This window comes from Buteo buteo, chromosome 5 (genome assembly GCF_964188355.1).
Source record: "Buteo buteo chromosome 5, bButBut1.hap1.1, whole genome shotgun sequence".
NCBI lineage: Eukaryota > Metazoa > Chordata > Aves > Accipitriformes > Accipitridae > Buteo > Buteo buteo.
Genome location: NC_134175.1, coordinates 33757755 through 33901933, shown reverse-complemented (window position 1 = coordinate 33901933; position 144179 = coordinate 33757755). Strand labels below are relative to the sequence as shown.

General features: G+C 38.1%; 1 protein-coding gene across 1 annotated transcript; it reads right to left on the bottom strand.

The window, feature by feature from the left end:
• Positions 1 to 75489: 75489 nt before the first annotated feature.
• GRB14 (growth factor receptor bound protein 14) lies at positions 75490 to 142647 on the bottom strand. Its single transcript, XM_075029338.1, has 14 exons — positions 142505 to 142647; positions 140704 to 140836; positions 104571 to 104727; positions 98165 to 98286; positions 96169 to 96243; positions 89037 to 89174; positions 87843 to 87953; positions 87557 to 87652; positions 86899 to 86979; positions 84512 to 84628; positions 84351 to 84408; positions 84172 to 84259; positions 80344 to 80437; positions 75490 to 76211 (listed from the first exon to the last, which is right to left on the bottom strand). Exons 1-14 carry the CDS (start codon positions 142645 to 142647, stop codon positions 76065 to 76067), a joined length of 1560 nt encoding a protein of 519 aa, XP_074885439.1. The 3' UTR covers positions 75490 to 76064.
• Positions 142648 to 144179: the final 1532 nt, after the last annotated feature.

Here is a 144179-nt window from a genome sequence, read left to right as displayed (position 1 = left end):
AAAAAATAACTGAAATTTAGCTCTGGGGGACAAATGCAAACAGGGTTTCATTGAATATTAATGAAAATAGTAAATACTCTTCCAATAAGAATTGTCAATATCAGTAGGTTTTCTAGTATCTTACAGGTTGTTCTTGAGCAACTAAAGGATATTAATGAAAAAACTTTGAATTGCAGAAGTTTTATGACTCATCATTAATGAAATTTTATTCTATTAAATAATAGAATTTCAAATATTACTTTCAAAGTAGCCCATTACAGAGCTAAACAGGTATCACATGACTTCAGCCAACAACCATGCAATATGAAAAAGAGCATAAGGCTGATGTGAACAATTTAAAAAAAAAGCACAGACTGAAATTTGTTCAGTCACCTTTTTCCTACTTTCCAGTCAATCTGCAAGTACAGTGTTTGCAAATTTATTTATTGCATACTTTTAGAATACTTCTATTATGCTTGTATAAACTTAATCATCTTGGTTAATAGATTAACATTTAACTATGTAAAGCAATTTTCCCCTCCATACAGAAATTTACTAAAAGAGACGTAGAGTTGGAGTGAAATGGATTTTACATTACAAAATGATGAAGAAGTTGGACGCTTTGATGTTGTTTGCTTAGAAGTGCATTTTCATTATATCTGATATTGTTAAGAGCAAGTTCTGCTCTAATTAAGCTTCATCCTTGGTTGTCCGATTGCTATTGCCCATGGATGGATACCAATTTGTATATTATAAAGAATCTTCTATTGATTCTATAAAGTTGACAATTTGCCTAATGGAGAGCAAGAATAATTTGTGACTGTTGCTTCCTTTCCTTTCCAAAGTGTGCCTCTACAGAATTTACAGATGATGTATGATCAGTGTACATTAGGTTCAGAATGAAAACATTTGTCAGCCAGATATCTAATGGCCCATTTTGCAGTGAATAGATGATGTTCAAAATCTGCCAATTTTCATGGGTCTTTTAATTACAGCTTTGATGGGTATGGTTTAGTTTACCTCGTATATTTATCTAACAGGTACAAAAGGCCTGAAGTCTTTTTTGCTCTCATGTTCACCTTGCAAAGCTTAAACTTGTGGAAGCTAATCAAACGTATTTCCTTTCCAATGAGACTGAAAACTAGAGGTCAGAGGCAGAAGTTCAGTACTTAAAACTTGAAATATTAGACTGAATTGAATACCTAAAACCCAAAGGACTGGATTAAATGCAGAAAAAGATGGTTTAGCAATTTTTCTTTCACCTGTTTAGAAAGGCAGACTCACTCATCAGTCCTCATCAGTCACATGATGTAAGTATAAGCCTCACCCATTCAGTTTTTGGCACTAGTGAGTACTGTATTAAAAACCCCACAGTTCTCTAATTCTGGTGACTTTTTTTCCCCACATATTGTCATCCATGAAGAGCATCTAAAATGAATTCAACACTACAGTAGAATTTCCTGTTTTGGATGCTATTTATTAATATCTGAAAACAGCATGCTGAAAAAAATTCTTTTTACAGAGGTAAGAAGGCAATTCACAGCCATCACCCCATCTTTTAATTGAGCACAATTAAGCTATGTTGCTTAAGCAAATTTAAAATCTCAGCATTTAATTTAATTATCTATGAAGTATCATCACAAAGATTCAACCATTTGTGTTTCTCTGCCTTACAGAAAATGTTTCTAAAATGGAACACAGAGGCAGAGATTTCACGTTGTGTTAGATGCTGTCAAAGAGGACTCTTTTTCTCTCCCTTTCTCTGTTGTTTCCAGCCATCCTTCTCTCCGTTCTCCTTTGTTTGCTAAAGTAGCTTACTGACTGTAATAAAGGGACCCCAAGTGTCAGCTTGAGACTGCCATGAAAACTAACATTCACATAAACCATTTTTTCCACTTTTGTTAAGCTTCTTATCAAAAGAACTCTCCCCCTCTCTCTCTCTCTTTTACTCTTTCTCGTCTTCTGTCCTTTTTAGGATATCTTTCTAATTTTATTGAGACTCCTCTGTTAAGGTACAGCACTATAGTTCAGTAACTATAGGAAAGTGAACCCAAAAGAGCCAGCTTGAGACTACCACAAACCATTTTCACTTCTTATGTTAACATTTCATCTCAAAGGACTCTTTTCTCTCTCTGTCAGTCGCAAGGCATCTCTTTGTCTCTATTGTGCTTACTGCGCTAAGGTGCCTCATTGACTGGAGTGAAGTGAACTCAAGCATGCCAACTTGAGGCTGGCACACATTTTTTAATTTGGTTGAAGTTGACACCCTAAGGGACTCAGTTTCTGAGCAGCAATGCTCCTCTCCCCCCTACCCCATGCCTACTCCACTGAGGTAACTCTAATATATATTTGCTATAATAATGTTTTCTATATTATATATTTAATTTGACAGAATCTAATGGATCGTAACCCTGCAGGTCATTCAAGGATATTTCTTTTATTCCTCACCACCTTGTACAGAACCTCGGATACAGAAGTAAAGTGAATACCAAATTGCCAAACATACATGGCTCCATACCTGCCAAATAGCTTAGGAAAACTTAACGGTAAGGCCTGCTTTTAACAGAAATACCTCTAAAAATAAAAGACCCAAATCCTTTTCCTCTTTTGCTGGGGAAAAAAAAAACCCGCCCCAAAAGCCCACGTTAGCCTGTGAAGTTTCATGTCAACTGAAATAATCAGTATACACTTCTAAGCTAAGTTCTAATCACTTTGGTTTGACCTTTTTATAGTATCCCTCATTCCCTTGAGGATTTACTTTTGGCAACAATCTAATGATTGAATACAAAACAACTGAACTAAAATTAATTATGGCAACTAAACTCTTATCCCTGAGTGGAAAGATGCAAGTCTAAAGATGAGGACCAAAACTGACTAAACTACAAATTCCCAGGAAGAAGTTTAAGTCAGCTGCTGTTGAGACTTAAAACTAGCAATCCTTCCATACCCAAACGTTTCACTGGAATAACACCACAGAAGAAGGAATCCAGTATGCAATATTTGCCATCTTTTTGTTTGTTTTCAGTGATGCCCTTAACCTACTTTCTATGTCTTTCACAATTTCTGACACTGTTCAGTTAGCTCAGTTTAACATTTTTCTTGCTCTTCTGTACTGCTAAAATAAGTCCTTCCGTTTTGAATTGGAAAATAAGAAGGGAAGTTTTTGATAACACTGGGTGTATCCTTCAGTTTGTTGTAGCCAAAACCCTAGACATTGCTGACAAGAAAGATCTGTGTGTCTTAATTCCAAAATGCAGCAAAAAGAAGCTCGTTTATTTTTGCACAAGTCTGAAATTAGTAATGAAGTTACTCTATGACAAAACTGAGCTGCAAAATTAAAAATCCATAAAATTACTCAGAAAAATCTGTGCTACTTATTTTCTTTTTTTTAAATTTTTTAAATGTAGATCACTAGAATTTCAGGAACATGCAGTGAATGTTGTCAAGATTATGCAAGTAACAAATGATTGTGAAAACATGCCACTTAATTGTGAAGACAGGAGAAATTTTGCATGGATGTTTTACAACTTTCATCACAGATTGTCTCAATATAAAAAAAACAACAAACAAAACAAAAAACTTTCTAAAAAACCCGTTAGCTTTTAGAGAAAATACTATGATTTCAGGGCACACAAAAGTTAATACCTCTTCTTGCCCACTATACCCAAAAGCAGCATTGAGTACAGAAGTTATTTCATTTTTAAGTCATTACCAGTAAAACCCTTAATCTTTGTTGCTACACTAGGGACCTTTCCTTATATCCTGCTCCTGAATATACCATTGTGCAATGGTGCTAGATTCACTGAAAGTTACCCCAAGAGAGCAACATTAAAAAGGTAGGTCCTTCCATATCAAAAAGGCTTTGTTTTGCCGTAGCACATTTGGGATTCATTCTATTGGTCTTCTAGTTTCTGAAGCTTTAGAGTTGAGTCAAGTCTACATGTCTAGGTTTTACTCTCCTACCATTAAAAAAAAAAAAAGGCAAGCTGATTGTTCACATATAATCCCATTCCTATAGGAGTTAAGGATTTCATAAAGAAAGAAAATAATCCTCCCCTCCCTACCCCCCCCCCCCAAAAAAAATCCAAACATTGTGAGATCTGTGAAACAGAAGATCAGAAGAAAGGATGGAAGTCAGCCATGTCTTCTATGAACAGCAGTATAACAGTCCATTTCCATGGCTAAGAGATGGTGTCCTAGTTTCAGCTGGGATAGAGTTAACTGTCTTCCTAGTAGCTGGTACAGTGCTATGTTTTGAGTTCAGTATGTGAAGAATGTTGATAACACCGATGTTTTCAGTTGTTGCTAAGTAGTGTTTAGACTAAAGTCAAGGATTTTTCAGCTTCTCATGCCCAGCCAGCGAGAAAGCTGGAGGGGCACAAGAAGTTGGCACAGGACACAGCCAGGGCGCCTGACCCAAACTGGCCAACAGGGTATTCCATACCGTGTGACGTCCCATCTAGTATAGGAACTGGGGAGTGGGGGCGAGGAATCACCGCTCGGGGACTAGCTGGGTGTCGGTCGGCGGGTGGTGAGCAATTGCCCTGTGCATCATTTGTACATTCCAATCCTTTCATTATTGCTGTTGTCATTTTATTAGTGTTATCATTATCATTATTAGTTTCTTCTTTTCTGTTCTATTAAAACATTCTTATCTCAACCCACGGGTTTTGCTTCTTTTCCCGATTTTCTCCCCATCCCACTGGGTTGGGGGGATTGAGTGAGCGGCTGCGTGGTTTTTAGTTGCTGGCTGGAGTTAAAACACGACAGTCCTTTTTGGTGCCCAACGTGGGGCATGAAGGGTTGAGATAACGACAAACCTGACCAGAGCTTGTTAAAAAAATTTGTTATAAGCATTCATTATATTGGCCTAATAGTCACTGGTATTATGTTGATTTATGTGTTCTTAGAGTTGTTGCTCTGGTTTTTAAAGTTCTGTTATGTATCACCTCGCTTGCTGTATGTAGTCCCTCTTCTGCTGCTTATCATCCATGGCAGGTGGATTAAGGTTTTTGCTTTGATGTATTGTATAACACTGGTTTATAGTATGATAAAGTCATTGGTTGTGGGATTAATCCGGTATTTGTACTCAGCATTGCCACCTTTATACTGCGAGAGCCATCTGTGGGAAACTATTAATAATTATACCATTTACCTTTCCTCCTTAGAAAAGCAGTCTATGGGTGGGGTACCTTTCTTCCTCTCTCTCCTTTCTCCTTCAGTCCAGTTACAATGGTGTTTGAGAATTTTGAAAAATTTGAATACTCTTGGGATGTTGGGACCAGCACGGTCCTAGCCCTACTGCTAGGAATTAGCATGCCTCTGAATGTGGTTCACCTCTTGTTTGAGGTTAAACAACTATTTAAGAAGATCACCCAGAGATCTGCCCCGAGGCTGGATAATTATGAGTGGCAGGGTGTGTGGTAGTATGGGCAAGTACCTAGAAAAGTGGGCACCTCCAATGTTTTGGAAATTCACCTCTGAACAAGTGCATAATCCAGAAGAACTAGTAAAATATGAGCACCGAGGTCACCCAAACCTTGGCAACAGGCGCTGCAGCCTCTCCAGCCCCAGCAACAAGCACTGCTGCTACCCAAACCTTGGCGACAGATGCTGCAGTTATCCAAAACCCAGTGAGCGATACTGCAACTGAACCAGCGGACCAACCTGCACCAGTATCAGTTGCCCCCGTACAGAAAAAGAAATATACAAAAAAATCAGTTCGCTTAGCGAAGGATGAAGGTGAACCAGGGTCATCACAGGAACAGGAGGAAGAGGCAGAACCAGAGGTAATAACCCAGTCCCTATCCTTGAGTGAGCTGCGGGATATGCGAAAAGATTTTGGCCGCCGTATAGGTGAGCATATTATCACCTGGCTCCTCCGATGCTGGGACAATGGGGCTAATAGCTTGGAATTAGAAGGTAGGGAAGCCAAGCAGCTGGGATCACTTGCCAGGGAAGGTGGCATTGACAAGGCAATTGGAAGAGGGACACAAGCCATCAGCCTCTGGAGGCGACTCCTGTCAAGTGTGAAGAAAAGGTACCCCTTTAAGGAAGATGTTATATGTCAATCAAGCAAGTGGACCACCATGGAAAAAGGTATTCAATATCTGAGGGAATTAGCTGTGCTAGAGATGATTCATCATGACCCGGACAACCCACAATTACCCAAAGATCCAGATGAAGTCCAATGCACACACCCCATGTGGTGGAAGTTTGTATGGAGTGCACCATCGTCCCATGCCAACTCACTGGCAATAATGACCTGGAAAGACGAAGAGGCACTGACAGTGGATGAAGTGGCTCGCCAACTCCGTCAATACAAAGAAAATCTCTCCTCCTCCCTACAAGCCTGCATTTCAGCTGTGGAGAAGCTGTCCAAGGATTTCTAGCAATTCAAAGACGATATGTCCTATTCCCCACCTGTAAGGACCAATGTCTCAGCTATTAGGAGTGAGCGCTCCTCTGCCCAAGAGAGAGAATACAGAAGGTACACACTGAGAGGTGCCCTGTGGTTTTACCCACGTGATCATGGAGAGGACATGAGGAAATGGGATGGAAAACCTACCTTGGTCCTAAATGCACGGGTACATGAGCTGCGAGGAAAAAACACCACAAAAGGGGATTCTACCAGGAAAAATGCCACTCCAGTTTCCAAACAGAGTAGAAGGGCTGATCTTATTTCTGATCCTCTTGAGGGGACTTCCGAGCCAATTTTACAAGAAGTGAATACTGGATACTCTGACCAGAATTAGAGGGACCCTGCCTCCAGTCAGGTAGAGGAAAGGGATAACTGGGTCTATTGGACTGTGTGGATTCAATGGCCTGGCACGTTAGACCCACAGGAATATAAGGCTCTAGTAGACACTGGCGCACAGTGTACTCTAATGCCATCAAGTTATAAAGGGGCAGAACCCATTTGTATTTCTGGTGTGACAGGGGAATCCCAAGAGTTAACTGTATTGGAAGCTGAAGTAAGCCTAACTGGGAATGAATGGCAGAAACACCCTATTGTGACTGGTCCAGAGGTTCCGTGTATCCTTGGCATAGACTATCTCAGGAGAGGGCATTTTAAGCACCCAAAGGGGTATTGATGGGCTTTTGGTATAGCTGCCTTGGAGACGGAGGGCACTGAACAGCTGTCTACCCTGCCTGGTCTCTCTCAAGACCCTTCGATTGTGGGGTTGCTGAGGGTTGAAGAACAACAAGCGCCAATTGCTACCACGACGGTGCACCGGCAGCAATATCGCACCAACCGAGACTCTCTGATTCCCATCCACAAGTTAATTTGCCAACTAGAGAGCCAAGGAGTGATCAGCAAAACTCGCTCACCCTTTAATAGTCCCATATGGCCAGTGTGAAAGTCTAATGGGGAGTGGAGACTAACAGTTGACTATCGCGGCCTGAATGAAGTTACGCCACCGCTGAGTGCAGCCGTTCCAGATATGCTAGAACTTCAACACGAACTAGAGTCAAAGGCAGCCAAGTGGTATGCCACAATTGACATTGCTAATGTGTTTTTCTCAATCCCTCTGGCAGCAAAGTGTCATCCACAATTTGCCTTTACTTGGAGGGGTGTCCAGTACACTTGGAATCGATTGCCCCAGGGGTGGAAACACAGCCCCACCATTTGCCATGGACTAATCCAGACTGCACTGGAAAAAGGTGAAGCTCCGGAACATCTGCAATACATTGATGACATCATCGTATGGGGCAACATGGCAGAAGTCTTTGAGAAAGGGAAGAAAATAATCCAAATCCTTCTGAAAGCCGGTTTTGCCATAAAAGAAAGTAAGGTCAAGGGACCTGCACAGGAGATCCAGTTTTTAGGAATAAAATGGCAAGATGGACATCATCAGATCCCAATGGACGGGATTAACAAAATAGCAGCTATGTCTCCACCGACTAATAAAAAGGAAACGCAGGCCTTCTTAGGTGTCATGGGGTTTTGGAGAATGCATATTCCAAATTACAGTCTGATTGTAAGCCCTCTCTATCCCCGGAAGAAGAATGATTTTAAATGGGGCCCTGAGCAACACCAAGCCTTTGAACAAATTAAACAGGAGATTGTTCATGCAGTAGCCCTTGGACCAGTCCGGGCAGGACAAGACATTAAAAATGTGCTCTATACTGCAGCTGGGGAGAATGGCCCTACCTGGAGCCTCTGGCAGAAAGCACCCGGGGAGACCCGAGGTCGACCCCTGGGGTTTTGGAGTCGAGGATATCGGGGATCCGAGGCTCGCTATACTCCAACTGAAGAAGAGATATTGGCAGCATATGAAGGAGTTCGAGCTGCCTCAGAAGTGGTTGGTACTGAAACACAGCTCCTCTTAGCACCCCGACTGCCAGTGCTGGGCTGGATGTTCAAAGGGAGGGTCTCCTCTACACATCACGTGACTGATGCCATGTGGAGTAAGTGTATTGCACTGATCACACAACGGGCTTGCATAGGAAACCCCAGTCACCCAGGAATTTTAGAAGTGATCATGGACTGGCCAGAAGGCAAAGATTTTGGAATGTCGCCAGAGGAGGAGGTGACACGCGCTGAAGAAGCCCCGCTGTATAATAAACTGCCAGAAAATGAGAGGCAATACGCCCTGTTCACTGACTGATCCTGTCACATTGTGGGAAAGCATCGGAGGTGGAAGGTTGCTGTATGGAGTCCTACACAAGTCACAGAAACTGCTGAAGGAGAAGGTGAATTGAGTCAGTTTGCAGAGGTGAAAGCCATCCAGTTAGCATTAGGTATTGCTGAAAGAGAAAAGTGGCCAGTGCTTTATCTCTGTACTGACTCATGGATGGTGGCAAATGCCCTGTGGGGATGCTTACAGCAATAGAAGCAGAGCAACTGGCAGCACAGAGGTAAACCCATTTGGGCTGCTGCACTGTGGTAAGATATTGTGTCCCAGCTAGAGAATCTGGTTGTAAAAGTACATCATGTAGATGCTCACGTACCCAAGGGTCAGGCCACTGAAGAACATCAAAATAACCAACAGGTGGATCAGGCTGCCAAGACTGAAGTGGCTCAGGTGGACATGGACTGGCAACATAAGGGTGAGCTATTTATGGCTCGGTGGGTCCATGATACTTCAGGCCATCAGGGAAGAGATGCAACATATAGATGGGCTCGAGATCGAGGGGTGGACCTGACCATGGACACTATCACGCAGGTTATCCATGAATGCGAAACATGTGCTGCAATTAAGCAAGCCAAGCGGTTAAAGCACCTGTGGTATGGAGGGCGATGGCTGAAATATAAATATGGGGAAGCCTGGCAGATTGACTATATCACACTCCCACAAACTTGCCAAGGCAAGCGCTATGTGCTCACAATGGTGGAAGCAACCACTGGATGGCTGGAAACATATTCTGTGCCCCACGCCGCTGCCCAGAACACTATCCTGGGCCTTGAGAAGCAGGTCTTGTGTTGACATGGCATCCCAGAAAGAATTGAGTCAGACAATGGGACTCATTTCCAAAACAACCTCATAGGCACTTGGGCCAAAGAACATGGCATTGAGTGGGTGTATCATATCCCCTATCATGCACCAGCCTCTGGGAAAATTGAGTGATACAATGGACTGTTAAAAGCTACATTGAAAGCAATGCGGGGTGGAACTTTCAAACATTGGGATACACATTTTAGCAAAAGCCACCTGGTTAGTCAACACCAGAGGATCTGCCAATCAGAGTGGCCCTGCCCAGTCAGAATTTTTACATACTGTAGAAGGGGATAAAGTCCACGCAGTGCACATAAAAAATGTGTTAGGGAAGACAGCCTGGGTCACTCCTGCCTCAGGCAAAGGTAAACCCATTCGTGGGATTGCTTTTGCTCAAGGGCCTGGGTGCACTTGGTGGGTGGTGCGAAAAGATGGGGAAGTCTGATGTGTGCCTCAAGGGGATTTGATTTTAGGTGAGAATAGCCAGAAGTAAACTGTATGATATTAGTTGCTATATAACCCTGCTACTGTATGTTATCATTACTATAATTGTTATATGCTATATCCACAGTACTCTAGTAAGAATCACTTAGATCAAGCAAGAAAGAACTGTGATAAAACTGAGCAAAGCGCAGTAGTGATGGAACCAGAACTGACTCCAGCATGCAACAATCCAACGGTGCACACCATCCTCCTGCCGCGTCAAATGTCACCTGCTCGTCACACTGCACTGAAGCCCAATTCTGTTCTACTTACTGAGAGGACTTTACACCACCCCTCCTGCCCAGAAAGACTGGTATGAGAGATGGAGCCCAGAGTCCGGAACTAAATGAACTCAACGAACATTTAATGAACATAACCTGTAAACTAAAGGAATGATATCTCTGTGTGTGTATATATATATATATATATCATTGTTCATATGTCTCAAAGGGATGGAAAAGGTGATGATGACTGACCAGGATCTAACTAAAGGCATGGGAACTGAGCATGGCGTCCATGGTATAGAATAAGGGATGGATACTGTCCTAGTTTCAGCTGGGATAGAGTTAATTGTCTTCCTAGTAGCTGGTACAGTGCTATGTTTTGAGTTCAGTACGTGAAGAATGTTGATAACACCGATGTTTTCAGTTGTTGCTAAGTAGTGTTTAGACTAAAGTCAAGGATTTTTCAGCTTCTCATGCCCAGCCAGCGAGAAAGCTGGAGGGGCACAAGAAGTTGGCACAGGACACAGCCAGGGCGGCTGAACCAAACTGGTCAACCGGGTATTCCATACCATGGGACATCCCATCTAGTATAGGAACTGGGGAGAGTGGGGCTGGGGAATCGCCGCTCGGGGACTGGCTGGGTGTCGGTCGGCGGGTGGTGAGCAATTGCCCTGTGCATCATTTGTACATTCCAATCCTTTTATTATTACTGTTGTCATTTTATTAGTGTTATCATTATTAGTTTCTTCTTTTCTGTTCTATTAAACCGTTCTTATCTCAACCCACGGGTTTTGCTTCTTTTCCCAATTTTCTCCCCCATCCCACTGGGTGGCAGGGAGTGAGTGAGCGGCTGCGTGGTGCTTAGTTGCTGGCTGGGGTTAAACCATGACAGATGGAAACCACACAAGTTACCATAAAGGAGAAGAATCAGGAGAAAGGTGTAAGTTTAAAGCACCGAATCTAAAAAGTAATAAAGGAAAAGGGAGTCAATGTGTCTTGTAAACTTTCCAAAAGCTTGATTTTCTCATCATGCTCTAATTGAAAAAGCTCTTTGCTACATCAGTGCTTATTAACAAAGCTGAGGACTACAATTTTCTGTCAAGGCCAGGGACACACAAAACCCCAGAAAACCCATACCCAGCCACAACCAAAGTAGTGAATAATAACAGGGCCGGTGATGATTTTATAGAAAATCTAACATGATCCAGGTACATAAAAACATAGCACAGAGTTTCAAGAACCTAGCTATTGTTGCCAACAACCACTTGCAAACAGTAAGTGAACTGTAAAAAACCCACATCACCCGATTCTAAACAGAATTGTCATTTTATATAGATACTTCATGAATTTTAATAATCAGTTTAAGTCTTTAATTCTCACATGACTACCAAAGTACCCAAAGTCACTAGTCTTCAGGAAATTCTTAAGAAAAAAATAAGCATCACGGTTCTTGTTAAGTCCATGGGCATTCTGCTGCCATTGTTCTTGGTAGAATTACCTTTTCATTAGTGTTTTGGGAGACTCTTAGAAGCAGAGACAGGCATTTTCTGACTTTGGAGTAAAGGAATGTTTACCTCACATTGCGCCAGCAGAAAAGCCAAGTTTCACAAGCTGTGACCAGGTAAATCAACTATGAATATTCTTTGTGACAAAGCAAATCAGACTCCTGGGTGAAATGATTGGATGTGCTCTTTAAGTAATATCTTGCATAGATTCATAGGACAAAAGAAGCTTTCTGAGAACTTTTTGAGCCCCATTCCCTCTTAAAATCAGTTAATAATCATTTGCTATTTACCTGCAGGAAACTAAATAAAATGTTAAAATGCTCTAAGCCTCCAAACCTGTCTCTGGCAACAGCAAAATAAATACAACTGCCCAATTTCAATCAGATTTCTTTGGCAATTTTTCAAAGATAGGAAGAAGCGTGACATGAGTACACTGCCAGGCCTCATGTGTGTCTGAATATTCTGTAAACAAAAGCACTTCAGCGCATCCCCAATCAAAGTCATACCAGCTGTTGTTCTTCCTGCACTTATTCTCTGCAGTGAAAGGGAAGACAAAAATCATACCGACAGGACAAGGAAAAAAAAGAAGAAAAAAAATGCACAACACACATCAGGGAAAAGAGATATTAATGGCTGTTTCAAGAAAGAAAAATTTGCTTTTTAGCAGGCATTTTGATACCCTCATAAAGAAAGGGCATGATGATGATGATGGTGCCATAAAAAATAAAACTGTATCAAGCTAGGACTTTCATTTCGACTCATGCAATTTTACCAGATTTGTGTAAAGTTCACAGCACTTCAAGAAACAACAGAAAGACACATTAACTCTGCAGTAGTTCATAGAAACTTTCTATGAGATAGGAAATGTATTCATGTTGAAAATATTGAGTCACTAAGCCCTCAGACTGCATTCCAAAAGTCTACCAGAAACATTTCAATCAAGAGTGCGAGTATGTGACAGTCAGGCCATTTGGGCTAAAAAGCACTGTGCAGAATTATGTTGGGCAAATCTAGTGCCCTCTAAATGACCTCATATTATGGCCATGGTATTAAGTCATGGAGAAACCTGTAAGTAAGATGAATAATTTTTTTTTTTCCTTAAAAAAAAAAAAGGAAAGGGAAACCTCTCAAGTTCCCAGTAAGAATGCTAAATTACCCCCTCTCCCAATGGAATGCTTCACTTTCATTTCCAAGTAGCAGTAAGCCTATTGACCCCCATGGTGTTATCCTTTTCACTGCTCTTACAGTACTTTCTTTAATCTCTTGGATCAAAGATTGGTCAATAAAAATCATCTCTGCTTTTGTGGGGAGCAAACAAACTGCACCGAGTCCTATGATAATTGTAAATCTTCACTAAAATCCCTAGAAAAAAACCAAAACAAAACAAAACCAAAAAAACACACACATATGTTGACATTAACTTTGCAACCAGAAATGTTTGTGTTCTTTTTGTTCTATATTAAATATTCTGAATTATTTTATTTTGAACCAGTTGTTATCATTTTATACTCTTTAATACTCATTGCATTCTTTAATTAAGTAATTTTAGGCCTTGAAAAACTAAAGCTAAATTATATTTATGCTCCGTTTTACAATATTTCTAATCAATTGGTTTAAGTCCTAATTATAGAAAAACCTCTGGGTTCTCCATGAAGGTTAAAAGATTGGACAGTATTTTAACAATAAAAATATTTGTTGAGACAGTTTTCAACAGCCTCCAGACTATATGGCATCCAAGGGCTTTGTGTTATACCTTAGGTATCAAATCTAATGAGAATTTGAGCTGGGAAAAGAAAATAAAAACAAAGACACCAATAGAATTTTTTGCTGGAAAAAAAATCATCCAGAGGTATTATCTCCTTGCTACTTTAGCTTATAACCTAACTCATTTTTTAATTCTCTTTCAACTTTAACCTATGCCTCCTATGTGCAGCATCCATATCCTGACCTTATTGTTCCAGAGTATTTCTAACATCCATCAGCTTCCTTGTCATCTAAACAGAAAGGAGGTGATTTCTGTTTAGCAAAAACTCCTTGAAGTCACTCGTAATCACTGATCACTGCATCTTCATCAACTCTGGACTCACTGATGAACACAGAACATTTCCCTCCTCCCGAGTCTCAAGAAAAACACAGGCTGTGGATGGTCCTGGTCATCCAGCTGTGACACAGGCGCAACTTTGAATGTTTATACCACATCCTCCATCCCAAGATATAATGCTTGAAAGTCTTGACATCATGCCTTGTAGACAATCTTTTGCTATCGCATTTTTATTGGCATCCCCAAACTGCCCTCTTACTTCACCTGTGAGCTGTTCAAACCCATATTGCTACCGAGAAGTCTCCCCATTTCACCCACTGTATTCACCTGGCCCTCAGACAGGTTGTCTGCAAAGCTGCTAACAGATTCTCAGTCAAGCACTCTTCACTAGTAACTCTAGTAAGAAACAACGCATGTATGTGCCCAGAACATTTTAGTCATAATAAGAGAGAAATTCCAGCATGCTGGGCTACATCCTCTCAGGGAAGAGATCCCAGACTTGGACCTTAATTTCAGGGAGACTTAAGCCAGGTCTTAACTGTGCTATAAATCATGACCTTGTTTAGCAGCAATTTCCTACTTTATTTTAGAGCTCTACACCATTTTTTGGCTCACATTGAAAACAGATCAGAAGAGCCAACGGTGAAGGGGAATGTTTTCTTATTTATTCTGTGTGGTGCCTTGTATCCACTCTGGAGTGATGTAAAATAGCACATGAGGCTAAATGCCACCCATAAATACTGAACTATAATTATTTTCTCACACGTTTATTGCAAGGTCAAAAGTTATTCTACAAGTGCGCTAATTTGAAAAAAAAACAGAACTTCCCTCCCAAATCCAGATCCTTCAATTCAAGATGCCAAGGCTGAAAGAACTGCTTGTGTCCGCACATCATACCCCTGCATTAAGGATCATGGAGATGCACTCTGCAAATCACGTTTGGCTCTTCAGTTCCCAGGGAGAGCCAAAGGTGTTCAGAGGACAGGCAAAGCTTAGGTGAATCCAGATTAGCCTAAAACATAAAGGGCAATCTTGCATTTGCTCCATGAACAAATTCCCCATGATTTTATTCAAAACTTTGAGCATGCAAGCAGCATGCAGCTAGGTTTCTTGCCCAAACCCTGAACAGTTTTTTCCCCCCTATCAAGGGAAAACATTTTGTCACTTGGAAAATAGAGGAAAAAAGTAATTTTTAAGCACCTAGGAATTAATAGGTTGCTACTGAAGAAACAATCTTTTGTTATAAGATGTAGAAAGGGAGTCTGCTGGATGTTTCCACAACAGTGTCAGTGGTATTAGTGCACAGAGAAGCTAACAAAAGGCAGCCATGCTGTCTGCTGCAGCACTAGAAAGGGAGCAAAATACAGTAAGGTGAGGGGAAAAAAAGCAGAACAAGCTAATTTCAAGATCGATTTCAAAAACAGATTTAAAAATATGAAAATAGAAGTTGATACTTTTATGACGGCCTAAGATGACACTGATCTAGTTACATTGTTATAGTAACCTCAGAAAAACATTTCTTTGTTTAGAGACACTTCATCGTGATTCAAAAATAGTACATTATTTATATTTTTTCCCCAAATCTCAGTGCATCTGACACATATCACACACAGCACAAAGCATAGACAAACACACATCTATCAATATATTCTTATTGTTACACCATTTATAAGATTTCCCACACATTGTAATAGCAACTGATTTAAAATATCAGGGTTTGATTTTGTTTTTTTAAATAAAGCACTCAGATACTAAAAATTGAATACTTCATATAGAAAATAGGTTGCTATTGTCTAAAATTGCCTCTAATGTTAGCTGAATATTAATAAAATCCATAAACCATTAGTACATTATAGCTGCTTTGTTCTGAATTACATAGACCTTTTATGTTTATTCCTCAGTGAAAATGCATAAAAAAATGAAATCCTCTCTAATTGTGCTCTCTGAAGATAGCTGGTAAAATCATTTCTAGCAGCAATAAATCAATTGTAGTATTAAAATGACCTGCCAGGTGCATCTTCTGGGTATCAGACTAATTAAGGGAATGTATTAATTGCAACTATTCATCAACACCACCAATGTTGTTAGGTAACACTTACAATGAATCTTTTTACCATATTATCCAGCAATGAAACTGCAGTTTGACCAAATATAAGGGATTGAAGAAAAAAAAAAAAAAGGAAAAAAAAAAAACAAACAGAAACTATGCACAGCTTTCTTCATTATACCACTTTGGTCCCAATTCTTTGCTAGTAAATCGACCAAATGCAAGAAGACATAATTATACGTGCATGTGTAATTTATACATATCCCTATCTCAGTAGAGTGTTTTCCCAGGTTTCAGAGACTGATGTGGGTTTTTCCCCATCCCCCAAAATCTCATTCTGATATAAATTCATATGCATTTTCTGTAGCTATAAGCCAAATGTGACCAAATTTGGATCATACAGGCCTTCACTGGAAAAGATAATTTATTTCTGAAAGCATGGTTTACTGGTATCTTCACAATTTTTCCACCAGGACTTCTTTATCACTTTAATCTATACATTCTTATTAAATGCAGATTACATAATTCCAGCCTGCTATTTTGTATGGGCTGCTGGTTCCCCCAGTGTTATTTTCCCTGCTAAAAATAAAAGCTGCTCTTCAAAATCTCTGATATATTTTATCACCACCTTCTACAAGCAAAAACTTGGGATCGCACAACAACTTCATACATTTCAGAGAAAACGCTGGAAGTTGCAGGATGCAGTAAAACTCCTACCATACCAATTTCTCTGCCATGCTTTTTAGTTTAGAAGAAGATTGGGAAAGGGATATGATTATAGGCTGACAGGGAGGGGAAGAAAATATACATGTTCAAGTGCAATTAGCAAAACACAAAAAGTATAGTAAATATACAGACCAAATTTAAAAGACACAATGAGGACAAAGTTTGGCCCACCATATCAGAGTTCACATTCCTCTCTCCAGTATGCTGTAAACCCTCATATCTAGGATAGTGGTTCTTGTTGACTCACTCTATCTACACCTTTTAGGTATTTCTAAGCCACCCTGGTATCTAAGCACTAAAAACAGTTAGATATATAACTATGACTTTTCCATTGCCACCCCCACAGCTATCACCATCATTCTCTGTCCCAGGTGAACCAGAGATTAAGTAGCCCCTGTAGATACAGAGGAGGTCATTCTTGTGCCCAGACAAAAATTTAGCTTCTCTTCAGCTGTATATCCATAGATAGGCAGTGAGATAGTGAAACTGGTCATACTTCACATGTTCGTCACTTGGCTATGAATCAGTGCACGCACACTTATACTAGAACAAGAACGTCTTGGTTTTATTCAAAAAAAAGGAGGGCTGGGGGAGACTTCACAATCCTGTGGCTCCTGCTTGTGCTTTTGCAAAATTATTCGAGTCCTACTTCTACAGAAAACCTGGAGAATTATGTGCTGCGTCCTGAAGGCCACGGTACTGGATACTGGTAATCAAAGTTAGGAAGTGAGATCCAGAAACATCAGCATTACAGTGCAGATACCCTGGTAGCAACTTCCCAGATGACTTTAACCCAAGTGCCCGGTGCCAGGCAGAGAGCATGCCAGGTACTGGGGCTCATGGCAGCCAGCCTGTTCAGCGCCCACGGCCACGCACAGCACGGTCACAACGCTTCTCTTCACACACAGCTCTGCAAACACGCTGCATTCCTGACCTCCAACACTGCTTATTGTGGTTTTGAATCTTTCTTGAACAGCTACTGCCAGAATTGTCAAAATGAATGAAATTCAGAGAAAATAGACCCGCAGTGAAAAACACTCGATTCATTTTTATTTATGACTCTAAATAAGAATACACACCTTCCTGCTTTTAAAGTCTGTCAAATAAAATAATTATTTTAAAATTACGTAGATGATTCACAATCAGCAATTAATTTTAAAGCCAGCCACCTGTCTCCAGCTCGTGTCAATACATCTCAAGAAATGCTCCTGATCGCCTTTGGTATTCAAAGAGTTAGAAATAGAAGTTCACAAGTAAGATATTGTTCCTGTCTTTCCCTTCACTACCCAGACTGCTTTCTGATCTTCCTTTTGTCCTCAATCCGTTGCTTATCCTTTTCACCTCTCTTTCTCACTCTCACTCCGTCCCCTTGATCCATCAGACACAGCCAAGCTATCTGACACCTATGCCTTAAAGTAATTTTGGACAGAAGCAAAATGCCCTAGAATCCTTAGTAATCCTCCTCAGATCCATGTACTGAGCCCCAGTTTGGCTCTTTTATAGCCACAAACAGTCTTTCAGCTAGCTAGCCTGGAAACTGAAAGCTGTTTCAGTAACAGACGAAGGACAACAAGTCCTGAAAGAAAATGAGTTTGCTTGGGAAGGAAAAAAAAAAAAAAACAAACCAAAAAAAAAACCTAACCACCACCACACACATTCTTTGGTGCTAACATTAATATAATGTCGTGTCGCTAGAACAAACCAATCAATAGATGAAAGTTAAGAAACTCTCTAACTATAGGAGGTAAATGGGGAGACAAGGAGTTCATGGGGGCAGGATCTATCCTTTCCTTGCAGTTGTATCCACTCTGTGTCCTGGTACAAGACAATGGTTTATAAACACCAGTGGCTTTGTGAATTATTGAAACAGCTACAGTGTTCTGTCAGCCCGTAGAAAAATGTCTTTCATCCCTTATCATTCCCTATTGAGTCAAAGTGTAGTTTTTGACATACCAGAACGGGATTTTTCTTTGTCCTTTTCCAATACAACAAAATCAAAAGCCATATGGAATTTAGAGAGGTAAATAAAAAATAAAACACAAAAATCAATACACTACTGCCAAAACCCTGTGGATCATACTAAAAAAAAATCAGAGTTAAATTACCTTGCATGACTAAACAAGAATCTAGAAAAACTGAAGAGACTACTTGTACCACACTGAGTTACAGAGCTGCTCTCCCCCAGGCTCAGAGTGTACCAGCACTCACATTCCTCCAGTACAAAAGGTAGATTTCAGTGACAGGCTGTGGGTCCTAAAGCTATCTCACCTTTGAGAGGAAAAAATATTTTACAAACTTACACTTCTCAGTGTGGGAATGTAACAGATCTTTCTCTTTGCAGTCTAATATAAGGCCTTGTTGTCCCTCCACTTCCTAATCTTTTCATAGAATCATTTAGGTTGGAAAAGACACTTCATGAGCCAACCCTTCCCAGCAAAACAAAACAGTTGGATACATCCAGGGAACATAATAGATGATGAAAAGCAATGAAGGATTATCTTTAAATTACGAGTACTTGTACTGAAAGACTGTAGGGATTTTTGGAAGGGGGGATGAAGGAGGAAAGAAAAGGAAGAGGAGGAAACTGAGGAACCAGAAGCTGCTTCTTTCTACGAAGGCCCATCAGACTTTGGCAAGTAACAGGACATGGAGCCTGACACCATGCATGGACTATCTCAGCATAAGGACTTAATTCCTCCTCAGCTCTGCCTTGTTGTTCGTGTGGTAAATCCCCAGGGACGATGGATGTCAAAAGACTTGTATCAGGCTTACTCTAGCATAACAAGGAGCAGAACCTGGCATCAAGTTGTAGCAAATACAGTCAGATGAACTAATTTCCAACACGCCTGTCTGCTGATGATGTTAGATTAGTTTTTTGCAAGTTAAAAATAGAAGCTCAACCATTCTCTGCAATTTAAGTGATCAGCCATTTCTAAGTCTACTAATTGGTATTTCTCTGCAACAAAACAAAGAAAAAAAAATACTGTACAAGACTTCTCAAGGAAAAAAACCAAAACCTAAACATCACTGAAGGAAGTGGAACATACCTGTTACTAAGAGCTATGATACAGATGTGACCAGCCCCTCTCCTTTCCCCAAAGAAGCAATTTACAACAGTGAGAGGACGTAAGTCAGGGGATCAAACACAAGAGAAGTTTCAATGCAGGTTTTGGCTGCAGTAGTGATGCAACCTAATGGGGGCAAGAACAACTTAATGCCACACAAATCCATTTTTCTGGTAGGGCCATAAGGCTCTGAGACAGCCTGACAGCTGATTCCACCTCTCCAGGATGTCAGTAGGCAATGCTCTTTAGAAAAGCACAGTCCAGACTTAAGAAGCTTTACTCACTCTTACTTCCCCATGATGAATTGCAGTATGTGCCACATCAAGGGGCAAAGACTTTCAGCATTGCCATGTCCAGTGCTCCTAGCATTAAACTCTTGAAACAGACTGGGTTTTTTTCTGAAAATCCTGCTTCTAAACTCCATTTTTGCTTACAAAAAATGGAAAAGGACTGGTTAATATAAGCTTAGCAAATTAAAGTTAAATAAAAACACACTGTCACAAAGTGATCATCACAAATGTGTGAGATTAGACTAGTTTGTGATTTTGGGAAAAAAACCCTGCTTTTTGACTGCTTTAGTGTGGCAATAACGGCTATATGAGAACCTAGGTGAGGTAGATCATTTTCTGTTCATATCTGTATGTTCCCCCATAATTAACAGAAAAAGTTTAGGAAGAAGAGTCTATATGAGTTTCTGGTTTGCTTTTATTTTACCAAAATAGGCATTGTCAAGCAGGAACTAGACCCTGACTTTTGTGGATGGCTGACTTACGTTTGCCTAGTCTGCTTTACAATAGTCATTTGTTTATTTCTCCAGTAATATAGTAACGAGGTAAAATTTTTAGTCACAAGCACTCTAGACATCTGCCAATATAAATGGTACATAGGTATTTTATTTCCAAGTGTCAATGCTGTGCAGTAGGCCAAAAATTAGGTACCCCTCTTTTATAGCTCCTGCCTACAATCTGGTCAGTCAAGACTCACATATGAAGACATTAAAATATCCATAATCTTTTGCATGCACTAGTATACTCTGTGCTCTGTTTTCTTAAAGAGGCATTTGGCCTCATACACTTTGTCCACAACAGCAGCAGATCCACTATGAAGCAACAACAAAACCCATACCTATAATCTGCATTTTCTCTGATTGTATTGGTACACCAGCTTCCAGCCATTAGCAATAACAGTTTACTAGTTTCTTTCTCTTCCTCTTAGTTAGAAAAGAAAAAGTTTTTTTTTTTTCTCTAGACCCTGTCTCTTGATTCTAAAAGCATCCCCTCCTTACCATGTTTATTCCAATACACTGTTGTTCTCGTTACTCCACTATTCTTTTCCTGTACAGTTATACTTTAAAAGGAGCAATTGCTTTCTTCTAAGTTTTATATGGATTTTTGTCTTTTACTTACAAAAGTGCTTTATCCTTAATATAGTTGTAGAATATACCACACTTTGCCCTATTTTCACATTTTCATTTTGTAGCTGCTCTTTTTTTCTGAAAGGTGTCATCCTTCATATCAAATTTTTAAACAAATGCATGAAATCTAACAAAATTTTAACTCATTAAGAAATGCAATTGACAGATATATCACATATAATACAGGTATAAGACAACTGTCAATCTGCAAAAAATCTGTTGCTAATAATGAATCATTATTTAATGCTATTACATAGCTGAAAAATTCTAAACAGACATTTTATTTAAGCATATTTTAGATGGTTGGACCTCTTTTAGTGAAACAGCCATCTGTCTTCCATTGCACATGTAGGTATGAAAAACAATTGTTCAGGACTTCAGCGGCCTTGCCCAGTGCACAAGTCAAGCTGATTTTTGCTGAATCAGAGTCTTAGTTCTAAACGATACCAATTTTTCATTTCACACTTCAGATTTCCTCTCTTAAAAAAAAAAAAATACCACACACAAAAAAAAAAAGAAAAAAAGATGAGGGGGAGAGGGTAGCAGTTTGTTTACCTATTTAGAAACACTGGAATAGTAGAACCTCTGTCAGTAAACACACACACACACAAAAAAAAAAAAAAGGTATGAGGATGAGGTCTACTTTTATCAGAAATTTCCAATAGAGTTACTCTGGTTAAAAGCCGTTAGTCTTAAAAAATAAAATGGAAACACATAATTTCCATGATGAAGTATAATAAGCCAACTATTAGATTAGCAGCATAGTTACTTCCATATGCTAGAAAATATTTACAGCATCATCCTGTACTGTTAGTTTTCACTGCTATGATAACAGAAAATTATCAGCAAGGAGCATGGTAGAAATTCATATTTTTTTTCACTTTGGAGAAAAATACATCAGAATAATCACATCAGCCAATTGAGTTTCTATAACGACAAATGCCATTTTGAAATATTCTGGGCCACAGAAGCTGAGAAAGTATGGCAATTTTGAATGGTCTTTATTTTCTTATTAAATCCTAAAGGAGTGTTGATGGTTTTGTTTCCCAATTCCTATAAAAATATCTTTTTATCATGAAAAAAATTAGTATTTTGCTAAAGGAAATGCTTCCAACAATAATGGTATTAGTCCATTTTGAAACTTAACTTTACCCAGTATGTTTTATTACTAAAACAATATATTGCCACTGAAGGAAATTATTATTCTCTCAGCTCTTTTCAGTGACACAACACTGTCATTAGAAATCTAGCTTCCACATTGATGTATCACTAGAGATACAGGTATTTCTTCCTGTAAGTTGTATGTACGCTTATACATATACATTTCATTCAAACTGTAACTAAACATAAATACATTTGTATTCTTGCCTTTTGTCTTTTTCATCCTCATTTTCCTCAGTAGTCCAAACAATTGAGAATTGCGCATTTCATCTGTTGCCAGTGCCTCAATAATTATGATGGAGCTATAAAGGAAATGATACACTCAGCAGATGATTAAATCAGCCTAAACATTCTACTCTTGTGATTCGTTGTGGCATGAATGAAGACACCATATTCTTAGCCTTATATCTGTCCTGCTAATTTTCCTTAGCTTCATTATTTTTTTTGCTTGGTATCTTTGACCCTTCTTTTGCTTCCCCCCATCATCTGTCTCTCTCTTTTTTCTTCTAATTAGGCTACTTCTTTTTTTCCTGTCCTTCTTGCTCCAGGTATACTTCTGTCCCTGCTCTCACCTCTTTTCCACATTATCTCTTTCTCAGCACAATACCAATGCCACATTTTTTTCCCTTTCTGATTTGTGAAAGTCTTTCTTTCCTCTGTCCCTGCCCAGGCTTCCTACCCCCTGCCTAAGCTTTTCCTTTCTCCTCTATTATGAGGTATGGTCTCTCTTGTATTTCTAGCTCTAAAGTTCACTGAGCTTTTGGGAAGAGAAAACTACAGCTGTGGGGAAACAACATAGGTTTGTCCAAAATTACTGGTGGCCATTCAATTCAGTTATCAGCTTTGTTTGTTCTCAAGTAATAGTATAATTGCCCTAATTACTGGAAATCTTGAAATTAAATAAAATAAAAACACTAAGAAAACCCTCAAAAAAACCCAAACCCAACACACCACCAAGGCAAATCTCTTGGGGAAATACATTTGCAGAAATCCTTTTGCCAGGAGTTTCACAGACTGCCTACGCTCTGTGGTTGCTTTTTAGAGGATTATAACACAGTAAAGCTCAACAGAAATTGCTAGACTTAAGTGATGTAGATTGAAGCATCTCTACTAACAACAAAACTGCACTAACATAATCCAGGTGAAGAGCTAGTTCTTAAAGTATATAGCTGCATGGTTATAACCCTCAAGTGAAATATACGCCCTCTACATCTATTCAGTTCAGTTTTTCTGACACCTAATATTTCAAATCAAGGAGAATTTTATTATATTATTTTGTTTGCAGTACTACATAAAGTATAAGATGACTAAGGAAAGCAATGATCAATTGGCAGTCATTTGCAAAGACCTTAGATAAAAGTACGCCAAGGAAGAAATGCCATAATAGTATATTCAGTCTCATACTAAGTCTGTCTTGAAGTATGCTGCATTAAGGCTGTTGTAACATTATCAGTACTTATATTCTTTTGTAAAGCAAAATTACACACCTGCACAATGCTCCTTACAAAGCATCCTCTTTTTTCAGGACAACCCTTGAAACTAAATGTAGGCACTTCTATAAATCTTTCCTGATATGGGTCCTACATTTTAATTTTCTTGTAGCCTTCTTATTTATATTTTATAAAGACAATCTACTCCCATATTGAGAATATTATCTCATATCTATACATCTTTTCAGCAGGAGCACCCATTGCTACAATACCCTCTACTTCCTTATATCTTGCTACAAAACAAAAGGACAGGGAGATTCTTCTGGAAAATTAAGTAATCATAAATTACTATTAGATTAATGGATTCTTTTAAATGTTGCCTTTAGCACTTTTTTGTTTGTTTGTTTTGCCTAAAGGGAAGAAGTCAGAAACAGGCCTTTGCAAAATAATCTGTAAAGTCAAAGAGAGTTTTGTTGGATTAATAGCTTCACAATTCAGTATCTTTTCCTCTTTTCTTGACTAAAAATATATTACTGAACAATATTTCCAAAACTAGGTATCCATACATCCAAACAGAAGTGGACAGTTCTCAGAACTATTAAACATCTAAAGAAATCTTAACGATCACATGGAATACATTGAAAAGAGGCTAGCAGTTCCTAAGGCATAAAAGGTTTACCTGGACATCTAATTTTAGGCATCCAATATTAGAAGTTTGAGGTGTAGAAATTATGGTAAACTTTACAGGGAAAACATACCTGTGGATAAATTTATTAATGACTGCACAGAAACCATTACAGTCAATTTATGGTCTGTCACTCTTCATGTTCAGTAGAAACTACTTGAAAGCAATTAAAAAGAGCTAAACTGTAAAATGTGAGAAAGAGTGAAGAATCCAGCCTTTACTAAAAAATGGCATAAACCAGCATAGATATTGTTTCTTCATTAACCCTAACACAGAAGTTCCGGAAGGACTTTATTAAAGACTGAGAAGCAAACACGTAGGATGTTTGACTGCTGCTGAATGCTATACACTGGATGATGTTTTGCATTCACCCATGAATTAGAAGCAGAATTTGAAATCTTACATTGCAGTAGTCTAGTTGATGCAATTCTACATCCCACTTTAGGAAAAGTGTTAGCACAAGCTCTAAAAAAAATTATATCCCATTCACTGCTCCTATATATTTTAGAGTCACTTTAAGATAAATAGTGCTGTGATAAGAGGAAAAAAAAAAAAGCATTAGTACTAGCATTTCAGTAAAACTATCTTGTTCTGAAAAGTTCTGCAGAAATTACACTATGCCAGTGATATTTAATTGTAACATAAAAATTAAACACCATTTACTTGATATAAAATTGGAATAGTATGTAAATTAAGTAAGTTTCAATTCATGTCTTCTTACTCACATCTGTTGGCAGTTTAAATAGTTTTAGTGTCATTAATTGTTATAAAAGTGCAAGATTTGCTGTATGCTTGCCACTTAGGACCAAAGGCACAAAAGTCTAATTGAACTAAGTAATTAGTAATTTGTCATTTCCTATTGTCAGCAATTACTTTCCATTAGAAATCCTCACTGAAAATTCTAATTTGAAGTGAGGTTTGCATTTTATTGCTGTCCGTCCAAATTAGTTTAAAATTGACAGCTACATTTTCATTCAAAAATTTAAAGATATTAAATATGCTTGAAGACACTGAGGCATATTCGACCCCATGTGTAGTTGTGATAACGTATCTTTACTCAAAAGAACGAGAAGGAAAATCCAAAATACTTTCTTTTCTTCAATTACAAAGTATGTACCAGCATTACATAGTAGGCCCCATCACACTGTTGCTCATGCGAATAGTCCCCTTAATTGGCAATTTAAATGGGTAACACAAACAGAGTATGACACACAAAATTATATAAGGATTCATTGGATTTTTTTATTTGCTTTTACACAGGGAACCAGAAATAGGTATTGAAATTACAGCTGTAACACAAACGGAACTGTGTATTTTTGTGCCTTGTCCTAGAGGCTTTTCCTTACAGTTTTACTGCAAGAGCAATTTTTCTTTTGTTATTTTTCAGACTTGTTAAAGCAATCAGCACTGTCCAGTTGCGAATGCTCAGCATGCAGCACAAGGCAGCACTTGGGAGGGCAGGAGTGCTGCAGGTTCCTCAGAAACGCACAGGGCTGATTAGCCATGAGGACGCAGAGGTTTATAATTAAGATGTGTCAAACAGATATGTACCATCATTTCAGGGCTGATAACATGGAACTGCCTAGCAAGCAGCAACTTCATGCCTGGTAAAATGCTTCTGCTGCCCAGTCCAACCCAGTCCTGAAACTAGGGGACAACTGGATGTCCCAAGGGGCAAAGTGGTTCAACTTTAGTCTGTTGGCAGAAAGGCAGAAATAATAATGGTATAAATTCACCACTGTCCCAGAGCTCTTCTGCAAGCAAGTTACAAATCTGAAAGCGAACAGCATAGGGTTTTATTGTTTTTAATGTAAAAAAAATGCTCAAACTCAGAAATAAGATCATGCTCTAGTGCCAGTTGACAAAACATTTCAATGGTAAAGCTAAAAGTTTGGCAGAGGTTCATACTGAGTGGATATCAGTATCCAGCTGGATATTAGCTACTATCCACTTGTAAGTAAGCCTTTCATGAAAATACATGCAAAAAATAAAAGGTATATGGTAAGTGTTCACCAGAAAATGGGGGGAGGAAATTTGATGTATAAAGATTTGGCAAAGTGTGTAGTGATATTTTAATGCATTAATTTACAGAATTAGAAAACTATTAAGACCAGAAGATGACAGAATTACACAACTGTATATCTAGTAATGGAACAGTTATTAGAGGTTGTATCAAGCACATTTGCACTTCAACTGCAGTTCTATGGTATACTGCCATCTTTCTTTTTCTTAATTTATGTGATACGATAATTAACCTTTAAATCTAGCAATGGTGATGAATTTCCCTTAAATAGTTATTCTACATTCATATTTCCTGAAAGCACACATCTTTCACTGAAACTCTGATAACTAGTTAATACACATCACAGATCACTAGCAGTCTATATTAAGCGCACATTAATGACTGTTAATTTAGAACATAATTCCTATGAAGAAACATATCCACGTGCTTACAAAAAGCTCATTGCAATTAATACTATGAAAAAGTGAAGAATTCTAATGATTCATCACTAATAAATAACAGGCATTGTCCACAATACTTTCACAGCTGAAGTAGACCGTACCAGGGAATCTCTCAAACAGACAGTATCATAGGCCTCTTGCCTTAAACTGATTTAAGCACTACATTCACTAGGAACAGATTTGTTCCCTCTTCAGAGGAAGGAAAAAAAAAAAAGAGGGTGCAAAAGAAAACAGAAGGGGAAAATGTCAACTGGACTCTCAACACAAGTCCACTGGACTGGCAGAAATCACACCACCCCACCCCCCCCCCCACCTTCCACTGTTCCACTGCAATCAGTTTTACTTCATACTGTATTGGTAGGAGCTGATTATAATTAGATGTTTGATATGTATTAAAGAAAAAACTGGTCTCCAAATGCATAGACTGCTTCCTAATTATGTGTTTCCTAATTCCATGGGGTGTTCAAAGCTAGGGTTTGGAGTTGTTTTCAGAATAATAAAGATAGTAGGTATATCGCAAACCATTATTCTGCTGTTTCTGCAGCTGTGTTTAATTGCCAATAAGGCACTGAACAAAACAGAGAATTAAATTAAAAGTTCAATAAACACTGATCAATATTCTTGTAAATACCAAGTCTATAAAATGATCTTCTCTTTAAATGTAGTTATACTACAGGTACCATGTAGATGATCCGCATTTGAATTTCATGTGTTGCTTGAAAGCCTAGTTAAATTTCTTTCCAGTAAAGACATTTTGAATCTAGGAATGCTGTCAAAAAAGATTATAAACCTGCCTTTATTCTTAAACTGCTGCTGTCTTCTAATTTCACATTAGCTCATGATCAGCTGAATAAAGAAGTCATCTTCTGTCTAACATCTAAATAAATCATCAGCTTCAGTTACTTTACCACTAGCTGTTTGTCATTCAGAAAAATAATGGTTAATCAATGACTAATCAATGAAGATGTGTAACGTATTAGTTTGCAGTCCTTCATCATCCTATTTTCCTCAATTGCCTGGGGGTTTGTGTTCAGTACTTACAGAATCGATTACAATTGCGAGTGATCATTCAGCTCATGTTGAGAGCTGTCAGCTGTGCTTTCTGCTAGGAGTTTTTAACCCTCCTGTTTAATATGAGATGCTAATATTTAGCTGCATCTGACAAGCTAGATACCATAGTAGAAAATTTTATAAGAAGTGCTTAAGTAACTAATTGTAACACTACATGTCACTTGATGAAACTAAACTTTTCCTGACTTCACAATAATCATAAGCATTACTGGCTTGCTGTGGAAAATTAAAGGAAAATAGCTGTCTGCTTGAGTCTGATCATGCCTGCAGGGAAGGTCTAAGAAAGGCAACTGACAATGATGCCTTTGTGCATAACTGCAGGGGGAAAACATATAATTCTTCAATTTTCATATAAACTGACTTTCTTCGCCATCTGACATTCATGTGTGTGCTCAATTTCCTACCAGAGCCACTAGAAAAGTTGGACCCACAGACTTTCGATACACAACAACATAAATGAATAACAAAGGTTTCTATAACGAAAGTAATGTTTCACTGCTTGACAAGACTGTTTGCTTTGAAGCAGATTTAAGCTTGTCACCAACATAAGGAGAAAAGATTGGCTGTTGTTCCCACACACACGCCAAATATATTACTACCAATATATAGGTTTATTCACTTTAATTATTGTTTTCATAGTTCTCTTAGAAAATGCATGTCAGTGGTAGTCATAGGGTGTGATGGTGGAAACTAATAATTGTTAATGTATTTCATTAAATATTTAGAACTGAGCAGTATTGATTAAAACGGCAACGCGTAAGTGCGCATTTCTAGTAGTTCTAGCTCCAACAGCTCCCTCTTGTGATTGAAATGTCAAAGCTCCCTTGCCTAAACAGCTACATTTGGACGTCATGCTAAGCTTACCGGCACTCGTTCCATAGCCAATATTAAGAAAAAGAGGGAGAGAAGTTGCCTTACCTCTAGAAAATCATGCTAATATATCTTTTTAACTTAAAACATTGCAATGTAATTCAATGATCAAGGTTAATATTCAAATTTAATCTAGAAAAGTAAAGAGAGTCATTTCTCCATTAATTTAAAGGAACGTATCTCACCTAAGAAATATTTTAATATTGTAGGATTTTGTTCAGTTGCCTTATTTTTAGCTGATATGATAGACAGGGAAGATAGCAAAAGGTTTCAGGAAACAAACACTTTCCTACCACAGAAGCTAAAACCTACACTGATATCCATGGCACTGAAAATAATCAGTGCCTGTTTTTTACATAGTCCACAGAAACAGTCCAAATACATCCTCCAATTCAAAACAATAAGTGACCTATTAAAAATAGCTACAAAGCAATATTATTGCCTTGCTATAGAGAAGAGCATTCCCAGCATTAAATCTCATTTTGTTTCTATGTTTTAGTCCCTCATCTGTATTGGATATAAAATTACTTTTTGCAAAAGAATAAATATTCAGAACTTTGGGGGTTTATATACAGATTGATTTGAACCACCAATTTTTTCCATGATTAGAGAAACTGATTTAGTATTACTGCATACAGCAAAAATAAAACCAATTAGTGATTAGTTACAAGACTAGTACTAGACAAAAATATAAGGCCTACAAATTATGTGTAGCAATGATCTCTCTACAGTCAAATAAGAAGCAAGTATCATAAAGGAGTAAAACTTCATGTAGCTATGTAGTCACGTTATCCACAACAGCTGTAAAAGCATGACAACAATCATTATATTTAGCCTCCATTTTGGAGGAAACTGGTGTTTTAATTTAAGATTGCTTGGCTAAGCTGTCCCCAAGGATCTGAATAAAATTCCTACTGGTAGCTTGGTTGTTTTCCCCCTAAAGCTTCCTATAGTACACAAATATTTAGACATGGTCAATTCATCTTAACGACATCTTGAACACCCACCCCAGCTCCCAGCTCTTCAGAATGACAACACAAATAATTGTTCTGAAATCACAAAGTAAAAGAAAGAACACTTTAAATCACGGATGGCATTTTTAGTGCGAATGCCTATTGTTTCTCATTTCTTAAGTTCCAGCCAAAGACTCAAAAGAACAGATCTAGACAAAACAGATCCATTCCCTCTTAGTTATTCTGTGACTACAGAATAGGGTATTTTGTTGGACCAGTTAAGAACAAAAAATGCTTGTCTGCTTATATCAAGTTTATACTCTGAATTACCTTGCTTTGTCAGCTGACACTCTTGTCTTTTACGTGGAAGGCCCCCGCTCATGGCAATACTATTACCAATAACAGCCAGGGTATGGTGACTATGTGTGACTAAAATCTCCTTACTTATGACATTGCAAGCCAAACTGTGTTCTGACATTTCATGAAAATGCATTTCTAGCATACTATTCTTCAGTGACATTGCTAATGTTTGTGTTTAAAATTAAACATTTACACCAAAACATCTAAGCAATCATACTACATAAGAATGACAAAAGTGCTAATTTTATCCAAACAATTGATAAGTCTTATGAACTATGATATGATTCCTGATGCACAGAAAATTTTTCTCTTTTTTTCCCCTTCCTCCCCCCCCTTTTTTTTTAAAGATATAATCATCAAAACAATGACAAATGAAAGACTCAGAAAAGGTTATGACTTGACAAAGTAACATTTTTAAAACTTGGACACCAATCAAATTGATATAAGCATCAGTGATGCAACACTTTCTGACACTAAAGTCTTTACCACTGTCTAAAATATATAGAATAGCCTATTGTGATTGCTTAATGTCAACTTTTGTTCATAAGCTCTTTCATAAAAGTGAAACAGGGAAAAATGATTTAAAGCAGTTCAATTTGTCTATTTACCTTAATCTTTAACTATTCCCATATGTCTTAGCTACGTGATGTATGACTCGCCATAAACCAATTTTTCAAAGATGTACAAGACAGAAAAAAGTCAGGCTCCTAACCTTTTATGCACTGAACTTTCATAGACAACTGGCAAAACAAAACACTTCTAGGCTTCAGAAAAAGCTCAAAGGTTATTTTGCTCTCTTGCTTTTACAAAACATTTGCATCTGTTAAATAAGATGCAGTTAAAATATTTCATCATGACAAACAATCTCAAGGGAGAAAGATCTTCTTAAAAATTTGAATTCGACCAAAAAGTTGATGGCTGCTATTTTAATAGAACAATCAGACTTCCATTTGGGAAGCAAACACTGAAGTTCTGTGCTTTTTTCTGAAACTAGCCTGTGACACCGTACAAATCCTGACATTGAGAACTGCAAGTGGTGTAATCTCACTTTATGGTCCTATGCATAACTCAAGGCACTAAGTCTAATGACTGCTTTTCTAAGTATTTAGTAGTAATGCTCACTTTAATACACATCACTCTGAAGCACAGGGCCACGTAACGCACACTTCTGCTTTAGTTTAGCAAGACCTTCACTGGCAATTTAGAAAATAAGAAAAATACTGCAGAATAAAACTGTCTGACTCACTTAGAATGGTTGGTAGACTGGAGCAAGGCAGGGACGTGTTAATTAGCAGGAAGTTTCTGTTCCGTCCAAGAATTCACAGCACAGGATCCATTTGGGCATTGGGAGTAAGCAGGGTAGCAGGTAAGATTATTCAGAAACTTATTACTCCCACTCTAAAAAAAAAATTAAAAACAAAAACAGAGAATAAAAATATGCATAGATGGAAATGGATTTCGTTTTCTTTTATACAATAAAAATATTTATAATTCTGCGTACTGTCATGAACCAAATAAGAAATATGATCTTCAGTTTATATTAAAAAATGTTATTCATATTTTTTGTTTCAATTTCAAATATTTAAATAAACTCCTACATTAAAGTACAGAATCATGAATTTTACAACTCAAGACAGCTTCTCATACCAACAGGAGCTAAAGCTTTTCAGTAAGTCTAGCAACATACATATTGTCTGAAATTTGGTATTGCTACGCATTTCAAAAACATTTGGTGTCAGAGACAGACCAGGTAGAAATATCTGACAATGGGGGGACGGGGCTGTGTGTAAATTTCTAAGACTGTATTTTCAGAAACCTTGCTGTCATAAAATCTGTTTGTGCTAAAACAAAACGATAAGAAGGTACATATATGGGGGAATGGAGGGGCAGAACAGATCACAAAACCCCACCTCTTTAACTTACAACTTTAGAGAAAGAAAAATAGTTTTAATCCAGAATATATATTTATATACATATTTTGGATCCTAGAATTAAAATGGCTGTTTTTTAAACTTCAAGTAAGCTTGAGAAACTGACTGCAGATCATGTATACAATGTAGGGTCAATGCTGTATTGAATTTCTAGACCATTTTCAGACTACCTTCTGGCAATGGAAGCATTTTGACCACTGACACTCCCTATGGGTATATCTGACTATCCTGGTACAATGCACCATTCCCCATTATTGAATCTACAACAAACTGCTGTAGGTTATTCATTGATTGAGTGTTTAAGTGTATTCTTTGGGAGCAAATGGAGAATGAAATCTGTAAACAATCACGCACACAAAATCAGCAGAATTCTTCACTCCAAGATGGTTTTCAGTTTCAGCACTTAATTATCTGTATTCTTTGATAAAAAGCCTGTCACTTTATTTAAAGATGCACAGGAATTTTGCTTTTAAAACATATACCAAGCTACAACGTGGAGCTGCACATTTTATCTCAAAGAAAAATTAAGCCATCATTGGCTAGCGTGACTACATCGGGACATAAGGTTTAAGCACATCTGCCATATTTTATGCTAACATCTTTATCTAGATCAATTACAATATGCACTATCACTGTTAAATAACCAATATAGATGCAGACTGCAGCTCTATAATATTCCTAATGGAGGTTAGAACAGATATTAAGAGCTACATTTTCATAAGCTCAAGCAGTAATTGTGTGTGCTTGTACACCTGTGCATATCTTCCATCAAGCTGTATTTTGATATCACAGGGAAATGTTCCTTTTTCCATTTTAACCAGTGCAAAAACCTCTTTCTTTCTCCTATATATATATATATATATATAGCTCTGAGTTCATTTGTACACTTTGTCTGCCACTATGTATTTATTGCTATTGCCTGAATGATGGTTCATGGAGTACTAGGGAACTAAAAAAAACAAATAAGACATTGGAAGCTTACTTCATCATAATTTCCACCTTTGATTTAACAAAAAAGAAGAGGGGTCATCCTGAAAGTATATACAAATGATATCATTTCAGCTTGAAAAAACTGTATTTGTAGGTGTCACTGCAGTACAAAATCATAACAGAAAGTTTACATTTCTTAGAATAAAATCTTTAAGGTTAATTTTACCAGAAATCTACAATGCAGCTTTATTATTCCCTCCCATTCTCACTGAAAAACTGTAACTACAATATCATTACTTTGCATTTCAAAATGGCACCCAAACATCAAGGATACAGGAGTCTGTGTCATGTGAAGTCCTTTCCATACATGTAGCAAAGATTTGACTGTGCTCCAAAGAGCTCAAAGCTAAGCAGTTTGGAGCAAAACACACAACGATGTGTTGAAAATAACTTTTTTGCTCTATGAACTGAACTTCAAACTACGTTATGACTCTGTTACATTAAATTATTGAAGAAGGAGGAGAACCTCTGTGGATGAAGACATTGCAATGTAAGTCAAGCATAGACTAGGTTAAAAAAAATAGCATCTGATCTGTCTATAAGCCACCTAGATATGCATATTCACAGACAAGAAAATATTAGGGTGCAGCACAGCAGGACTCCACAGGTATCATAATTCAAGCACTATAGCTGCGCATGCACTGCAAGGCAACGCTCCCCTGTGCCTGCTGGCACCCAGACACATGTGTGGCTGTGTTCAGACTGCAGGTTAGAGTGAGGTCTTCAGCAGTGTCCCCTTGGAGAGGTCCCCTCAGAGAGAACCTTAAGTTCATAGTCAATCCAGAAGGATTCAGTTTAGACAATCAGGGAGTAAGACTGCAAGTTGCACCATGGAGAGCATCTGTTCTGCAACTCAGACACTCCCAATAGGCGCTTTTGAGCAGACACTCAAGTGTGTTATTAAATTGTGGTAAGGTATCAATTTCCTCTGCTGTCTGACAACGTTCAAATCCATACGTCCTACCTCCCCAGGGGGCAGCTTAGCCATCTGGCCAGAAACCTCAGCCTATGCCTTCCCTTCCACTTTAGTGGAGTCATGCACACATACTTGATGGGCTAGTGTGGGACTGGGCAGATTCATGTTCAGAAATCCAACAGTACCAGCCTCTAGATGCTTGCTTAATTCCATAGATGTCCAAAGCTGTGCCCAGGAATGGGATTCAGTTGCAACCCATTACAAGTACTTTTGTAGGAATCCTGGAGTATTTTGTCTGGTCTCCAGCTACCACTTCAGAAACACACAGGTTTCCCATAGTACATCTCCTGGCCATGTGCAGATATGTTGAATGCTCCAAGACTGTCTGAAACAGCACAAAGTATCTACATTTTGACGCAGCCTACACTTAAGCCAGTAGCCCATAAGATTCCCGGGGCATCTGATACCAGAAGCAGTCTAACCATATTAGCTTTCTTGAGATGTGACGATCAGCACAGCCAGGGTAGCCACTGGTTACATGGTTTCAATTTTGAGCTTGTAGTTCAGGTATCTCTTCACAACACTCACTGGACTGTGGGGACTTACTCTCTTCTGCTTCTAAATATGCCCAGAAGCCTCTTATTCTTAAGCACTGAACAACCGTGTATTCCGATAGCCCACTGAGAAGCTGCTTTTATGAACAAGATTTCATGCACTTTGTATGAAACAGTTAATGGGTAAAACACAGTCACTGGAACAAGAAGCAGAACACAGATTTCCTGTTTGTAGCAGAGTGCTCCAGCCAGAAGTCCTGCTTGTTCCCTTCAGGCCAGCACATCTTTTCTGCAAAGAAGGAGGGCAAGAACAACCTAGATATACTACAAGATAGTGAGGCCTCTCACTGAAAAAGGAGATTGGGTTTGAACCTGATATAGGTTCAAGCCTCCACCAGTCTGACTGATGCTCCTTCTGCTGAACACCTGATAGCAGCGGACAGAAATTCCTTTCAGGAAAGGAATATCCTATTTTGCTTTTTGTAAAGAAACAGCTCCAAGGATCAAACACCAAGAGATAACTTAAAGTTATAAATATCACATAGAGGTAGATGTTCAAGCTCTGAAAATTTAATGCAGTACTTCAATACTGCTTGTAATCGTGATTTCTTATTGACTAATTTAGATGGTTACCTTATAAGTGCCTTTGCATAAAAGAGATCAGTAAATCTGATCATTTATACTATCTGTAAATCTCTATCAGTCAGAAAAGCCAAAGTAGAGGTTTTATGTCACTAATGAGGCCCCTAAACATCAGTGTCAGGTATTGCTACATCTGGTGTCATAACAGCTGTACTATGACCCTTTAAGGGCATGTATACCTGCAGGTCCAAACACACAACTAACTGTGTAGGCTACACAGAGGACTTAGAAGCACTTTAAACCTCACCTTGAATCTCTTGTGGCTGACTAACTTCATGTTAATTTTGTTATGTCATAGGGCTTTCTTTGGAAACCTTTGGAAATGAGAGCTTATGTCATCATGGGACTTTTCATAATACTTCAAAGCAAGGCAATCACAAAACCAGATATAGCAACAAGAAAAATAGAAGTTGCGGGGTTTTGTTTCGTTGGGGGTTTTTTATAATCAATAAAGTTCTATGGCACTGGTAACTATGCTCTCTTTGTAAGCTCATCTTGTAAGGTTGGGTAAACCTAATAACAGCAGTATTTAAAAGAAAAGTCACTCCAGAGTTTTGTATTCTTGTATTTCAGCTGGTGGATGAAGAAGAAAAAAAGGAATTTCTCCCTCTGCATACTAAACACGTACAACAAAGCAAACTATCTTCATAAAGAATTTTTCCTTTGGGACAGTTCTCTGCACATACCTATCTTTAAATTATATTAGCATGGAAAAACTAGGGCATTCAGCACCCTTCTGCACAAAAATCTATTATGTTCTATTTCCTATCCTGAGGAAGACATCAAGACTGCATGTAATCACCTTGTCACTGTTTCAATTTAAGTATGGTCAGAACTTGTGTTGTAAACTCCCCAAAGTGGAGCTTAGTCATTTGACAGCAGACATTTCACTCTCCAAGTCAACCTTGTTGATTCGTTGAAAAAAATTGCCTCTGCTGCAATATTCGTTTCAAAGTTGTTTTGGTGTAAACATAGAGATCACCTTATATGTGATTATGTTAAAAGGGCCGCACAAAAGAAGTCTGAGCCCATTTGGATGAGCAAGTTGAAATCTGGCAGGGATGCAGTTCTTAACATTAAGGCTGCTCTGGGAAGAGCTCACAATCAGGAAGTGACAAGGCTTGAGATTACACACACTGCATTAGCTCTGCTCCCTGATTCGTATGTATTACAACACAGTCTTGAAATATATGGTCACTTCCTTTTTCAGTCATAATACGTGCTTTCTATAGGTAAATGCATGTAGCATCTTACGTTACATATTCCATGCAGATAAAGTCTTCTAGAACATCTACAACATACACGTACAATAAGGAATATCATTCTAGAATATAGCAAACCAAGTGCAAATAATTGTTTCATGCTTTCATTCTGCCAAATGCCTAGTTACCTGCTCCCACCTTTTTTATTGTACCTAAGGGAGTCCTCACTCATGGCTGAAAATAAATTTGTACCTTGGTTGCTAGTTAAGTCCATAAGCTTGCCACAGGGGAGAAAGTCTTACATCTTTAGGGCATACCACTGCCACTGCTGAAAATATGTTACTAGGATCATTCTAGGTTTTACCGAGCATGTGTAAGTAGGCACTGTTATAGGAACCATGGGGTAAAGGAAAAACAGATTTAGTTTGCTTTTCACAAATAGTCATAGTCAACAGGGAGAACAATTATTATTTTGCTTTTCTTTTTTTAGGACAAGAGAAATACATGATCATAGAAAATTCTCTAAAGATTATTTAGGCAGGGGTCTGGCTTGACTCCCTAGTACCTGGAAGTTACCCCCCACCTTCTCTTTCTCATCAAGGACAGCTTCTTCTGTTCTGATTATCGCAACTCAGAATTTTATCCATTCTGTAGTAAAAAAGGATGAAGGAACAAGTTTTTCAATAAAGTTGTGTTACTGCTTCCACTATGAAGGGGGAACGGCAGAAGCAGGCAGGGCAACTTGCAAGAATCCTGGTGAATCAGACTCATTTAGGTTGGAAAAGAACCTTAAGATCATTGAGTCCAACTGTTAACCTAATACTACTAAGTCCACCACTAAAAATGGTGATATACAAATAGCCTGATTCTCTGCCTGGACAGCTGTTAAAGTCTCACATTTGGGAGATAAAACTTGAGAATTAAGTAAAAGTAAGAATAACCTCAGAGTCCTATACCAGGAAATCTAAAGAGCAAAACGCCTCAGAAAGAGCCTTTTGAAAGGATTGAGCTCTGATCCACCCCAACCCCAATAAGAACAATTTCCTTCTTAGGAAACTATTTGAAGAGAAAAAGAGTGACAGTTTAAAGGAAAGATTTCTATATTTTTGAAACTTTATTACTTGCAATTAGTAGATTTTCTGGGTACAAGATAGTCTCTTAGTAATCCAAGACTTTTCTACATTAAAGGTTTGTTGGTCTTGCACCTTGACAGATTCAAAAGGCCCAAAATAGAAGCAATACAAGCATGTATCTTATATCTTCAAGTGTTATGTGGTACTAAAGGAGAAAAGTAATCTTAGAAGTTAGTATGACACCTGAATGCAGTAAAGTGACTTTTGAAGGTGCTACATTTCATTTGTATAGAGTATAATTGAGGCGAGTGCATTTTTTTTTTTTACATCACAGCTCAGAAAATAACTGTTGATCTAGAACAGCTGGAAAAAATTAGTTATTGACACATCAGTTTAGAAAAGGCTTAATACAGAAGGACAAGGAAAGGGTTGCATGTTTAACATTAGCATAACAGAGTGACACTTATTGCAAATTTAATTACCTAATATGCATATTTGAAAGTTGTCTGAAAATTATCACTGACAACTTATTGTAGTAACTGAAAAATTAGCAGCTCCAACTGCTAAGGACGCTAGAGGCTGGCAGAGGCAATGCTTGCTGCTGTCAGAATGAACGGAGAAGTTGGTGGGAACATTGGCACGTTTTGGTTAATTAAGGTAGGACTATTACTAGGGTATCTGGTGCAGATGGTGGGTAAATAGTCAGTTCTGATGGGGGATAACAGCTAGGAATAGTATCTGGTAGGCTGAAGAACTTCCTCTTCTTCATCTACTAATTCTGCTACTTCCAAGTTAAAAAGAAAAAAAACAAGTATGTCTAACATGGTGGGGAATCAAGAAAAGGAATACAAGGCCACTTGATTGCTGCTTACAAAATTGACCCTTTACTAACCTATGAGAAACTAGTCAAACAGACTTTGCCGGTAGCCAGCTGAATGCACGTGGTGAGCAGGGATAGCTGTGATTGATAAAACATATAACACTTGGAAGCCCTGGAGCAGAGAGACTAATCCATGAAATAAAAACCTGAAGAAGAAAAAAAAAAAAAAAAGCCAACCAGACCAGATTGCAAGCTCCTGCAAGCTCCTCCCAAGGATGAGAGCTGTATAAATTTTATTGCATGCCTTTTGATGAGAAACAGCTCTGATGATGACATATGTACATTGTTGTTCCAGAGGCACCTGCCCCATAAGCACCACCAGCCACCAAGCTAGCTTGGTCAAGGCTAAAAGGCAACGCAATTCAGCAAGAGCTCTTTTAGTCTCCTGCAAAAATACTTGAGTGCTTCTGCATTGATGTCAGCTAAAAATCACTGAAAATAAAACATAAACATGAAATTATGTACATGCTACTAAGCAACAGAAGTCAAGTTTAATTATGTTTGGCTGCTTGGTTCAAATATTGCTTCCAGACATCAGATAACACAATTCAGAAATCAGGAAGTTTAGACTGTGATTATATTTACCCCATATAAATAGTTGCAAAGATTTCACTAGGACCATTTAAATGGAAGCGTGATTGCTGTTACAATAATTCATTCTTACCTATTGCTTTCACTACCTAAATAATCTCCAAATGCCAAAGCATAAAACAACACCCACAGTCATACAACAGGGTTGTCTTACCCACCTTTCCATTGACTAGGATATGCGTTTATCCATTTTAGGATTACAGAAATGAACAAGGGTTGCATGACACAATCTTACCTTGCCTTATTTTTTTCAACTGTAGCATAAATAAGGTCATCTCTGCAATGCAGAGACTCGGCATGGAGAAAAGGCCATTTAAGAGTGTTCCTTAATTCAGGAAATTAAATTGGGGCCCTTTCGATCCTACCAGTCTCCAGCAAAAGGGAGCCCAGAGGGGAAGAATGGTAAATTTGCAAATCAGATTAAAAGTGGGTTTGATTTCTTAGGGATCTGAGCTAGAGACTGTCACTTAGAAGAAGAAGAAAAAAAATTGCTTATGAGTGATCTACTGTGCAGCAGGACTTTGGTTGTGTTTTCTTGCAGTGTGCTCCCTGACAGTTACTCATCCGTTCTGTGCTCAGTGAGTCTCAGAGCAGAAGGAAACACTGTCCTGCTGTTAAAATTAAACTGCTCTTAACAAAATGAGTGGACATCAAGCATCCAGCCCTGTTAAAACATACACAAGAGTCACTTGACTCCTTCAAATGCAGTTTAAAGTACACTGAATTTCTGATCAACAGAAGATTGTTTTTCTTCATACAGGCACAACTGCAAAGGGAGCATTTGTTTGAAATTGATCCCCCCAAGTGCAAGTTTTAATGTGTTGTTAAACTCAGCCATTTAAACCAGAACCAGTGAAATAAAACTCTGATGACTCTTAAAGAATTTAAGATTAATGCAGGAGGAAATTACCTTGCCTAGTCATGCCTACTTTTATTAGTACCCTGCAGTTGTGTTTCATTTTGGATGTGGCAAAAGTATGATTTGAAAGTCAAGAAGGCAACTTCTTGCATTTTGTATTTAATTATTGAACACAGAACAATGCTAAAGCTGCATTTCCAAAGTTTGTGGTGTTGTGTTTTGCAAGTTTTACTTAACAAAACTGCAGTCATGGCAGTAAGAAATTACATCTTCCCATGATCATACTGAGAATTGGCATGTGTATTTTTTGAATATGTATGTCCAGTAATCATTATACCAGCATTTCAGAATTTGACAATTTACTTTTTCTTTTCTTATTTTTTAGATTGGATTTATTTTTTCTTTTTAATGTGGTGAAACAGATGCAGTCTTCAAACATTTTAGTAGGTTCCACTGATTACACACATGGGGTACAAACTTTGAGATTATTCCTGGTGTATTGCTTTCAATTTTTACTGTAGTATGTGGTTTTAAGGAGAAAGCTAGTTTCAGCTTATGGTGAAGCTGGTTTTATTTATAAGGCTACACTGTACAGGGAATTCATTAGCAAAAATGGCAAAACAAACTAGACTAACTGGGTTAGAGAAGTTCTAAAACATTTATCAAATTCTTCAGATGAACTGTACTCCCCTTAGCACATCCCAGCACACCATGTGGACTTCTCCCCAACCCTCTGCTCATGAGAACTACACAGCTATACTCTTGTGCAAATGTTTCAGTGCCTAATCATTAGCTACATAACTCAAAAGATATTCAATGTATGAATTAATTTTAAATGAATATAATCTGCTGTTTACTTAGGCCTACCTTTAAATGCAAAGCTGAACTGAATGAAGCAATTTTATCACCTCCCTTACACTCTTATCCTTTCCCTACCCACAAAAGTAAGCCTCCAGAAAATGCCTTATCAAAATACATGTATATTAAATAGCAACAGGCTCGTGGAAGGCAGTATGCTGGTGAAAAACACCGAAGAGCAACAATTTTTATTTTAGCATTGGTGAATACAAGGACCTTACAAGAATGGCATTTGGTGCTTCGTGATTATATTTTGATGGTTGTTCATATGACCAAGAACCAGAGGAAACAAACCAAGTAGCAGTATTAAATTTCTAAATATTTCCTAAATAGTCTTCCTTTTCTGGCCATAAGAAAAAAAAAAAAAAAAAAAAGACACTTTACAGAGAAGAGTAGCAAACATTCTTAGAAGTACTTTGAACTCTTCATAAAGAAACATGAGACAAATAGTAAAAATCCTCTGAGGTATGAAATGCTTTCATCATGAAAGAAGCTATTGCATGCTGAGATTCAAACTTCAACTATGAATTACGCAGAACTCCTTTTAGCTATTTGTGTGCATGCAAGTGTTTAGCACAAGGTCGACAGCTCTAGAAAGAGCTAAGCAAATGGTGACTGCCTGAGTCTATGCTTAAACATGTCTGGTCTACATTGAAGGTTTTCATAGCACTCAGCATCACCAGGCAGTATTGTGGGGAAGAAAACTAAGAGTAGATTTTCCATTTGAAAACAGCAAAGGTATTTTTAGGAAGGCAGAATGTAATTACTGAAGCTGGAATTTGGCCAGGTCATTGGCATTAACTTTTCTCCTCTTATATATAAATAAATAAATGAATAAATAAATAAATAAATAAATGTGCCATGAAGTTTTCAATGACCACAGGTGGTCAGGACCTTGAATTTGCATCTTGGCTGAAAGACCTGAACTGTGTTATGCAAGTATGCATGGAAAAAGAAAGTCTGGAACTGTCAAAAGGGTAATTCTTCTAGTTAAATTTAAATGTCAAGAAAGACTTTTAAAAAAACTCTAACACAATCTGATCCCTGAACCCCTAAACTCAGTGAGCACTTTTCATTAAGTCACTAAAAGAAATAAACAAAAACAAATTTTGGTAGTTTTATGTCCCAGAACTCTTACATACCTTCAATGCAGATTGGACCTTCATCTGAATAAGGGAAGCAAGAACACCAGCAATTTATTAAATCAAGAATCTTGCAGGGGGCAGAAACAGAGGGAGCTAGAGAGAGGGGAAGGAAAGAAAACACTGCAACGTCTGAGCGTATGCTATGAGGGTCAAAGAAGGTGGCAGTTTATCATACTGATCATAATTTATTTGTATATTCAGAGCCATTCACTTGGAGACAGGAGAAGGGAGAAGCTGTGGGATTTTTCAGTTGCTTTATTCAACAAATCACAAGGTATAACTGAGCATGACACATCATTGCAATGCCCAGCCAAGTTCTAAACAATAAACCAAACAATCCTGCTGCCCAATGGGCACTCGTCTCAAGGTTAAGAGAAGGGACTCAAACTCTTGAAAACAGATTTTGAAACAAGAGCAAGAGCAATCCTTAGCCTTTTTTTCCTGCCTCACCTGGAAGATGTATTCACTGATATTCACTATTTTCTAGTACACCAGTCCTGAGCCCAAAAAGGCCATTAGATAAGTAACTAGCATTCAGACGTTAAACAAGGGATCTGTCACACCAGAACTGCCTGAAAGCATTAGAGGTATAAAGTAGTTTGTCACCACAAGCCACTCTCATTCTGTTTGCGCTTGAGAAGACAACAGTCAGCAGTTCCAGGTCACTCCTCAACAGTCATCGCCTCTTGTTCTCACCAAGAGAACATACACTGGAGTCTCCACCTCAGGAGGCAGCTGTCACACACCAGAACAATTCCTACCCCCAAACTCTGGCAGCAGTAGGGACAAGAAAGTTTTCTACTCCACCGCTCCCTTGGGATCAGGCCTTCCTCGCCCTGTAGTAAGAGCCAGTGCTGTCCCTTTCAGCAGTACAGAAAGGTGCCAGAGCTCATGCTTACAAAGAGCATGTAGCAGTGGAGGTAAGCAGGTGCCTGGTGGAAAAATAATAAATACACATTCTGAGGAAATGGTGAGGGATGGATTCAGATATCCTGGGAGGATGAAAGTAAAGAAGAAACCAACCTCTACCCCTAACTATCCATCTCAAGACCTCAACACCAGCCCTTCTCCCCCACTCTTCCTCAAAAGTTGTCCCTACGATCACCAAAATTATTTAAATTCTGCTTATACTACAAAGAAATCTTATGTCAGCTGAACACCTAGTAGCATCAGTCTTCAGCAGGACTTAAAAACTGTGTACAATTAAATAGACATGCAACTTCATCTTTATCTTGGAACGCTTTCAGAAACATTTGCTGCAATTCTCCATTTGCCTAATTTCAGCCTTTTGCTAATATTGAAGACTCCCCTTCCCTCTTGCTGCTTGCTCTGAAGACCTTGCCATGTCTAATATTCATTTACATAGCCAAACTATATGTGACTACAGAAGATTATTTTTTAATTCATCTTCAAAAGTCAGTTCCTCCCACACACATATCCCCAACAAGATTTTTTTTCTTTATCCAAACTCCTCATGGTTTGTTACTGTAAGTGACTAGGATTGGATGGCCAGAGTGGCTAGATTTTATCACTACTTTGGCCTGAGTAATTAGATAATTCCTAGGTTCTTGAAGATAACTTCTTTACTTCTCTTTCTGAGGATTTCTGGACATATTTTTTCTTAGCAGCTGTCAGGCTTATTACACAGAACATAATCCCCTCTTTGAACACAGTAGGAGGAAATCAGACAAGGAAAGTTTATTTCTTCATAGTGGAAGACTTTCCAGTCACACCTAAACAAAAACAATTTGGCCCTGTTTAGCTGATAGAAACAGGCCATGCTGTTGTATCTGTAGGTTTGGGTTTTTTTCCTCCTATATTTACACACTAACACATATAGCTGCTATTAAACTGAATTTGCACTGCTTACCTGTGACGTGACAAAATCTGTCTACACCACAGTTCACTTGCAGTACTGGATGGCAGCTGATTTGCTTGGCCGATAGTTACATCTCCATTCAGACATCATTAAACAAGCATTTAATCATTCCTTCCTACAGCCTGTCAGAAGGCAGCTTGCACAACTAGTAACTCTGGGGAGATGTTATGATTATACTACCAAGGGTTGGGCAACACTTACAGATGTAAAGCTGTGCTAAACTTTGTGGTGTTTCTGCTTATCTGTGTGATATCTAAGTATTTCTAGGGTTCTTGCCATTGCAACATGTAAGCCTACACTTAAAAGCTTCTCTCTGTACTCTGAAAAATTATGTTCACTCTACAACGAGCAGGAACAGCCGAAAGCACTGAAAGCACAGCAGGACAGGGTTGGGGACTTCAAAGGAGCAACAGTTGTGTCACCAGCCAGGTTAGCAGAGCCAGCAGGGAAGCTGCACAGAGGATAGAGGATATTAGATGTAATGAATTTCAAATTTTGAGAAGTGCCATAAAAATTCAAAATCAGACAGAAATAGTCCAGTTTGAGCAAAACTAAAAAACCCCAAATATACCACAGAGAGGAGGGACAAGTATTTCAGAAGAAGAAAATAGGAAGAGTTAAATAACAAAGGTTGTGGTGAACAAAGAAACAAAGAACAGCATTTCTCCAAGCACACTAATAGGATCGCAGCATTACCAGTTACAGTCAGGATGTCCAGAAGCAAAATTTTCCTGAGCTTACGCACAAGACTAAATACTCAGGAGAAGATCTGAGTCTCCAAATATACTTATGCACCTCTGTTCACTTACAGTGGTGCTGTTGTATTCATGATGTTCTACAGTCATTAAGTAGAAGAGATGATCCCTCCTTGGAAACTTAGGTTTAATCAAACTACATAAAATTGGATTTTTAACAATGGTGAGAAGACAGACAGATTTCCAAGCACAGAAGCTCTTCTTCAGGTGTTTTGGCTTGTTTCTAAATTAAGAGCTATCACTTTAAGTTTCATTTGATCAGTTTGGAAGAGGAGATGATCAAATCCCTCTAACAGTTTCTCTTCAATAACAGTTTCTGAAAAAACAGCACCAAAAGCACAGTGTACCAAGCTGCAAAAAAACATAAGAAACCTGCAGACCTACTCCACAAAAGTCCCAGGCCTCCAAATACATCAAAAATTGCCAGAGGACAAAGGCTCTCAAACACTCCTTGACTTGCTCTCATAACACCTTGAACAACCCAAGGACACCTTGCAGATACTTCTTTAACCCAGACTCTGGGGACTTTCGTAACTCCTTTAGGAGACTACTCTTCAAAGATGTACTATGTACATACTCAAGATAAAGAAGCGTCCAATACATGTGTCCTAGATCGTCATCTACCAGCCTTCCTTGAAACCTCGTTAAGCCATTACAGTTTTTACTAGGAGAAGATCACACCTGATAAAAAATTCATTCACAGTGGAAGATTCTGCTTTTAGTCTTCAAACCCCATAAGCCTAAAGCAAAACCCATCACTGGAATCATATACCCCACAAGCCATCCTTTATCTAATGGAAGCAGGCAATCACAGAGTAGTCAAGACAGAAGATGGCCATTAATTGCCATAACTACACCATGCTAAAAGTATTTACACCCCTTACAAAGCTATCCACAGCTTCAGCTAACTAATTCCTAACAACCACTGTGGACTCAAATGAGAATAGATAACTGATAAAAGGGACAGAAATACTAATAATTACTGCAGAACATTTTTCACAGAAGAACCATTCTGTATCTAACTTCTCAGCCCTGAAGTGAGGAAGAGATGAAGAAACAAGAGACAAAACCAGAACTAACATTCATAGCTCTACAGTGACAACTGTAGTGACAAAACAAAGTGACAATGTTTTTTTCGAATATTACGGTTTATTCACCAGCTTCTACCCCCAAATATTGCCTTAATGTTCCACAAATGATAATTATCTGTCTCTTCCTCTGTGCCACAGAGGTTAGTGACCTTGTCACCCCTCTCCTTGTTAATACTTCCCCTTTGCTCCACGGGTCCAATCACCTTTTCTTTCAAATTGCCTAATTGATGAACATAATCAAGTTAAGCTCAGAGCAATTGTTCTCAACCTATATTTAATTTTGAAGGGGTTTTTTTGCTTCTATTTCAGACACTAAGAATGGCTTTGTGTTCAAAGGATTGTTTGCTCCTCCCCTCCAACCCTGCAGTTATATCAGTTGTTTTCTTATCAGTCTTATCAAAGAGCTTGAGATAGGGAATAAAATTTGTTCAAACTAACCAAAAAGCTGAAAACCATACTGTTATTACCTTACTTAAGCTTTCAGATATGTGGAAACTTTACCTAAAGAGTCAATTTATATCTGTAACCTGAAGTTCTGGAAGAAGAGATAGGAGAGCACCACATACTTATCTGCAGTTATTTTTTTCTAGATCAATAAAAACAGAAGCTAAGAACAAGATGTATCTAATGCAATGGTAATAGCCCTAAGCCTGATGCAGAGTCCCATGTTAAGACAATTCCCTCCCTCTCAATCTCTAAACCAAAATTATCACAGCTGCAGCAGCAGGCTTTATGCCAAGCAAAACACCGAATTTTCCAAGTACCAGTGGTACAGACTTATGGCTGAAAAAAAAAAAAAAAGTGAGACTCTTAAACCTTCTTCCACCTTATTTTCAACAAAAGTTGGGCTCCCTAAGGTATCTCAGCACCTTTGAAAAGATTGATAAAATTTCCATTGATGTCATCAGGCTCTGCTTTAAGCCAAGACATTAGAGACACAGACCTTCCTTTCTGAGCACAGGGAACAGATGCCAACTAATGTTAAGAGTCCCTCAACTGCATATTGTTCCAATGTTGGGCCATCAGGCATGCTGGGACAGGATAATTCAGTGATAGGGTCTAAAGAATCAAGCTGAACTTTGCAAGTCCTAATACACCTACTGTCTGCTGGAAAGACGCATGCGCTCTGTAGCATCAGTGGCTCCTTGGTAATAAAAACCAAAATGATACTTAAAGTCTTCAGTGAAGTTAATCACTGTATCAGTTTTTCATTTCAGAGCTTTATTTTTTCCTTCAAACTGGCACTGTTGTTTCAGGTCCTTTCCCCCCCATACAAAAGGACTCAAATTACACGTTTGTCATACTTTACTGTTATATACTTAAGCAATATACTTTTTAATAGTTCAACACTATCAACAAACCACTCCAAATCACTTCTGCAGCATTCAATTTTAAGTGCCTTGGAAAGAAAAATAGCTATTTGTCAGCTGAGGCAAGACTGATCTATTGCTTCCCTCCCCCCACAATACTTTGGGGTTATTTTATTTCTGCTGGAAGCAATCATCTATTTACGTTTGCCAACTTGCTTGTCACTGAATAGGCATCCTCACGTAAGCACACCAAGCTATCCGAGGGCTGTAGTGTCCCTGCTTTCCAGCTCTCAACATGCTTATAATTGAAGCTGCCAATAGCACTGAATTTTATGGTTTTAGATGGCAGCTATACCAGCAGCAAGGGAGAAACCACCAAATTGTTCAGCACCTGCAATGTCAATAAGATCTGAATTCAGGTCTCCTGAGGTGAAAGGAGAGTGTATCAAGCCCACCATGCCACCTAGCCCTCAGCGTATTAAGATATTAATTAGTCACTTTCCTTATTATTCAGTCAAAATATGCTGGATTGAAACAAATTAGATTTTTAGCACATATTTCACACATTGGATCAAGTCTTGCAAGGGTTTTCTTTTATTATTTATAAGATCATGTGCTGTCTTCCTGCTGAAAATGAGATGGTCTGCATGAGGAAAAAGGTAAAAGAAAAGCAGAGAAATGAAAATCAGATATTCCCTAATGATATTTAAAAATAGAAATTTTGCTACTGTTACATACAGCATGTTCCATCTTTTGAGATTTAATGGCTCTCTTGTGGTTTAATGGAGAATTACTTTCAGTAATTGATTATTAAAATTTAAAATTGCTAACCATCTTCATTATTAGATGAGCGAACATGTTATCCTTGTAATTAAAAAAGCTTGAGATTCACTTTCATCCTGTTGACAGAATGGGCAGATAGGCTCAGCACTCCAGTGTGATGGTTTCAGGGTTCTTGTTTGACAAAAATAGCCAGCAAGTTATTTGATGATGAAAATACAGAACATCCACAAAGACCGAGCAAAAAATAATGAACAAAGATAAAATAGTAATAAAAAGCCCTACAAACTAATTAAAGTTTTCAGTCCAAACTATCATAGGCAGAATGCATGGAGTATTTTCCAATGAATGTCACTTGAGTTTAGGAAAAAAAAAGAAAAGAAAAATATATGTGTATTTTTTGTGTTACAAATATATATATTATGTGATACACTGGAAATTTTTTTCTTAGATGCAGGCCTACTTTCCCCCTTTGGAATTCAGTGCTGGGCTTCCTACCTGCAGAAATACAGAAACATGTCTGGGACGAGTCTGAAGACTACCATCTTCCCCCTTAAGAAAGCCTTACAGCTGAATGAAGGGAAGTAGACAGACGTAGTACCTTCCATCATCCTAGATTGTAAGGAAGGAGACCCAATTTTAAGATAACCTCTTAAGTACAATCCAAAGGGCTGAGGGTTTACTCAAGAAAAGTAATTCTTTGGCTTTTCTGTTGAGAATACCAACAACATTTAAAACCACAGGCAGAACACAAGAAAATTTGAAAAAATAAATATATTTAATACAAAATTTTAAAGTTAAAAAGTGTACCGCCTTTCTGGAACTGTCTGCATTTTATGTTGTCAGCTCCCACGCTTTGCAAAACGATACAGGACCATCAAAAGTTCAAGACTGTTACACAGTAGCAGGGCCTCAATCAGCCTGAAAAGCATCTTTTCATCCTATATATTTAATAGTAGTTTCTTTGCCAAAGACATTGCTTGCATGAATCTATTGGTATATTTTCTCCAGTTTCTTCAGTGAGATGAGAAAATTACCACCTACATTGCTTATCCTGAAAAGCACAAAGTTTCCAAAATATATTGCAAAAATGTTGAAGAACAATTTTCCCATTGTAATTAGAGTAGGAATTATGCTCTTTTTACCATCATATTGTGTGATCTTTCTAACCAAATGGTAATATCCGTGCCAAATCTCTGTGAACTGTCAGGAGTACAGTCCACAAGCCCCACAGCTTTTATAAACACATTCTCCTGGCTATTCCAGGTTCTGTTTTCTTCCACTCAGTTCTTGCCCAAGACAGTTCTTTTCACCTCCTCCCAAAGCATAGGAATGCTGCTTACTGTATGTATATGTCAGCATAGGTTGCACTGTCTCAGCACAATGCAATGGCAGATTAAGAATAATTAACAGCAGGCATTGACACATTGTTCACCAGTAACACCCCAGGACGTAATGTCAATAATACTTTCAAAATATGCCATAGAAGGAAATCCCAGATCCTTAGCAGAGTATTCTCCAAGAGATAATGTATAAAAAGTAGTACCAGTTTTCCTCCATATGGCTACTAGCAAATGAAGAACAGTAAGTATATTAACTATAAAATATATACTGTATTACTTTCCAGTGTTAAAAATAAGTTCATGTTTGTTACTGTGTCCTGAGTGGCTTACCCAGAAGCAGTCTTTCCAAGTACTATTGCTGCCTTTGCATTAGTGCTAAAAGGTGTATTATACCACATCCCTAGTCTAGTGCTTCAAGAATTATGCAATAAGGGCATTACACTATAGTTTAAATCACAGAGTAGGACCAATTAAACAAAACTTTCTAAGTTCAGTGCACCTACAAATCTCTGTTAACTAAAGCGTATTAGTAAAATACAAAATACAGAGCTGTCAATATCTGGTAACAGAGAGCTCCTTTCTGATCGCATGCCTGTAGGACAAGAGAGGTGTGCTTTTTAAGGACCCATTCTTCTATTTACATTACCCCAAAGAGACAAAAGACTTTAAAGAATTTACCTTTTGAAAGGAAAAATTAGTATGGTTTCCTATCTAACAGGATGCAAGATGTATGTAGCCATTCAAAAAACCTATGTTTTTTTTATAAACATAGACAATCTGGAGCTTAAAGTGTGATGGGTTATGATTTCATGTGGCTCCTGATACACATATAGCTCTAAAAATTACCTACATTTTACACAGATATGAGATTCTCTTCATCCTCCAAACTGCAAAAGTATTTCCATCAGAAATGACAGAATCACAGATCAAATTAGAATAGATTCCAATGAAGGAAGAGTTCACTATTTCTAACTTTCCTGCATGAATCATTTTGCATTTTTATGCATCCCTCATTTGAACACTAGACACCTTGAGACTCACTGGCAGATAACAAAATTCTAAAGTTAAATTATTTCTGTGAGCACTGTAGGGTTAGGACCAGGGAATTACAAATTGAGATGCTGATAGGATTATTTACAGGGATAGAACCAGAAGAACTATATCTTTAATTATAAAATTCAAGTTCTCCCTGTGGTTTCAAAAATTACGTGGAAGTTTTTTGCACATACCTGTGATATTCTGCAACATTAACAACCCCACTGTCCATTTTACTTCATTGTGTCTGCACTTCACACCAGATATTTAATGCCTTAGCAGTGCAAGTGTGAGGACCAGCTTTCACCCTCGTTGGTCATAGGCAAATCCATGTCACAGATGCATCCAAATGCTAAAGACATGGACGGGGTTGGGAACATTATAAAAAAAAATAAATAAATCCTGAATAGCTTTGTTTTCAGCTTCATCCTGTGAGGCACAGAGCAAGCAGAACACTGGCAGACATCAGCAAGGTCTTAAGAGATACAGCTACTTTTACACCCTCAAAACATCAGCAAATTACCTGTTAGGCTGAGATTACAGCTGAGATTAAGGTTAAAAAGAAGGATGTGAAAAATTAGATCTGTTGATTCATTTGAGCTGGCTATTATAGGTAGCAGGGAGTATTTTGTAGATAACCAATGGATTATGCTTCCTTTTGGTCCTGTACTGTTCAGTTATGAAAACTTGGAGAGATGGGTGTTGAATGAACTACATTTGGTAATCTCCAAATAGTCCCACAACTACAAGTACTTTGGGGGGTAGGGGGTGGAGGGAAGCAGGAAAGGGCTAGATGGAAGCAAGTCTCAAAAGTTTTTATATAAATAGTAATGCCAATACGGTCCGCAGAGCCTAAAAGCCGTGTCAAAGATAGTGGAAAAAAAGGCAATTTACATTTGCTGTAATCCGCCCTTTCTTTTAAGGGCATTGAATTCCTAGTAAGCAAGCTGTACCATAAGCAGTGCCAGCATGAAGCATCTTTTCAGATGTCTAGATGTAAAGAGCATAACTCTAACGTTTGTTTTGGGAGAAGATAGGGGTAGTCAGGGAGGGGAGCAGGGGGTGAATGCTCCAAAAAGGTACAGATACAGCTTGGCAAAAGAACCTCAAGACCCAGCTATCCATGATATACAGTCACGCAAAGCTAGTGCAAATATTCATACAATCACATGACTATATGCAGCACATGTAAAAATCAAAACCCTGTGCATGCTTGTGCTTTTCTTAAGTAACTCATCACACTCTCCTGTACGAAAACACTAAATCCCTTGAACTTCACCAAAGGATCTATTTCCATAAGACACTTATTAAAATTACAGATTGCTCTAATTCAGTATGTCATTAACTAATGTTGTTGTGGCTGGATTACAAACTCATTGTCACCCCTACACGTGATACACTGGATATCAGTTGGATGTTTGGCTCTGTGCCTAGTTACAGCATGGGAGACCCAAACCTTCAAAGCTGGCCTTGTGTCCTTCTTCCCTCCTGAGAGGGTTTCTCCTTGTCCTTACATGGCTCTGCTGTGCTCTTATTATAGCAACAGAATACCTAAAACCTAGTGCAAAGACAAATAAATCTCTACCAGCAAGGACAGAGTAGAAATGAACTAATCAGGCAACATATTTTTTCCAGAAGTCCATTAATGTTAAACTCACATCTTCCTGCACTTACATTATGTAATGTACATGCATCGCTTATGCATACAGGAATCCCTTTTTCCTCTCTTTGTTTTGGTAATTGCATACTCAGTCTTGGGTCCAACACGCATCACCTCGCCCAAACTATTTCCATTCTACTAATATTCTAAGTGACTAGCTTATAGTAAGCAACTTCTTGGATTTTGTAGTTTTACATACAATGAGACAGCAAAGAGAACTAATCGGTTTCCTTTTCAAGTGAATCAGCTGAAATTACATGTAATTTAACACGGATGTTTCTTTAACCAAGATCCAGAGAAAGAATTTGCTTAGAAGCAGTTATCAGAATTCTACTTGTACTGACTACAAAAAGCTAGTTTTATATTTTAAAGAAACATTTAAAAAAACTGAAGCTTTTACAATGGAAAATTCTACATTAGGTTTCATAGAGAAAAAAAAAAAAAACATATAAAAGCAGGAAACTTACTTTCAACTCTAACTAGAATCGCACAAATCTGAGAGAATACAGAGAAAAACCCCACCACACCAAAAACCCCATGCATCATCTTTTTTGCTGCTTCTGGATGCAGATGAAATCTGATGCTAGTGATGCTTGTACTATTATTATATACTGTTAAACATTACCATTATAATTTTTCATTCATATCTACATTAATTCAGGTAATGAAAGAATCTATCACATGGTGATTAATGCTTCATTTACAAACGGATGCACAAGTGTTTAGGTACTGCATTTGGAAGGGACAATTTAAGACATTAGTATGTTTTTCAATATCTTAACTACCAGGACACATCAAATTCACAACATCACAACTGAAGTACCAGTTTGAATATTGTCCCAAAATGATAAAGGGGAAAGTTAGAGTGCCTTGAAGACTTTTTTCCAGACAGTGCTAGTGACACAGACAGATGTGATACAATCTTATTCTATGGACACTTTTCAAATAAGCCTGAAAAATAGCATTCCAATTAAGTTGATATTTTTGTTAAAAACTAACAACTTCAGCTGAGAATTATAACAAGCCACCACACAACCTTTTTCTCCCTATCACGCTATAGTCTGTACGTGCTCTAGATTTAGAAGCCTATGCCACAACCTGTGCAAGTACAGTAAAGCAGAGTATCACTAACTGAAACTAAGACTTCATTAAGAGAGGCTTGCTTTATTTTTATAATAAACTATTAAGTGATTGAAATTTTACACTGTTATCTTCACCCAGAAATTTTCTGATAGGCTTTTTCTTTCTGTTGTTGTAACCATGACAATCGCTAACTACAATATAGCCATCCATTTAAAAATATCTTCATTAACATAAACAGTATCAACTTCAGTCAGTTTTGATCTTGCTGCAGGGAGTACAACCTTCAAAAGATTGATAACTATCTCGGCTAACTAAATTTTCATGCCATAGCAAACCAAACAATTGGTTTACTGATGCATTCAGCAAACAGGATTTATGAAATTCCCCCAGTCAGGTTTTTCCATTGCTTTAAATCTATACCTGCTCAACTTGCAGGATCTGCTTTAGCTTGCTAAACTCCTGCAAATCCAGTTCTATTACAGTGCCAGCGGGATTTATATGTGGTTTTGCTTTTATAAACCACAGGCTGAAGACAAGCAATGTTTGACACCTCTGAGAAAGTGACCCAGTCTGGCACACCAATGACTGTGAATCAGAAGTGGGTAGATTTACTGACAGACACAGGGAGCCTTCTCAGGGTACGAGGAGCTACAGTCAGCTGCCCGCCCCCACCACCTTCAGGGAACTCAAAGCTCCACACCACCAGTCCCATAGCACTCACGTGCCCTGAGGCAGGGGACAAGTCAAGCCTCTGAACCCAAAAAGCAGCTCTGGAAACCCCTGACTTCCACGAGCTCCCTGACTTCCCACTACCTCTGTGCAAGGAGCTCTGCTCAACCCCACCGTCCTGGTTTCAGCTGGGATAGAGTTAACTGTCTTCCTAGTAGCTGGTACGGTGCTATGTTTTGAGTTGAGTATGTGAAGAATGTTGATAACACTGATGTTTTCAGTTCTTGCTAAGTAGTATTTAGACTAAAGTCAAGGATTTTTCAGCTTCTCATGCCCAGCCAGCGAGAAAGCTGGAGGGGCACAAGAAGTTGGCACAGGATATAGCCAGGGCAGCTGACCCAAACTGGCCAACGGTGTATTCCATACCATGGGACGTCCCATCTAGTATAGGGGCTGGGGGGAGTGGGGGTGGGGAATTGCTGCTCGGGGACTAGCTGGATGTCGATCTGCGGGTGGTGAGCAATTGCCCTGCACATCATTTGTACATTCCAATCCTTTTATTATTGCTGTTGTCATTTTATTAGTGTTATCATTATTAGTATCTTCCTCTCTGTTCTATTAAACCGTTCTTATCTCAACCCACGAGTTTTACTTCTTTTCCCGATTTTCTCCCCCATCCCACTGGGTGGTGGGGGAGTGAGTGAGTGGCTGCGTGGTGCTTACTTGCTGGCTGGGGTTAAACCACGACACCCACCAAGGACATCTATCAGGATATCAGGTCTCTCTCTCCAAATCATTACTGAGCTGCAGAAATGAGTCTCTTGGGCCTTAGATCAAAGTACCACGAAGTCCTCTATCCTACAAGCTCCCATTCCTCTGCTTTTGTTCTCTTTTCCCAGCAGAAAAGAGTCAATGGTCCTCAGATGACAGTCAGCTCTTGTTTAACTAAATTGTTCATAAGCAAGGAACATAAGCTACTAGCAACACTTGGATTTTGTGAAGGTACCAAGCATCACTGCAGCAAGGTGTCTCCAAATAGCCAACTTTAGTTTGGTTGGTTTAGCAGATGAAAGAGGCAGAAATAAATAAGTAAATAAAAATAAAAAACAAATTAAATGCACATAGGTAAGTCCAGAAAGAATACCAAGTACACTCATATCAATGCATTGTTAATTAAGCAATAAATCCACCAACTGGGCAGTAACTAACTGTAGCATCTAGCCCACAAGATTTAAACAGGGGTTTTTCCCCCTAAAATAAACAGAAAACCTGATGTACATGCATATGCAAACAAAATATTTTTAGCTTTTTATAGAAATCATACAACATACTATCAGAAAGTGTGCAAACTGAGGACCAAGTTCTAGTCTGATAGCATGCCCAAAGCATAGCATTTGCCTCCGTGGGAAGCAAGATGATGGGTGTACAGCTGTGCAGAATCTGACCAACATAGTGTAGGTATCCCATCATTTCATGGGAGGCATAGTGAAAGCAACAGGTTTTATTTGCTCTCTGCTGATTTTCTTCTCTGCAGTATTTTATGAACCTTGTCACTATTCCTTTCTGCACAGAATCAATACATGAGTTTTGTTTGTGGTTGGTTTATTTGTGGGGTTTGGTGAAGGAGTTTTTGGTTGTTTGGGTGTTTTGTTTTTGTTAATTCAGAGTGGTCATGCATACACACTGACTCACCCCCTTGGGAGCCACATACCCTTCATTACAAAATGTTCTTGGACCAACAGGAAAACTGCATGGCAGCCCTCATTTAGAGCCACAGGAAAGAGTAGTTAAACTACGCCTACGTTAACTAAAAAACCATAAAGCACTGAAAAGAATTCATTTTCTGTTGCTTATACAATTTATTTTTTTTCCATTCCATACATTTGCACAACTACTGTGATTGCAACGTCCAAACTGTTGTTTACAGTTTAGCCCTCAAAGCTTATAATTTAAGGAGCATGACATATCATAAATAGACACAGAATACTGAGAATGTTAGCCATCACTACAAAAAAAAAAATCAGTGCAACTATTATAAAAGTATGGTGACCTCTGAACTTGTGGCTATTGTTTAGCCATGAAATCTACTACAAGCATTTTGTTGTTGCTTTATAACATACCAAATAGTTTAGGTTACAGATGTTTGGTTTCTCAGTCCTGCCTTTGCAAGAAGAGTGCTGAAAGCCTGTAGCCAGTCTCAGACTGCAGACCAGCAGCAGAGTACATTACAGTTCCCTGCTGTGCTCAACACACTGATATGAGAAGTGTAACAGAACAAGGACAAAGCTTTGCCTCTCCAGCTCTAACAGTTCTGGAGTGCCACATATAACAGCCAAGACAGCAGGGCTTTTATTTAGCTAGACCAACCTAGAACCTAGAGTACCAACTGTCCAAAAAAAGGACACCATCTTGCATTAACTAAGAAAATGAATTGAACTATCATGTTTTATCTGGAGCCAAAGCAGTGCAGAAAAGCAATTTAGTGGCTGCCAGAAAGAAATAAGTGCTGCTTCCAAAATTGATTAGGTAAAGAATTGCAGTTTTAACCATTGTCTTGTCTCTTGGGTTGAGGGGAGAAACAAGACAGAGACATTTTAGCATTGTAAATATGTGTCTTATTATACACACACACACACAAAAAGCTGCCAGCTCAAATGGGATGTTTTCCCTTCTCTGAAGGATTTTGAAAGAGACACCATTTTGATTAAAACCCAGGGGAAAGTTGAAGTCATAAGACCAGAGGGAACAGCTCCTGCTCAGAACAGTGAAAAACAAAGATCCTGTTGTTCATAACTGCTCTGATCCCAGGTCATGTTAGCTTTTAAGCAGCCGTTGCCTAATGCCACAAAAACCTGTCTTTCTGCAGTCCAGGGGACAAAAACACAGCAGTGTAGATCATTACTTTTCTGATAACTCTAAAAACCTAGGGTACAGTTGAGCTGCTAATAAAGCCTGCAAAAGCCATTTTCTCACACCCCACATACTCTTCTGGTGTGTCTTCAAGGCACAGTTATTCCTTTTTAATCATATATTACGTGTCAGCAGCTCTTTGTCAAAAGATTCCCAGCCTCTTTTCCTTTGCTGTGTAAGAGGTAGCTATCACCCAGTCTTTCAGCTTTCTCCCTCAATTCCTGCAGAAAAATCTCACCCTCCAATCCTCAAGTCACAAGTGTCCCTCTCTGCTCAGGAACTGTCACCACCTATCTTCTCTTGTCTGGTTGCCCAGCATATTTGATTCTCTCTCTCTTGAGAGAGAGTTGAGCACAGCCTTTTACGCCTGCCTCCTTAGGGCTTGCAGACACACTGCTCAGCCAACCAGGAAGGTTTCTAGGCTTCTCTTCTGCTTGGTGGAAAGGAAGTTGTTCCTTAACACCAGCTTAAGTATTACTAAAGCTTATGATCCTTTTGGATCTTCACATCACTCTTACAGGTTTTTATCAGTAAACCAAGTAGAGATCCGTGACCTTCCTCCAGTCTCTCCTGCACTGGAATTTCAAGTGCAGTAATTGCCATTTTATTTCAATAGGATTTTTACCGCTATTAAATTTACACCAAGTATGAGTTGCAAATTACTTCTAGCCTAGGGCAGACACATTTTACTCCAGGGCTTAATACTTTATTTGACCCTAGTTTGACTTCATATCAGGATCTACAAGACTAATCAGATGAGTAGCTTCAAAGAAGCTTCAGGCATTATCTTTTTAGGCCTTTTCCTTAGAAATTGTTCCTGTAAGAACAACCATAACACAAATAGTAGTCAGTGTAGGAACAACAGGGCAACTGTTTCCACAAGCTTTTCCTTTTCTTCCAAATACGAACGCAAGATTCAAGGACCCACAAGTCCTCTATATACAGCAGTGACCTTATCTAAGAAATGTTACATATAAGGCAGTAACAGAGGTACTACAAGGTAGAATACCAATGTGCACTAGCAGCTTAATATGTGCAATACTCAATTTATCCTCTTCAGGAATTCTGACCTCCTACAGAGTCAAGAACAAACACAGACTGCACCTATAATAAATATGCCTATAAGCAACAATAGTCATATTTTGCATTTACAGTAAACTCTCTAATGGATGCAGATACACAGCACTTAAAGGGTCTGAAAGCTTGGGATCTTCTTGTTCAGTTCATTGCTTAGCATCTGGAAGGGCTACAGGAAATCTTTCCCCTACAAGTTTTTGACCCTTTTGCCAAAATTCATACACTTAGTATCTTATGTACTGTGATAGATGAAGCTGCTTTTTCACCTCTGTTTGCATGCAATCCCTAAAACTCATGACGTTATTAACCTCTGTTTTTCAGCATCTAATAGATGTCACCAGAAAAACAGTTTTAATAAATGCATCCTGGAACATTCAGTTTGGAACTAAGGTACCATATGTGAAAAGGAAAAATAATGATAAGTGATAAATGGGATAAAGATTTTAGGGAAATTTTATTGTATTTAATTAATCTACCATTTTTACTAAGTTGCTTTCAAGTGAAATGGCTTTTTACCAACTCCTTTTGAAAAGGTTAGAAGGGTATTCCCTGAGCTACAATCATTAGCATATAGATGTCTCTAAGTGTTAATTTCTGTTTTCACTGAATGAATGTAATTTAAAATGAGGCCCTTTCAAATCAGTTAACTTTGGCCATTTGAGTAAGATAAGAAAAACAGACTCAAGCATGAGCCCCAGCAAAACCTGCTTCTTAAGGATAAATATATGTCACTATTTAAAAGCCTCCATTGCCACATGCTGCAAATGATAGATTTCAGGAAAATTATGGGAAAGGGTGGGTGCTGGGATTAAAGTCCTACCACTAGGTGATAGAATCCATTAATAGGGTTAACAATAACAAAAAAGAAGGGTTATTGTTATAGTTCGTTTTTTAGAAGAGAGTTGAAAACCAGCCTAGAATTTAGAGTTGTGGCAATTAGTTTTATACCTACAGCAAAACTCGTTGAATTTCTTCTCAGTTTTACGCAACAAAGGAAGAATAATTTGGAGCTGATCCAGCTCCTAAATTAATGAATGGTATACCAACTATCATCTTCAGCTGGATCAGGCTCACGAGCATTTTGAAGTTTTCATTTTAAAATAACCTAATACAGATTCAGAATGATGTACAATGAACCTCTGACAGCTGTCCATCCAGGCATGCCACATTCCCCCAGAAAAGAAGGTTTCTCTTCAGCAGGTCTCCAGCATATATGCACTCTATAACATAGTTAATAAAGACAGAGAATATTTGTAGTTAAACATTCTCAGTTTAACAGGTCTCATTCTCCATCATAAAATCATATCCTCACCAGATCGTAATTTTCCTGAAATTACATTTTTCCCAGAGTGATCATTTCTTGCTTGAATATTTTTTAACTCATGGGAGGAAAAAAGAAAGAACCAACTTCAATCTTGGAGAATATGTTTTCTCACAAGAAATATGAAATTTGGGAAAGTGAGTTGCCCTAACCTACACAGAAATTCCACCTGTTCTAGCAAAGCTACAAGGCTTTTGATTATTTTTAATTTGCACTTACCAAAATGATCATTGCCATATTTTGGCAAAGTCCTCAGAAAGTGTGTTTCCTCTGAACACACCAGGATCTGGAGAAGTCAGACCCAGGACACACTGTTTTCTTGGCAGCAGGAAATCCCTAAGGTGGGGCAGGCACTAGAAAGGAAACCAGGAAGACTCCTCTTCGGTATTACCCATACAAGATATCATTATATTAGGGAAGGGAACAGTGCAATGATCAGAAAGTCAAAAGCAAGACTAGTAAGAGGAGAGACTAATGCCTTGTCAGCCCTCTTTCCATAAAGAGAAAGCAACAGCAGCCAGAAGACTGAGTCTGATAGATGAAAGTTGAAGGGACAGAAAGTCAGACCATGAATACATCACACACATCGAAAGTATGAATCAAAAAAAATCCCCCAAACCCGGGTTCTTATTCACCAACAGAGGTTAAGTAACTTCTTTTTGCCACTTCTACAAGTTGCTCCATTAAGTCAAATGAAGTAAAGATTTATACCGTAGGATATACTAGATGGACTGGCCAAGAGAGAAGTCAATATTGTTTCTTACATGCAAGTTTTCTCTTGTTCCCTACTTTATCGTCAAAAACAACTAATTATACTGAAATAGCATTGAGGTTGCAAAGTCAACATTCAACGGAGGAAACACTACATGAAACAAGCACTGACAATTACACATATCAAACCTACTCTTTTGAGTTCAAAGGAAGTTGTGTTCCTGAGAACGGTAATGTCAGTGCAAGCTTTCCCCTCTAAATACTCTAGTCAATGTGTCTAAACCATGCTCGAGATCAGCTCTCTTGCCTTGGCCTTCCCTCTCCTCTACCAACAGCCAAAAGGTAGGCCAGCTGATGTCAGCTGTAGTAGGGATAGAAGACTGTCTGGACTTGGACTAAGACCAGCAACATGGTATATGAAATAAATTGAACAGATGGTAAGAACATTCAGCTTTGATATTCTTTTTTACCCCAGTCACTTTTCTGCATCAGACTTGCTTGAAATATGCTGATTATGCAAACCCTGAAAATGAGCTTTATAGTCTTCAAATACACATACATTATCTAATCTAATATTGTAACAGCAAATACATAAACAGACCAACCCCTAGCTGGTATTACTATGAATCCTTGCTAATAAATCTAGTTTGTTCAAATAAGTCATGCAGTGGCACTGCAGGTACTCCAATCTCTATGCTTGGATATGAATTGGCCACAGAATGAGGGATTTCCCACCAACAGAATTCTTCATAAGATTTCCCAAGTTTACAGTATGTATGAACTTTAGCTACCCTGCATATTGGCTCCAACAGCCCTGTTCTGTGAATAACAAGCATTTATGTGTAAAAGGCTGAGTGGAAGTTATAAAGTCAACTTTCACAGTTACAAGCATATCTATGCCATCCTTCATCCAGTGCTTTAAATAAATTCTAATTTAGACTTTTATTTTGGTTTCCATTCTCGAAGATATTCAGGAAAAGCATGATATACTTTTGACTCTTATTTAAATCCCTGAGATTCTATTTTGCTTTTTTAAGTTTTTCTATGTATAGTACCCATACAGTTTCAAAAAAGTTCAATAGCTAAATTTCTTCACATTATCTCCTCCACAACAAAAATGTAAGCATGTTTTTAGCAGAGTTGCAAATAAAAAATGCCATCATGCTCTGTATTTTTTGCAAGGCTTTTCGTGCAAGCAGAATCCTTGTGCTCTGTTCTTAGTGTGTATGAAATGTGCACAGTCTTTAGAAATGCAGATAATCAAAAAAAGAGCCACTAGGGAAACAAAGTAATAACATTAGCTAATGCCACACAGTAATGTTTATTTAACAAATCTGTGTTGCATGCTTGACATTTCCCCTGGCATCAATTTATTTTGTTTTGCTTTTCTCTGATAGCAGCACAAATGCATTTAAAATGTAAACTTATTTTACACCTACCAAAGTGTATACACAATATAATAAAAACATATACATCTTTTTTAATATCTTATGGGAATACATACTGGAGATGTGCAGAAAGCCCAACAGCCAAAGTAAATGATCTAGATTATGGAAAATGTTCATTTTTAGCTTTCCCAATAGCTACTAAAACTGCAATTGTCAGTGCACTGTACATCACTGCATTATGTTATTTATAAAGTGCCACAATATGACAAAATGACGCTATCCATCAGGATCCAATCTTAACTGAAAGTGGCAGGGGAAGCGGAGTAGATGGAAAGATATCTTCACAGTCCATTCAAACTGGCAGTTTGGAATAGTTACAAATGGCAATTTTCAGAAGTTTAATTTACTGCTCATTTGTAAAAGTGTACACAAATGATTCTATGAACCAAATTAGAAAAAAAAGTTTCTACTTTCAAACTTCTCCGTAACCAAGCAATCTCTTGCTCCACTTTCCTTCCAGGCAAATATCCTACTGTTCCATTCATGCCACTCTTACTTCTTCATTAGAGTCCTAGATTTGTCAGCCTTTATTTTCAGGATCAGTACCTTTCTTCACTTATAAAGCCAGCCCAGCCAGCTGTCTCCAAGAAACCCCCTTTAAATTTCCCTTTTCTCTGTTGCCCAGCACTCTTATCTTTGCTACCTCACTGTACTTTTTCAGAACACTGAAATTCCAAATTTTATGTCTTCTAAAACATTCAACTTATATCAAACACCAAGGACATCAGACAACACACCAGGCGTGAAAACATCATCTCTCTCACATATACCCACATGCTACTTTCACAGTAACTAAATTTTTTTTAAAAATAGAAAAATAATAAAGTGTCATTAATTTCAAAGTAATGGGAAAAAATTACCTGAAGCATGCACATGCAATGATTGGCCACAAGTTAGATACTACCACTTCAAAAACATCAGTTCAATGTTCAGCAGAGGTCAGAAAAATAAACAGAGTATTGATAACCATAAAGAAGGAAAAACAAGAACAAAACCAAAACACACACCAAAAAAATCAAAACATTATGTGACTTTGTAAATCCAGATAGACACAAATCTTTCACTCTAAGTGCAGCACTGTTAACCTCTTTAAAGGAAAGCAGAGTGTCCAGAAAAGCACAAGAATCATCAGGAATATAGAAAATGTCCAAAAGGGAGAGAGTTCAACTCTTCAACTAGTCTCTTTCCCAGCAAAGACGACTTATGCCCATGTTTATAAAGTAACAAACAGTGAGGTAAAGGTGATGACATGTCACCTGCTCACTACTTGTCACTTACAAACATTTGGTAAACATATCAAGCAGCATGTTTAAAAACCCACAAAAAACTTTGTCCACATAACAAGAAGAGCAACTCTTTGCCTGAGAGGTGGTGGAAGTCAAGAGTATAAATGGGACTAAACAGAGCTGAAAATAGTTCATGGTCCAGTAATGACTAATTAAGAACAGAGAAGGTGCAGCTTACTGTAAGGAAGTTCTCCAATAACAGACCGGTTGCAGAAAGATGTGCAACAGGGAGGGTCCCTCCATATAGCTTCTGTTTCCTATTCCCTCTACTAGCATTTACAATTTACCACTGATGGGAAAGGAATATTGAGTCCATTTGATTTAAATTAATTTGGAGACATTACCAAAAATCATAATGAGCATTTCCCCACCCAACATTTTGGGGATGAGTGGAAGAGAAATCCTTACTCTCAAAGTAGCTGTTCCTAGAGGCAAAGGGTACTCGTTGTTTCAAATTGCCTAATCTCGTTTCTTCAGTGTTCCATTGTGCTTTCTCAATCTCTCATACAGAACCAGTTAGCCTGCATTTCCACCTCTGGCAATCATTAGCAGTTTTCCAGGTGCAGGAATCTGGGGCAGAAGGTTTCACAGGACAGAGGATACATCAAAATTATTCCTTGACCCAAAGGAAATTATAGCCTTCGACTAATCTGCATGGGCCTATACCTCCAGTTACAAGCCAAAGTATTCAGGAATTGAAGAATGAAAGTAAGCTGACTGGAAAAGGAGGTTTAACAGGGAACCATACACACATAGGTAGTTTTGACTAGACTATGAAATTAATACTGCAAGGTTTATGTTTTGTTAAACTATCCTTAAGAAAAAGGCCTGGATATAGAAGCTGTTTTATAACATGGGAGTCTTACTGCTATTACTGCCACAGCAGAATCTGGAAGGATACGCTAGGATATGCTGCCATATGGTCATATTTGCTCAGTTGGCCAGCTCCATCTATTTTCTTTTCCAATACAAGAGCAGCTTGTGTTGTGCGAAAAATCCCAAACCATTAAATGACAGGTATTCTTCTAGGTATAATGCATCATTTAAAAATCTCTTAGCTGAGATATAAATATCCCTGTCTACTTATTTGACTGATAATTCCTTTACCTGGCATGGAAACAGAATGTGAATGCTTACCCAAAGACATAAGTTTTGCATTATAAAAAAAAAAAAAAAAAAATTTACAAAGTCTCTATGCAATAATACTCAATACTATGCAATAATGGCTGAATGCCATTAAACATACTAATAGCACATTGATATATTTGGCACACTGCTCTTCACTGTTAGTATGTACACAGTACATAGGCTATACTTAAGAATATTTCCTGCTGGGTACCAGTAGTATAACACTCGAACAAGTTCTATGGAATTATTTTGAGTCTGCCATCTTAAAAACAGCTTAGCTAATGTTCAATAAAAAGCAAACAACCAAAACCACACCTTGTTATCTGACCCCAGGGTATCACACCAGCACAATTCTTCTCCGTCTATCACCAGGATCAACACTGAGTAAATCGGCAGATATCTCAATTACAAAGTGGAAGACACCTTCAACATCTGGCACCTAGTTCTTTGGTACTTTCTTCCACAGTTTCACGTACTCTTGCTCTCTATTACCTCTGCAGAAAACTCTAATCTTGTTCAATCTGCAGAGGAAAACTGAAATTCTTCCACTAGTAAGAATTTTAGTCACTGTATTTATTCCACATTCGGCAGCTTGATATAATGAGCCTTTATCATTCTTCCTTCTAAAGATGTTTTTTCCAGCACAAACACTGGGCAATATAGAAGTGTTTATGTCAGACTAATGTGTTACTGGCTGTAGCCTATGTTGCTTTCTCTTCTTCAGTGCCAGAGTTGTTTATCTTCATATAGCATCACTCCAGTCCTTTCTCTGCCACAACTGTTTTTCCTAAACTGTTAGTTGCCCTTGTCTGGGTCTGTTATTGCCTCTATCCCGAGTTCAAAAACCCTGAAAAGTTACAGGCAAGATTCCCTATTGGAAGTCCATGGTTTAATCATTATATGATTTCGGAAGGGTCAGCTGTAGAGAATGTGCCAAAGTCACTGTTCCTTGAAGCCTCACTTTTTCTTGGGTTTCTACCATGTAAACCATCTCACATTCATATATGAATCCTTTGGTTTGGGTGCACAAGGTGTTTCTTTTAATATTATTCATCACCTAAAAAAGATTTTTATTTATATACACTCACATTGCGGGGTTGTTTCCCTGTCCCTGCTTATGCCAAAGATACCAGAACGTGTTACAAAACATAAAACTGAGGCAGGAGTCTAATTCAATACACAGGAAAGTAGTAACGCCCTGGGACTGACAAAGAGCTGCTGCTGACACACTTGATAAGACATTTACTCCTCTTCCCACTACCCACAAATAACATACGCATATATTATCAGGGAGATGAAAATCTGTTTGAGACCACTAATTAGAAATAAAGTAGTACTTTGCACAAACAGATTCTCCTTTACCAGATGGCTTCCACTAATACTCACTAATCGAAAGCCTGTTTGAGGAGCTTATGTTCAGTTAGATTGGAAGAGGCCAGAAACAGCACAACTATGACAGCAATTAATTTCATTGGAAAAATTCTGTGTCAGTTCTGTCCAGGAACTCTGTAGCTTTTACAATTTCCTTTACTCTGTGCAGATTTAATTTCTCCAGTGCAACATACCTGATAACCTTTCTCTAGCAAAACTGTATTTTTTGGCTGTTAAGACAAAGTCTTAAATGGAATCTTAATATTTGAATGTGCACGTATTAATGTGAATCCTTGAGGATTCACCTCATAGTTCTACCTCAGTCTTCCATTTACTATCAAAGTAAACATACTATCTACCTATCAAAAGTTTTGAACCACTTTAATATGACAGAGTTCAGTCAACATATCAAAATCTTTAACATAAATACTGTTTCTATTGGCAAGGTACTGATTTATCTCAAGTGTCACCAAATGATTTTCAGTAATAGTTCTTTGTTAATTCAAGTAGTAGGGAAAACAACACAGCACTGGCCATTTGTCAGAAGATCTAAGGTAACATACACTTTTAGGCATGAAATGCAATCCCCTCCCAAGCAAACTTAAAGTATCATTATGTAAAACCTAGAAGCTATTTGCTAAATATGACAAAATACAAGTAATCAGATTATACACACACATTTTGGATATGAAAGGTAGCCACAAAAATCCCTACCTACTCAAAAAAGAAGGGAACATCCCTGCCCACCCCACCCCCCCCCAAAAAAAAAGAAAAAAAAAAAATCACACTTTGTTTCTTAATGCCCAAGAACCATTCCAACCCAAGGTCTTGTCCCTTGCTCAGCTCCTCTCAGCCACCTGATGACTTTTTGACATCTTCCCATGCTCTTTCTGGTGGGATTTCTCATTACTGATCTTCATTTAAAATTATTCTAGCTTCTGAATACCATCTTATCTCCACCCACACAGAGCAGACCAAGTTCCTCCTCCTCCTTCCCACACCAAAAAGAAAACAAACCTGAGGTCACAACTGGTTGTTTCTTGTTTCTCAGAGTCTGCATCCACAGGCAGAATACTTGAGCCTCTGTACCAATTACGCTTCTCCAAACTGGGTTAATATTCTCTACTTTATTGAAGCCAACTTACATATGCATGTACCTTGAATGTACTCTGACAGAAAGGTACTGAAAGAAGACATTGTCTGAGATGTTGCTGTGCTCACTGTGCAGACTTTATTATGTGTCCAGATACAGTATGAACAGAACAAGAGAACCTCTTCACCAAGACTAGTGCTGGAGCCCAGAGATTTGAACTCACATCACTACTCCTAGGAAACAGAGATTCTCTGCAAGAATACTGTACAGAGGTACAGTCTATGGACAGGTCATTTTGTCTCTTTAAAAAGGAAAAGAATGGCATCATTGATCTTATTTGACACTTCAAGTCACTATGTAATGTGTGCATTTTTAAAATAATCATCTGCATTATGAAGTTTGTGACATCATGAAAGATTCTTTAAAGTACTTTATAAACTGTGCCAGTTATATATGTGAAAAGAAACTATAAAAATCAGAATGAAAGAACAATTCTTAAATTAGTACTAGGGCAGAGCAACAGCTTTTTTCAAAAATGGCTTTTATGCTGAACATGTTTGCAGTTTTCAAATTTATGGGTGTAGCTGTCAACATGTATATTCACTTCTAGAATATCGTCCTGGCTTAATGAGGTCTCCTAGAATGATTTCTTTTAATAAAAAGTTAACATGCTTACATATGTGGTTTCCACCTTTCTACTTTTTTTTTTTTTATATATATACTACTCTTTAGCAGAGAGGTCACAGCAAAGTTTACTTTGAAACTTTACAGTGCATTCAACTATTTCAACATTTCAAAGTCAGGCAGCTTCCAATGAAACTTTCAGGTAACAATTGTTACAGCTAACCCTTAACAAGTAGATCCATCTCTTCAGCATAAGAAACCTAAGCCAGAAAGAAGTCACAAGACAATCACATTTTAGTTACAACTACATGCCATCAGCAAACGGTGCCACATCACTAAATAAAATACGACTTCTTACTGCTCTCTCCATCTTTGGTCAAGCCTCCTAATTTTGGCACATACCACGCATCTACCTCACTTCCATCTTGCCATCTCTCCACCCATCTCCAGTTTATGCTGTTGTTCCTGTTAGGCAGAGCATAAGATTAGATTCAGAAAACACCCACCCCCCACCACCCCCCCAGAATAAAACTACCCCTTCAACATCAGGCTGCTGAATGACAAGTTCAGTAAAAATACTGGTGTTTCACTAACTCAGAATTGCTCCATGAGACTCCACAGGTGACTGAGAGTTGGTGACAACTTTCAAATTTATACACATCCCTGAAAGAATGCCTCATAATCATGGGTCAAACAGATTAAGACTCCTCCCCTGCCCCAAACAGATGAAGTAGTTGTTTTTCTCTAACTTCTTCCCTTCCATTTCATCTTCTCATTCACTCTTCCACTTTTTAGTGTTTTTCAGGGCTGAAACCGCCACAGCCTACTTGGCTAAACTGCCACAGTTCTCCAGTTTTTACTTGGAGCTCATTTCCTCCAACTGCTTCATCACCATGGTTCTCTTCTTCAGGAGCTCTCCATTTGTTTCATTTTTCTTCTCCTGAGCTACCCACAACCAGTCTGATATGCTGTAAGGCAAACCACTCCACTATAAAGATGTTCAGTTACCTCAAGCCTGACTTTTTTATCTGTACAACCTAGTATAGCAGAATTTCTCCAGCACCACATTTCTTTGAGGAGCCTGCATAAAACCAAATACATATTTCTCCTACTGTTATGTCTTTGAAAACATCCTGAACAGTACATGTGCATTAATCCATCCAGTATCATGCTTTCAGCACTAGATTCAGCAACTGTTGATACAGAACTAATGCTGCTTCCAGATTACACCAAAAACTTGTTAAAAGAACTGCAAACCAGCGATGCTCTTCGCATAGCAGAGGGTATTTTCCTCGTTTCTACAGAATAAATTCTAGGAAGATAAATAACTGACCAAAAAAGTATTTTGAAGAGGAAGACGTGAATTTCTGCAAGTAATAAAAATATAATTTAGAAAGAATTATATACAGAGGAAGAAAAGTTGAAAGCCTGGAAGAACGTCAATAGTTAACGTTCATGCAGCTCCTTGGATGAACACGATGGTGAAAGCATATTCATTCTCCCCTGTGTTTCTAAATTCATGCTGGGTGATATGGCCTTATTTCAAGTGGAAGTAGGAGCAGAAGTGGAACACACATTCCTGCAGACAAAGGAGCATTTCATTTCATCACAGAACAACGTAGAATTCATTTCTTGCAAACCCCCATTATCTTAAGCAAAGGTGCAATACAATTCAGCTGTACTACTTTGCCATGGGAAGGCCCTTTTAAGGGCCACCTGTACTGCTGATACTCTTTGAATTAGTGTGTTAGTTTTATTTCTAGCAAAGAAATAGAAACAATTAGATCACTCCCACAATGCTTTTTAGTTCCTAACTCTACAGTGCTGAGCAATGAGGAACTTTTTCTTCAAAAGTATCATACATCTTACACTTTCACAAGGCCAAGGCCACTTCAAATATAGATTCCTACTGCAAATCCTTTCTTGTAAAGAAGGCTTTGGGGTTTTTTTGGTTGGGGTTTTTTGTGTGTGTTTTTTTCTTAAACAGACAATACAGGATAATAAGTATAAATAGCATTATCAATGTACAGGTACTAAAGAGGAAAAACATTCTTAATTTCTAGTTCAACTTCATATACTTCTCCTCATTTACCTCAAAAATAGAGATGGTTATTGTTCAGTCACAGTGAACCCAGTGACCACAGTCCATCATTAAATATAATATCAGCTACAATTTCCACTTCAGCACCAATTGAAGTATCACCTTATTACACTTTGTGAATTTCCACAAGCCCTCCAAGTTATTTTTGATGTCTTTGACTCTGATCCTGCCAACACTTACACACATTATCTTAAGCATACTGAAATCCATAGCATTATGCACAGCACACAAACAAGCACATGCATCATTTCAGAAATGAGGACTTCATTAATTGCTCAATACAGAGGCAAACCCCTTTAGATGTGATGTGTACAAGCTAGGAAAAAAATCACTCCAATAGCGTATCTATTGTTGTTCCAAGTGTTAGTATCTCTTTTAAAATTCCTTCCTTAGCCTTCCATCCTCCTACACACATCACCTCCTTTACATTCTCCTTAAATGCCTAAAAATAGCTAACTATGCATATGGTCTGAGCACCACAGCCCTATACCATGTAACTGGGGAGAAAGTATTTTAGTTTGAATAGCTGACCTCACATCCATCATCAGAAGAGATTTTTCCATGAGTTATTTCCCAGAACTTAAACATTTCACATAGGCTGTAGATTTGGCAATTACGAAAGTTCTGCACAATTTAACAGAATAAGGGTTTTTTTGGTTAAAAAAAAAAACCACAACAAACTACAAATAAACAAACAAAAAACCCCAACCTGTGAAAACTTCATGCATTTTTTTCTCCCATCTGCATCCTCTTGCACTGTAAAAAATTTCATTTCCCTCAGTTTAAGGATTTTTCTTCACATTAGAAAGTTTTAGATGACATTAAAAACCAATCTAAACTTATGATCCCACTTGGAAGCCTATCAGCCTACCCCATATTCAGGAATGCAAGACTAAGGACTCATTCTTTTGTTCAGCTTCAGCCACCAGGAGGAAAGCAGGAAGCACCTCATTCAACGGCCTCTCAATTTTTTCTACCAACTTGCTTACCCTAGTTAATGCTCTTTCCTCTGCTCCTTCTCTTTCCCCAAGTACTAGCTGGCATAATAGAAGGGGAAGCTAAAATACATCTGTGAAAAGTAGTGTTCCAATTTAGCTCAGAGCAAAAAGAAAGCAAGAAAGGGAAGTTGTACATCTGAGTCAGTGCATCTCCCAGAGAACTAGAGAAATGCTTCCAGGACTGTGCTCTGCTAAGGAAGTTCCTAGGTCACAGTCTAATTTCACACCATCAAAGAGGAACACCTGCTATTTTGGATAAAGAACAACCATTTTTACTCAGACTTAACCTCCACAGCAAGATCCTAGCCATGCAAGTTCAGTGGTGATGGCAATACAAACATTTTCCTTGGGTCTTACTCTAGAAAAGGCTATGCTCCAGTTCTGCTGCCTACTATGGCCAGGGCTAGAAACATACACTGCATTTCACATAACTGAAGCCTAAAGAACATGACATAGAGCGTAAAATTCAAAAATAAAGGCACTCTAATTTATAAGCAGAACAGAAAAAAAGGGCAACACAACAGTTACACGACAACCTCCCCTCATACTTTCCCCTCCCCACCTCAGGCCCCCAGTCTTAAACAATTGCACTCACTACACGTGCTGACCTCAATCTGACGTGTAACACACCTCCCCCAAGTACACACCTACTAGTCAAACCCAGAGCAGGCATATTTATTACTGGCAACTCATTAACTCTGACAGCCTCCAGCTGGTGGGGCTCATCAGCCTCACCTGAGGGGTGGCTCCTCCCTTTCCAGGAGGCAAAGGGCACGGAGCAGCCTCCGGGCTGTTTGCAGTCCCCTTGGCACAGGGCCCCAAGGAGACCCTGGGGCAGGCCCTCACCTTCCTTCAAGCCTCGTCCACCGCGACTCGCTCCCACGGGGTGCCGGGGGCCATCAGCCATGGTCTTTGGTGGCGCCGTGCCAGGCGGGCCAGAGGCAGAGCTGGAAGGAGAGGGAGACAAAAGTAAGCTTCAGCTCTCCCCACCGCAGAGCGCAGCACCTGAGGGGTGCTGCCTACCGCCTACCTGCCCCGCTGGGCACCGGCACGGAGGGGCGGCAGGACAAAGCTCACCCCAACCCTCCCCTGCGTAGCCAGGTCTTGTCGTCTCCCGTACCCTCTCAGAGAGGCGTTACGAAACACCTAACGCCTCACGTGTGCCCACGCAGGTGCAGATGCCAAAAGCTGTGCCACGCCGCCAGCGTTGGCTAGCGCCAGCCGCGTAGGCCCCTTCTGTGCCACAGCCGGTGCCTGCTGCCTTTGCTCTCCGGGCTGCTCCTAGGCTGCCATGAGGGTTCACTTCTCCCAGGGAGGCGGAAAGCAAAAAGCCAGGCCCCAGGGCCACCTCTCCGCTCTGGCTACCCCCTTAATGGGCAATAAAGTCATCTATTTTCTTTCCCCCGTGGGAGGGGAGGACAAGCCCGTCTCCTCCAGGGCCAGCCCTGCAGGTTCAACAGCACCTGGCTGCTCCCGCTCACCCCAAGGCTCCGGAGGGTCCCACCTGCCCCCAGCCCCAAATCTGCCCAACTGCTGCCTTGGGCACAGCTGTGAGGACACGGGCTCTTCTCACCATCCACCTCACACACATACACATATCCACACACCCCCCTCGAAAAACTGGTGTGGCGGACAGCCCCTCTTTCGGAAACTTTGCCTGGCATTCGCCACACTGCCCAGCAGGTCCCAGGTGGCATTGATGTACCTGAGCGGTTCCCATGGAAACCCTGGGGTTACTCGCACGGCTAAAATCCAGCATATGCTTAAAGGTTGTTGTAACCGCATCTTGGTATGGTTTAGTTTTTAACCATAAAGTTTAGGGGAATCGTCTGTATTATCAGCATTAATTGCATAAAGTTCTATTTTGAAAATATGACTCACTAGTGGATAGAGTTTTCCCAAATTGCTTAAAAGATTAATAAAATAATCAACTTAGCAGAGGGGAAAAAAACCACAAACTATTCCTGTAAGGAAATGACTTTATTGCCTATACATGTGAATGAGCTGGTTTAATACTCAGGTTCACTGCCTCCTCTGCATTTAATCTTTTCCCTTTTATGTCCTACTCTGATTTTTTTTTTTTAAAAGACTTTCAGGCTTTTTTAAAATTAATTATACAAATCATTAGTATTAAAAAGGTAATATAATGGTTTCAAGAACAAGCTTCACAGACTATCTGCATATTTAATCATCTCTGCTAATAAATTTTTAATCACTCATTGAGTCAGGTTCTTGTCTTGAAGCTTAACTTGATAACAAACCTAGCAACTGGTAGAACTAATTGGTACAGAGTAAGTGAATAATTTATAAGAGGAAAAAGCACTGGGTGTTCTGGAGGTGTGCAGAGACCACAAGTCACAGATATTTCTAGGAGGAAGCAGGAAAACAGCGGTTGATTACAGGAATTTTGTGATACACTGCTGACATCCAGAGGCCAACAGTCAATACTGTTCACATATGTGAACCAGGCTGTAAAGTGCACTGTAAAGCCAGATTCATTAAGTTTTAAATATTCATGCATTTCATTAAAGTTAACATTAATTGCACTACCATACACATTGATTATGCATAGACCATAAGTGTTTAACCTTTGAAAGCTTGCAAGTATATTCAAGTAATGGGGTATGTCCCATCTTCGATGATTTCAGTGAAAGCTTCAGCTACAAAGTTGAAATTAGAAATGGAATATATTACAGTGCTAAGGAATAGTAGTTTGAAATATCAGAACAGTAGTAAAAATAATTGTTTTACTAACCAAACAGAAACGCTGATGTAAGCTCTAAGTTGCTTTGTATTTTTCTAAAACAAAGTAATAAAGGTAACAAAAATTATATGTAACATTTCTTACTGACAAATGCTAGTCTGATTTGCAAGCTACATCTATTAAATAGGTTTAAACAGTTAAACCTAATTGGTGGCTGAGTGGCTTCTATTTAGATGAAGAGGAGTAGCTTCTAAACAATGTAACAACAACAAAAAAGGCTATTCTCTTGAAATAAGCTGATTTGTGTCTTAAAATGAGACACCCCAAACCCGCTTACACTACAGAATAATTCTACCCCCAGGGAAGCACAAAATGCTACAATTCTTGAACCAGGATGTAACAGACAACATTTGACAGAAATTCAATTACCCTTGAAAGATCCTACTTGTAGTTAGTTACATATGTAATCCTCTTTTATTTAATGGGTTAAAGCTCTCTTTCAAAACATTTAGTTTGATGAACTGAAGACTTGCTACATTTCAAAAAATTCATTAAGTGACTTAATAAGATTGTTAAGTAAAAACACTCAGAAGTTAAAAAATGTCATTTAATGCTGCCCATGTAACCTTAATTCCGGCCGTGTATGTATATGCATTATGAAACACCAGTGAATTAACTTTTAATCTCCTTTGAGCCAAGAAGATTTTAAGATTGGAAACTAAGGCACAAAGGGCATGCCAACAAATACAACGCTGAGCTTTAGAGCAATCTCTGAACTAGCTCACATCTTGCAGAGCATACCCCTGCAGGGCTAATTACCCCAGATAGAAAGCTGGGCTTGTACAGTTATACTGCTTCTGGTATCTCCGCATGGCAAGCTTCGTTCTCCCTTCCTGGCACTGCACTGCGCTGCACGACACAGATACACTCACAGAAGTATACAATTTTAAATCTGAAGAAAGTATGAAGTGTTTTTCAAATATCATGCTTCAAACCTAGGTGCTTTGACACTGATTTTCCATCAAGAAGTTTAAGACTGTAGATTCTGACCTCCCCAAAGTAGAGGTAAAAACGTATCACTTACTTATGATTAAACAACCCTTCTGCAAACAATACCAATTTCAATTATCATTTTTTAAAAAAATCAGTCCTTAAATGCTCTGTGAGGTAAATATAAAGTTGTTCACATTTTGTAGAGAAGCAAACCGTTGGAGACAGATAGACTGGCTTGCCCAAAATAGCACTGATTTGTCCCTGAGCTGTTAACAACTCCTGATTAGCCCATTTTCTTTGTGAAGGTGGGCACCAAATTGTAGTATTCATAATTAAAAGCCACAGCTAACACACTGAAATTCTGTTTAAACAGCATTGCCTACACCCTCAAAGAACTTCATGGTCAGACATACCCTGGGAGGTATCATAAAAAACCTTGTCATTTTTCTGACAAGAAAATACTGGTTGCTAGCAAGGATCTTGCAAGTCATGTATCAACAACCTGTACCATTTAGCATGTTTTAAAGCAGTCTGGCATATCAAAGAGTTTTGATTGGTTTGGTTTGGGTTTTGTTTGGTTTTGGTTTTACATCTTAAGACCACCTCCTTCATGCTTCTTCATTCTTTAATATCTAAATAAGGAGGTAGCCTGTTATGTCATTTAAACACCAAACTAGATTTTATTGGTTTTACTGGTTTGATTTTTATGGCATAGTCACTAACAACCATAAAGTTCAAGAAAGGTATGCACATTTGTAAAAAAAAAGATTTTGTATTCTCAGCAAGATTTCAGTTTAGATTTTAACTGAGAGCTGTCAAAATACAGGAGGCGACACTTTACAGAGTAAGAGTGCTTTGAATACTTGCCTGTTAAAAACTTCCAAATGTCCAAAAACGAGGCTCATTAAGCTATACTTCATTTTACTTAGGGTTGTTTGATGTTGGGTTTTTTTTTTTTCTTTTCACTTGTGAAAAAAACCTGAAAAAGCATGCGAAGATTCTTGATGGTTGGTGTCTCTCCACCACATGACATAATCCCCACATTCTGTTTTCTTTTCTGATAGAACCAAAGGTGACAGGTACTCACTCACCAAGCAGTTAGCTTCTCTACCAAGCATGCTAGCAAATACATAAATGCAAATAAAAATTATGGCAAAGCTTTCACATGTCCAAGTTAAAATGGACTACAGTAGACGATTCATTTTGTTTGTCAGAAGATGATCAAACACCCAGGGATGCAGAGGAGAATGTTTCTCCTTATTCTATACCAATCTCTGAAATAAAACTAGGCCTGAGAAGTAATCACATTATTAAACTAAACCTGAAGAGGTCTTAATTAAAACTATATTTTTGTAATTACAATTTGAAATTATATTTGAGTTTTAAGAGTTAAACTTATTAGACTGTGAAGAGTTTTACAAGGCATTCCTAATGTAATGAGCTTAGGCACCACATATGTTGCATCTTTGGTACACGTTATGAAGAGTTGCTTTTTTAATGAGCTTTAAAAACTGTATTTGCATACCAGAGGAAAAGGTCAGTGATGTGTGGATCAAGTCAGTAAATTAAGTATCACAGAATTATGTTATCATGATTGCCTTCCACAGACACACAATAACAAAACCATAAGCTACAGTTACCACACTATTTTAATGCTTCCATCCACATGACCTTGTCGGCTTACACACAGTGGCACTGCTGTGCCTCAGGTCCACCGTACTCCATCCCTTGCCCAGGCCTCCTCCACCTTCTCTCCCCACCAACTTCTACAGCAGAACAGCCGGTATGTCTGACAGTCAGAGAATCAAAGCAAGCACAGGCAGGAGGAGGCAGATTCGGTGTGATGGCCCCTTTCCAAGCACTACCTTGCACTCCAGCCTTTACCCCAAGTAAAGATGCCCAGGGCCAGGTCCTGAACCCTTGTAACAGTATCAAACCTATTGGATAGCAAAGCATCAGGAAAGAGATACCTCTTTCAATCCAAGCCCCATTCCACTACAGTCTTTGTTCAAGGATCCAGCAGTATCACCTCTCTTTCAAAACACAGATACCAAAAGTATTTTTAATGCTAAGGTCCAAAATTTGATTCAGCCTACCGTAACAGTTCTTTTTAGCTGGAATGTTAGATGTTTGGTAATCTCTGAAGAGTGGTTGACTGGTAGCTATACTGAAATTTTTATTCTGTGATAAATAATAAAATAAGCTAGGAACTGACTGCAAATACACTCTCACCAGGTTTTCAGCAAAGAGTAAAGTTCACTGGATTCACCTTTATTTGTAAGTATTTTAAATATGGTAGGTATTATAACATTACCTTTATTTTTTAAGGGCAATTGAAGTTGATTCCCTCCCCAACTCTGCAACAATCCACAGCACTTAACAGGTCGGTCTCTCCCTCTCTCTGTGTTAGAGATTGTAGGTATACACTAAACCCTGTTATGCACTACATGATACTTTATGCATGTTTATACATATCACAGCCACATGACACTCCAGCTCTGTATAAAGAAGTAGATTTAGTCATTAGAGAAAAAAAAATCCTCTAAAATACTACAACAGTAATAGCACAACTCAATACAACTGATCAGTTATTAAGTAGTTTTAATCATTTTTCACTTTTTGTATGATAATCCTCAAAGTAGCATTCAAAAATATAGTGCAAAATATTTATTCATTTTATTTACAAATAAAATGTGCAGTTCAGCTTCTTATCCTCACCACAGTAAATGCTAATTCTTCTATGTGATGAATAGAAATTAAGAAACATTTGAAGAGACAAAAAGTTAATTTTAAACCTAAGAACAAAGATCTTCCCTTTAGTTATATTTTTCTAGAAGTTACACAATATTATTTTTTTAAAAATTCTTTTCAGTTGAAAAAAAAACCCAAAGAAGTCCAAGACAACACTAAAGAATTACATAGGAAAGAATGTTTTTTTAAAACCATAAAGTTAATTTTGCTGTGACAATCACAAAGCAAAGTTCTTATCTATCTAGAATATAAATTTTTTTTTGCAGCTTAAACATAGAATTTTTACAATGTAATGCTTTTTCCCTTCTTACTATACAAATTGCCTTTAGGGGAAAAAGTATTCTAGTATCTTCCTTTTCCTCTGATGAAACAACAGATGCTTTGGTTAAAGAGCAATTCGCGCACAATAGTGTTTTAACTTGCAAGGCAGTACTCCTTTATTAAGTTGGTAGAATTCCACTAGCTGGATGAGATCAGTAAATCTGGTATGACCATCATCAAGGGTATAGAATAGCTTCCCATCATCTTCCAGCTGTAAAAATGGAAAAACAAGATAGAATAAAATCCTCTTTTGCTATGGTATTTCTTCCTGATTGAAATACTTGTTTGAGAAATCTTCTTGTAGACCAAGATATTCATAATCTTATGACTACTGAGAGAAGGAAAAATACAGTCATCATTCACAGCAAGATCAAAAATAAACAACAGAAAAAAAAATGCATTCTTTAACTTCCCCTTTAAGTTAGGTATATGCCTAAAAGGAAAGAACAGTTAAATAAGTATAGGAATATTATTTCTGGACTAACAATACCACTTTATGCCTTTGCTTTGGAATGATAGCTGGAGTTAATATGAACACTGAGTTTTTACAGAGTGACAGCAAACAACCAAGTTTCAGCTTACTCATAGATTTCAACCTTTGCTCCATTCACTTTCTGTGTAACTGCTACATTTTGTATCACTTATTTTGTAAGGTGCAATGAGGCTACACACCAGTGCCTTGGTGTATTGGATGGTATGTGCTACACAAGAAACTGCCCATCACAAAAGTAACATGCTTGACATAGTAATATGTTCTTTCTTGTACGACAAAGAACTGCTGCAGCTCCAAATGCATGTATGAACATAGATACAGGAGAGAAAGAAGAAACTGCAAAACATACCTTGAAGATTACTTTTGAGTTTTAGATGCTTAAAAATTTACAGTCAGTATTTCCCTATTCTCGGTTACTGAACATTAGCTCTTGCACAATTTGTATTGCACTGCTGACTATGTACTACCTTGATTTATATCCCCTACTGCTGATATGTCTAATATCAAGAAGCTTCAGTGCAATAGTGACTAATTAGTATTAATATAGAGAAAAAGAACCTATTTAAACTATTTTTTAAAAGAAAAGGGAAAAAAGATACTTCAGAATTTTGAGAGAGTAGTGAACAGAAGATCCTGAAGTAGGGCTAGCATACAGTAGCAGATGGTGTGCTAGAGAAAGATGCAACTATGCTACTTGAGTACAGGGGAAGGGAGAAGATATAATTAGCTCTCTTACCTGTAATTAAGATTCTCATCTGAAGCAGCTGTTGAACTGCTTATGATTCCTGGTTATTCTACCCCTTTCTACCATATCTGGAAGTTTGTAATTTCTTTGTTTGTAATTTCTTTGTTCTCAGACTTTGGTCAATCCAGGTCAAACACTGCTAGTTAGGGAATTACCAACGTGTGCATGTGTAAATTCCTGTGCTCCAGTCAAGAACCTGAAAATGGATTATCATCCATCGGCCTTTCCTTATGCATGCAATTTTCCTGCCAACACACTGAAGACAAGGAAGCGTTGACAATTCAGATGCCTGTTGACTGGGATTTCATTTTTAGCTTATTTTCCCCCTCCAAGTTAATTCCAAACCTTGAAGTGAACACCAGACAGATCTCCAATTCTAAAGTAAAAACAAAGTAAAAACTTGTATAGAAGTTACGTTGCCCAGGAACTTAACATTTTCTGAAAGCTAAGAAGGCTGTTATGAGAGAACATTTATTGGAAAAAGACAGTCCCAGAAATGTATATCAATTCTTCTTCTTTCACATGGACTACAGAACAGCTAATTTCAGGATAGACTACACTGAAGTTAACTTGTATCAGCGCAGAGTAGTAAGGCTGAAAAATACATTTAAGCTATAAAGTTTTCCAATTTTCACAGTGTGGGATCCCAAATGTATCCCAAAGGTTTTCTTTTGAACTTTTTACAATCAATTCCCTGCCACCCACCTGCAATACCTGCTGCACATGTTACCCATGTTAACATGATGCACTTGTTAATGTGGGGGAAGCTTGAATTGGCAGGCTGCATGCCCTATCTGAAAGGAGACATTTTTAAATGCACTATAACCTGAAGCAACCTAAAATGTAAGAGAAAAATAATTCATTTAGAGACTGAATGATTTTTAACTTGTAAAAAGACCTTCTAAATGCCATTTATTTACTTACATTTAGTAGGAAAATTTATCTCCTCTTCCCAAAGACTGGAAAAAGGCAAGAGTTTAGAAGAACAGTAGGATTTGAAGTTCAAAAAGGTAACCTTGGTCTCCAACTAATAAGCCACCAACTTACTGCAGTAACACAAAATGCCTTGTTTCTTAAAAAATGATAACTTAATCTAGAAGATCAGCAGCAACTGGAAGAAAAACCTTTTCCTCCTCAAAAAATACTTTTCTGAACTCCTTAAAAGAGTATTGTTCTAGCAAAACCAGAGCATGCGGTAAGTCAGGGTACCGAGAATGGCATGAGGCTACTGAATGCGACTGGAAACTAAATGACAGAAAGGAATTGAAATATGTCTATGTTTGGGGACCTAACAGTTTCCATATTCACATTCTCTCTCTGGATTAAGTTGTTCTCATTACACATTTATTTTTTCTGTTAACTAGCATACGAAAAATTGCTCTACTTTAAAAAAAAAAATAAAAAAAATTTCCTTCAAGTAAGACAGGTTTTGCATTGAAGTGGTACAGGTCTTCTAGATCATCAGCATGGAAAAATTGACCCAAGTCTGTAGACAATCCATGTCAAACCAAAGAATTCCTGGTTCCACCAAAGACCCTACCACAGGAGAACAAGGTTTTAGCATGCGTGTATATGATTAATTCCTCAAATGCACTGCTTACATCTGCAGAAGAACATTAGAATTGATTGGATAATTTTTTTGAAGGGAAGAGAAGAATCATCCAGCTCAGAGGAAACTGAAGATAAGTGCAGCTTCCTGCTACATTTGCTCTTAGAGAAAAGAGGGTCTGTTTCCTGACAGGGAAAGAAAAAAGTGGTCTCTTAAATTTGAGAGTTAAATGACATCCCAATGAAGTAGAATCATACAGTATTTGTACAGAGTTCAAAAGGTTTTCTAAACCACACAACAGTTATCCCAAAGTAAATGGGATAGAAGCGACCACAGTCAATAGAATTACAGAGATCTTACACCTGGGATTCTGATCACAGAGCATATGCTGACACTTGCATGGCATCCAGGGCATAACTATCACCTTTGGATTAAGGACTCCTCCACTGTTTGTAGCTAAACACAACGAAAATCCTGGGCAATTCTTTTAACTAACATTGATTCACTCCTTTCCTCCTCCCAAGTAATGCTTCACTTTTATTCTACAGGAACTTTTTTAGGGGAGGATATCAGCTACAAGCCGTAGGTAAGGAATACAGAAATTTGGTGAATGATCATAGGGGATCACCAGATCAGAAACAAAAAAAATGCCACTACACTCATTTCTACTGAGAAACAGCAGAAACTCCTAGAAATTTCAGTAGGAAAAAACATGGAGGCTAGAGTATTATGTATGCTGGAAGAAAGGTTCTTCTGAAGAGAGAAGACAAAGCTATAGGTTTGCTCAGTTATGTCAAGCATCTGTGGCTAAAACACATAATGCTGAAGTGTTTCTCATCTCAACAGAAGCAGCTTGTAAAGAAAACAGCCTAAACCACCTCTGCAGAGAGTGGAAGTGATGAGAAAAGCTAGCCATTTGGGCAGGAGAATTGGATGGTATCTTCAATGAAAACTGATGCAAATATGATTTCAATTTAGGAAATTTCAGCTTACCTATAAGTAGCTGGACTAAATAAGGATACCAAGTTTTTTGCTAAAATTGTCCCCCTGAAGAAGACTTGAACATGAATATACCACAGTAACATTAATCAAGAAGAGTGGTCAGCAAAAATGTTTGGACTCCAAATACTGAGAGAAACTATCCTGAACAGATAAGTCAGTGAGATATACACACACACGTCATAGGCAATCCACCTAAACAGCTTACTAAAAAGAAATTGTGCACATATTGAAAAATGAAAAGGCAATATGACCTTTATTAGTACATGATTTTCATGCCATCAGGGTTGCTTCTATTCCAGTTCAAATAGATTTGTCTATTTTTTCAAAGCACTTTTTAGGATTTCATAATACTAGTCAACCTTTATAACAAATCAAACAGCAAAGCTTAAAAACGTTCAACTCCAGTCAAGAATACTAATTGTTTTTAGTGATACAGGTATTATGTTTACACCTTCCATATAACAGCAAAAGAAAAAAAAACCATCAATATTCTATCACAATTATTCAATTGTTTTGTTTTACAATTGTATATATAAACTGAAAAATTTACTTACTGGTACAATTTGAAAATGCTTTATTTTTAATCCATGACTCAATGACAACACAAATGTTTTGGGGTTACTTTGGCTATCACGTACCAGGAATACCCTAAAAGAGATTGAAAATTTTCACAGTAAGATCACTCTGGAAAGCCTTTTGTAAACCTCCAGTTAAAACTGTTCTAAATTCATTACGGTAAGTATTAGTGAAAAGCAAAAAATAATAATAATTATGTAAGTTATGCTTTTAATCAGTATTTCTCTGCAAATGTATCACTGGAAATACTTTTTCTTAAATTCTTCTTCACCTTGTCTATTATGTGAAAAATATGCATTCTCAGAAGAATGACACTGTCGGCGTTAGTTTTTACGCTGCATAGAATTACAATGCATCTCTTCAGATGGAAAAGCACCCTCAAAGTTTCTGCTCTGAACAAGAGCTTTCTTTGGACTCCGACAGTTACCTAAATCACAAGTGTTATAGGGAAAATTCAAAAGGTAGTTCAACAGGAAGTTTACAGAAAAGGTAATGCAAGACATACCAGAATCGTTTTCACATCCGGCCAATATTCATAAATGCACACTCACTTCTGCACATCCGCAAAATTCCCACTCTGCTCACTTTATGGCATCATTATTCAAATCACAACACTCTCAATGGCCAACAGTGCCACTGCAACTAGTTCACTGATAACTTATTCCAGCCAGGTTAAGGACAGACATAATTTCACCATAATTCTGGTAGGATAATCTGGTACAGGCAAAGGATGGCTACCAGCAAGAGACAGCTTTCACTAAATCACTGGGTTTGGAATATCAGCAGAGAACAGTTTGGAAGACAGAGGGAAGTACCTGATTCACAGCTTTGTAGTGGAGAGAGTCTGAACTGTTTGTACCGTGCAGGCCTGGAACAGATATAGCTAACCACTGTACCAAAGAAGGGAAATGGAGGGACAGCCATTGGCAGGCATGCTCCTCTTTCAGGACACAAAAGAAATGGGCAAGATGGACTTGCAGGCATCAACCAAGTGAGCACTAGTGGCCACCTACTTTTGCCCAACCACATACCAGGAATGACAGCACAACTACTACATGAAAAGAAAGGATTTCAGGAGAAGAAAGCAGACAAAGGCTTCCAGTGGATTTTCACTGACTAACAGCATGGATCCAAACTATTAATTTCATCCTCAAAGTTTTTAAAGAGTTCTGTTTTTGCAAAGTAAGGAAACACCTGGAATTAAGAAATTGGAGTCCATAATCATTAAAATTTCTACCAAAATCCCCATCCAGTCTCATTCGGAGTTCTGATACTAATTCAGTTATTAAAGAGGGATAATTGCCAACTCTGCATACGGCTTGTAAGAGCACACGGCAAATACAAGACCAAACAAGACTTCTCAATAGACTCAGGCTCTCCTAATAAGCTCTCTCTCACCACCTAGTGGCCTTTCACCCTCTCCAGGACATGAATTAAATTTTTCAGAGCACAGTTAGATAGATCCTTTGTATGAACTGAAATCTTTTGTATGTTTGTCATTAAGGACTGGCATTTTATTTTATTCAGAGAAATGACACTACAAGAATGTGCTACTTTGCAGATATCCAAAATGGGGTCTCTACACCCAAATACTGGGATCCACATTAAATGATATGCAAAGTAATCACATTGCATAGGAAAGAAAATACAGGTTGATTAGAATTTACATTGCCTTTCATCAGTTCTTTTAAAGTCCCTTTTCTTACTTTTTTCCTTGTTTTAACAGCAAAGATAAGTAACATTTGGCCTCCTTCACACAAAAAGATCTTTACTCTTTTCTAACCTTATCACAATATACCTACTTTAGTTGTCAAAGAACCTTTAAAAATTTTATTATGAAGAAAGGGGTTGTAGTTCACAGAATCGTAGAAATGTCTGTTGGAAGGGAGCTTTTTAGACATGCTAGATGACTCCAAACAACTGCTCCTTCATAAACTTACAAGGAATTCTCTGAACTACCAGTTGCATTTTGTCGTGAGCCTTTTGGTAATGCTATTATCCCATTCATCAATCAGATGCCATCAGTTTGCAATCCTGTCAACCATTTATCACTGAAAAGTCTTCAAATATCCTTTAGGGGGTAAAGTATGAAATCTACATTATTGCTACATAAACTTCTTTAAAGAAGTTGGTTTGACACCAGAACAATAGATCCAAAAACTTTATTCCTTCATAGCACACCTTAAGATTGTTGCTGTCCCTAATTCTGTTATTGGGTTATCCAAATACTGAGACTACTGTAGAGCCTTTATATAATAGTCCCTTTATCTTCTATAAGCCACCATGAACAGCGTATTTGTTGGTACATTTGGTGTTACAGAGGTCCTACAATCTCTGTCATATATGCAGGAGATCTCCCTGCTTTGGATCACCTTAAAAGGCTCAACATGGATTATTTTCTCTGCCCCCGACCCCAGAAACTAAAATCTTACTATTCCCATGAAAAACTTCTGTATTTCTGGTCATATTTCATTCTTTCAGCCCATCAAAAAGCACAGCATTTGTCACATGCTGTATGTATTCATGACTTCATTTAAACTCCTGAATATGTATCTGACAGCATATGAGCGCTCATACTAGCATGTTCTAGTCAATTCTAGACGGTCAATGCAAGAGGATCATCCTCACCAAAACCACAATGCGTATCTATGAGTAGATCTGAGAATGTAACATGAACAACGCTGATGTTAGCAAGGTATTCACTGTCTCATCTCAAACACCATTGCTCTTTACTCACCATATCTACTGGGTTTCATTTAACAGTTTGTGTGTGTACCCACTGAAATAACACTGGAAGATTCATCAGCCCTACAATGACATAATACTCAGAACTACATGTTGGATTCACCCCCATGTCCCATCCCTCCCATGTAACAAATGCAAAAATGAATGCAGAATACAGAAGCAGTTTCAGGATGATCGGCCAGGCTTAAAAACAGGACCCCTGAAATTAAAAAAATAAAAATACAAAAAGGGAAGTCCAATTAGCCATCCTTGTTCAGTATGACTATTTTTATCTCCCTTTCCGTTGGTTTTTTTTTTCCCTAGAGCCCTTTCTGCAGATGTAGAAAACAATATTGCAGCATACTTAATCTGAAACTGAAGGAATTTAACAAGTAATCTGATGTTACAGGTACCTAACTGGAGGCAGACTCAGAGAAACTTAAGCTTTTATGGAATTACTCGATGAATGAAGGAGGCCCAAGTTTACATTTAATACAGGAGTAAGGATAAAAATACAGAAATGAAAAACAGGAGGATTTGAACATAAAATACCTACTTGCTTTGTCATTTTTTAAAATTAGTGTTTAAATGAGAGAAAAATAAAAGTCTTATCCTAATGTTTATTGTATACCATTAAGGGATAATAAAATTTTTAGTCATTTAATGAGGAAAAGCATACTTTTTTTCAATGGCTGTCCCTGCACAGTTCACCTTAGAATAATGTTTTCAGGCTTTCTTTCATTCTTTCAGCACTAGTAAGAGATACAAAAGACACTGGTGCTAAAGTTAACAGTTCCAAGAGAATATTGTGCAAATACAGAGCTCAAGTGCCTGGCTCTGAGCGGACATAAGTAATCTGTCAGTGACAGAATCGAAGTGTTAGATCACCACTTTATTGCTTCCAAAAGATATAAAATAGAAACCAACTGATCCCCAGATATCCTTATATAAAATAATTTTTATTTCTATTAGGTGAGTGCAAAATCTTCCTTCGTCCTTCTCCCCCCAGTAAGAAGCACCTGAAAATAGGAGTTGTTGACTAGAAATGTGTCTCAGAAGAGTTATGTAAAGAATTAACTTACCCATCTACAAGTCCATGCTGCAAAATAAGTCTCTGAGCCTCTTCTCTAGAGATTTTATGATGAAACCATGACTGAGATCTGTGTATAGCTGTAGAAATAAAGATCTTTAAAAAACATTTTGCCTTTATTGAAAGAACCAGCTATTGCATTTCTCTGGCAATGAATTAACTCACACATACCCATGTTAGACATGGCAATAGGACTACCATGTGAGTTGAGTCGCAGACACCCTCTCCTCTGTATGAGAGAAAAGTAAAAACATGATTTCAAAGCTTTTTTGTTTAAAAAAAAAAAATAAAAATCAGAAAATACTATTCTGATCAAGCAAAGGTGTTTATACCCGCCATGCTAATCCTTCTTCTACTGCAACTGAGAGGGCTTCTGTTGGATTTTCTATAATTCTGCTTCTGTCTCCTGAGAAATCCATTGCTACTAAAGAATTTTCTGAAATGCTTCTCTGCAACAAATAAAATTAAATTTAGTTTGTTCATTTTTTAAAAGGTCCATCATTTAAAAGTGAGGTTCTGAGAAAACATTACGGTTTTTAAGTGGTGTTTCAAGTATCTGCAGTGTTTCCCATCAGAGTCAAACTCATTTTACCCTAGAGAGCATTTGTAATTCCAGTATGCTGCTGCAAAGCTCAATGTTACAGTCTGGCAGGACACATCATCTTTTTGCATTACTGCAATGAATGATAAATACATCGCTTTACCATAAATTCCATTTATACTTTTAACTATAACTAGCCCTTTGCATGTCAAAACAAGTCAGGAAACTGTTATTAAGTTATCCAAGTAACAGAAAAAAGGTAAATACAAATTCTTATACATAACCACCAAATTAACAAAGATTTTAAATATTTTGTTAGAAATACGTCAAATTTATGTATTTTCTATATAAACTTTCACTCAAAGTTTACTGGATTTAAGCACTGAAGACAGCCATTTCTATGAAATTTAACTTCTATTTTAATACATCCCTTCTAACTCTTATCACAGACTCAGTAACTGTAGGATCTGTTATAAAATTGCTTGGTTTTTTTCTTCCCAGTGAAGATCAAGTTTGTAAAAATAGAATAAAAAGCACTGAAGTGTGACAAAACAGTCTTAAAACTCACCAAAATACTTCTCAGAAACCAAGGTTTACAAAATCAAGTTTAACAGGGATTGTAATGGCTCAAATGTTGGCAGGCACTGGAATATCAAATAATTAAAAGAACATTCTAGCATTCGCTAAGTTAAAGTAACATCTGGAACACAAGAGGCCCTGATTTCTGTAGGGTTAGCAGCAAAGCTACCCAGTCCAAAACCAAAGCAGCTCTGTTTTGTTCCTGTTTGGTTACAAGCATGAATATAGCTAGAAATGGAAGACGGCAATTCTGTAGTTCACTGCAATTCTTGACACTGTACTCTAAGTTCTGCCTGAGTAACTGTAACCTGTAAAGAACTTTACAAAAGTAAAAAAACCAATGGCAAAATAAGATAAAATGTTTGCCTCTAGGAAAGTGAAGGGAAATCTTTGTAGCTGACACGGTTGTGAGTTATAGAGGAATGTGAAACATGGAAGTGGTTCCCCTATGAAGTACGTTCATTAGCCTGTGCACTTAATTCCCAAGTTTATCCAATTTGCTGTTTAATTCATGAATTATACACAAGTAGAAAAACAGTGCCATGCTTAATACTGGTTATAGATTCTGCCTGTGCCAGAAGCTACATGAGCTAAAAGGCACACAACAGCGTAAGAGGACAGAGAATCAGTAATGGCTCCCAGATCCATTATAAAAGCAGCAGCCAGCTATTGTAACAGCTTCACATAAGAGAAAGTAAAGACACAGTCAGTGTATTAAGCACAATTTTGAAGCCATGCTTATTAGCTTATTATGGCTTATAGCACTGAAAACTATTGTTGTGAATATCTGTAATAGCAAATGCATATTTTAGGCATTTAAACAGCAAGAACTATAATAAAAGCTCAAAAAATCCACCATAAAAATCACCATCACAAGTCCCTGCAACAAGTAATTTTTACCCAACGTAGCCAACAAAAACCACAAAAGTGATATAACTCATCCATGAAAAAGACCGAAATCAAATGACTCGGAAAGAACTGGGATAACATAAGATATTAAAGGACAACCTGATCCAATCCCAACTATCTGACCGAGGAGATGGACACAGCATCTAATATAGGCTGTTGTTCCTCCAAAACCCCATTCTGCCAAATTGTGGTGTTCCTCTGAAATCCAGTCAGTAATACACCAGCTGAAATTCATCTCAAGTACTTAATATTTTATATTAAAAAAAAAAAAAATAGAAGTATTACTATATACCAGAAAGGATTTGTTATAGCTTTAAAATTCAACATTTACAGCATCTGTAACTTTAAACACTTTGCTTGCTTTTTAACGCATTTATAGTTCTGCTGCTCTGTTTCCAAAATCCTCTTTCCATTCTTTTTGATATTGATAATAAGCCAACAAGCTCCCAAAATACTGGAGATTTGACAAAGGGAAAAAGCCTGTTAACTGGTCTGAACGACTCAATTTGTATTAAGTAAATTAATTAATTAGCTCTCTAGTCAACCCTGACAGCCCTAAAGATATCAGCAAGCATTCGCACATGCAAAGATTTGCAGGATCAGGTCAGTAGTATAACTGACACAAGTTACTTAAAAATAGCATGATGGCAGAAACAGTGTATTTATTCATGGACCTACTATGGGACATACCATAGATGTTATATTCAAAGGGCTGCAGCCACTTCTACCTTGATATGGTTGCATGTAATTCTGATACAGCTGCATCCCATACTAAAACCAGAAAATAACATGGTTAGCATTTTAAATTATAAACCTAAGCCAAGAAAATTTTTTTTCCAGATGTAAAAGATAACATATGCTTTTCTTTACCATTAAAAACAGGGACAAATGCTGTTAGGATAAGGAAATGCACAACATCATCATTGTTGCTGCTGCCTTTATAAATGTACACTCTGCATTAAATAGTACCCATTTAATACACCAACTGACCTATTCCTATTTTGTCACATATTTTAAAAACATATTAAAAGTTCCCTTCTTGTGTATTCTTGTCGCTTTGTTCAACATCACTAAACAATCTCACTGAACTCAACATGGTTACATATAAAGCAGATGCTTAACATTAAGTATTTGCAGGACCGAGGCTTCAAGACATCATCCCATACCCTACAACGATTCCAGTAATTTGGTCTGTGTTTGTTGGGATGAAGAAAAATAAACTTTCAGAGTACAAAATTAATATTGGTATTACATGGGAACCTAGAATTATGTTACTTCTCTACCACACAGTATCAAAATTTCAGATAGTAAACTTAAGCAAGAAGTTAACTCCACACAGAAAAATTACCTTAAGCAACCTAATTGCTGTCATCCAACAGGTCCTACTTTGTTCATCATCTGCACAGAGCTGTTTCAGGTCTCTGGTTCCTCCTGATTTGTTAGGCTAGAAGGCCACAGCACATTTTTTTAGCATTAATGCATATCTTGAAGATAATACCTGTTGAAATAAAAGCCACTAATTCTCCTATTTTATAACAGACAGCTGAATATTGTTTTCAAAAACCTTAAAGAAACTTAAGCTTACCTAAAAACTGTGGCTTGCTTTAATATGTATCAGAATAATAAGCTTGTACCTTAAAGCAGAATCCATAGTTTGTTGGTGCTCCAGAAATCTTTTTGCCTGTCAAAGACATGTACATATCACTATTGCTGAATTCACAGAAAAACTGCAGATGCCTTGGCTCCTAAAAAGAAGAGCAATGTAATACAGTTAGACTATTTTTAGCCAGCCTCTCCAGATAAGAAACTCAGCAGAGTATAGTAGTTATCCTGTTCCAAAATACGGTCTTCCATACTGCAGTTTTAACTGTGACTTCATCAAATCTAGAAAGAGGCAACTCAACATTAATTTTACAAGGCAGATAAAAACCACCTCAAACTAGTCAAAGAGTTCATTCTTCCAGAGAGGAATAAAAACCAAAGTACGAGTGATATCATTTCTGGGAAAACATCCACTAAATTCAAATGACAATAATATTATGAGCAGGAGTCACATTTTGAGAGCAGTATGCATTTCGAACATCAAAATAAAATATACTTTCATAATCTGAAAAACAACATACTGTAATAATAACTGTCCAGTACTATTTCTAACCATTATCTCCATCCTCTAAGGTTAATTAAGTCCAGGAAGCAAACAAAAGAAATTTGCTGAAGGATACAAAAACAGCTCAATGAATACTCTGGCAGTTAACAGAGAAAATTCAGAAAAAGAAAAAACATTGTTTCAAGTGGTTTATGTAAAAGGTGTCTCAACTCCAATGTATCCTGTTTAACGTAATCACATTTAAAGTACTGTCATCAAGCAGTTGAAGTAGTAAAATAAAAAACTGTCCAGTGACAAAATTTGAGAACTCTCAAAATCTTCCTGTAAAATCCTTCTATACATAGGTTTTTGTTCATTTTAGATAATGAAGCATTATGTCCACTTTTCAGAGTATCTACTAATACTTCAGAATTTTAACTACTATTTGAAAATTCATTTTAAAAGAGCACTCTGTTAAGTGATTGGAAATATATTAACCAGAATGAGGCAAAGTTATTAAGCAAAAAGAAACTGCTGTTTCTAAGACAATACTTTCCCAATACTATATCTCAGTATCTCTCTAGATTTTATCTATAATAAACAGATATTTTTCTTCCTTTTTATCACTGTAAGTTGAAATTCAAATTTTGGTTATTATTACAACAAATGATAAATTCATACACATTTGTTCTAACCGCATAGTTCTCTCTCTCTTTTTTAATTTTTTTTTTCGTTCTCTTACCTTAGATGTACCTTTAGTGGAAAAATAAAGGCCAGATCTTCTTAAAAGAAAGTACAATTTTTTCCACGATTTTTTTCCCTGCTCCTTTGCATGCAAATAACCATGAATCTCAGGATACGTGCTGGAGCTTAGGAACATCTGAAAGAGAATATCAGACATGTATTTTTCTTTTCATCTGGAACGATCTTTCTGTTTCATTAACATACTCAGACAGGACTAAGGGGAATAAACCCCTAAATCCACTATCACCACATTAATTCAGTTATGATTGCATCTAATCCCATTAAGAGTGCCTCTGATTTAAGGCATGTAGAATGTTACACAACTCCAAGGTATGCTAAGCAAGTTACGTATTTATATGGAACATATGGTTTGAAATGAGAGCATTAGTTATGCAATATGTTGACTTCAGCAACAAAACCAGTTTAAGAAGTTCTGATCCCATGCCTCAGACCCTATTTATATAAAACTGCAAATCAATGCTACCAATGGAAGGAAAAAAAAAAAAGCCATCTCTCCTTCCCACCTGTGTTACAATCCAGATAAGGGAACTGACCTGAGTTAAAGTTAATTCAGCAAAAAAATCACAAAATCTGAATCACAAACCCATGCAAGGTCAGGCAGATATTACCATTTTCAAAAGGAGGGAACAAAGGTCTCAGGACCTGAAGTGCTGCTTAAGTAAGAGCTTTAAGGAGCTTTAGTTGAAACAAAAAGAAAAGAGGCTGAGCCAGTCACCAAAACAGCTCCTGCTTCCACTCAAGACATTCAATGGCTTCTCTTTAGCCATTTCAACCAGACATTGTCAGAGTGCAACACAGCTGTTATCCTGCTAAGACCAAGTACACAGTTTCATTCAGTCTGCAAAAGTACCCACTAAAAGCTGGCAACCATGTTAACTTTATTCTAATTCCATGTAATGCATTCATTTTTATTACTCTTCTTCCAATAAAACTTCTCAGTATGACTCACATCTAAACATACTAACCTAGAATTCTTCAATTTCCATCGTGCAAAGGAATCTATGTTATCACTAAGCTCTTCAAGGAACCTTGCCCCAGGCTGGCCTGCAGTATCATAAATACTATCTAGGCTTATACAGAAGCAGGGAACAAAGGATTTTCTGGTTGATATCTGCAGCTTTCATTGCTGCATTTTCCTCCTGTCCACTGGCACTTCCAGAAAATCTGCTTTGAGGACATGAAGCAACTGATTACCAGGCAAAAGACAGACTGGCCAGTACCGGACTGCAGCAAAATGATGAAGTGAATGTGATTTTGGAAGTACAGCAAGTTCTTTGGCCACTAAATAACGCAGCCCAACCAAGACACACAAGGTTTCATTCCCTTTTATTTTTTTCCTACCTTGTAGTCAGATGCATGACTGTACCACCTGTAGACCAACCAGAGCTAATTCAATTTGGCTGGAGTGAATGCAGTAACATGGACAGGCTTCATTTGATAGGGAAGTGTCCTAGCCCACAACTAGAAATGCATTATGAATAGCTTCACCACTGTTCACCTGAATAGCTAAATTACAATAAGACTATGTACATCTATCTACCTGTGCTGCTGGTACACAGCTGTGGGCAAATGCAGTTTAAGCTATTTCAGCCACATTGAAGCAGATGGGTCCTGGTAGGTGTTCCAGCCTGTTAATCTTCCCATTTGCCATGTATTAACAGGTTCACTGATGGTGAATATAAATGCTGAATTGAAAAAGCATTTTAACTCCCTTCCCGATTTTGGCTGGGAGAGAGTTAAATTTCTTTCTAGTAGCTGGTATAGTGTTATGTTTTGGCTCTAGTATGAGAGTAATGTTGATAACACACCGATGTTTTCAGCTGTTGCTAAGTAGTGTTTAGACTAAAGTCAAGGATTTTTCAGCTTCTCATGCCCAGCCAGGGAGAAAGCTGGAGGGGCTCAAGAAGTTGGCACAGGACACAGCCAGGACACCTGACCCAAACTGGCCAACGGTGTATTCCATACCATGGGACCTCACGTCTAGTATAGAAACTGGGGGGAGTGGGGGTGGGGGGGGATGGATTGCTGCTCAGGGACTAACTGGGCGTCAGTTGGTGGGTGGTGAGCAGTTGCACTGTGCATCACTTGTATATTCCAATCCTTTTATTATTACTATTGTCATTTTATTAGTGTTACCATTATTACTGTTAGTTTCTTCTTTTCTCTTCTATTAAACCGTTCTTATCTCAACCCATGGGTTTTACTTCTTTTCCTGATTCTCTCCCCCATCCCACTGGGTGGGGGGGAAGTGAGTGAGTGGCTGCGTGGTGCTTAGCTGCCTGCTGGGGTTAAACCATGACAACTCCATGAACAAAGTCAAATGGAAGCTTTAGGACAGTCTAAAAGAGTCAATTTAGGTAAAAACAAAAGAGCATTTTTTTTAGGCTTTAGTATCTCTGCTGAAGATGACAGGAGTGGTTGGCTCCCAGCCTGCACAAGTGTCTTCCCCAGGATTTCTGCCATAAGAGCTTCAAACCAGAAGTGCTGTCATGAAAAATGCTTTTCTTACTCAGCAGACCAAAGTGGAAGAGCAATACAAAGCTCAGCTTCAACAGTCACTGTTGTACCCATGCTATCAATTAAAATAAAGTAGCAATAATGCTAGGGAAAAGGCAATCCTAGATTAAACTTTTTCTTTCTAAGACAGCCAAGGACTGTGTGAGAAAATATAACATGAACAAGCTGTAGACAAAACCATTAACTGTCAGAAGGAATGAGCAGTAAAAATATTTCAGAGTGTCTGTAAAAAATATCTAAAACTAAAGATAGCAGAAAAGATAACTTCCCTGGGGTTTTTTTGTTGCAGGTTGGTATTGGTTGGTTTTTTGTTGTTTTGGTTTGTTGCGGGTTTTTTAGTGGAGGTACACGTAAGTTTCTTATAGAAGGGAATGGATCCCTGTTTATGCAGATAAGAAGTAATCAAAATAGGACAAAAATAAGAAAAATAAGTAAAGTCCTTAATGTACGAAGAAGAGGTGAGGAGAGTTAAATGATAGTACACTGCAGACAGGGATTACTGGTCACACAATATGCAGAAATAAGCTTGCACCCTCTCCCCCATCCAGTGAAATATATAACGTGATACGTAGGGTAGTGTTAAATGTCACCATGTCTTTCAGATACTAATATAGGACAGCATCAGGGACTCGATTATGATTTGATTAGCTGTAAAACCAACTAATTTAAAATCAATATGAACAAAACCCAAAGCACATAAATGTATTTTGTTGGAAAAAACCAAACCAAAATATCAAATCAATCAACAAGTGAAAAAACAACAGAAGAGGAAAAACATTGCACTGTCTTGGGTGAATATAATAACAAAAAAATGCAGAAATACTAGATGTCACTGAATGCAATAAAGATTGAGAGCTGCACTCCCAACTATACAATTTATTTGTCTGCACATTCAACATTTTCAATGACAGAATGGTTGCAGTAGCGGAGACAACAACATTTGCTAAGGTGGCTGCTTCTTGAGCACTTACACACTATTTTGGAGAGTTAAAGAAACCATCTGTGACTCAAGTTTGAATTTGATGACTGATTTCTTCAAAGATGTGATGACAGCCAGCCATGATCCAGCCCAATGCTACTACGAATGAGCAGGATTTTCCCCTGAACCTGCTGATAAATTTTGGGGGCACCAAGTAATTCCAGTGAAGAACTGATACTGATTCTCAGTATGGTCTCCTATAAACTTCAGTCAATCTGAGGGGTTTAGACTGGGAAAAAGGCCAGCAAAACCTAGACTGGAAGACAGGCAAAGGCAATGGGCAGACTAGAACACATCTAGGAGATTGATAAGAGGCTGAAATTCAGTGCGGCTATTTCAGCCTGAAGACTGGAACAGAGTCAGATGAGAAATTGGTCAGGGAAAGAGGGACTTGCTGTGGCAGAGAGATTTAAAGAAATGAAAGCTTGAATCTTAAATCTGTGAAAGCAAAGAATGGGAACTAAGAACTTGGGGCAAGAGATGGCAATGGGGAAAGGGCAAAAGGAAAAGACACTACCAGTAATTCTACCTTTCACAAAATTATGAGGGTTTGTCTTGGTAATCCTGCTCTGTCTTTAACTTAATTTTTGCATATCTAACATTTTTTTTTAATGTTTATTTAGGAAAGACATATGCTCCCTTCTTTAATATATTCAACATCAGGTGCAAGTTTTTTTCATTGTTCTGGAAGATGGCTTGGACATGTGCTATTTACAATAGCTTTTTTTAATGTATTCACATTATATGTAAAAAGCTATTAGAAAGAAGCAGCTAAATTGGTCAATAGAAGAATTGAACTCTAAACTTCAAGTCTACCTACAGAACCTGAGTATCAATTGCATCTGTTAAACAATGAAAAGGCAGGCGGTGGGGGGGAATAGGTCTATTCTTAAAGCAAAACCAGAGAAATGTGTAATTACCCAAGTAATTTCATCCTTCTACTTTGAAGATGTCACTGTTAAATTTAAAAAACTGGTTGACATACTGCACAGTGAAAAGAATTCTGCTATAAATACAATTAAAGATTGAAAAAACAGAATTACAAAATTGGAGAAATGTTATTTGCAGACAAAAACAAAATGAAAGAAACCTAGGATAAAATTTTGACCCTTCAAAGTAATTTAAAAAAAATATATTGACTTCAGTGAGGTTAGGGTTTCACCTACTAACTCAGAAGGACTCAATTATGTCAACACTATCTATGCTGTGCAGTCTATTCATTGGAAATGCTGTAATGAATATGAATACAAAAGGACCTAGTACGTACATGAATATGTCTAAAATAAGAGTTGTTCCAATAAGCAATGTTTTAAACAAGTCACAAGCCCCATTTAAAATTGCATTCAACAGTTTCACATCTAACTAGACCAAGTGAATTAATTTTTTGCTCACCTATGAAAGTTGCTAATTCTCAAAAAACAACCAACCAACCCACCCCAAGTTCTGAAAATAATTCATTACTATGAATAATTCATTACTTCATTACTATGAGGAGAGGCCTTAGATTAAAATCTTCATACTATGTTCATTTTTGACATGTTTTAAAGCATCCAACTGGCAAAAATAACCTAAAGCAAGTTCCAAATGATCCACACTGCCTACCACTAGACATGTACATACAGCATTGTGTCTCAGAGCAGACATACTCTAATCCACACAATGATACACTTCTTTTTTTAGGCTAAAGATCTCCATGGCAGAGATTAAACCTCTCTCTTTGGTATACATAAACATTTGGTGTCTGTCAGACCTAGTAGTTTTACTTAGCACATGCTAAATGGATAGAAGACAGGTAAACTTCTTTTTGGTTTTGAGGCTATTTAGAAGCCCTGATCTAAAGTCATCAGCCAAAATACTCACTCTTTCACTTTCAATGAAAGTCAAGAAAAACATACTTGAAAAACATTTTACTTGCTTACAGCTCAATCCACAAAAAGCTATAGAAGTATCAAAAGTGATTTTTTCATCACTTGTAAGCACTGAGTTGTTAAAACTAATGTCTCTCTTGATACTTGACCAAGCACATCACAAATAATAACGCAAGCCCATTAACCTGTCTTAATGAAAGTTTCCAAGGAAATAGCAACTCACTGTAAACAATTTACCCAACAGCTTCTGCTGAAACATGCATAACAGCTGCACAATCCACAAAGGTATTCTCTACTTTGTGCCTAGTAAGTTTTATTTGATGAAATACAATTAATCAGACAATACAACATAAAACAGCAACAGAGGAGACCTCACAACAAATTTGTTAAGCTATCAAAATGGGATGTAAATATATATATTTAGAATTATTCTTAATCTTACCCACAAGCTCTGCATATGTTCTACATCTCACAATATAGGCTTAAGTAAGTTCTGTGCAAGAGTATATGGCAAACAGTTCCATTATAAAAGTCCTTATTATTTTTTTTCAACTACCAAATTACATTTGCAAGCAAAAATATCAAGTTCTATTAACACAGGGAACAAGATTTTCTAAACTAAATTTTTACATTAAACTGCAAAATATATTTGCTATTGAGGTAGCAAAAGTGAACCAATTTTCATATAGATATGCAGCACCTTCTGAAATTACAAAGTTTTTATTTAGGTTTGTATGATTTAGAGAATCTAGCACATGTCAAATTTAATTTGAAACATTTTTTACTATATTTGGGATAATCTTAATCTCCTGACTAATATCCGCTTCTATAAAGTTATAACTATTTAATACAGAAGAATGCTTTGAGAATTAGTTCTTTAATGCTTTTTGTTTACTGGTAGATGCTAAGGTAGAATTTATTATATAGATGCAAAAAAAAAATTGTAATTTCTGTATTTTAGTTCCTCCTTAAATATCTTGTGTTATTCTGTTGCCTTTCCAATCATTCTTTATCCTCAAAACTTACACATAGGGTTGTTGTCTTAAGACCAGTGGAAGTTCTTCGATTAATTAATTTTTCTAGTGACAAGCAAACAAGAGTGATGTGTATGTTTCCACCTTTATTACTCATTTTTCCCCTCTTTGAGAAGTAAGATGATGATCCCTGATATGGTCATTCTGTGAAATTATTCCCACTGTAAATTAAAATCTTGTGTCCACTTAAAAGATGACTAACACTGAGTGACCTAACATATTTTTTTTCCGAAGGCTACAGTAGCCTTCAAGCTCACAAATCATACTAGTCAGTCTAAATTTTCTACTCATTAAATTTAACCATTTAACTCTTTTTTTATATCCATTTGTATCACATTACCAGTTCCTCAGTATTCTACCAAGGCCTGCTGCTAAGTATGTGCTGAGTACTGCAGCACTCCATCTTTTTAAGGAAACAGGGTCTTTCACGTAAAACACCCAATAAAGGTATTAACCATTTTTACTGCATTTTGTCTGCTTTGGCACTCTTTGATTCTGAAAGAATGCGCAAGTTTCCAAGTGTGGTCATATAATAACTGTCTGGAAGGGACACATCACTTCATATCTCATAAGGAAAAAAGGTTATTAACCATGTTTTGAGTTATTCAAACCTAGCAACAGATCCAACAGCGACAAAGAACTATGCTCACACAACACAGACCATGGGAAATTCTCAGCTATGCTGGCTCATTTCGTTCAAAGATTACATACCTGTAATATCCCAGTGTGGCTTACAGCTGCATTGGTTTCACTTGGAAAAGATATCATATGATCTGGAAAAAAGCTCTGTAACAGTAACAATTTGTATCAAAGTTCCATAAAAATAAATATAAAACTTCCTATCACTTTTGGATGTAAAATTAAAGTTCTCAATGCAGTGCAATTCTGTAGATTCTCTGATCCAATAATTTAAGCTTATCTTAATATCATTCCTAAGTTTGTGACATCCTATATATTATTTGCTGAAAAACTTAAAATTTTGAGAAAACATGAATGGTCTCTGGAAGCAAGAGGGTTTCATACAGCAGTGCAAGTCATATTGCAGTACTTGGCCCTTAGTGTTGTTTTTCTAGTAGTAATTTCTATTGCTGCTGACATATAAGACTTGCCTGGGGATTCAATATGCTACAAAGTAGAGAGGATATACACCAACATGCTGAAAAATACATTGTTTTCTATTGTTTTCATTACACTAGAAACCCAATAAAATATTCTGGAATAACTTCCATTAATAGAGAACAAGTCCTCTCAGGTTTTTTTAATTGTCCATTTTTTTATGATACAAATTATCAAAATCTGACTACATTAATACCATGTGGTTGAAAAGTCCGCATTTCAAGTGCCAATTTCACTACCAAGGAAAGCTCAAGGGGTAATTTATGGGACTGACCTGCAGCTGGGAAGTTCAATATAGTCATGCAGATATGAACCAGCCAAGAGTTTGGGCATTACTAATAGAATTTTCTCAAGGCTTGGACAAGTTTGAAGCTAATATTCCCTTGACCATTCAATGTCCACTGACTTTCATTTTTAATAAAACTGAACTACTGGTAGGGTTAATTCATATCAACTCATTTCTGATAAAGCATTCTTGCTACACCTGGGACAACAGTACCCAGAAGAATGACTCAACAGAAACAGTAAGGACTGATGAGCCACAGCTGCTGACGCTAGTCATAGCTGCATGTCTGCCACACTCCATAGCTGGTTCCACAGCTGGTTCTCTACTAACTGGAGACCATCTCAAGCTTAGAATTTTTCACTACTGCAGTGGTATCTTCATGTCAGGGGATTACATGATTTGCCCAGATAAACAGAGGTGGAGCAAGAAATAAACCCTCAGATCTCTTATGTCTTTTGGTATCTTAATATTTACCTTTTCATCCTTTTCACAGGTAGGTAATTTGAGTTCCCTTCTACTTTTCACCTTTCAAGTCCTCATACCTATCTGCTATTTCTCCCTTTGACATCTGAAACAAGCTGGCTTTATAAGAGACAGCATTAGGAGTGATCGAAATACACCATGCATTTGAGCAACCAGATGGTGAGTTTCTCCTGCTGAGCCAGGACTGCTTCCATGGCCTTTGCCATCAGCCAAGGTCCAAATCAGCAGCATTAACCTTTGGCAACATCCTTGAGTTATGAGTTGTGTCTCCTCTCTTTCCACTCCTTACATACACTAACTTTGGCTTCACTTTCACTTACTCCTAATAGGTTATGGCTGCTCATGGCCTTTTGTGTCAGTTGTCATTTAGCTGCAGCAGTGAGAAGCTGCCATTGGGCAGCACTGGGCCATAACATTCAATTTTCACTTTAACAATAAAATCATCTTTGCTACAGATGCCCCTCCTCACACTGCTTCATTTTATATTTTGTTGTCACTTGATGGAAACTTCACTCAATTTCAAAAATTTTATTTTGTCGTAGGTCGTAGTGTGCAAACTTCAATAAAGTTAAACCCATGTCTGCCTCCCTCACCCAAAAAAAAAGAAGTATGAACATGGATGTTTTACGATCACAACAAAGGGTCAGGAAAACAGTTACATGCACTACAATATATTCCTATATCCCATATATTCCCTCCCAATTATTCCTTTTGACTCATGTTACACCAACAGCTTTATACTCTGCCTATCCGTGTGCAACGCAAAAGACTTCTGCAGCAATAGCAATTGCACCACTTCACAGATGTAATGTTAGGACTTACCAGTGGATTTTTAAAAAACTCATACTTGGCATAATTTTTTCTAAAATACAGTTTGTTTTCCTCTTCCATTACCCAATTTGACTGGACTTCCATCACTAATTCATGGTCCTCTATAGTTCTTCCTGTAAAAAAACCCAAACAAATTAAAAAACCCCAACACATAACCTGCACCAAAGAGCCTAAGAGTAGAACATGAAAACAGAAGGGTCAGATAACAAAAATATTATTAAATTAAATTAATTTAAATGAATACAAAACATGAAACAAGCAATCTGAACACAGTCCATTAATCAGGTCCACGTTACACCACGTTACTGTTCCACCTCAGTAGGGCCCCATTTCTGAGGTAGGTCACAGGTGAGTGGGGGGGGATGTGTTTTGTTGTTGCCGTTTTCTTCTACCGGGGCAGCGGAGGGCTTTCCTCCATTTCATGGCCAGATCCACGTCCGCCCTGCAGAAGCCAGGCAGTTCCTGCTGTGTGATGCATGGGGCAGGTGGCAGCAGAACACTTCAACCACTCACTCAGCCTGCCTGGGGTGTCAGGAATGTCCTTCTAACTCTCCTTTCTCTAATGTATCATTCGTAAAGTGAAAGTTATCTGCAATATAGAAAAGCACTAGTTTGTCATCCCCTCTCCAGGCCCCTACTATATTCTGAAGCATTTCCAAAACTGCCAGTGAACTTAGGGCATTTCAGTGCGTTAATGTTTTTGCACAAACCAGGGATACTGAGAATTTTAGCAGCCATAGAAGTAGCATATGCAAAAGCAATGGTAAAAGTAAGCCATGAAAAAAAAACAAAAAAGAAAACAAAACAGAAAACCTACAAAGTGAATCCTAATGTGTAGCTTGGCTTTGCAGTGGGGCGACAGGAAGAAAAGCCAAAGAATTCAGTTATTTGTACCACAGCACTGGCGTTCAGAATCTGTATTCTCACTGCTATAGACTGCTTCTGCCACTCAGACTGTTGAGTGAATTTTTCGATTTTACAGCAATATGAAATGCACTTATGGGAAAGATATAGAATTTAAAAACTTTCCTGTAGATGTGCTGTGTACATTGACATGTTGCATATTCTGAGTAATGCAATGGGACTACTCACAGTGCAGGAGGTTAAGCATAAATCCTGAAAGACTATGGGTAATTCCTGTACGCCACTATTTATACTTTCTTTTTTTTTTTTTTAATAAATTTCAGCAGCTTATGAAATCATGTTACAAAAAAAGGATGAACATGCTTCCAAATGAGTGTATAGTTTTTGTGGCCACTTGTACTTTGTTGTAGACTCAAACTAATGAGAACAAGATGAAGATGAACAAAGTTGTAGATTTTATTTAAATGATCACTGGCACCTCCAAATTTAAATTACATTCTAACAATGAGTTACAGGTTAAGAATAGGTTTGAGATCTAAATTTATGTCTCCCTGCCAATTATGGGGTTTTAACATCCAATTCTGATCATGGTTTCAAAGGGAAAAGGCAATTAAAAATATATTATAAAAAACCATGTAAATCACAATTTTCCGATCACATTTTCTCCACTTCACTGCATTACCATAAGGGATTTTATGATATACTTTAAATGAATGTTGATGCTCTCATACAACTGCCCATTCAGAAAATTTTTTAGAAATCGTAACAGATAAAAGAATAGTATAGATTTTTTTAAAAACTTAATTAGGTGTAATATTAAATGAATCTAAATGGTAAACTTTTGCAAGTGGTCCTGGCTAAACAAAAAAAACAGAACTATAGCATCTTTTTATTTATCTTCTCTTGCCACCTCTTTCGCCAATCACTGCTTCATGCTTCTGCACTGTCCAACCTGGTGGGTAACAGCCTTATTGTAGCCTGCAAATCTGTAAGCTTCTTCAGGAAGTTTCCAGTTAGCAAATTCAGAGACAATACACTCATACAGCTAAACTTCATCTCAGTAGGAAAATATCAAGCTCACAACTAACAGAAGACAAAGCGCTCTCATGATCTACAGATCAAGTAGGGAGAAGTTGAACTTCCACTGCTTTTAACTCATTCTTCATTGAATTTAACTCATTCTTGAGCCCATAAAGACAGAGATTAAGGATGCTACACAGAACTCACATTTTGTAAACAGATCAAATGAAGCAAATAAAAACATAAAGCAATTCAGAAAACAAAAAATACCCCCAAAATACTGAAAGAAAAGTGAGCATTTTAAAATCTTGTACGGGCTGCTCTACTGCAAAACACATTCTTCAGATGCAGGGGTAAAGAGACACTAAAGAACTGTAGCTCTTACTGAAAGCCAGCAATTTTTTTCCTTTCAGTTTTATATAGAGAAAGTGCTCCTCTGGGATGACATTTAAAACTCTTAAATGCTTGGCATTGTGACATTTAAGAAAATACCACTTCCTCAAGACTTACTTCTTGTACAAAAATAAGACATTCTACATCACCCCAACGGATAGGTAAGGATGCTGGTATTTCTTTATTTTTAAGGTGTCACATCACAGAATATTTTACAATTGATTCAACTTACTTTCTTGAAGGAACTGAAACACTGAGTTAGTGCCCTCCAAAACACAGCCCTGTAATCAAATCCCTAAATGTTGCCATGAAAAAGCTGCACTTTAGTTTAGTTAGATCATTTTTTCTCTTCCAGCTAGCCTGGAGAGTGTCCACCTTCCTCTCTACCACCTCTTTGTTACTATTATCTCTAACATGAGGAGCACCTGCTACAGTCCAAAACAGTCTCCTTAACTATGGAAAGTACCTAAAGCGCATGAAAGAAGATTTAATATTGAAGTGCATGACAGAACACATTTCAAATAGCCTCCTCTCTAGTCACCCAGCAGGGGAAAAAAATTTAAACTACATAAAAAACAGAAAAGCCATTGCCCAGTACTATTGCAGAGATAGAGCTTTGTGAGCCTTTAGACTACCTAAAAGAATGCAGACAGTGAAATCAAAATGAGAGACTGAAACACAACAACAATGTGCCTGTTTTGTCAAAACAAAAATTTCTCACTAGAAATGGAAAAATTTCAGGATGAAGACAGTACTTTCCTTGAAAAGGAGAACAGCTATGGAAAACTGTTCTGTTTTCACCACCTGCCCTGTACAGGGGAATTGCAGTGGAAGTATGGGACTCCAGCACCAAGGTACCTAGTAGCAGGGATGACATGGCATCATCCAAATCTAGGCATACCTCAGCTGCCTTCAATAATCTTAGACAAGGTGAAAAACATCCAAGAATTTCTTTGAATTCAATAGCTTCGGACAAACAGGACACATACCAGAAGCACACAGTTCTGAAATATATTGCGATTTATAGCGCTGTAATAATCGTTGTATTTGGAGCCCAGGCTCCCGCAAAACTTCGGAGCGGGTAGGAAGGCTGAGCACCCCGGGCGATGAGGCGGCAGCAGCGGGCTGCGCACAGCGTGGGCGCCCCACGGCAGGCAGATGGGGTGCACCGGCCAGCACCCCGGGGAAGCAGCGCAGGTGGAGGAACCACCTCACCTGCCCACTCGCCCCGAGTCAACACCACAAGTTCAGCGCTTGTTGTGCAAAGCAGCGAGGACGCAACCATGGTTAATGTTCAATAATACAGCTTCACAATAAAGGGCATAGAGGTTTGTGAAAACAGGAGTATACAGACCGTGGTTTCATGTTTTCTTTTAGGTGGGAGTTTTTTTTTTTTCTTTTTTTAACCTTCACATGCAGATACCTCCACACAGCAATAAAGTCACACTCCGGTGATGTAATTAATGTCTGTCTTGATTAAAAGCAGAACGCTGTGCTCAGCTCACTAAGATTCATGCAATTATATCTAATTCAGGAGTATTCAGACAGCTGTTAGATATTAAAGAAAATGTTCACTAATTGATGAATGAATTATTAATTCCCATCATACTGGAATTTACACAGACACACACGCTCACTCACGGTACTTCTCCTTTCTATATCCATTCGTTTAACTTGGGAGCAGAAAAAGACTGACCAAATTTCCATGGGTAAAACATACAACAGAGTAATAAATAGCAAACAGTCCAAAACTAAATCATCATTTGAAAAATATTTTTCCACGCTACTCATTCAGTGCTTAAGAATATACTTAAAGCAAGTCGAGATCAGTATGTTAAACCTTTCAAACAAAACCAGATCTAACAGTATCATAAAAATAAATCCATTATTATTATTCAGTATTATTAAAAAAAAATAAATAGATTATATCTCAAGTTATTCCTTTCCTTGGCTACTAATGCTGAATTGCCATCCTCATCATCTAGGAAATAATTTTATTTTAAAAACGAAAAATTCACCTTTTCTAAAATTATGCTTAAAGCAGCTGGAGCAATCAGAAGACCATATGGTGAATGCAGGTCTTCAGACCTGCATGCCAGCAATTTTGAGAATTTCAGAATCTTAGGAAAAGCAACTTCACTAATGATTTGATATTGAAATCTTCCAAGAAATCCTTCAGATTGAAGCAAACACACTACTTGACAAAAAGCGTATTGTGCAAATAAATAAACCTAGAGAAACAGTGCCACTATTGTTCTGGCATGGATTGTCAAAAGTGTCTTCAATAGTTGCTACACTATTTAAACACCAGCCACACTATAAAATACAGAAAACACTTCTACTATTTATATAGTAGTGTTGTCTAAAGCCATTTTTATACCTCCTCTTCTGTAGCAGTCAGTCATTTATAGCCTCGACCCAGATTTAACTCTGACCTTACTCTGGGCTGGAAGCATCTTACAACTGATACGTTCAGTGCAAAAGGTTATAAATATCTTTGAAATGTTACAAAGCAAGAAAAAAAAATTTGAAAAACGTTTGTGGCTGCCTTCATAGGATAAAGGTGCAGAAAAGGGCAGAAAACAGTTTTAGCTTTTGTAGTTCATCTTTAAAATATGGCTGTTAAACATAATACAGTCAGAGATGCACAGTCAAGTTTATTTTACACAACTGCACGAGTCCAGATTCCCTAGATACATACACAGAAAGGGAGTTTAACAATAGCTTTCACTCACATATAAATATCCAGGGTGTGTGTTGGGGGCGGGGGGGGGGTTGTTTGGGGTTTTGTTGATGGTGTGTGGGTTTTTTTAAATCAACAGTACTGGAATTACCAGGTACCAGTGCAGACTCTTCTGAGAATTAAGGACTCCAAGGAGTTTTCAGTGTATTTTAGAATGCAGGAAGGCCCCCAAACCATCCTCTTTCTTAAGCCACACTTTGCACTAGCAGCTGGAACTGCCCTTGACATTGCAGAAGTAGTACTACCTTTGGTAACCGTAGTACAGTGCAAAGTTCAAGAATAATATGGAAACTTTGAGTGACATGAAATTAAAACCATATTTTTTATGGCATTTGTCTTCTAGTAGATTTTTCTGATATAATTCCCTATCAAAATGAAACACAATACAATACTGAAACATAGCGCTGCAAAAGGAAGTAAGATTGTCTGACTAGAGTATCAATTCAGCACTACATTCTAGCAGTGGGCTTCTAAACTCATCTTTTGCTGAGTGAAGTCTTTCCTGTGTTCTGCATTTTTTACATCTCTGCAAACATCCCCTTTCTCCCTATATTTAATTTGTCTTAATGTGTTTTGATACTGCAAAATTAGGTCTATACACTACAAAAAGGAACAGAGACCAGAAGTTAAAATCATAGCTGTAATCTGAAACCACAGAGTACACCTTTTAAACTGTGTAATAGAAAAAGGGGGGTTTTACATTAGAGGAACACTGATGATGTGGAAGGAGTTCAGAGCATTTCATTTCCAGCAACTTAAAATACTAAGCATAAAGTAACTTCAACACAATTCATTGGTCCATAACTGGAAGTTTAGAAGAATGGTTTTCTTTTGCTTTTTAAGTAGTCCTACCCAAACTGACTGTATTGAAGGAAAATACTGACAGCCTATTCTGATATTGCTTCCGAAGACTGAGTCCTATTGTCCAGATAGAATAGCACTGTGTAACCGCTTTCTGTCCTTCACATCAGAGATTTCATTCAGGTGTGTTGGAAACAGCAAAGATTTTATTTGCAATGAAAATAACCCAAGTCTTGCTAGAGATAAGCAGGAAATACTAGTAAAAGAGGAAGAACTGCCAAAGAAAAGCAAGGAAGAATTTGCAGTAAGAACCTTAACAGTCAGTGTCTTCCAAATCACTCTTACAGAGGCAGATCAAGCAGTGTGAGGCAAATATACTATGACAAAATGTACTTTATAGCCAGCCATGCTTTCAAAAAAAGAGAAACAGAAGGAACAAACCCCCAAAAGAACAAATTCACATACGCCCTCCCATCATTTTGCTTCCAAGTTTTTCTAATACAATTGTACTTCTACCTGAAAATGAAAACCAAACACCTTATTTACTGCCATACCATTGTATAGTATTAGCCTTACCTAAACCTGTGTGGGTAAGTTGTTCAAACAGAGTCCAGCTGTGGTCATCAATATAGTGGTTCTTCAATATCAACAGCTGACATACATCCCTGGCTGTTATATCACTTGGTACTTCCAAAGCTCTGCTAGTATCATCTTCACTATACACTTTAATTACCTGCAATAAATACAAAAGCTAAAATATCCATAAGTTTAATCTTTGATTCAGTTAGCCCAAATATGTTCCTCTCTCAGCTTCATGACTGAAACAAGAACCTATACACTTAGGATGCAATACTAAAGACAGCCATTTCTCTTTAGTGCAATGGCATAATTGAGAACAAAACAGCCGAGCAAAGGACATCCCACTTCTAAATCTAGCTAATGGACATCCCTTGCCACAGGACACTGGACAGACTGGTGCATTCACTTTAAAAAAAAATTTGTAATGGAGAGGTAAATAAAGCCAGTGAAACTGTACATTCTTATATAAGCTAAAGAAGAAACCACAGAGGATAAACAGGGAAACTCAAGAACTCTATGACTGCAGAACTGTGGAAAGATTTGATAAAGTTAGAGTTAGTTCAGAGAATGGCAATCAGATTTGAGATGCTCACAATTCTATAGAAAATAAAAACAGGAGATGCGAGAGAGCTGCTTCAAATTTTGACAAGCAAGAACTGGAACTATGAGTAAAAAAAGGCATATACATACATACAGAATCAAAACCATCATACTTGGAAAAGAATTACCATCATATGAGGACCAGGAAAGTAAATAAAATGTTCTAGAAGATATACATGCAAAAAACTTATCACAAAGTAGACATTTTTTATCGTGTTTTACCTCAGTTGTTTTTCCAAGTTTATTCTATTAAGTACATGGGGGTATGGGAGGGAAGGAGGCAATACACACTCTCATGACTTACCCTTGTCATTTCAACTTTTAAATTTCATTTTAAAAAAATTATTTTTCAACATTGGTACACATTTTAGAGTCCTGAAGAGTGGGTGTCCATTAAGTTCTTGGAAGAGTTGAAGCTAAATCTGCTTACACTTAGTTTCAAATGAAAAGGCTGAGGAAGTCTTATTGCATATTGACTGTTTGAAAGAATGCATGATCATTTTGGTATTTTTTCCTGTATTTTCTTTCTCTGAAGAAGGATGAATCAAATTATTCAGATGAATCAGTGAATTGGATGGAATTGATGCAAATCACTAGTGCTCTGTCTTCAGAAGCTCTGCACAGTGACTAATCCCATTAAAGTCAACGCAGAAGGTTTTTTTTGTATAAGAGTAGAAAATAATTTCATATTCCCACAGCAGTCAAGAAACTCAATACTCTGTTAGATTTCCTCTATTTCTCATTCTTTAAAAGTAGACAAGACACAAAAAGTGAAAAATATTGAGACTCCTGACACAAAGATCAACTCTTATCTGTGGTACTGTATCTTGGAATAGTAACATAGTTCCTAAAATAAAACAGATGTTTGAGATTTTATTATAAACACAAACAGGCAGGTAAACATGAGCAGTAGGTAGAGAAGATTTGATGCAACATTAAACATGCCATAAAAGTCTTCCAGGTACTCAGAAACACAGTGAGTGATCAAGTCCAGAATGCATCTTTTTTACTCTTTGTATTTTCAAATAAACATTTTTCACCCAAAAGCCACTCAATGTCATGAGATTGGGAAGTGAATGCATGAATTCATCTGTAAGAATGGGATTTATTCCCCAACATTTACATTTTTCAGTAGTGTGAAGTAACACTGAGCAACATTATTCCCTCTCCATCTAAACAGTAAGAGTCTGAACGTCCCTCTGCAGTGCAGTGCCTGCTGTGTACTGTGCCAATGGAAACACTAAGCAGATCACTTGCTAGTGACACTCTTGACCACAACAGCAAGGAACCCGGCACAGGTTAAACTACCTTGCCTACCCTGTCTGTCCCAAAGCACAGACATCCTTAAGACAAAGGGCATCCAAGATGTTTTTAATTTATCCCAAAGATCCTCCTCTCAGTTTATTCAATTTATCCATATTCATCAGAATACACATCTAACCTGAACTTCATGCACAAAACCTAAATACCATTGTAAACCCTTCATTAAACAAGACACAAGTTCTTACTTTAAAGACAAACAAGCATGCTATTGTCAGCCAGTCCTTAATTACTACCTTACTTCAACACATGTTTATTTCAAGAATATAATGAACTATCAGCAATGTATTGTTGCCCTAACTTGTTACAGCAGCTCTTCCTCTGGTTTCTACAGAAGTAGGTAGGAAAGGGAGCAAGGAGTTGCAACTGTATCTCCTGCCACCTGATTCTCTCCAACTAATAGGAAAAAAAAAAAAAAGAAAAAAAAATCACATCAGTTCACCCACGCTTTCCAAACATCAGAACAAGAAAAAAGGACTCCATCTGAAAACTACGTAGAGATTAAATCACACTGACGGCCCTACTCCTCTCCAAAAACCTGTTTTTCTCTATAGAACTACATATACAGCAATTCTGTTACGAACTTTGGCCCTGCATATTAGATCAGCATGAAGTCTGTGATGATTTGCTTTAATATTTCAGCCAATAAATAATGACAGCTCAAGAGATCCATACGACGTTCAGCCGCCCTTGTCACAACACCAATCTCCGGGATACAGCAAACATTAAAATCACTCTTCTAAAGTAGTGAAAAATCTCTCTCTTCTCATGAATGAACCATCTCAAAGCAGAGTCTTCCACGGAAAACAGGCAGACCTTGGAGAAAGCTGATCCAAAGTTTCCACAGGCCTAAGCTACAGCTCAGTACTTACATTTCATACAAAACGCAAAAAGACCACATTGATATTGAATTCATTGATTGATACTGCCCAAGCAGCCGTGGTTGATGGCTACAGTTGGTTTTATATGATGTCTGTGCTTTGGCAGCATTCCCGCTGCTAAGCAAGTGAGACTGGCAGCAATACAACCTGCTTGCAGTAGGGCTCTTGTTCCACACACACAACTTACTTAAACTCCTACTCCAGTCACACAGAAACAATGTTCTGCAGTTCAGGATAAACCGGCATGAATTATTAAATTCCTGCAGTATTTACAAGGATTCAAAGATGAAATTAAAAGAGGTGTCTAGCAGGGTGTGCTGTGAATGGGATGGAGGGCTGTACAGGTGAGTAGACAAAACAGCATCCCATCACCTTAAAACATGCCCTACTCAGGGCAGCACTGAAGGTCAGGGGCAGCTTCATCAGCCTCTCCAGTAAGTCTGTGTCAGGCTGAATCTAAAAGATTTTACAGGCTGAAGTGCCAGAAAGGGGAGAGACAGTATACAAGGGGAAAGGAAAGGAGAGAATTAAAGTGACTTTCCTCGTATTGGACTAGATGATCACTGTCAGTCCCTTCCAACTGAAATACTCTGATCTATTTCTCAATATTCTTGCCATACAGCCAGGCTAAGAATCCACGCCAGTGCCCTGGCTAGGGACCCTGCCAGCACATACTAGCAACTACAGTTTTCTCCAGGTACTCATCAAGCTAGGTGGTGTGCTTGTTTTACAGCAAGAGCACGTACAGCCCATGCTGAGGCCCTTGACGGACGATTTTTACAGAAATTCTTTTTAAAAGGGTTAAGAGTCACAGTGCAGATGACTACACTCTTATTGCTGAAGAAATAGAAAAAGACTTTTTAAAATGCTGAAGACAGCAACACAAGTCATGATAATGAGCTGCCTGCGGCCATTCAACTCGGAGAGTGGGAAGCCTTGGAGGTGGCCTTGGACTACAGGAGCACAGCTAAAAGAAAACAGAACAACACAACAACAAAAAACAATGGAAAAAAAACACAGAGTTTATATTCTCTGTGAGTATTCTCACTCAGCTTTCTCAGTATAGGGAAATAAATCCTGAGCAAGCCTAGGACAAGGGATCACCCAGCTCACAGCTATGACATGTGCTACCTTACAAAACGCAAATGCTGTGCCCTTTTTCTCTTCCTTGCAAGGGATTCAAATACAGCAGGAGACAACAGACAGGCAGCCACCTAACAGACCTTTCTGAACTTCTGTTACAGTTTTAGTTTAATGAATTGAATGTGATGGTGTAAATCTCATCAGTTAAGAGTGACCTTTGAGGGGTTTTTTAATTAGAAAAAGTTGCTCAGTCTGCGCTTTCTGCTGTGTTTGAAGCAAAGTCTCTTGTAGGATTTGCTGGGAATGTATTTGTTCCAAGGGGAGCAGATCAGATGAAAAAGCATAAATTCAAAATCCCGTTTTTCCTTGGGAATATGTTGCAATAAATACTTCTCTTCCCAGAAGCAGAGGATGCTTTAACAAAGGGTAGCAGGATTATGCTAAAGATGCAGTTATGCTGGCCTCCTATGGAGATGAGGACGCTTGAGTGACCACTTCTTTATTTTTATTAGCAGTTATCATGATGCATTAGGCTGGTCAATCATCCCCACTCTCTTCCATTTTTTCCCCTGAAAATTTGTCTGAGTAGCAGCACGCAAGAAAATAGCTGCTAATTGAGAACAAGTTGTCACTACAGCTTTCATTACCATACACTCTCAAGCTATGTTCTAAAGCAAGCTATTTAACTTCCCTTGACTACACCTATTAGTAGACAGTTACACAAAGTTGCCTCAGTAGTGCTCAAATCTTCTTCTTTCCTGTCTAGTTTATAAATACAAGGAGATTTTAGCTCTTCCCAAGGTCACAAAAAGAAACATCTCACCAGCTTCCATTTAAGCCACTGGAAGTAAAAAATTAGCAGCTCCGAGATCTTCTTATAAGAGGAAAGCATCAAGCTGAGCATGACAAGCATCAATCATTTTCATCGCCTATGGGAGCAGGCAAGGAGGTACAGCTTTCCTACGCATCCTCTTTCCATTTTTCAATATATTAAAAATCAGCCAAGATCCCAGCAATGCATCTTTATCCCTCAAAAAAATTATTTTTGTAAGAAATGTTGCTTCAAAATAAAATGTATTATTGTTTGTATTCCACTGATCATCTAAACTTAGAATGTAAAATCAATGTTGACAAATATAACACAGTATTTGACACCTGGTTTTTACACTAAAAAATAATCAGAAGGAGCAAAAAAATCGGAAACCGTTCCAAAGAATAAGTAAAAGAGTACATAAGGTAATCAGTGTGGGAGGAGACAGGAGCAAGAGAAGGCTGGACTCTACTCCCCCAAGTCTTCCTCCACACTCAGTCGTCATCACTACAATAATTAAATAATGTGTTTTGTAGACTTTTAAGAAAGGGTGTCCAAGTCTGATTCTTCAGAATCTTCAAGCCATCTGTTTTGGAAGTTCCAATCTGCAGAAACAGCACAAACATACGGAAGGACCATACCCTGTACTGAGGAATTTCAAATTTCAAACAAAGTCCTAATGTGTGAAAAAAGCCAGGTAGGTGCAACAGAAAAAGAACCTCTTAGCACATGGAGTCCATATTTAGGTGCCTACATCAAAATGACCTGACATTTACCTGACTCTTAATGCTCCTGCATAGCCATTAAGACAGTGGATGGTCAGCACCTTTAAAAAAGGCCACTTTTATTTATAAAGATACAAGCACCTAACATTAGCTTATCACTTCTACAATTATTTTTCCCTCATGAATAAAACATTGCACATTTTGTACTTACATTACAATTTCAGTCACATTTATGTTAAATGCACAGTTATTGTATGCAAAACCAGGCCTTAAAAAGTCTTACACTCCAGGGTGCCATCCTTCCCCTGAGATCCTGCCTGATACTGTGCTAACCTCTGTCTTTAGTGTTAACTAACAGGCTATTTGCCTGAAGCATTTGTTCTCCAACTTCCAACCTTGCCCCCTGCTAGACAAAGTTTTTTGCTTATTGATATTGGCAGAGGGTACAGGAATTTGGAGTGTATTTGAACTACAACGGAAGCACTTGGAAATTTCTAGCATTTTGAACTATTTTATGACTTCTAGCAATAGTCTGTCTTGGTTTTAGAGAGAATCAGAAAAATCCTGCATTCATAAAAATATTTAAGGGCAGGTTAACTCAAAACTAGTTAAAACAAGAAAAGCATGTTAGTAAAGTCTACTGTCTTCGTTATCAGGTGTGAATGCAAGACTTTCCCTTTAAATATCCCAGTCTACAGTTAAAACGCCAGTTTCCAGTATTTCCTCCAAAGGGAAGATTTCCAGGCCAAAAGGATTCTCATGGTTTTCAGAAATCTACACCTGTCATTAAAAAAAAAAAAAAAAAACGCACACAATGATAAACTGTAACTGTTCATTGTAAAGCAACTGTTTTCTCAATCACCACAACAGGAGATTTCCAAAATTTGTCCTGTCCCTGTGAGGAATGAACAGAGAGAACTGAAGCACAGACACAAAACAACAGAGGATTCGTTAATATTTCAGGCACCCAAATCCAAAATCGTGGTCGTTAAGCCTGTCAACCTCTCTTCTGAAGAGGGCTCACAAGTTACCACATGATTTCTGTGCAGACTTGTCAACGTGTATAACTGCGCAGGTAGGAACTGTCACCCAGTGATTAGGGACAATTACCTGGAAGCCTGTCCATAGGGGAAGAGGGCAAATCGGAGTTCCAGCATGTAATCCAAAAAAACAAATTTACGTAAAATACATGTCCCAGTAAATCATGAGTTCTTATTTGGAAGACAGTATACCTTCAAGAGGCAGAAGGAACACTGCTCCCATGCAGAAAACTATACAGGATATATAGAGAGTAGCTTAGGTGACACTAGCATTAGACTTAAAATCTCCATCATGCACAGACTCCTTGTATTCCCGTCAACTTCAGGAAAGGGAATTTCAAGATCCTGTTGCCAGCAACATTTTCTATTCTATAGCTCCAACTTTCTAGAATACCTTGCTTTCTTCTCAAGGTACAAACCAGAAAATTTATAAAAGCCGAAATAGGCAGATTGGACACTTTAGAAGTGACATGAAATGAAATGAAACTGTCATCTTCTTCAGTAGGAATGTCAAGACTATTAAGGAAAAGTTAAGCACCTTGTACAACTTGTGAAGCCATATATTGAAGACTTGGGAGATCAATCTAAAGAAACTGAAGGTAAGCCAAGTCACTGATTACAAGGACAGCAAACATCAAAGAACAAAGCACCTGCCCAAAGGAGGAGGAGCTGTTCTTCCAAGTGACCAAAAGTGAACTTTGTATACACTTACCTATTATTGATAGACTGCAATATGGTCCCACAAGCACTAAAAGATATAAAACCACTAATAATCAATTATGTCTGTCTTGCAGTGAAACCAAAGTGCCAAGAAAGGAAGAGCAAAGTCTAGGAAAATTGCCTATCTTTCCTACCACAACCTAGAAAAATCGGACATTTTTTCCAAAATCTAGCCATTTTTAAAATCACATTTCAAAAAGCAAAAATAATGTCAATTTCCAGCCTTTATTCAAATATAAGACCACTGACAAGCTCAATTTCTCTAGCAACTCATTGATTTGTTGCCTCAAAACACAATGAATTTTTTTAGACCTAAATATTTGGTTAGACCATATTAAAAAAAAAATGTTTTATTTCACGGTAACAGTATGTGCACATTATCAACTAAAACAATTTCTATTTATTTTCTGTAGTAGTCTTCTGATAGTTTACTATGGCACTATGGCAACGTCTATATTATATAGCCCATACAGTCACTCCCCTTCCCCAGACTCTTAGTACAGACTCTGTGCCCTACCTAATCTAGCACAAGATTGACCATCCCATGAATGAAAAGATCATACAAAAAAAAGGAATTGAATAGCAATGTGAAGAAGTGATACAAAATATTTGAGATTACCTATAGGCAAAAAAGGTCCAATTCTTAGTTTCAAAATATGTATTTGCCGTCTGACTTTGGGCAAGTCCGTACTAGTCCCTTGGTTTCCTTTTTGTACAATGGGGCAGGGGAACTGAAATCCGTTTCTGTACAGCAGGGTAACAGATTGAACTCATATAAAATTTGTAAAGCACTTAGACTTCCTCATATGACTACTGCTTTAGATGTGTAAACATGTTGTATTATAAAAAGGGAGGTTAAATTATGCAGATCTCCAAATTATAAGCAGCTATGTGCAAAAATATATCAGCAAAGTTCTTTCAAACTAAGGTTATGACAATCACATAATGATATTAGAAAAAATGGCAGAATGAGGACAATGCTGACATGCAATCATCTCAAAGACAGCGTCAGTAAAACTGAAAAGAAACAAGGTTTGAAAGACAACAGGGAAGTTAAAATATAAATATCGTTATTTAATCCTGAATTTGACACATTCACTTTTTCAATATTGGTCAACAGAAGCTAGTTATAAATAGTAATAAAATAGTTATAGAAGATTTCATTTCTCTGTATAAAACTGAACAAAAGGCAAGGTCTAGAGAAAGCAACTTCCATGCTTTGGACAATTAGCTCATAGTACAACTACTTTTAGAGCAGAAAGTGGGAGTATTGTTAACTGTATGATAACTATAATTATATGATACTTTGCTCAAAAAGTTACTATAATTACAGTAATAAATAACACATAGATTAAACATAGAAGGTGAAAGATTTATCAACATCAACAGCCATTACCACTACAAAGCACCAAATCAGGAGTAAGAAATGCAAAGGCATCTATAGAAGTAAAAACCACAATAAAGTCCTTAGAAGGAATGCACATATTATAAGGACAGGTGGGGGTGGATGGGACAATTTATTTAAATAGAGAGTCTCAAGTTATTCTGCCTTACCAGAGATTTTTGTCAGACTATGGAGATTCCAAACAAAATCAGCTAAAGAGGCATTTCAAGTACAACTGGTAAGATGCGTATGAATAACTCGAAAGCTGTGAGGAAATTTAAACATCATTAGCAAAAATTTCAAATAATACAATTCCATGGAATAGGAGAAATTAAAGAAAATTAGCAGGTCTGTCAAATGATTAACCAGTCAAAGGATCATTTGTAAAAGATAAACACACTGCAGAGCAGCTAAATTATTTCTTTGTGTTAATTATTTACAACAGATATGGAAGAACATGATCCCAGATCTACTCTTTACAGGTGAAATAAAATTGCCAGTTTAAATAGAGGGGACACCGGAAATAAAAAGGCAAAAATCAAATAGTTAACAGAAGGTTTAGAGTCTAAAATTTAAAGAAACTTAAATGGCAAACCTCAGTCTATCCTAACACGAACAGGAATGAAGACTTAGGCTTCATCTATTACTTCATCTGATGTGCATAGGGTATAAACTTCTGTTGAGTCCTGAGAAAGAGGAAAAGCCCAAGGGCTACTGTAGCAGATTAATTTTGGGGTGTTGTATTGTGAATTTGTGAGCCAATGTTGCCAGGCAGATAGACAAAATTCTACTAATACTACCTGAATCTGTCTCTTCCTAGAAGAAAATCCACTCTTAAATTTATGAATGCTTCTCCCCATCTTGTTCACAGCAGTTACCAGAATGGTTTAGAGTAATCACCATACTTGTTCATATTGATTGGTATCAATAACTTTTCTCAAGTCTTTCAAAAGAAGAGCTATTATGAAGATTAAACAGTTATAGAGTGAAAGACTGCAAAATAAAGATAAACTTGGAATGCACGGTTCATTTTTGGAACAGCTGGCTACAGTCAAGTAATTTCAGACTCTTACTCATACTAACTTTGAAATCAGAGTGGAGAACCCATGTCTTACAAGCCATGATAAAAATAAGTCTTAGTTACTTTTCATTACGTTATTGAGTAATGTTAACATCTGACACAAAGCTATTTGAAAAACCTCTTGGCCCTGGGAAAGGTAAAAGGTTCCCTATTCCTGTCTCCTATCTACGACCTACTTACAGACAGCTAATCAAATGTAGGTCACTCCTCGACCTCAGTGCACAGTACATGTGGCTCCTCAGTTAACCTAAATGCAGTACATAGACATGTAGATCTCAATTAGGAAGACAAGAGAGTTTTACGTCTTCCTATCCATTAAAAATAAATAAATAAATGATGATGACAATCCAGTGAAACTTGGGTAAAATTCTTTAACCAAGGGAAAGTAATTGTAAAACTCAGAGGAGAACATAACATAATCCAACTTCCAAACAAGTACATCTGCGCACAAGCTATTCTCCCTTCTAGCCATGCATCACCACCTCTTAGTGTCAGAATCACCATGCTCTTCCATATAGTTCAGTATGTCCAAACAATACAGCTCACAATACAAAGCTTAAATTATTTAGGCCCAATGTATACACTTTATGACCCATTATCTTCACTCGGAGCTACCTAAATATTTCTCATGAAATCCATAGCAAATTGCTATAATAACTAGCAATGTACAAGACTCGCATTGGTAGTGGCTAAGAGTTTCATATTTTGCCCTCAAACCACATCCTTTATGATAAAGGTTCAAAAGACTTACTGTTCAATTTAAAGAGGCCAATATTCAGACTGGACTTGATTATTGCATTAAGGTTACTAAGAGCATACTTTCATGTGAACTTTTCTTCATGAAAAGTTAATTTAGTGGAGGTGAACAGCTTATCAGCCCTATTAGTAAACTTCATGGTATTTAGTATCTTCAGTCCTTTGCTTCCACACTGCCTGCTAAGTCTTAACTTTACATAGCTTTTACAGATTTAATAGTAATACACAGTTTTACATTTTACTATATACAACAGCAACATTTAGAATGCACTTACCATATACTGATGGAAAAATATCCAGTTAGACTAACTGGACTTAAAAAGAGGGAGGAGATAGAAAATCATACTAGAGGATTCAAAGAATATGACTTGAAGGAGGAACTTCAGTACTTAATTAAAAAAAAAAAAAAGTTTGTGAAATAGAAAATGAACAGAAAATGAAAAAAGTTCCCAGTGCACCAATGTTCTTCATCCCCCGAACTAGAAATATGGTAGAAATTATCCACCTACTGCTCTACTTTCCAAAGAAGTCATGTATGAAAATCAGGGGAGAAAGAAATTTAAATATAAAGCCACTAAAATACACATCTGTTTTCTGTGTACAGAAAAGTTAAGGGCAGAATGTTATCAGCCTCATGTTTCAATAACTTGTCCCTATTTATGTCAAAGCGCTAACATTATCTAAACAAGGCTTTCTGTATTTAATAGTGCAGTTTGTCCAACATATCCTTCACTTGTCAGAGATAAACAGAATGCTGTGTTCCAGTACAAGAGAAAGCACATCTGTTACTGCCACTTTCTGGCTGCACTCTATGTTTCTGAAGAGATACCACCTATAAAAAGAAGTACCTATTGGTTCTACCAGGTTTTTCACACTATGTTGCTGGTTTCTCAGTAGAGCAGATCTCTTGCTGAAGCTGAGAAAGACCAAGTCTCTGAATAACACCATTAAGAGACCAATTAGTTTCCCATTTCCTTTGCAGCAATCCTAATATAGATTCTTTAAATTAAAAAAAAAAATAAATTCTTAAAACGTCCTTTCACTTTTACAATTTTATACAGAAGTTCTGACTTGAAGTACAACACAGCTTCAAAGCAAAGAACGCCTTTGTCATCACCTGTATCACCTATGTATTCCCGTGGAGGTCGCTAGAGAAGAAAAAAAATGTAGACTCTAAGATTAAGCAAAGTTTAGATTTTTAACTAAAGAAGATACAGTTTGGAAATTTTCTCAGAATTTCTGGAGCGGTACAAGGAATGTCCAGAGCAAATATGACAAAGGCTATGTAGGTTAACCCACTATAATAAATAGTTGTTTTAAAATGCAGAAGCACTTTGCCACTTGGTATAAGACCAAAAAGCCTGCCTTGCTGGGTCAGACTACAACATCCTTCAAGCCCTGCACTGTCTCTGGGTATCTCTGGTGGTATACAACAACAAGGTTTAACTGCTGCAGAATAGTTATTCTGACACAACGTTTTATCCCTCAGCACTTTTCAACTTGTCTTTCATTTTATTCACATAGCATTGTTCCCTTCTGCCAAAGCAGAAAACCCAAATAAAGAGTAAATCCTGCAATAAAGCTAGTAAGCCTACTCAAACCATGTAAAACCTTCAGCTATACACTGTGGCATTATTACAGATTTGTCAGCATTGCCAACAAATCCAAACCACTACAGGAACAGGAAAAAATACCAGGAACACCTGGACGTGGAAATCAGGCCCTGTAATTGCTGGCAAAAATGTAATAGTCATCTAATGCAGGAGACACTCACTAAAACAAGAGAGCAAAGTGGAGCTGAAAGATAAAGTTAAGTGGATGATGTAGTAATAAGGAGAGACTAACCATTTCAGAAATTCAGTGTATTTTGACAACATTTACCTCTAATCATTTGTTCTAAAATGAAAAAGAGGTATGTAAACTGAACAGCCTTCAGTCATACAGGAAAACTGAGAAGTCAGTAGCATATTTCTCATCTCTACAGATGCTGCAACACCCTACATTCAGAGGTCCTTTGGGTTGTCTGGCTGCTGCTTCTCTTCCCCACACACAAGCCATATGTATATCATCATAAATGTATGTATTTTATTTGTGTTATGGTCATCCTAAAAGTCTCGTCAAGCAGAATACCCAAAAGGATGGTGACAGACACCACCAAGTTACAATCAATAGGACCAAAAGAAAAATGACAACATTGAGGGCTTGCATACACAGTTGGTGGGTGATTTGATGAGCTAGTTAAGTCTGGCTGTCAAGCTAATACAAGACAAGCAGAGAGCTCCAATTGCTATTCAGTCTAGATACCATTTAATTGCTAACCTTGTGGAGAAGGGAATTAACTGGTTCAGAAAAGCAGTCTAAGTGGTCTAAGAAAAAAAGCACAATGTTATGTTAGGGTAGAGGTCAGAGATGGAAATGATACAATATGCAACAAGAGTGATGAAAAAGACTGTGAAGAAATCAGAGTACACCGAGGAATAGTGAAAAAAAGAGGATTCTAGTAAGAAATAAGGGAAAAGCATTAAGGGTGTCAACTGAACACTTCCTCCCAGGTCTCAGTCCTTCGTAAGAATTTTAGTGGTTCCAAACAGAAAAGGTATCAGCAAAGACACAAATATTAGGAAGTTGTAACCGCAGGCATGTGCAAAGCATGAGAAAGAAAGGAATCAAAGATGTCTCTCCAAGTTAACGTTTTTGATGCCCAAGCACGTGTATTGGTAGAGATATAGGTTGGCTGTCCAGACAGCCATTAGAATCTGCCAGAGAGAGGCGATGAAATATGTTATGAGAAATATGATGAAATATAAGAAATACGACGAGAGCCTATCAACTCTGGCTCAAGAAGCTGGATATGTATTCTTGGAAAGTGTGACTTGGGAAGTTTGACTCGCCTTGCTTTGTACTGTTCCATAGGCACCCATTATGTACTGTACTGTGCCAGAATAAATCTGTTCTCATATAACTACTTTAAACTACGAAAAACAGGTTGCCTTGAAATAATGTAAACATAAATAAAGGGTTGAAAGCAACTGAACAACTTCAAAACAGAAACTTTAGTCTCTTTTACACTTGGTAGTGACTTCCTAAGATGAACTGGAAGCAGGGTAAAATTTCCTGTGTTACAACAGAATTATAGTCATTCAGAAGCTTTGACCTGTGGTGGGTTGACCCTGGCTGGACACCAGGTGCCCACCAAAGCCACTCTATCCCTTCCCACCTCAGCTGGACAGAGGAGAGAAAATATAACAAAAGACTCATAAGGACAGGGTGATCACTCAGCAATTACCATCACAGGCAAAACAGACTCAACTTGGGGAAATTAGTTTAATTTTAATACCAATCAAAATAAGAGTAGGATAATGAGAAATAAAACAAAATCTTAAAACACCTTCCCCCCCACCCTACCCTTCTTCCCAGCTTAACTTTACTCCTGAGTTCTCTACCTCCTCCCCCCACAGTAGCACAGGGGGGACGGGAATGGGGGTTGCAGTCGGTTCATCACATGTTGTCTCCTTCCTCCTGAGGAGGAGAACTCCTCATGCTCTTCCCCTGCTCCAGCGTGGGGTCCCTCCCATGGGAGACAGTTCTCCATGAACTTCTCCAACGTGAGTCCTTCTCACAGGCTACATTTCTTCATGAACTGCTCCAGTGTGGGTCCCTTCCATGGGCTGCAGTCCTTCAGGAGCAGACTGCTCCAGCGTGGGTCCCCCACGGGGTCACAAGTCCTGCCAGAAAACCTGCCCCAGAGTGGGCTTCTCTCTCCATGTGGTCACAGGTCCTGCCAGGAGCCTGCTCCAGCACAGGCCCTTCATGGGGTCACAGCCTCCTTCAGGTGCATCCACTTGCTCCGGCGTGGGGTCCTCCACAGGCTGCAGGTGGAGATCTGCTCCACCGTGGACCTCCATGGACTGCAGGGGGACAGCCTGCCTCACCAGGGTCTTCACCACGGGCTGCAGGGCACCTCTGCTCTGGCGCCTGGAGCATCTCCTCCCCCTCCTTCTTCACCGACCTGGGTGTCTGCCGGGTTCTCTTACATGTTCTCACTCCTCTCTCTGGCTGCATTTGCACAGAAACTTTTTCCCCTTCTTAAATCTGTTATCCCAGAGGCACTACTCCCATCGCTGACTGCCGTGGCCATGGCCAGCGGCAGGTCCGTCTTGGAGCCAGCATTGGCTCTATTCAACATGGGGGAAGCTTCTAGAAGCTTCTCACAGAAGCCACCCCTGTAGCCCCCCTGTTACCAAAACCTTGCCATGCAAATCCAATACATGATCATACAGTCATAACTTCTTTTTTAGGTCCTTAAGGCAGCTGGTGTTTTGTTGGGTTGGTCCTGCCTCTGTTCCTGACCCAAAGGCAGAAAAATGATGAGTGGGGCAGCACGGGGCATGGCCAGTACCCATAACAACAGCATGAAAATGAGGAAGAAAGTGAGCTTAAATATGAATAATTCCTTGGTGCAAGGTGATGCAATTTCTTTCTATTCACTGGCATATCTTCAATATATCAAAAGTAAATAAAATCTTCCAATTTTTCAGGTACTTGCTTATGTATTATAGCATGCTGAAAGTAACACACAGAAGACATATAAGTAAGGGAAATTTGATTTTTTGCATAGGACTGACACTAACACCTTGTGTGCAGTTTGTTGAGTTTCTCCCTTCATATACAGCAATGCAGCATAATCGGTACAGGGTTTACTACCAGCAGAAATAACTATTCAGCAATAGCTCTTGATACACTTCAAGGCTAGATAACACAGTCTGAAGGTCAAGTTCTGACTTCTTGAAGCCTAATTTATTCAAGAGGAGACTAAAGTACTAGAGCTAGAAAATGGCCAAGCACTTTCTTCAATTGATGAAAAAGCTGGTTTTTTTTTCCCAAAGGACTTCTGCCAACAGAAAAGGGTTATGAGCAGAGTAGGGCACTAAACACTGCCAATTTCCTTGGTTACTGTATGAAGAACGTTAGATGTTCAAAGAAGGCAAGAAGAAACTGAAAAACATATCAAAGATTTGTTCAAGAACTGAAGTCAGAGAGGACACAGAGTGCAACGTTAATTGTGCCACTAAACCTTGTCAAACTATACAAAGGACAAGTAATGACCAAGTGTATTAAACCTCTGAGATTTTAAAACACTTTTTAAAAAGCTGTGTGCACTTATTACTCACCCTCTCATACACACACACACACATACATCCCTATCTACCTTTCATGGTAACTATGCAGCATAGTGCTATACATTTTAAATTTCAAGATTGTTGATAAATTTGTGTACAAAATACTCTCTAAAATTTGATTCCTTGTAGAGACTGGAATGTCACAGGATAGAAAAAACCTCCCTCTCCACCCCAGTAGCTGAACCATAGGGACTGCTGAAGTCAGAGCCATTTTTATTTCATGTATACATGTGGGATCACTTTTATACACAATAGAAATGGTAGGAAGCTTTACTGGTTTCATGTTATTCAAAGCAGGAAACATGATTGGCCAACCAGTATATGACTGCTATACCAGAACCCACTTTTAGGTGCCTGCTTGAGTATAAAGAGTACACATTCAAAGCAAAAATAGGTCCTAGAACCATTCTCTAGTATCAGATCTAGATTTATTTGACTGACATCATCAGGGAGTGCGAAAGTCCTGCAATACCTTCCCCTGAAGAGGCCCCGTCAGTAGATCTCTTCTCAACAGTCCCTGGACCTAACCAGACCTCTTCCGCAATGACAGAAAATGATAGTCTGCCACTCTCCTTCTTCCCTATCATCCACAACCTAAATCTCTAGCATCACATCAGCCTCCACCATGAGTAAGTAACTTAGTATCTGCAAGTACAATACGACGGGTGATTGAATTCTAGGCAGTTCATGAATTCTTTCATAGCTAACAGGAAAGTCGTATGCTCCTTCAAACAAGTATCTGAGGTAGATACTTGTAAAACTAGTTTTGCAAAGTTTTTATGCAGTATCAAGAGGAAGCAAGAATTCCAGATCTTCCCAAACAAAATGCAGCTATCTTAGCACATGTTAGATACACAAAGGTGCCAAGACCTTTCCTTAAGCCTACATACTAGCTTGGCCTTCTAGCAATTTTAAACATAAACTTTTTTCAAAAAACACAATACCAGCCTCCTGAATCCAGTTTGGGTCTCTGCCCATTCCCATATATATTCCTCCTCCTCAGCCTTCCTCCACTCTTGTTCTGGCTCACAACCTTTACTGTTTGTATCAAACTCTGCAGATCCAGTAGCAGCACATCCTGATGCTTTATTCTGGTAATTTATCTCTAAGATCTAATTCTATACTGAATTTCCAGTCAGGCCCATCTTACTGTTTTACCTGTGGTTATCCCCATTATCTTCTCTCAGACCCCCCAATAAGTCATGAAACAAAATATTCCATTAAGAGTAAGACCTTACAGTGATTCAAATACTTAACCACCACAGGTTTTCCAACCACTGGTCCTAAAGTCTTTAAAGCACACTCAAGTCCATCTCCCACTTAAACCTCTCATCTGTCTTCAAATCTTTGCAGGATGTTACCCTTTCTTTTATTTTATTATTTTATTTATTATTGTATTTCTTTTATTTTTATTACTGTACAAAAGACGAAAAGGGCACAGGTGTTGTTTATGCATCTTTAAATGACTTTTTCAAACTGTCCTTATGAAGAGATGTTTCATACATGAATGCTTTGTCTGCCTCCAGTTATTTTATAAAAGGTCTCCATTTAATGACACCATTATCATGTCACTTAAAGAGCCTTATGTAAAATTCCTGGATTAGCACATTGGCCTTTCAACTCAGGGAACCCAAATGCAAAACCGAAAAATTACTTTCATGCTCTTAGCCTTGCAGACAGACATTACTAATTCTCAGTACGCTTTGGCTTAAGTGACCATTTTTGCTTGGGGGAGGGGCAAGTGTTGATTAAAACAACGTGTGATTTCAGGCCAGAAAAATAGATGGAATAAAGATGCAAAAGAATCTTGAAATTTGCATGCTTATACCAGTCCTAGATTTGAGCAATCTAAATCACATCCTCATTTTCTAATCAATATTTCTTCCATTTAAAAGACACTATGCAATTTCTTCAAGAACCACTAGAAATTGTTCTGCTGCAATACATACTGCCTATGTACCCAAGGCTTTTTAACATTGTGTGACCTAGCATGCTATGAAGTTCCCAGCTGCTGTGGAAAAAAACTACAACTTTCGCTGTTTATACATCTTGCATCCAACATCAGGTGCATAAGTACTCTTCTACTTATCACATCACAAGTCTAGTAGACTTGTGGGTGTTTGATCAGTCTTTGACTGTAAAACAACGTTTTGAATGCATTATGACCTTTTAAATCTAATTTCTTAAAAACATTTTTAGAGAAGTACTAAGTTATTCATACAAAAGATAAAGAAGACATTTAGTCTAACTGTGTTGGATTAATTATACGTCTAGTCTATATACACACTATAAATCTGGTTGTAGTAGTACTCAATATGCATAATTCCCCATGCTTATTAAGCAAGTCATTTTTCTGCCTGTGCTAAAAGACCCCTTGGAATCTAAACGAGGCCCTGTAGTTTTAGTTAAAAATATATTACTTAAGAATAAAGCATGGCAACTGTGATAAGTACTTCACGTCAGATTTTAAAACAGAAAGAAGTATGAACTAACTTTGGACAAAGAATATCAGATATTTGGAATGAAAATGAGAAAAACCCATGAATGCAAGAAATTGGCAGAACAGCCAGATTAGTACATTGATAATCCAAAATTTTACCTTTTGTGAAAGAGAAAGACAGGAAAAAAAGAGACAGGAAAAAAGAGACTTGCAATTTTTGCAGTACCATAACTAAACTAGACTACTTACATAATTACCCATTCCATGAATTTAAGAAATAATAATTGGGGATGATCAACAGCCTAAAATAATACTTTATGAGCTAATCTTTAAGTTTCTCCTGACTATGCAGTGCTAACATAACATTTTTACATTTCCAGGTCCTTCTTGTATTACAAAAAATAAAAGTTGCACTACTTTAAGTCAAAGGTGATGTCTAAGGTTCTAATGTCCACGAGAAACAAAAACAAATTTATACATGCATATGCATTCACAAATATTACCCCTTACAAGTAAGGCTCCTTCTTGCCTGCCTTCCTGCCTTCCCTCCCTGCAGTACTCCAGTTCCAGAAACTAGGGTATTGCTACAGAAATAACAAAAGCACCTTCTGAACAGAGAGAAGAGATTCTTTCAGGAGGAATTCTACATGCACATATACAAACATCCCAAGCATAAACAGGACTATTAAATTTGGCATACAGTGAGCCCTCAGTGAGGACACATGCCTTTGAGAATTTTTGCAACTGTGTGTAACCTAATACCTACGTACCTAAGGCAACATCCTGTGCTGCTTCCTCCTCCTACTTCCATTATTTTTATTTTGAGCTTACAAAGTGCACAGATAAAGAGAAGTAAAGCCAGTAACTGTTGACAGCTAATTTGATAGTAGTGTGAAAATATTTGTTTTTTTAAAATAGGAGAGAATGCACAGAAAACAGTCTTACTCACCGTGCACTGTCAAAAGAGAAAAAAACTTAAGTTTCCTCAGAGAACGATGCTCACCTCTCAACACCAAAAAAAGAAAAGCAATCCATTAAAATATACAGTACAGTTAAAACTGAGTTTCCTAGCCTTCTGAATGCTAGATTGAGCTAAGTTACACATCTCTCCCCTCCCACACAGCACCAAGTACTGCTGTGTGCATACCAGAGGAGTCCAACACAAGTACATGCTGCAAGAACACCCTCATCTCCTAACATACAAATAACCAAAGAACAGCCCAAAATAAAATAACTATGACAACTGAAGATTTGAGACTGGGTGGGATCTTGAGGGGAGGAAGAGAGGAAGGGGAGGGAACCACAGAATTGAGAGGCTGAGAGCTGGGAAGTTAAAGTTAAACCACAGTTTTTAAAAGAGTATTTTTGAGGAGTGTAAACAGAGATATACCAAATTGTTCAGATACAACTTTGTAAGAGCACATCTTGCACGCATCTAAATCTGAAAAGGAAGTTACTATACCAGAAAAGTAGTATATGATCATGTTGTTAAGACAATTGTGTAATCTAATCTGTACCAATCAATCACACTAAAATTGTATGTTCACAGGTTTTCCCTCCAACTCAAACAATGAAGTAATCTAAAAGAATACCATACATCCCAAATCAGTAAGAGCTATGTGTTCATATACTACTTTAGACCCACTGGACTTATGCCATAAGAAGTATATGCTGTGTCCTGTGTAAATTGCTCATGAGAACCATTTAATACTGCAGCAATATTTCAGTGGCATTTCATTTTTCACACTGCTGGTATATTAAAAGCCTCTGAGTAACAGAAGAGTCTATTAACAATGATTCAGGCACATTATACAGCAATGAATTTTTGAAAAATATCTACACATTTACAAAATAAATTGAACTACTGAATTACTTACAGTTTGTTTGAACTAAGTTCTTAGAAGTTAATATATCTGACTTAGCAGAGAGTCATATTTCCATACTTCAGTTCTGTGTGTATTTTTAACTTCATAGATACCACCAATGCATAGAGTTACACTAGTCAATCCTAGTGTACATAGGCATAATGATTTTGCCTTGCTTCCACTTTTTAGGGAGATAACAAAAAAAGGCAAGCTACTGTGGCTACAGAGAAACACCGCACAGTGTTACCCTGATTCCCAAAATACATGATGGACCATCCACTATTAAGGTGTGAGCCAGAGACAGTGAGGAAAAAGTATGTTGTGTTTAAGGCTGATCCGAAGCCTGTGAAAGTGGACTCCAATAATCCTCCATTAGGAACAGTACCATAGCCTTCTAAAGCGGCATATTTTAATATTTTGAAATGCATTTATGACACTATATTTAAAAACTACATTAATCTGTAAGCAAAATCAATTTCTTGCACAAGGTACAGAATTATAGTAACAGAGAAAAGAACACAGTAACAAATATTCAATTACGTACACATATATATGTATATTATGCAAACATATACTTCATAGGATGAAATAAAAAAATCTACATTTATCAGAAAAGAAAAATTCTTATTACACCACAGAAATAAAAAAATCAAGTGAAAAATTAAATATAGCCCTGTTTATTTTAAACATTGTTTATTTACACTAAGCAAATGTATTACCAACCCATAGTAAAGTCAGAATCACAAGACTGATTTAAATGCCATACCCATTTCTGCAGAGTTATTGGCATAACTGCAGGCAACGTTACTCTTCTTGAAGACAAACTCATGTCTGCTTTTCAGAGAACTTGCCAACCTTCATCCAGGTGATAACATGAAGCAGAACAAAGTAGTTAGCAATATTCCTTGAAGCCTAACTTTTCATAACCCAAATATTGGAGAGGCAGTGCAAAGAAAAGACTAAGGATGTAGTAAATGTCACTCTGTTTATGTGAATCCAGTCCTACTCAAAGCCAATTACAGAAGACACTGGGGTAGGAGGAACTAGAAATCAACCAACTGAAGAGCTTGAAAACTCATCTTCTGTCCTTGGAAAGGCCCACACTGATACCTCTGGCTATAAAAATAACCAGAACAACATGCATTTCTATCACTCAGAACCTTGTCTTCACTGTCAAAACAAAACCAAAAAAGCAAATGGGTAAAGACTGTATTCTAGCACTTTACACCCAGTGGTTACAGTGTTGCATTTTTTCCCTGGCTTTTTCCAGCAAACAAAATATTCTTCAGTGCTTCTGATCTTAGGGTTTCAGGAAAGTAACTGAGCATAAGAATAGATGCACTGAATCCACAGAGTTTAATTCTATGATTCTTAACTACCTTTATTCAAAGCAGCAACAAAACTCCCCTTTTACTTAAAATAATGCAATTTCTACCTTTGCAATGCAACAAAGTCCTGAAAATGTGTCACATAAAATGTTACACGTGAAATTTAAGACTGTTTTATGAACTCAAGTTGTTGATCACCCCGCTCACATATTTACTTTATGTATCAAATATCTGCATAACAAGTCTGGTTTCATTAATGTGGTTCTACTAAGGAACTCAGGGGTTTTTCTTTCCTTCTTCGTCAAAAAGAGTAAAATTTTGCATTGCTTATATGGTAAGGCAAGCTATAATCTTTTTTTAAAGGTCTCATAACATGCTTAATAGCAGAAAAAGAGTTTTCTGGTTTTATGCAGCATGACTAAGCAATAATCCTGTTGTAAACCAAATTATTAAAACAGATGCTAGAACTGTGGTATTGGATATTTCTTCTGTAACTCTTGAACAAGCAGTCTGCATCAGAAACATTGCTCACCATAGGTGAAGACTGCAGACATTCCACAAAAATTATTTGTATTAGGCAATCATAACTCTCAAACAATAATGTATCAGATATGCAGACTACTGTAGTTTCATAGGAAGTTACTGCAAGTATATTATTTAGCATACATCTAATGTATATGTCCTAGAAGCATTCAGAACTGACTTGGCAAATATTACAATAATCCATGCTAAAATTCACTAGATCATATTGATAGTGCTTTTCCCTCAGTAACTGGAGATGAGCAAACTCTGCAGTAATCCCAAAACATCTAGAAAAAAAATCTTGTCTCCAAGACATATGAAACCATAAACTGGCAAGTTAAAGATAAACAATATGATTTCATGTAATTTTCTGTTTTGACAGTTTTGTAAGTGGCAAAAGCTATGTAACAGGCCAATGGCACCAGTAAAATACTTCAGAATCCATGGATTCAAAGCATCTATTTTCGTGCTAAATCACTTTCTCAAAATCCTAAAATCAGTAGGGCTTAGGTAAATTCTGTTGATGAACAAGAACAAACACCGTAAATACAAAAAGAATACGGCTCCCTCCCAGGAACTAAAACCTACAATGTACTGGCATTTTACCTGCAGCTTTCAAATAGTCATAAAATACTGACAAGGAATAGGAAGTGAAGACAAATATTTTCCCAAACTTTCAAAACCTGTTGTCCTTGGTCGAGACATACAAGATGGAAAAAACCTGGTAAGAAACTGATGCCAAGTCACAAAGAGAATTTGTTTGGAGACAGACATTTGATCCTTGTTCAGTTAGCTTTAAAACAAGAGCTTTTAATAAAGCCATAAAACCAGTTAAAATACAGCAGATATTATGCATTTCCTCAGCTCTATTAATAACAAAGTTTCCGGTTTAACTTTCACTCATTTTACATTGAGTCTATAGCAGCAACAGGACCATAGCAACTAATCTTCTAGGTTTAAGGTACTGTATTTATTTACTTTTATATTTCCTCTCCTAAGCTTCAGTCCAAAATCCTTATTACTGTTTTGAGAAATCAGAAGAATAAAAAACTATTCTAGAGATCAAGTTTAAAGTGTTAATTCTGTAACATTTGGAATGAACATCCTTTTCTACTAGAGATAGCTATGATAAATGTCAAGTGTTTGCAATTAGGTTTTTACCTTTCAGGCACACAGTTTTTATTTCCTATGGGAGCATGTTCTCAAAATTCTATAATGTAGCTTCAAAATTTTGCTGTAAGATTCAGAAAACAACTTGTGGTACCAGAGCCTGATCCTGTAAGCATTTTACTCGCAGGAATATTAGACATGCATATGTTTGCAGCACCAGAACAAAAAACTCTACTGTATTTTTTCCTTGGATCTTACAGAAAAAATGTTTGGCAAACAGTAACTGTAAATCTTGGTGCATCGCATTAGTGGCTTTATTGGGAAAGAAAGAAAAATAACCCAAGCCATTTTTCCTTACCCCTGAGTACTGAAGGTCCTTGGCTCTTGAAAAGCACATGCAGCTTTTTATTCTATGAATAATATTGACCTATTTGGCTGCAAGGTGAAGCAGAGGATTATTTTCCTCAGTGCGATTATCTGTATTTTATCTTCTCCAGTCAGATATACAGACCAGACCTATTTAGGAAGTAAGCAAAAACTTCAGTGTTGTGTTAGACTTTGTAATAAAAATCTAATATTCAGATATGACTTGATTTTAAACAAAAATACTACAGTAATTTACTTATACTAATGAAAGTACACATCAGTTGCACCGAAGAGTACTAAAAATGACATTGAGGAATACTTTCATCTCTTAAATTTCACAAACACCAATAAAATTAAAATAAAATAAAACAAAACAAAATAAAACAAAGGACATCTCAACTTCTAAGTACAAGCCTTGCAGAACCACTTCACGATGTGAAAGTCAAGAGTTCTGTTGATAAATGTGAGATACCAAAAGGCTCTGAAAGCCAATTATGCCTTCAGGGAAACATATATAACCACTTTTTTTTTTTTTATACAAGTAAAAGATTTGACTTGTCCATGGCAGGTTTGCAAAGAATTTTGCTCGTGCTGGTGGACAGGAAGGAAATCAGATCCAGCTCACTTGCCTGAGAGCTCTGTAAAATGACTATGTTCATGCAGCTTTTCACTCCTATTTTTGTCACTAAGCTACCAGATACAGTTCTGAAAACACTGTGCAGACACTTTTTAGATAATTCAAAATATAAACCACTTCTACTTCTTGCCACTAAAGAAAGCATGACTAAATTGAGTGGGCAAGAATCAAAAAGCTCTTACTAAGAGTTAGTAGCTCCAAGTAAGGGTTTTATAACAACATATGGAATAGAGATATCATGCTAGTAGAGTAAGGTCAGTGATGTACTTAAGGCACTGGATATGGACTCACAACAGCTGATCTATTCCTGGCTCTGCCAGACATAACACAGGAATGTGGGCATTTATAGGGAACAAGAGCAAATTAGACTCAGTTTTTGCTTCTGTAGATGAAGAAAAATTCTACAGAGCATAAATTCATTAAGGTTTATAAAAAACTTTGATGTTATTTTTGGTACTTGTTTTTTCTTTAAGCTAAGGCAGAAAATGATTACACAAGGCCAACATAAAGTCAGGTGAGTTATTTGTGGTACTATCTGCACTTCCTTGAGAGCATGCTCCTGTCTGCTTGGCACAGACAGTCACTTTGTCTCTTTACTAGAAGAGTCAGTTAATACTGTCAACATGACTGTGGAAACACACACAGGGTATTTTTTGCATAGGTACATTTGCATGTGTTTGGCAAATAACTATTTTCTTTAAAACCACCCCACAAAAGAAAGCTTTAGAAGTGATCAAGTGAGTTGTTGTCTTTCTACTCTTACAGTCCTTTACACAAATAAATGTAACAAGGTCTTATTCCTCAAACAGAACATACAGTACACCCTCTTAGAGGGTGATAATGATTGATTCCTATGCAGAAACAGTTGCACTAGAACAGACTATATTACCTGTAAAGCAACATACATATTATAACGTACCTAGGAACTTCACAATGAAGTTTGAGCCATCGTGATCTCTCTTCTTCTCTCTTCGTACAATTACCCACATATTAAATGCTTCTATTTTAAGAGACTAATACACCACAAAAAGAACTAGCACAATTCAGTTTTAGCTCTTCCTCTTCCAGCCTTTCCATGGATGACCGAGGCATTACAAACACACCATGCTGGAGCAGTTTAAGGACAAAGCAAGATAACCCTAGACCCCAAACCTTGCACTGAAAAGCCATCTCCAAATATGTCATTTCATAGTTCTCAGCAGATCGCTGTCCTTTTGCTGGCCAAGAAACATGTACCACATGAACTCTTAACTCCTCCTTTTTAATGCTATCCTTCAATTACTAACCCACGTGTCAGCTTCCTTCTTTCCCCTGGTTACAGCTATGATATAACTGGGTCAAACTGACCCTTAAACATACTTATAACAAGATGCTTCAATAAAAATTCTCAGCAACTGTATTTTCTGACAGTCAAGATTACAGGCTGGTTGTATTAGAAAACAATTTTTTATCATGTCAGTTTTCCACAGAAAAAAAGTGTTCAGTAATACACAGAGAACCAAAGCAAAGAGAAATACAGGTTGCAGGAATAAAGTAAGAGGACAAAGACACACATAAGGCAGCTTCTTGGTGCCACAGCTAAATCACTGGCTTCAGTTTTACTGTCTCTATATGTTTGCCTTTTGACAGAGCTAGTTTCATTTGAGAAAAAGAAGCCTTTCTCATGTTAGTATTTCTGTTACACAGAAATCAACCAATAGCAGTCAGTCAAGCAAGTATGAGAGCTCCACAAACCATGTATTTTTCTCACTGTACATTAAGACTACTTGGACTGAATCAGTAATGTGTTTTATCTCGGAGTCACTACAGTAAATATTCTCTTCAATCTTATTTAGAGGAGTCTATATGAATAATTTCCCAGGTCATGATTTTTGTACTTAGGTAAATACAATCCCTACTTCAAAACTGTAATGCTACTGGAATAGTTTAGGAAGAGATTAAGAGAGATTCATAGAAGGTATATATCAATGTATAAGCCCCAAATACAAAGACTGGGACTATTTTTTCATCACTTCCCCACAATACCTCTATAGTAAAAGCCTAGACCTACTCAGTCCTTTCCTCTCCACTAACACTGCTTCTCTGCAGTTATCCTACAAATGCCCCTCCTTTGGGCCTGAAAAGCTGAGTAGTTTCTGTTTTATAAACTCATTCAGGATTTGGGAAGTCTCCATTCCAGAAGAAAAATAACACTCAACCATGATGAGCTCATCATTCAGCTGTTCCAAAGACCTCTTACTTTAGAGTATCTTATGTCTTCTATAAGGCTTGGTTGATACAGCAGTTACATATTCCAATTTTCCACAAAGTCTATTCCTTACATAAGCTTTTGCCAGCTACTGCCTAAGTGTTAATGTTACAAGACTGACATTATCTTTCATACCTATGACTCTTCTATCTGTTTGCCCAATGCCTGCTAAAAAAGAACAGTTACAAACCTCCTACTGGATACTTAACTTACTTCAAAAATGTATTAATGCTTAAACTTCAGCGTTATTTAATAAGGTCATTGTCTCATGTGCAGAAGTACGAAGGACAAAGTACAAAACTTTCTCAGAAGTAACTTAAGAGGAACCCTTTTCCAAAATCCTTTCAACTGCCTTCTGATCTTACATTAAGGGAAAAAAAAAAAAAAAAAAACACACAAAAAAAACAAACAAACAAAAAAAAAAACACACACAAAAAAAAAACCCACACACAAAAGCCACAGCATATCCTTTTCATGGTTGTTCCTCATTTCCATGAATGAGAAGGATATTATCCTAAGATCATATTAATGAGTAGTTATGTGGACACTTGGGTAAAAATGGATCTCATTGCCCAGTGAGTTGCCCAGAGGAGACAACATGCAAACTTCCTTTGAAAGCTCCATGTTCTGAAGTTACCTGAATACAATAAACTCAAAGTAATTTACTATTACACAAGTGACTAATCATGGACTAGAGCCTATCAGAATACTGCCAATTAAAACTTTTAGCTGTGAAATATCTCTTTTTTTCAGAACTACTGATTATAAAAACACTAGGAAGAGACAGCTTTGCTCAATTTGGAGCAATGACTTGCTGTCCTCATCACTTCAAATTGAGGAAAGGATTTAAACCTTCTTCTTCAGCATCACAAGCAGTCTAAATGACCTTGCTCTTGTGGGATCTTAAAGCCTTGTTAATGCATGCTCTTTGCAAAGCTTTTCAGCTGCCTATTTTCACAATCAATAGGTTCAAGCCTGATTGAAAAGCACACTGATAACAAAGTTCTGTCAATTAAGTTATAAGAAAACCCTCATATTGCATGGGCTTCCCTCTCACTACATAGCAGTAAATTCTAGTGATTATGAGAATAAATTCTTGCAAACTTCCAGCCTGTTTCTCAACAGTTGATACCACTTCTGTGCCATTATCAAGTGCCTGCAGCTGTTCATAAACTCCAAGTCTTAATGTAATCAGTAACAGGAGTTATCATAACATAACTAATATAAAAAGGCTATTTATAGCCTAAGAATGCAGTCTCTGAAAAATCTAATTCTGATCACAAGGCAATCTACTGCATCTTGTTTTCCTGTGGATATAATATCAAGTTAAGAAGCAAAGAGATAGACATACTGGTATGCAGCACATGCATACATACCAGAAATAGGCAGGAACAATTCATCAGTATCCTAATTACATGCACAGGCACACCTCTAAGATAACCGATATACATTTCTCTCTTGAGACTTAAGTATTAAATATCATATACACTATTGGGCTAAAATATGAGCTGATTAGCTGCAAATGAATGTTCTGTGGCTGAAACAGGAGAAAAGAAAGTTCACGCTGTTACTAGAACAGAGAGGTCTAGTTTCTTCTTCCTCTTAATTCCTCCTCCCACAGCTGCCCTTCTTGAAAAATTTTCTTTGGCCTGATTAGCTTTTTTTTTTTTTAAATCTTCCCTTTTGAGGTGACTCCCATCAGGACTCTTAACATGACAGACACGCTTAAGTACGCTGTCTTGAAGGTATGCCTTTATCTTCATTTCCAAATTAAAGGCAGTCATAAAAGCGTGAATTCCCTCAGAAGTAACAGCTCTAAACACGTTGAAGACAAACAACGCACACACACATACATACACACACACACAAAGAGATCAACATCAATTGCCAGTAACAGAATTCTGATGCCCTTCCACTGCCTGGCCATCATAGTTCCTGCTATACAAGTACCAGACAGACCACTCTCATCCTAAAGACACTCATCTAAGTAATCTACAGATGTCAAGACTTGGATATCAGTTGTCCACTACTACACTGTATGAAATAGGGTGGTGAGAAGGCTGAGAGATCTCAGGTTTATTGCCAGTTTCTATACTTTTTCTTACACAATGGAAACTTGGTCCTAAAAGCAAAAGCAAGTAAAGCATGGAAGAGATGTAAGGAGGCAATTTAAAAATGAGGAGTCCTTTTTCTGTCCTAGTAGTCCCATATCTGATTGGTCCAATTTCCACTAGCTAAATCTCTTAAAAACATTGGCACAGCACAAAGATTACCACTGCAAAGAGTTAAAAAGATCATGAAGCAAAAATTGGGAAAATAATAAAAAAATACTGTATTAATGGCTCTGCAATTACCATGTGAAAGAACAAGTAAGTCTTCAGCTATCTATTTTAAATAATTTACAAGAAGATACACATGTATAACAAATATAAAATTGTTTTACCAATCATAAATATTTAAGACTACTCTATATGTACGATCAAGTTAATTCCACCTGGTGAAAACTAACCAGGTTTGATATTGATGTTCATATGGAGGTATGTTTTGTTTATGCAAAATCTTAATTATTCTTACTGTGGCAAAGCTTATGCACAGAAGCAGGATAGGGATATTCCTCTGCTTGTTTCTATAGTTCTCCAGCTCTTCTTTGAATAGATAATAACTCTCAGAACATCAGAAATGCAACAGTCCAAGGATATACTAAAAATTGCACCAAAACTCCTAACAGAAATCAATCTGAGTTTGAGCTCCATTCTTCAGTTAATGCCCTAACACTAGGATAACATAGTTTTACTATGATAAAATAATAGAATTCCCAATCATCTTATGTTAAAGCACTACAAAACACATGGTAAACTGCTTGGTATTTTCTCCATCTGTTGCACAGCTTTTAATTCAAAGGGGGTCAAAGTTTCAACCCACAACAGAAAACTTCTAAGTTGCCAGCTTTACCAAACCCATAGCATTTCAGGTAATTTAACTATTCATCATTAACTACTCTCATCTCATTCAATACTACGCAACTATTATGTTGTTTCGCAACTATTAAATTGTTTATGTTATAAAAATAACAGAACATGAAATAAAGTGGGTGTTTACAATACTGGTCAATGAGATCACAAAAGTAGACTAGAACAGGCCTGCAGAGGTTTTATAAGACCTGAAGAGAAAATTGAGGAAAAACAAAATGCAGAAAAAACAGAAGAGGAGTGTGTTTTGGGAGGAGTGCTGCTTCAAAAGGCAACAGAATTCAGGTCTTCTACTTTAATAATGCCTTTAAATGGCAATCCACATAATTTCTTCAATATGAATCATAATGTTAATCTAGAATAAATTACACAAATTATGAATGTTACTAAACACTATTCTAATTAACCTAGACTGTGTGTCCTTGGAAGTCAGATGGGAATGTTTATCTGTTTTGATCAGACAGTGGTCTGTAAAGGGAAGATGTCAGTAGCATTCTGTTGTTACAATACTGATGCATCCCCCACTTACCACAGTATCACTTACTGACAATGCCACCAATGAGAAGCCACCTGGAAAAAGATCTGTCAATAAAATATTTATTTAATCATGGATCTGTCTATGGCAGGTGACAAAATTACCTGAACTTCTCAGTTCTCCAGCCTAACCCTAAACAAATGCACCTGTGCCTGGGAACAATTATGAGAAAGAACAGTGTTAGTATCTATCATATTTCATTCTTTTCTGAAAATTATGAGGATTCAAGCTCCATTCATCAGAGTTTAATCTTTTGAAGCCAAACTCAGTAAAACTGAGTTATCAAAAGTGACTCAGCAACATTAAAGCAGAAGTTCACTGCAGTTTCAGCTGGCTTTAACTGTCAAGTTGCGTGTATTTTCAAAGAAATTGAGACTGTTTCTATCAGTCTGCTCTAGCCACCTCGTAGTTACATAGTACTATAGAGGTGTCACAGGACCAAAATACCAGGTAGTCAACTCAGAATTCAAGAGATTAGTATTAAAGAATCACTTTTTGGAGAATCAATCTTTCCAAATTCACAGAGAAGGTTTTCTACGTGAAGAATTAGATCTACTGCAATGTACCAGAGGTTTCTTGTTCCAAATACAACTTCCCAAATGGCACAGAAGAGGCAGTTTCTTGAATTGAGAAAACAGTCCTACCAGAAAAGACAGCAAACTTCAGCTTTGACTTCCAGGCTGATGAAGCCCAAAACAATCAAAACCAAAAGGATGATTAAAATCATTCCAATTTGACAAACACTGGCAAAATGTCTAAAATGACAGTACTGATGATTTCTTTATTTTACTACAAATAGTAACAATTTAAGCCTAACAAACACTTTACTGATGTAAGTGAATTAAACAACGAGATTGCAGAGGCAATATCTTAGTCACCAGAAAAGTTAGAGTGACCTTGTTTTCTTGCTCATTAGAAAGGGGAAAAAAAAAAAAAACCCCAGACATGCTATTTTTGTGAAGTCAGAATGTTTAGAGTCTTTGTTTGGGTTGGTTTTGGACAGTAACAAAGTACAAGGTTAATATGTAATAACATTGAGGGCTGATGTGAAGTTTGACAGAAAGCAATTGTCTCTGTAAGAAAGACACTAATAAATGAACCAATTTAAAGAAGATAAAGTAATATACAAAAAGAAAAGACGCAAACAGGTGATTATTTTTAAGTTTTCCCCAGGTTGACGTATCAGACAGCTTGTGCTAGGCCACCTCAATATAAACCAGCTGATATTCCTTATTGCTCAAATGAGAAACTGTTCAACTCTGCCTCCTGATTTTTTTACCTTTATAGGCCTGTGACTTTCTGCTACAGCATTAAGGTGACTGGTCAAAGCACAAAGGTACTTGCACTAAAATAGCAAGTTTTAATAGGGCTCTAAGTAATCTTAATTTACGTTAATAGCTATAAATCTTTCTTTGGTGGGAGGATACAGCCATTTAAATGAAGAGCAGAGCACAGAAACCAGATGAGCAGAAGACCACCAGATGAGACACCACAAAAACAAGTCCAACTGAATCAAGTCTTAGAGACTTCAGGTAAAAAACTTGAGCTCTGTAAGTTGGTTCTGCACAGGGTGTTTTTTCTGTTAATCTGTAAACTGGTTGGAAACACTTTTTCCCTTCTACCTTTCAAACTCTAAGTCTTTTTTGTGTAATTTAAGGGGAAGACATGGGAAAAACAGATATATGTTTAGGACCTGGAAGGAAAAAAGACTGAGAACTGATAAAGTAAGATATGTGCAATGCTCTCCAACCTGGAAAGAAATCTGGCAAGAAACAGACAGACTGGAATTACAGAGTAAATTTAACTAATGCATCTTTTGGTTGGAAAGGATATTTCAACCCTTGAAAATTGCTTGGAAATTCATGAATTATTACATTTCAATAAAAAATCCTTTCATTTTTGCATTGTTTAAAAGTCAAGAGAAAACAGGTATTTCAGTCAAAAGATCTGTCATGAAGAACTCTAAGTACCAGATACTTAGCCATTTATGTCCTCTAATAGCATTATATGCAAAATTTTGAAGAATAAGGTTTCAAATGGGTACACTAGAGGACCCTGAACTATAGCTGTAAAAAAAATAAATGGTACTCCAATTACAACAGTCAATATTCAGTATTATTCATAAACTTAGAATAGCACACATTTAAAGAAACATCTGCTCTTTGTCATAAAGTTCCTCTCAGTTCTTCTCTGCCAAAGAGCTTTACATGAAAATCTTTGTTAATGCAAAAACAGAAGTGCCATTCCACTACAATCAAATGTGTATTTATTTGAGATCTCCACACAACTGATTTCCTGGAAAGAACACTGTGGGAGTATATTTGGATTCTAAATGATAAAAATATCAACTTGTTTAGAACATCAAGAAAGACAAAAGAGGAGAGATAAAATTCCAAAGATTTGAGTGTTTTTCACCTTGAGATTTACTTGAGTTTTATTTTTGCACTTCTAATTTAATTTAAAGAAACAAGGCACTAATTACCTTGAACTACTTTTGTGATGAAACACTTTTTGGCTTATCCTTGAGCAGGGCAAGAACTGTCACTCCATTGCAAATGATTCTGGATTTGTTTTCAGAAAAACTGAAAAATCTAAGCTTTCATAAAACTATAGTAACCTCTTCTTAGTTCATTTGACCAAAGAAAACCAAAAGTATACTAAAGAACAGAACATGTTTCCTTACAGTTAACATTTTTCTCTACTAATATCCACTTAGATCATAATTAGAGATGAAGTACAAAGTGGTTTATATTTTCAGTTTCTTCTCACTTCTTAGAGAACACAGACTCCAACACACAATAAGATTTTCCACATGAGTTCACAACCACCACCTAATAACAGCAAATGCCTCAGAGGAAAGCAACATTTCCCACCATGCACCTAGTTGACCATGCTGTGTTTGGACATGAGAGGAAAGCTGGGGTTTTTTGCCTTTTCAGATAAAAGTCTTCCACCCTGAAGCATAAAATTCAGTTTATCTGAACATATATAAATATAACATTATTCATGCCAAAAGCACCCAAGTCCCTCCTACATTTCTTCCAAGGATAACAAACTTGATGATTTCTTACAGAATGGATTACGCAGTCCAAAATGGTCTTGTCATCCATATGTTCAGCTGTTGATTTCACCTCCATATTATTCCCTTGAGGATGAGGACATTAAATACATAAACTCACTTCCACTTGTGAAACAACTCGAAGTTCCACCTTCCCAAATACAGGTGTGATACCATAACATCAGCTCCACGGGGTCACCTCCAAGAAATGCTCCACTGAGAACAGGTCATTTGAGGCACAAGTCTGCATGTTCTCAGCAACTCAATGCAAGCCTGTTCTTTCCATTCCCCCAGCTCCTAGTCCACCCTCTAAGATAATAAAATTTGTCACTATACTGACTCTATACTTTTACTCCTTATTTGGATCCCCATCATTCCCCCTCCCTTCCTTTTTTAAATTAAAAGAGAAAAAAAGAGTCAAGGTTGCCTCTTAAAGAAAGTTTGTTCTAATTACTGTGAACGTGTCATGATTATGAGTCTGTGAGGATGTAACACAAAACTCTTCCAAACTGCAGAGGGGGAAAGGAGATGGACAGCTGTATTGATGAGGCAGACCAAATAATGTTCAGACACACAGATGTCCTACTTCCCAAGCACAGAGGCAACTCACTATTCTGTTACATGGCTTTTACCAATTTGCTTTTATAAATTTATTTCCAGTAAGTCAACCCCACAAACAGACATGCTGTTCAAGCAGCATGTTCAATGTTTTGAGAGGCTTATGATAAAAGATCATCAGAAGACAGTAAGAACTTCAGCTTAGAAAAACAAGAATTCAAAATAATGTTAATAATCTATTCAGAAGAAGAAAGATTTCAGATGTCACAGGTGTTATGAATAAGAGAGTAGATATTTATGACAACTTCTTTTTTCCCTGGAAGTAGAAAATCTTTTCTGGAGAGAAAAATGAGACAGAAGAGGCATATCTTTTTCTTTTAGGAAAACCTATTTTGATAATAGTTACCTACTAGACATAAGTAGAAATTCACTCTGTAATTTTTCTTTATGATGCCTGAAATTAAAAACACAGCAGAAAAAGAAACTAAATCAGAAAGAAAGCAATCTAAAAGAAGAATCACTGAAAACACATATAGATCATCAGAGAGGCAACAGAAAAAATTCTGGCAGCTGTCAACACTGTAAAAAAAAAAAAAAGAGTACTTAAGTGTAGCTGGTTTCTCTTAAGAGTTGGGAAACTATCAAACTGTAACAGTAATATTCATGACCTTGGGGGCTATATTAAATGAAATTTTTGTATATGGATTAGGTATTTGCAGACAGAGCTGTTACAAAGTTGGCAAAATAACAACATGGGGTGGAAACACATTTCCAAGCAAGCACAGCCAACTGTGGGAAGTCAAAATCATAGCCAGTTCACTTCTCCTCTTTGCACACCTGCTTAGCATTCCCTTTCCCTCCTTTTTAATCCTAAGTAATTTTGTAAACATCTTAGAAGACTTCAACCTGAATTTCAAAGATGAAAGTTTAACTCAACAGTTGCCATTTGGCCTTAACCTTTAATAACTTTAGAGGAAGAACATAAGAACAGTCATGCTGAGTCTGACGAAAGGTCTACTGAGCCCAGTACCATCTCTCCTGCAATGGCCACAAACACATGCCTAGGTGAAAGGCTTTTTGACAGAAACCATGATCTTGTTAAAATGCCTCCAGAAAATAACAGGAAGACCGCTCTCAATTTTTCTGGTAACTGGAGAATGGATCAGGCCCTCCATAGACACTATTATTTTAGCTCACTTCTGCCAGTAAACCAGTTGTTCTTGATCCTGCTTTTACCAGAGAGCGTACTACATTTTTAAATGGAAAACCAGGAGAAATGAAAGGACTGTGACCAGAAATTGTCACAAAAGGTATGACAAGAGCCTTTACAAAGAAACAGAAGTGAAATCAGCGAAGCTATGAATTTCAGCTTCCAAGATACTGAAGCTAGCATTTAGCTGGCTTAACTGATCAAGCCAGTCAGTAATTTTAAACATGACAGGCCACAAAAGCAGATAGTTGACCTTTGTGTGTTAAATCATGCTTGGGAAATCTACTTTGCAGTTGCAAGCACAAAGATTAACACAATGAGTGCAATTTAAGCTAGCAACATGAGTAATTTAAACTAATTTTTTTAAATGTGACTTCTAGTCCTTATATTCTGAAAGATGTTACCAATTCAGTGTTTTTCCTGCCTCTGCAGAGATAGTCAATGCTTCCACCTTGCCCAAGCATGATACTAGTACAATTTTACCCCACTGCATTAGCAACGTTTAGATACACACTGACCAGAAATGCTTCAGATTAGTATTGCTGTTGTGGGAAAGAACTAAAAGCAATAAAAGTAGTCCAGAAAGACACCATAGTTATTTTTAGAGAACACGCAAAATATGGCAAGATAGAACCAGTGCAGTTTCCCAGACACATACATGTTTTTCACTGGAGAAGGGAAGAGAAGGTTCCTCCTTAAGATGCTGGCCAAGACTTTGCTAGTAAAGTTCTCTGGCCACAGCCACAGAATCAGCCATAGCCGGTCAGCTTCAGAAAAGTTAATACAACTACAAGAAACTTCAACTTCTACAGAATTTCTTCATGTAAATCTAAAAACTGAACAAGCAGCAGCAGTGTAAGTTCTTACACCTCCAGTATTACCCCTAAAACTGTTAAGACATGCAGACCACCAAAAAAGAGAATGTGAAGACGACCCTTAACCCCACAGGTGTTCCTTGTCAGAACTCTTTCCAGTCTTAAGAAAACAAACAGAAATGAGACAGGTAAACTTTCAAACAGTGAAACAGATCTTCGATACCAGTGATCTCCATTAACTGGAAGCTCTTCCTCTTCAACCTCTACCCCTGCTCAGGATAACAAATACACTCTGTGTGAACAGTACTAAAACAGAGCACTGCTAGGTGGATCTGCCCACTCAGAATTCCCTTGGCTTACAGTCTAGGGTATTTACGGAAATATAGTAACATCAGCCATACACAGATAAACACACATGCATATAAAATACAGCCATGTACACAACATTTGCTCCTTCCCCATCAATTTCAGTTTTATTCAATTATCCTAGCAAAAGTAGACCTTCAGACAAAAGAAGCTGCTCAGTGACTGTTAAAACCCTCCATGCTGTAGCACTGATGACAGTAACTGGAGGTGGGGAGGAAGGGAAGAAAGAAATTAACTTCTCATTTAAGGACATAAAGTACTGCCTGCCTGCCCCTGGTTCCGCTTTACCCAAAAAATCTGCACAGTCACATGTAGACTCTGTGAAAGTACAGTCACGTCTTAAGTCACAGATTCCGAAACTCATTTTCTACAATTATCAATGACCTACAGAGAAAATTTCACCAAATTACAGAAATATGGAACACCTTTCTTAGAAAAATAACTTAATAGGTAACTGAGCTTTTCCTCAAGCTTTCATGAAAGCAGTTTAGAATTTGTCAAATAATAATTTATAAATCTTACCTGCTTTTTTCTTGAAGTTGCCTTGGGCAACAGACTGGCTGACAAAACCGATGCAAACGGAGAGCAACACAGCTCGGGAAAAGGATTTGGAATTGATGGGATCTCCAAAACATTGTCATCTTTCTTTTTTATCCTATTTCAACAAAATACATAATATCAAGCGATAATTGTAACAACTATTGTTAAAATTGCAATATTCAACCACAATCCATGAAATACTAAGGCACTAACACCATGATACTTCCTGGTTGCAGCAATTAGCTTTTTTGTGCAGGTTTTTTTTTTTTTTTAATCAGTAGGCTGAATCTATTAACATACAGTGCTTAACACTACTTGAAAGCAGTCCAAGTATTCTGCTCTGAATATAAAGTTGTTTGAATATGTGTAAGTCTTTACAGAGTAAGAGCACAGATATATTTATATTGGCTCCTAAGGACATTAGTAAATATTTTGTTGTCCCTGTGTTCATGCCATTCCCTATGTACACATATTACAACAGTGGATGCATGTAACTTCTCAGTAATACTTCCCGAGTACGTCACAACTGTATTTTAAACAAATGGAAACTTTTTTCCAACTGAATCAGGAGTCAAAGCGACTGACAAGACAAAATAGCGCAAAGCAATACGCTCATTTCTGTTTTCAATTACTTTTGCATTTGAACCTCCATAGCTCCATCATGAAACAAATGTCTCAGTAGTTGCTAGCTACTTAAATTTGATTGTGTCGGAAGTATCACCAAGCAGCATTTGCAAGAGTAGTGAAGATAATCGCTACTGTGCTTGCTGAAGAGCTCAGTTATGCACTGGTCTAAAGTATCACATTAACAATGTGGTTGTTTAGACTGCTGTGTACATTACAGTGCATGGTCTTCCCACACAAAATACTGAGCAGCACTTTGTCTACTTGATTTGGGGAGCAGCACCCAAAGCACCTCAAATATTTGAGTCTGCAAACAGATAATCGGATTTTTCTACATGTGTGAGTTAATGGCTCCAAGCTTAATGTTTAACTTTATTACCTTCATTATTATCACTCCAGATTTCGCATACTAATTGGTACAAAGCGGAGAAAACCATCAGAGTAAGGTAACGATGCACAATGGAGATGCTTTACTTTCTGGAAATCCTCACCGAACATTCACCTGAAGTGCTATTTAGCATTAAGGAGTGAAAAATCCTGTATGCAGCATTTTAAGATTTTGTAAACTTCGGTCTACCAAAACGGATTAGACGCTTCACGAAAAACCTAGCTCACAGTTTCCTTTACTAAGAATAGAGACCAATGCCTTTAAGAACAGCCTGAGAGGTAACGAACAGGGTGCACATCACTGACACGGCAATTGCAGCGGCATCGCCAACGGTGGAACAGTTTCTCTCACCAACACACCAAGACACTACACGGAGAAAGTAGTGGCTCGGTTCAGTTTGAAGGGGCCGGCTCGGCAACGTCGTCTCTTTTCACCTCAAACTGCGAAACCTCAAAAAAAAAAACCCACCCAAACCTCGGCGGGGAGGGGTGGGGGGAGACGCATCCGCAGCGGAGGGAAGCGTCTGCAGGGCCGGGCGACAACTTTTGAGTTCCAGGGGAGAAACGGGCCGGCCCCGGGCAAGGCCGCCCCCCTCCTGCGCCTCGCCCCCTCCCCAGACCGCCGCCACCACGCCGCGGGGCGCCGGCCCCCCCAGCCCCGCCGGCCCCGCGCTCCCGCCCGCAGGACGCCGGCCAACCCCTAGACGGCAGCAGGCGGGGCCCTCGAGGGAGCGAGCGGGGCCGGCGGCGCCCGCCCGGGCTCCGGCCTTACCTGTCGGGGGGCGAGGGCGGCGCGTCCCCGCCGGGGGACCGGGGGAGCGGGCAGGGGGAGCCCGCCGCGCCGCGGGGGCCGCCGCCCGCGGGCTCCGCCGCCCGCCCTGCGCCGCGCCGCACACCGGGCAGCGGGGCGGCCATCGGCGGCGGCGACGTCCTGGCTGGGCGGCCGCCCGCGCGGGAGGCACGTCGGCGAGCGGCCCCGGCGCTGCCGGGCGCGTCGGGCGGAGGCTGCTCTCCGCTCCCGCTGCGGAGGATGGGGGAGGCGGCGGGGAGCGGGGGGGGGGGGGGGGGGGGAAGCGCCGCCCGGGCGGCGAGCGGCACCGAACGCCTTCTCCGGCACACGTGCGCGGGCGGCGGCGGGGGCGGGCGGCCGCCGGCTCCGCGCTGCGACGGGGAGGCAGCGCGGGGCGGGGAGGGGGGGCGAGCCGTGCCCTCGCGGCTGCCTCCGCCACGCCGGGGCGGGGAGGGGGGGAGGCCCTGGTCCCCGGAGGCAGAGCGAGGCGGGCCCCGGCAGGTGCGCGGCCCCGGCACGCGAGGCCGCGGCGTCACCCGGCCCGCTCGGGGCGGCTGAGGGGAGGGGGCGCCGCCTTTTGCCTCCTCAGGCGGCGGCCGCCCCGCCGAGCGGCCCGCAGCGGGCCTCGGGCGCCGCCCGCCCTGAGCGGAGGGGTAGCGCTGCCCGGCCCCGGGCCCCGCCGGTAACCTCCTGCCCCGGGCAGGGCCGCCCCCTCGCACAGGCCGGTAACCTCCTGCCCCGGGGAGGGCCGCCCCGCGGCGCAGGCGGGCACCGCCGGGCGGGGCCCGGCACTTCGCTAAGCGCCCGACAGGTCTTTAAGTAAGCTGCCCCATCCCTCCGCGAGGTCGGGAATTCGTGCTTACGCCTTGGCGAAATAAGGAATGAAGAAGGCCGGGGGTCAGACCCGTTACCTTTGTGCCGAACAAGCGGCTCGTGGGGAGGCCGGGTGCCCAGCTGGGCCCAGGGCTCGCGCTCAGCCACAGCTCCGACGGGAGCGGAAGGCGGAAAGATTTTTCCTCGCTCGCGCCTTGGGCTCCTCCACAGCGGCCTGCGCCGCTGAAGAAGCCGGCTCCTGCCCTGCTACATAAGTACACAAAGTTGAATGTGGCAGTTCCGTCGCCATCCTTATCGGCGTTCATCCTATTGCAAAATAAAAATACTCCCTCGCTGTATGAAGAACACTTTGACGGCACCAAGCAGAGCAGGTAAAATTGTGTAAGTCAGTCCATTTGATAGAAAGTCAAGTAATTACAGCCCAGCCCCTGGTAAAAGCGGCTGTATGGAGAAGCCTGACTGCACTTGGCGTGCTCGTGGGCAGTAACTGAGATGTCAGGTGAAAATACAGAACGTTTTGGGACACGTGCTTTGCCGTTGCCCTGAACCCACAAAAAAAATCATCACACACAAGCCAAAATTCCAGTTCTGGAGAAAGGCTTTTCTGACCTAGAAGCAATACTCACAGTTTTCATTCCGGCTGAGTCACAGATGACTTTGCAGGACGTTTCTTTTCAAGGAAACGAAGGATTCCTTGTCCTCTGAACAGCTCATTCTCTGTTATGCTGACAGCCGACGTGCAAGTCCGAGTCAATTAGCAATTCTTATATACAGAGACTGGCAAACATACCTGGAATTTTACAGTGTCAGATGATTGACTGGA

What these genes read in the sequence shown, in the direction of transcription:
- GRB14 (XM_075029338.1), bottom strand. Translation starts at nt 142,647, where the DNA reads ATGGCCGCCCCGCTGCCCGGTGTGCGGCGCGGCGCAGGGCGGGCGGCG. An exon ending in AGTTTTTTAAAAATCCACTG is followed by an intron (nt 96,244 to 98,164) that starts GTAAGTCCTAAC and finishes TTACTGTTACAG; the next exon opens with AGCTTTTTTCCAGATCATAT. An exon ending in AAGAAGGATTAGCATGGCGG is followed by an intron (nt 84,409 to 84,511) that starts GTATAAACACCT and finishes TCTCTCATACAG; the next exon opens with AGGAGAGGGTGTCTGCGACT.